Here is a 143,714-nt window from a genome sequence, read left to right as displayed (position 1 = left end):
AGACTGTGTCCCCTTGCCCCAGCAGCAGGGACCTCCAAGCCCCCTGCTCTGAGATTGCGACTGGGGAGTGGGGGGCTGGGAGACCCTTTTCTCCCAGTGCCAGACCCACAGATAAGGGTCTCCCCACACCAGCCCCCCCGATCACAGATCTGGTGCTGGGAGATAAGGATTTCCCAGCCCACCCAGCTCCATGAGTGTGGAGCTGGGAGGGAGGGAACAAGCTGGGGAGCTTGTTTCCCACTCAGCTCCACACTCATGCCTGTCACCTCCAGCCTGTTCCCCCACCCAGCTCTGGGCTCGCGGGGTGGGATCTGGGGACTATCCTGATCAGGGACAGATCCCAGCCCTGTGCCCTGATTGGGCGATCGAGGCACAGGGCTTGGAAAGAGCTGCAAGGGTGGGGTAAATCCCAGCCCCCTGCCCTGATCTGCTGGTGGGGCACCTAGCAGCCAGCTAGGGTCTCCCAGTCCCATGCCCCTGATCAGGGAGCCAAGGCCAGGATCTCCCTGCTGCTGGGGCAGGGGGACATTGTCCCTGTCCCAAGAGCAGGCATCCCACCTCCCCTCCCTTTGCCCCCTTCCCAGGGCCAATTGCTCCTTGTCAGCCCCTGGCCTAGCACCCAGGGGAGCCCTGAGCTCCCTCCGGTGGCTGCAGGAGCCCATTGCAGGGATGCAGGAAACTTGGCGCAAAGAGCAGCAACTTAATCGCCACATGTGTAGACGCCTGCCCGGAAGCACTTACTCCAGAGTAGCTTACACCAGAGTAAATTTAGGCTGGATCAAACACATGTGTAGATGCAACCACAATACTGTAAAGCAGACAAAGACCGAAGAAACTTAAAAGATGCAGAGCGGTTCCCCAAGATGTCATTTGCTACCGTTGTAACTTCTCCCTGTTTCATAAGCCAGGCTCCTTCTTGCCTATGCTCCTAGCAAATCTCCCCCGTCTGCTAACGGTAGATGGCCAATGACACACTGTTGAGCCATTCTGGGGCTGCCCACTAGAGGGCAGTGAAACACCAGCTTGCATTTCTATAGCACCATCTCTCCCAGGTGGCTCCAGTCGCTGCAGTGAGATGCTCTCATGAGCATAGGAGAGCAGGGCCGGGAGGGACCTTGTAAGGTCGAGTCCAGCCCTCTGCTCGAGGCAGGATCATCCATCCTAGCCCCGCGTCCGTCCAACCCGCTCTTGAAAACGTCCAGGGATGGAGATACGTGCCCCCTAATTGTACAGATGGGGGAAAATGAAGCACAGGGGGTGACTGCTCTGGGGTCACCGGGCAAATCAATAGCAGAACCAGGAGGGCAGGAAAAGTGAAGAGAACCGCCATCTCCCAAGGCCCTGAAGTATTACTCTCCTCTAATGTTGCTTCCTTGACATTTCCCACTGCACGGTGCCTAAAGGAATGGCCAAAGCAAGGACAAAGCCATGGTCTGTCTAGCTCAGTATCCTGTTACTAATAGTGGCCAATCCCAGACGTTTCAGAGGAAGGAATTAAACCCTCATAATGCAGCTAACTGGGGAATTTCTCCTTGGTTGTAGCCAGTGAGCAATTTGTGTACTGAAGCATTAGGAGCGATAGGCCTGGTAATTTTATCTGAGAGAGCGTATCTGCAGATGTTGTTATGTTAAGGCCCAATTATCATGACCTTGTACTTAAGCTTACATGGGACCTTCTAGTTCAATGGTTATTTTTCACTCACACAGAGCAATGTAAGAAGAAATCGGTCTTGAAAATCAGCCATAAGACATACCAGCATTTAAAATAGATCTGTAGAGCACCAATCACCCACAGGCAGGAATACCGAAAACAGAGGGAGAGAAAAATAGATGCGACTTGGAGAGAAAAGTGTGTTGGAAAATAAAGACGCAAGCAGGATACCAAGTGGCTAAAAATGGTAAAAGAGAAATAAAAAGAGAGAGAGAGAGAGAATGGACATGGAATAGATGAGGCATGGTGTGTTGTCAAAAGATTTGGAGTTTTTTCTTTCATCCCAGCTTCTGGAGTCATGTGATTTTGTGGTAATATTCACCTTCATGGCGGGGAGACACATTTCCAGCTGTTGTGATGGCTGAGCAGAGTTTGAAAGCGAGATCCACAGAAGCTTCCAAAGCTGAGAAGCAAATTTCAAGTTTAAACTTCCTTGACTAAAGGCAGTCTCACAAGTTTCAGCTTGTAATTTTGAATAGCTGGAGCTGCTAAATTGGCTGCAGCAGCTATAGGTGTAACATCAATGCTCCTGCTGGGGAAGGGACAGCCAAGAGAATTGGCTCTGGTGCTGTACGCTGCAACCAAAGCAGACGGGCGGCTCTGACTTAACGTTAGGCATCGGGCCCTCACTAAGCAGCCCCCTTCAAGACCCTGCACCAGAAACTCCTCCAGCCATGTAGGAAATTACCTCTTGCTTTCCAGCATCCCAGCTCTGCAGCCATTAGCCTTTCTTATCATTAAGCAATGTGACACACATGTTCCAGCAAAGCGCATCTTGGTTGGACATATTTTCATTAAGTCAAACCATGCTCTACACATAGGGCAGTCTTTTCACATATCAGGCCTTTAAAAATGAGGCCTGTTGCTGCATAGTCAGGATGAGATTTTCCAATGGGGCCAAAGTCTGAAAGATATTTGGGCAGATGGACATTTTAAAAAGACACCCACTGGACACCTTTGAGAATTATTCAGATTGTGGGTTTTTGAAAATCCCCCCCAGGTGCCTATCTGATCTTTAAAAATCTGGCCTCTTTGAAAACTGTAACCTCAGTCCTTTATATAGGCACATCCTCATTCCCAAAAAGGTGCTGAGTTGCTACGACTCCTAGTAAAGACAGTGGAAGAGCATTTAGGTGCTTAATGGATTTAAAAGGGGTTAACTTGAGGTGCCCAAAATGGAAGGGTTTGGGGTTTTTTGTATTTTTGTTTTAAGAACACACACATGCTTTATACACTTCAGTCTGTTTTAGGAGCCAAACATCTTTTACTCATATGGCTCTGCCCTCCCGGGAGACTCCCCCTTTGAGTGCACATTGCACTGCTGGGCTCTCCATACGTTGCATGTCTTGAATGCATAGGGGTCTAGTTAGATTAAACACAGTTTACACAAGTGTTAATTATACCTTCATCCTGTGAAATGCAACATCTGTTTTACCAATGCGGCCTTCTGTCACCAGCTGATAAAAGGCAGCCCCGGAGTTTACTTATGCTCCACTGTTACAAGGAAGAGTGCATTAGGTATGATTAAATTGACATTATATTTTCATTAGGTTTGTCTTCAGCTAGTAAGGGTGATCTCTCTCACACTCAAGACAGATTTACACCTTGCTGGAACCAGCAATTAACCCAACTGGGTCATGTACATGAAACCATTGCAGTTTTGATGGTTCTGCATAGCACCACCATACGTAATCCTGAGCTGAACTGAGATGTAGGCAGTATTTTGGGGGCTCTGATACAGTTCTCTTATTCCCTGCAGCAACTTCATCAATTGTGCTGTTCCCTGGTTTGCCACAAAGGGTCGCTGTTGAATCGATCTGCCTCATTGGCCACACAAGGTGGAGGATAACCTTTGATCTTTTCCATTTGTTAACATTGTCATTCTTCATATACTCCAGCATTTTGTGGATGGAAGATCAGAGGGATAGTTTATTTGTGCTTCATAATGCTCTGAACCAGTGCTGTCCCTGATAATTGGTTTCAATGTCAAGGGATAAGTTCAGAATCATTAAAAGACAAGGCATACACCACCATCCACGATGCAAAATAGGTGCAAGATATGAATGAAATAACAACTGCATAATAGCTACCTCCGTAGAGGATTTGGATTCCTATCTGAGCAGTGAGAACTGTGGATTTGAAGTGCAACCGAGCAGTTTGGGCTTAGGGAAAACACACTTCCTAAATGAAGACTGGAACGAGCAAACAAGGGAACTGATGGAATTCAGGCAATTTTCAGGCAAAGGATGCATCTGGGATGGTTTAGGAATAGCAAATCCTGCATCTATGAGGGGGTTGGACTAGATGACCCATGAGGGTCCTTCCAAACCTACATTTCTAATATGCACCTTATCATTATTTTGTATTACATTCATGCCTATAATTATGTTGTATTACTTTCATGCCTAGAGACCCAGATCAGATCAAGGCAACATTGCGCCAGGCACTGTACACCCATGTGGTAGAGACGAACAGCCTTTGTCCTAGAGATATTTCAAGACCAGCACAAAAAGGGGATGCGGTATTGTTCACCATCCCAGGAGCAGCAGACCACAGAAGATATCGTGAATCCCTGCTCGCTGCCTCGTAATCAGCTACCATCTTTAGCCATCAACCGTGGGATGGATTACTTATAAAGCCAACTTTCCCTTGCTCCTTGGACAACCTCATTATTATATCATTGTAATTAGCCAGTCTGGAATATTTATTAGCTTCCCCCCTCCCTAAAAACCTGATGACCAAGAAAAAAACTTAGGAATCCTCAGGTTTACTGAACAAAGTTAAAGCCAGTCTTTGCCTATGTGCAAAATTTGCAAGGACTTGACTCGAGTCACACATTTCATCTCTGCAGGCAGCATATCATTTGAAAATAAGCAAGATTTTTCAGAGTGTTCAATAGCAGTTTTTCACCCAATCCACTTTTACTTGTATTTCAGGCACCAGTTTGGAGTTTTTTCCTTTCTTTTTTAATATCTTCAGTTATTTCAGGTGCCAAAGGCTTTATAAGCTTAAGCCTACATCTTTGAGCTGTGTGTGTGTGTGTGGGTGTGGGGGGAGTCTATTTTTCAGGTCCAGGATATAGACTGGGCATAAAGTTTCCTATCTGTTTTTACCTACCGATAAGCAACAACGCATTCAATAGAGACATACAGCATGACGATACATATGTTCAAATGGAAAGCTTTGACAAATGTCTCGGCAGCACTGATTTCCCAAGGGTGAAAGCCTAGATGTTCAGAAGTGATGTGCAATTTGGTTAGGTCAGTTCTCGGATACACAAGTTGAAACACCCAAACTGGACCCGATTTCCAGGGGGTGGGTATAGTACAGTCTCAAATAAAATGCAGATCCTCATCCCATCCTCCCCCTCACCCCCCACCCCAACTCATTAGAAGTGTCTCAGACTGGACCGTCTTTAAAATATATACCTGCACATTTCTCAATGGCCACTTCCCAAACATAGGTCAAAGCTAACAAAACATTTGAGCGCCGCTTCTGCTCCTAGGTGCAGAGTGGTAGAAGAAGTCCCATCGACTCCCTATCGAAGCAAGTTCAGCCTCAGAAGACTTCATGACGATGGGTCTTAGCTCCTAGCAATTTCAATTCATGTATCTGATGTATGGGCTCTCTGGGGTCCCCCCTCCCTCAATTTTAATTGGGATCCACTCCAATCCTAGTCTGAAGGCTTTGTCACTGGAAGCAAGATCAGACCCTTTAAAAGGGTTATTACTTAAAGTAATCCAAGAATTTTTTTGCTACCTACCGAAGGAAGGATTGCATCGGAGATGTGGTTTCACAGGTATGCTTGCGATGATAAACAACTCCCCCTTGCCTTGAAGTCCTCTTATTCCCAGGACAGGGGCATTAAAAAGACACTATCCCAAATGAGGGCTCCCTGAGCACATGTAAACTTTGCAAAGCTTAAATCCACCCTGGCCTTGCAAGGCTTACGCTTTGCATGACACTTTAATCCGACCCATTTGCTGGATTCACCCGAACTGTAAACAAGCCTTTGAAATGAAAGCTTAAAAGCCTTAGTTGTGATACATTAAGTTAATCATGAAGACACTCTGAACACATTAGCTTAACGACAATCAGAATACAAGTGCTGCCCTCTTGCATACCCAGGGGTTTATTGGAAGAGAGTTTCTCCCTTTAGGATTTTCATTTAATTTGCAGTTTTAAAGCCTGGCCTAAAGCTGATTCAAGGACAGTGGGAAACTTTCCATTGACTTCCGTGGGATCCAAATCAGGCCAGCTTGCATTTGTTATGAACTGAATCCCTTCATAGATAGTCCTACCAGGAGAACAAATTGAATGCCATGCAGCAGATGCATCATCTGCCCAATTTTACTGCATCTACCCATCCCCTCCCTCAAATTTAGATTTTTATTCTGCAACCCACATTCTTTGGGAATTCAATCACTGGTCTGATCCAAAGCCCACCGGCCGATTCCTCTCCTTGGGAAGACTTCTGTCAACATCCCTCACTGAGGGAATCAAATATCACGGCATCTCCGTGAGCGCCGACTGGGCCCATTGCAAACTCCAACCCTCAGCTAGGTTTGATGATGAAAAAGTTAAGTGTCCGCAAAAGCAACTTCAGCAGCGTGAGGAAGGAGACAGCCGAGAGATAGGAGCGAGTGATAACTCCAGTCCTCAGACACCCTGAGTCCAGCTGGCTCCAGAAGCACTTGAGCTGAAACTCAAAGCTGCAGAGAGCTTGAAAAGCCCTTTCAGAAGCTTCCCCACCGATCCCAGCAAACGGCTCTTGCAAGCTTCCGGGTGACTGGAAATGAATAGAGGCAGATTTATTTTCTCCCCCCGTCCCTCCCAGCAAGGGAGGCATTTGCCTTGCAGGTTAACCCTTGATTCTGACCGTGCCCTTCCAGCTTAGGATGTCCGCACGGCACAGGGTTGAGCCAGGCTCATCCAGTTGTGCCCCAAGAGCTGGGCATGCATGCCAGATCCCACCCATTCACCAGTGCTTTCATTCAGCACAGGTACATTTAACCAGCTCCTGGGGAAATGCTCCCATTTCCCGTGCAAAAGTCCTGCTCATACTGAATCCTCAGTGGAAGATCTCCTAAACAGCTAGGAAGTTTTATGGCTATTCAGGCAAAACGTCCATGGACTTTAAAGCAAGTTGGCCTGGATGAGGATTGGACCCTCCAGACTTGTGTCCCGTCTACAAAAAATCTTGGTTAACTATGGAATGCTTTTGGGGGGGGGTTTTAGCACTCCTTAATCCATCCAAAACAGCCACAATATACCCCTGGTATGGCACACACATAATATCTTGATGCCCATCTTGCTGAGACCATCTGGCCCCAGGGGTCTTTAATGCCCACGTGCAGGGGGGCTGGCCCCAGTGATCTCTAAGTTCCCTTCCAGTCCCTAACAACTATGAAATCATACTGTCCACTTAAAATTGAACCTTTCAAACTTTGGTTAGGTACAAAATATTTTTCTACGGCTTTCTTCTATAAAGAGTCAAAACATCTTTGAAGGCGGGGTGATTTTTTTTTCCCCTTCTCCACCAACAAGGAAAAAAAGTAAAATATGAGTCAAGAATTAAAGAGAAAAATCGATTAGATGTTCCCTCTAGGTTTGGCTACTGCTATTTGATTTCACAAGGAAGATATCCAAGTACAGAGAAAACAGGTAGCATTTCTAGGAGTAAGAAAGAGATGCTGAAACAGTGAGGCTATAAGTGAGGTGAGGAGAGGAGAAACAACCGACTGGGAGCTGATGTTAATCAACCCAGCAAAAGCCACTTCAGTCATGGGGGTTATGAGTTGTAATGTTTTTGAAGGAGGGCTGGATTCGATGCCTAATCGTTTCCAAGGAGTATGTAGGACAAGCTGGCCCTGAAAGCCCCTCACATAAATGATTGGTAGAGAAACACTGGGGTAGGTATATACCTTTCCATTAATACAAAGGGCAGGGGCTGGGATTTTCAAAGGAGCTTCAAGAAGTGCAGAATCCAAATGCGCATGAAAGACTATCTGGAATTTGGGCAGCAAGTTCCCTGGTATTTCCAAAGGAACAAGGGCCCCACTTGGCAACACGGCCTCAGGAGACCTGCTTTAATGCTGCCCCTACCAGTCAGGGTAGAAAATACCCTTCGGCCTTCTACAACTACAGTCAGAGCTCTCCTTCGTTCACATTTACCTGTAGGAAATGTAGGTTTAAAACATCATCACTGAAGAATCCTGCTTAGAAATCCACTGCATATTGCAACCCTATAAAAAAGGGATACATGACTGACCAGACAGCTTGAAGACTAGATTTTAATGTCAGAAGGGTTTATCGCTATCATCTAGTGCAGACTCCCTGCATCGCACATGGCAGAGATGCCTGCGGGGAATTATTTCTTTCTGCTATGCACATAGAAAGGATCAGTCCCAATACAGAATAGCTGAATAGAGCATCATCTCATCAATCCCAGGGGATGGAGGATTTGCAACAAGTTTTGGGAAGTTAACAACCATCGGTGTTAAGTGGTATCTTAAAAGTGTCCATAAATACACACGCACAGACATGTACTGCGCTTGACATTATAAAACATTTAAATGAATCAGATTGGGAGCAACTGAGTTCTCTTCAATCTGTTTGAAAAGGAGAGAGGCATTGTAATTGTATAGTCCCATCAAAACCAATTCTAAAGAGAAATTCAGAAAACCATAGAAAAAGTAAGCTTGCAAGGGACCTCCAGAGTCCCATCTAGTCTAACCCCGTGTTTGAGACAGGATCATCCCTAGCCAAACCTTATCCCTATCCATCCCTATCCCTATCTAAATCGATCTGTATCCATCCCAGATGGGTCCTTGTTTCACCTGCTCCTAAAAACTACACGACCAACGCTTCCACGCCACAAGAAGATATTCCCCAAAGATTCCCAAAATACCACAGCCTGCCCCGGGGAAAGCAGAGGGCCGAGGGCTGTCAGTGCCCCATCACTGCAAGGGTTGTTAAAATAGACTCCAAAGATTCAAGCACGACATTAAAATGTTGAAAGGGAAATTTTATTTTTTATTTTTTAAATCCTTTCTAACAATAAATGTTATTTTTTTTAAAAAGAGTAAGAAGAGGATGTTTTCCCACAAGGAAAGACAAAGATAAGTCTTAAATAATAACAATTAAAAAAAAATCTTTTTTTGGTAACTATCTGTCCGGGTACAGGTTACAACCCAACAGGGAAAAAGAGAAATCCCTTGTGCAGGGCTATTTACAAAGCTAGTGTCACAGTGCGTTATACAACGCGTACCCACCCCTCCTACAGTGCCCTCCGGCCTGGGAGCCGACGCAGTAAAGGGGCACTCTCACGCCTTCTCAAATGCATGGTGCACTGCCACGCAGATGGTAGGACGCCGATGCAAGGTGGTGGGACAGTGTTTGCTACCAAACAGTGTACATGCCATATATCCGGGGTGAGGATTTCTTACAGCCATCTCTGTTATTGGACCAGCTACGGACATGCGGTGGAATAGAGGCAATACAAGAAATCACCCTAAGAAATCCTTGCCTCTCACATCATCTCTGCGTCAATCGTGGCTATATCCCTCATACATGACCACATCCATGGGTACTGCATTATTTGTTACAAGCCCTGTCGGGTGTGCTCCAGCCAGGTCTGCATGGCAGGTGCAGTGCACTCAGAGACTGGCAGGAAACCCCCTCACCGCAGCCAGGCAAAGAGGCAAGGATGTCTTAGGGTGTTATTAGGCCAACTCTGTAGCGGGGGTGAAGCTAGACAAGCTTTGGCATGCGAGTTTTAAATAGTTGGTCCAGTCAAGACAGACATCCTGCCTCCACACAAGACATCCTTGTCTCTCACATCATTTCTGGACCCTCCATGGCCACCCTACCACTCACATACTAGCACACCCAGGGGTGCTGCACTGATTATTGCAAGTCCAGCCAGATCTACAAGGCAGGTGCAGACACTGGGAGACTGGTAGGAAACCCCCTGCCTGCAGCCAGGCAGATAAGCAAGGACTTCTAAGGGTGATATATTCTTACTGGACCAGCCACGTATCACTGAATCGCAAGTGGGGCTGGAAGGGACCTCCGGATGTCACATCTAGTCCAACCCCAACATAGTCGTGATGGTGTTGGATAAGCTCCGACGTAGTTACCGACAGAGCTCCCAGCCAACGCTGGTCTAGCATCACCCCCACTCCACACCTGGTCTAGTAGAAGAGATTGCCACCCAGAGAAAGCCTTCCTCCTCTCACCCCCAGGGGAATCATAGAAAATAAGGGTGGGAAGAGCCCTCAGGAGGTCACATCAAGTCCAACCCCGTGCTCCAAGCAAAATCATCCCCAAGCACATCATCCCAACCAAGGTGGGTCTTCCAAGTCTCCCGGGATGGAGAGGCCACCACCTCTCTGGGCAGCCTGGTCCAGTGCTTCCCTAGCCTCCTTGTGAGAAAGTTTTCCTTAACATCCAACCTCACCCTCCCTGAGTCCCTCCTGGAGAACAGTCCAGCTCCATCCTTTTCACTACCCTCCTGTTGAGAAAGTTTCCTTAACATCCAACCTCCCCCTGGAAAACAGTCCCGCTCCATCCTTTTTCACTGCCCTCCTGGCAAAAGAAGTGTTCGTTAACATCCAACCTCCCCCGAGTGCCTCCTGGAGTACAGTCCAGCTCCATCCTTTTCCCTGCCCACCTAGTTAGAAAGTTTCCTTAACATCCAACCCTCCCTGGAAAACAGTCCCGCTCCATCCTTTTTCACTACCCCACCAGTGAGAAAGTTTTCTTTAACATCCAAGCTCCCCCGAGTCCCTCTTGGAGAACAGTCCAGCTCCATCCTTTCTCACTGCCCACCTAATTAGAAAGTTTTCCTTAACATCCAACCTCCCCCAGTCCCTCTTGGAGAACAGTCCCGCTCCATCCTTTTTTACTACCCTCCTGGCGAAAAAGTTTTCCGTAACATCCAGCCTTCCCCAAGTCCCTCTGAGAAAACAGTCCAGCTCCATCCTTTTCATTGCCCACAGGGTGAGAAAGTTTTCCTGAACATCCAACCTCCCCCTAGTAGAAAACAGTCCCGCTCCATCCTTTTTTCACTGCCCTCCTGGCGAAAAAGTTTTTGGTAACATGCAACCTCCCCCGAGTCCCTCCTGGAGAACAGTCCAGCTCCATCCCTGTGCCACCCAGCCCCTGGACCGCGGCCCGCTGGGCCCGCCCGGGTCACAGGTATCGCTCCAGGCCGGGGGCGAAGCTGGGCTGGCGCAGGTAGGGGCCGGTGGTGGCAAACTGGCCCAGCAGCGCGTCGGGGGGCGGCTCGGGCCGTCGGGGGGCTGCGGCGGTGCCGTAGAGGGGCGGCGGGGGTGCCGAGTAGGGGCAGGGTGCGAAGCAGGAGGGCTCGGCGCCCAGCTCCAGCTCCTGCTGGGCACTGATGAGGCTGTCGATGCTGAAGCCGCGGGGCGGCGGCGGGGGCGGTGGGGGCGGCGGGCCGGGGGGCAGCGGTGCAGGGTAGGCGGGAGGGTAGACAGTGGGAGGCGGTGCAGGGGCGAAGGCGCTGGCGCCCTGCAGGTAGCCCGGGTAGGTGCTGAGGTCGGCCCGCTTGAAGCGCTTGCGGCGGCGCAGGAAGGAGCCGTTGTCGAACATGTCCTCGGCCGCCGGGTCCAGCGTCCAGTAGTTGCCCTTGCCCGGCTGGCCCGGCTCGCGCGGCACCTTGACGAAGCAGTCGTTGAGGGTCAGGTTGTGGCGGATGCTGTTCTGCCACTTCTTGGGGTTGTCGCGGTAGAAGGGGAAGCGCTCCGTGATGAAGCGGTAGATGCCCCCCAGCGTCAGGCGCCGCTCGGCCGCCTGCGCGATGGCCATGGCGATGAGCGCGATGTAGGAGTAGGGCGGCTTGCCCCGCGGCACCGGCCGCTTCCTCCGCCGACCGCCGCCCGCCCCCGCCGCCGCCGCAGCCGCCGCCTCCGCCGCGCCCGCGCCCGCCCCGTCGGGGCCGCCCGAGCCCGGCGCCAGCGAGCAGCCCAGCGCGTTCATGGAGGCGCCTGGCGCCCGCCCCGCGCCGCCGGCACCATTTATATCGCCCGCGGCCAGACCGCCCCCGCCCGGCCCCGGCCCCGGCCCCGGCCCCGCCGCCCGCACCCACGGGCAGGGCCACCCCCACCCCCGGCCCCGGCCCCGGCCCCGGCCCCACGCACCGCCTCCCCTCGGGGCAAGCGGCAACACGGCTCCCGGCTCCACTACAAGCGGGGGCATCCCGGGTCCATTAGAAGCGGGGGTGGGATCCCAGGTCTATGAGAAGTGGGGTCCCGGGTTCATTAGAAAAGTGGGCATCCCGGGTCCATTAGAAAGGAGGGGGGGGGGGTGAATTCTGGGTCCATTAAAGGTGGGATCCCGGATCCATTAGAAAGCCAAGGTGGGGGTGGGATCCCGGGTCTATTAGAAGGGCAATCCCGGGACCATTAAAGGGGGATCCCGGGCCCATTAGAAAGCGGGGGGGGGGGGAGGAATCCCGGGTCCATTAAAGGGGGATCCCGGGCCCATTAGAAAGCGCGGGGGGGGGGGGGGGGAGGAATCCCGGGCCCATTAAAGGTGGGATCCCGGATCCATTAGAAAGCCAAGGTGGGGGTGGGATCCCGGGTCTATTAGAAGGGCAATCCCGGGACCATTAAAGGGGGATCCTGGGCCCATTAGAAAGCGGGGGGGGGGGGGGGGAGGAATCCCGGGCCCATTAAAGGTGGGATTCCGGATTCCGGATCCATTAGAAAGCGCGGGGGGGGGGGGGGGAATCCCGGGCCCATTAAAGGTGGGATCCCGGGTCCATTAGAAACGGGGTCCCGGGTCTATTAAAGAGGGGGTCCCGGGTCCATTAGAAGCGGGGCATCCCGGATCTATTACAAAGGGGGGGGGATCCCAGGTCTATGAGAAGGGGGGTCCCGGGTCCTTTAAAGGTGGGATCCCGGATCCATTAGAAAAAGGGGGGGGTGATCCCAGGTCCGTGGTAAGCCGGAGAGCGAGAGGCCCCCCCATTTTTGTCCCCTCCCCTGCAAGGATGCAGGCGGAGCAGAGTGCACAGACACCCCCCCCCCGCTTGTCCCCCCACTGCCGCTGGTTTATCTGCTCAGACAGCTCCCGTGTTTCGAGCTGGCTGCCTCCCAAAGGGGGGGCATTGGCAGCTCTAAACGTGGCATCGATGAGAACCGGGCGATCTCCAGATCCAAGTTGAACCCAGGGTTTGAAAACGAAGTTAAAACTGCCCGTGGCCGCGGGGGGGCCGACACGTGGGGCTGAGGATGAGAAGTTGGGGGGCGGGATCTGAAAGGACTTGTTGGAGGATCAGGAAAGCACCTGCTGTTTTCCAGGCAGCAGAAACACCGCGCCCAAGCGAGCGGGGCAAAGCCGGGCTCCTTCATGCGGGGCGCGGCGGAGGGGCGAACAGACCGCAAAGCCGTCCCGCCTCTCATCTGATGCGAATCAGATCTGAACCACCTGACCCTCAACCGACCACCTGATGCGATTCGCTTCAGATCTCAACCAACCCCTCTGGTCTCATGCGAGTCGCATTTCGGATTCAAATAAATACATTAAACAATAATAATCGATCAACCCCGGATTCAATCTGCTATCTGTGCCCAACTTGGCCACTACTCCTCAGTAGGATTGTGGGGGAGGGCTTCCCACACCTGCTCCTCTCTGCTGCTGGATGGTTTTTAACACCGCTTCAGTGCTCCGGGTTCCCGAGCCGAGACTTACGGGGCTGCCTTCTCAGCGGAGTCGTGATTTTGCGGTAAACGCGGTATTGCAAATGAACCAAGGGCTAAACCCTGATATTGGACCGATGACAAGTTATCCAGCTCCTGAATACTTTCCACCCAAGGAAGGGGGGATTGACCCCCACAACCCCATTCATGGATTCCATCGACATTAGGGGCTGGAAGGGAAGATCACTGCAAGAGAGACCTTGATCTCCCAGTACTCCGCTTCGTGTGTCCTCCTAGTTGTGTGTCTGCAGCAGGAGACTCCCCTGGGTGTGCTGGACTCCCTGCAATCAGAGACCCGCACTGCCGAGCTTTATCCCAACTCTGGAGTTGATCCAATAAAGAGATCACCCTAAGAAATCCATGTCTCTTTGACTGCCCTCAGCTAGGAGGTTCCCTGCCAGCTTTGCAGGGCTTTGCAGACCCCGAGTTTACAATGTGCACCTTGCACCACTACACCTGCAAGCACCTCTGCCTATTGCAAGAGCCATGCTGCAGCCAGAAATGATCCCAGAAGCAAGGCTTTCTTAGGGCGATCTCTATTCATCGGATCAACGATTTAGTCGGGAGAAAAGCCGGACGAATAGCAGCGTTTTACCAGCTACAGAAGATCTCACCGCCCAGGCATCCTTGCCTCTCCCATATCAATCTAGGGTGTTGGTTATAGCCGTGTATGTCTAAGGACATAGGCAGACAAGGCTCTTTGGGCAAATCTTGCATTAGACCAACTAACATTTTAGTTGAGCTATTAAATGAATCAAGTGATTTCATCTCAGGAAGGGGACCTGTGACTTGGCAGATAGAGCCAACATCTTCCCTGCAATACAGGAGTTTTTGGGGGTGCTGAGCAAAACCATAGCAGCCGCTGGGATGGAAATCTTGTTTTCAGTTCAATCGGATTTTTCTCTAAACTTCCTATTTTTTCTGGGGGGGAGCCCATGGTTTTAGTTAAACATCATTGATCCCCCCTCCCCTCCCAACATATGAACGGAAAAATTCAATGTGACAACTCTAACCACGCTCTTTTTCCTCATTTCGTTTTAGATACAAGTACTTACAAAGCATCCTCTATCACCTCTACCATAAGCCCTGATGGTTTTTTCCTCTATTAAGGAGCACTTATCAAGGGGGGAAAGCCTTTAAAAAAAAAATCAGGAAGAAATAAAATAGCAATTCCTTCCAAAATGTGACCAATCTGTCTTTTTTTTTTTTTTATTATTATTATTTTTAAAGCTTGGGATTAGTACTTACATGGATGCTGGGGAGACACAAGGTGTCCACCACTTGTTCCCAAGCTACTGAACATCTCTTATCTGCTCAAAAATAGTTCCCGGTGGGGAAGGTGCTCATGATCCTGTGTTTGGAGGTAAGCAAGGGATTGCAGCTGCCTCTCCATGAAGGCAGGGATCCAAAGCAGGGGTGAGGACTTGGCAAGTCTACAAGTGGGATCAAGGAGATCTCCAGATCCAAAGCCCTCCTGGCTGGGGAAGTTAAAAAAAATAAAATGAGCCCAGGGTTTAAAGGCGATATATGACAAAATTCCCAATGCCTGAAGCAGCACGGCAGGATTGGGTCCTGACGGGGGAGAACCCACGGGGCTGATGGTGAGAATGGGGTGGGCCTGAGTGGACCCATGCTGGAGGAACAGGAAAGTATCCACAGTCCCAGGGGCTGCAGTGATTTATCCTAATGGGCTACACATCAGCAGGAGGCTAAATAAGAGGTGCACATTTACATCAATATCTTCTGCATAGAAGAGTTGCAAGCAGGATTTCCTGCTGTAGCTCTTGGGCATTTTGGAGTCCGGAGTAGGAGCACTCGTGGATGCAGTAGGACAAAATATGCATATAAAATATAATATGCAGAAGTGGCTTTACTTTAGGCAAGGTTGGGGGAATATAAAGCAACAATGCCTGATATTATAGGGCAGGTAGCAACGAAATTCAAATAATTTGGCTGTACTACACTTTTAGGAATGTATTAGACTCCATCCTACCTGTCAGTTGGAGTCTACGGTGACAGAAGGGGCTAAGGTGGGAAAGACTGTGTAGTTGACAGGGATAAGAGACTTGAGCTGAGTGTCACAGGCTTCCTGTAAGCCCTTGGACAAATGACTTGGTTTCCCTTGTGCCTCGGTTTCCCATCTCTAGGCATGATAGGAAACTGAGGAGAGTGAGCATTAAAATCCACGGATGATTGCACAAGTACAGATACAACAGTGCCAGAAACCATATCCAATGATTTTCATAAAAAATGAACACATCTAGTTTTTGCATCAGAGCAAAATTAAGCAAGGCGGTTTCTTAGGTTAAAGAACATGGTTACATGGGTTACTTTTCAGTCAGATAAAACCAACATAAAAGCTGATCTAAAAGATTAGAAACACAGTGTTTCAAGACAACTCATTTGAACATTCACTAGAGAAGGCGGGGAGGGGACTGTATTTCTTAAATGCATTTATTTGGCTATAGCTGATATTGGTCATCTTGTTTGATCTGGAGAGTGTGCTATTGTTGTCTTTAGTCACCCTGGGAAAAATCATGCTGATCAGAAACCTGAAAAGCTCCACAGATCAGCAGACGAAGTAGACCGTAGGGGATATAAAAGTTACTTGCAAGGGAGCAGAAATAGAGTGAAATCTTTGTGCCACTTTGGTGTGTGTATATATATAAATGCCAGTTCTTAGTCCTCATTTATTTTTTACTACAGAAAAATACTAGAGCACTTTTGTTGCAAAGAACTCAGGAAAACCCCAACAAGGCAGGGGATTCTTAAACACTACAGATTCCTATCTGAAACCTCTGAGTCTATCTTGTGAATTGTGTTTGCACACCTAATACATGCTACTTTCAATGGGTGAGGCACCCATTGCAAGTATCAAGGCACCCCAGGATGCCACGGCATAATGATTGAAAAAAAAAAAATCATTAGCCTATAAGCCCCGAGGAAGGAGCCATCTCTCCTTAGAGCAGTCTTCGCTTTGGGATGTTAATGAGATGTCCAACCACCCCACCTCTTGCATAAGACCTCCATTTCCCAGGAGGAGAGAGTTAGAGACTTTGGGTCTTTTCTCAGAGCACGTGTTGTCTAGACAGGCACACATACGGGAGCAGGGCACTGAAGATGCCCTCAGGCAGCAGCCACATCTGAGATCAGAGCCTAGGCTGCTGGCATCACAAGGCAGCAACAACAGTGCAAGGAGGGGGAATGGGTAAAGCTGGGGGGGGCATTAAATAACCTATATATGGGGGACACTATACACACCTTCAGGTCAGATGGTAGAGAGAGAGGTCCAAGAGGGTCCCAGGCTGGTTTCCTATGAATCACTTACTTATTTAGAAACAACTGTGTCATGAGCAAAGCCTGTTCCCTGCATTTTTAGAAGCAGCCAAGACAGATGCTAGCAAATTAGATGCTCGGCGAAGGGGAGAGATTCACCAAGGAAGCACATTTGCAAACCCAGCCGCAATCCGTGGGACTTTTCACTAGGTTTGGAAAGTGGCTCAGATGAAACACGACCTCTGTAGCACTGCGAGGATGCACCGGACTCATCAGAAGGGCTCATCAGACCATATTCTCATTCAGGCCAAAAACTCCATTCAGGACAAGCTTAGCCAATATCTTGGCCTGGCCACTTTGCCAGCTCTGTGCAGATCAGTCCAGCTTTTACTACTTCATACCCTTGTCCCTCTGGAGTGCCACCCTCACTTACCTTTATACTGTAGGGCGCTGTCACATACACTATCAGTCTGCTGGAAATCCCCTTGGCTACACGGGAACCTAACTTAGTTCCCCTTTCCTGCACCCTCTCCCCCAAGTCCCTGGCCTTCAGGTGGGCTAAGCCAGTGCTATGCTGTATTCCCGCATGCTGCCTTGGGCCACGTGGGTGCAGCTGGCACGGCTCCTGCCTGATTCAGCCATGTACTGGGGACTTGGGGTTGGGCAGGAGCTGCACCAGATGCTCCAGCTGTGCCCATGTAACGCAGTCCAAAGGGGCATGTGAATGCATGGCACTGTGTTAGTGGTACCCACACCCCTACCAAGCCCCGGCCTGGCAGAGCCCAGGTCAACTGCAGCTCTTGGCCCTCTTCCCCCTGCAACCTCTTCCCTCTGGAGGGGAAGACCTTAGCTGAGTTTCGACTTACTGGGGCCAGGCTGCCTGGTCTGTGAAGGGCAGCAGGGTTGGAGCAGCATGCAGACAAGCTCACCAGGCAGAAGCCAGGCCAGGAGCTCAGCGTACGCTGGGGCAGGGTGGGCCGGCCGGAGAGGGCTGCTGCAGCCGGCTCACCTGGTATAGGGAAGGGAGAAGGGCGAGAGATGCCGATGCAATTCTTCAGAGGAGCAGACACAAGCTGGATAGATTCATTGGTGGGCTGCATCCAGCCCGCAGGCCATATTTTGCCCACCCCTGCCTGAGCTGTGACTTGGTTTAGGGCAGCAAGTTGTCTTATGGCTGTTTGGTGCCTTGGGTTAAAAAGAGCCGTGGACCTCTTGAAGAGGGGCGACCACATCACATCCAGAGGATCCTTTATGGGCAGATCCCATGCAGAAATCAAGGTGGGAACAAGCCAGGGAGACTGAATCACTCTCATGTTCGGGCTGAGTTGAACACATTGCCTTAAAATGAGGTGGGGATAGAAAATTGGGTTTCAACAAGACAAAGCTTTTGTGAAACTGCCCGTTTCCCATGAGACATTTCTTTTTCTTTTTTCTTTTGGAGTACCAATAAAACCCTCAAAGCTCCCAAGTCCCAAACCAAATTCCCCAGAGGTTTTTGATGGGAGTCACCTTTCTAATGCTTCATTTGTTCCTGTAAACCCTCTCTTTACCCAGCCTGCACCTCCCATGATGCACTGCTTCTCCCCACAGCGGGAAAAGTGATGCCAAAAAGAAGATGGCATCCAATGAACCAGACAGGCCAGTGAAAGAAAAAGCATCTGAGCATTAGCTCTCCTAATCCTTCCAGGACAGGGGAAGTTGCAGACCAACCGGGGTGTCCTGATCTGTACTTCCTCGCAAGCCACGTCTCCTGCAAGTCCACACTCCCAGCTCCTGTGCCACCACTCAAGCCTCTTAAGGCTGAACCATCTCTCCTGAGGCTAATTTCCCATTGCATGCAAACAAATCTGGATCAACGTGCATCATTTTGGCACAGTTGACATGGGAAATGCATACTGGACAGCCTTCTTGCTTCACATGCCTAAGCATGTATCATTCAAGGGAGTCAGGACCTAGTCTAGTTCTCGCAGGTCTAAGGTGCTTATTAGCATTGTATCCAAGCACTGTGTGGCACTAATGAATATGGATTAGGGCCATTCATGTGAACAGCTCTGAAATCCCTCCGACATGGGCAATTAAGAGGTAATTTGCTTCCTCTTGAGGCCTCTAACAAGCAGCCACATTTTCAGAAATGGTCAGCAGCCTGGGTGTAGGTGGGCCCGACTGCTTCGGAAAAATCTGTGTGATGTATTAGGATGGAAACTGAACACATTGGGAAAATTTAGCTTTGATTTAGATGCCTGAAAGAGGATGCAGGTCCTTTGGCTTCAGCTGTGGGTGCTAAGCATGTGGGCCCAGATCCAAAGGGAGTTAGGCACTTCTCATGAATGTGTCTCTAGGAGTTAGGCACCTCTATACCTAGGTGGATCTGGGCCCTGGAAATCGTGTCCTCACAGTACATCCCTCCCTTTCCTCTTGTCCAGTTGGTGTCCTCATAAAACAGCCTAGGCTGTAGGTTCACTAATGCCTTCTTGCCCATTTTAATCCTGCTTCCGGCTGCCGCATTGCCCTATTTCATGCTCCTGCCAGTAGCAATAGAGCTCACTGGTGACAGAGGGGCGGTGTTTCCTGGCCCCAGGGCTTGGAGCACACCTCTGTCAAGGAGAATTTCCCTCCCTGCCTTGTATCTAAAATCTAAATCTGCCCACAGCCATACTTCCAGACTCAGTGATCCTGAAACCAAAGTCCTTTAATCCATCCACCTACAGAGGTGTCTCTCCGCACGGTCCAAGCCCTTCAGGCCTCTCGTGTGGGAATTATGGCAGATACCGGGGTTTGCCTCCTTTTAAACATTGCAGATCAGGACATTTTCAATGACAACTGCCGTGGTCCCACCAGGTAAGCGTCTCCCCTGTGCAAGGCTGAAACCCTATTTTGAAGGCTTAAGCCTCAAAGTGTATATTAAGCTGCATCTACACGAGACACTTACTGCACATTAGCCTAATAACACAACACAGCAGCATGCTGATTAAAAACTGTGCTAATAGCCTACTGTGCAGTGTTGTTAGGCTAATACACAGTCAGCATCACAAAATAACCATGTGCCGGCGCTACTGTGCAGTAACTCTAGTTATGGCGCATTTATTTAGTACTCTATTAAGCAAGTACTAAACTAAATGTGCAACATCTAAGGCTCATTAATGAACACGTAGATGCACCCAGTATGTAGCAAGGTGCATGAGTCCACCCCAGTTGCTGGTGCCCCTTGGGGTCCAACCTGCCTGCTACACCCTCCAGTCTCTTGCTTGCCACTTCTTTGATATTATGATCATTAATTATACTTAGGAGGTGGCCACTGGAGTAGCTCCTGCAGTGCTCCTCCCTTTTGGCTCCATCTTTGAGCTTCTCTGCCCAATGCTTAGTCCCAGAGGTCTCTATGCTTCCCTCTGGGGTGCTTCCCCTTTAAAGCAGCCCCCCTCAGACCTGAAAGTACTTTTTGGGGCTTCAGCTGTTAGTCCTCTTGTTCTGGCCAGTCCCTCAGCCCAGATCCACTGCCTCAGGCTTTGGTTCCTGAGCCTCATCCAGGGCAGGTTTTGTCCTGCAGAGCACACTTTGCATCCTGCCTTGTGTCCTCCCAACAGTCACTACCCAAACCTCCAATCAAACTCAGACATGAAACACCAACCCAAATGGTTTTAACTCAAATGCAACTCCTCCTTGGCTCTCTGTCTCCTCAAGCCCCCCCCCCAAACAGATTTGTTTCTCCCAACCCACCAGGTACCTCACCGGGACCAGCCTGCCTCCCAACTGCAGTCGGTTCAGTTCAGAGGTCCTTGCCTTGCAGTAACCAGGGCAGACTGTCCCCTCCACATCCAGAGGCTGGATGTATATGCCCCAAAACCAGCTCCCCTCACCAACCTCCAGTCATCTGAGCCAATATTTTGCTCCCAGGACCCAGGTGCTGCTGGTTTCCCCATTAACCACCTGCCCTTCCTGTGGCCAGCAGCTCGGATCACACCTGCTGCTTCTTGCCGCCAGGCTTTCTGCCGTCTGGCCTGGCTATGCTCCCCTTGCCTAGTAACAAAGGTAGGGGTTCCCTTTTATATCATGCCCTGCATAAGCTTGAATCACACCTATGCTGAGTAGGGAGCTTCTTCTGTCTTTGGCCTCTGCATCTGGAGTCTAAGGCAACTGTATTGGCTAAGGACCGTATTGGGCAGCATCACACCATCATTGGGAGAGCTGCTCCATTGAAGACATTGACTTCTAGCTGCATCTTCAGTCAATTTTCCTCTGGACCAAGGGACTGGGAAGCATCCAGGGAACAATCCTGACTGGAGGAAGAGCATGTGCCGTGTATGAGGATCAGCTGACTGGGCTGGCATGATACCTGCTATGAGTGAACTGCTTTCTTCTAAAGCTTGAGAGACTAAGGGCTGGGAAAGCGCTAGGTTTTTTGGAAGGGCAGCTTGCAAGGAGAGAGATTGGAATAGGATCAGTGAAGATTAGAGAGAAACCTGGCTAAGAAGGAGATACCTGATGCCCAGATGACTGGGAAGACTGAGGAAAAGGGCCAGGAAGGATTTGGTGCACCTGGATACAAGGGCAAGAAGGGAATACTTGACTGTTTAATCATCCAGACTTTAGGAGGGGAGATGTTAGCTGGAACACCATCCGTATGGCAAGGGAAGACTGCAAGGGAGTAGAGGAAAGGAAACTGAGGCACTGTTTCAAGGCAGACGAAGGAGAGACCTTTCTACCCAAGCTTACTTGCTTGTTTAATAGTTCAGAGTCAAACGCAGTGTCTCAGTCAAGAAACCATCATCCGTCTCTAGGGGAACAAGAAATCTACTCCCACTCCCTGGAAGCTCATTGCCCAGGGCAGTGAGATGTCCTGGGGCTACAGTCTGCTCCTTGCCTTCCTGAGAGGGGTGTGGGGGCTGCACCCTCTCCACTACATAGGTGCAGTGTCCTAGAAAGATGGTTTATTTGTGAGGGAGATGGGAACAAAGGAGCAGCCGGGACAAAGAAGTTGGCATGGCTTTCCTTCATGCTATTCAAGCTATTGACCATCTAATCCACATTATAGTGTACTTTGATGGGGCCCTATGTAATATCTTAGGGAGATAAAAAAAAAATTCTCACTGAACTTGCTTGCTTTGTGGACCCAGAACATAGCCATGATGGGCCTATATTAATCATGTCCCTTCATCCTCAGGAAGCAAAAGGGGTGACTCAGGGCTGAGCTTGGCCAATATAGACCAGATAACCACGCCTTGTAGTATTGATCCACAATGGTCAACATGCTAGGAGGTTACACTGTTAGTTATGGATGGGAGAACTAACCTGGCCCCATACTGAGGTTCCCAAAGTTTGACTAACCCCTTCCTAGGTATGTACTATCTATTTCTCACCTTTGTGCACCTTTGCTCTGTGTCTTCTGGATGAAACAGGACTTGCTCAAACCTCTGTGATGTCCAGCTTAGCTAGGAAAGCTGGAGAGGTTTAGAAGAGCATCCAAGTCTGGGGAGATTTTCTCCTTGCTGAAGCAACCCTCGGAGACCATCTGTAGTTCAACCACGACCTGTCAGGACTGTCTGTGCTTTCATGCATTACAAGATGCCCCCTCGTTGCCCCCCAGGACCTCAGCACCTCCGATTCAGTGACACCAGTATCTAAAGAACTGGGATATTACACCAGCTGCCTCTTTGATTAAGTAATGTTTGGGTCCCTGCCTGTTCATTTCCACGAAGAGGAGAAATGGAGGATATGAACCATGTCTGTCTTGGGCTCGGTCCTGATCACCGATCAGGAATGTACACAGTTCCTGAATATAATAGGAACAAAGAGGCAGGCATCCCCTTGCTCATAATCCCCCAGCCAGTCTTTCCAGCCAGTCCTGTTTCACAAGAAAAGGCTCTCTTTCTCTCCTGCTTCTCTCACCTGCCTCTCTATCTGGGTTCTCTCTCTCTCATGGCTTGCCCGGCTTCCCTAGCCCTTGCATTTCTAGCTTGTTCCCTGGGACTTATCATCCCATATGGCTTCACACTGTCTGAGTCCAGTGCCTTGGGCAGTAGCCTCTTCTGAGTCCCAGCGATCGCTGCATAACAGGCTGTGTCACATGTTGCACTTAGGACATGTTAACTGCATTTCAAACGCCAGCCTCTCTCCGTTAAGGAGGTAAAACGTACTAAGTGCTACATAGGGTATGTCTACACATGTGCATTTACTGCACAGTAACTAAAAATACTTCACAGCACAAGTGTACATCTACACGTGCACGCCTGTACTGTGCAGTAAATATGGCGATTTACACCGACTTGAGCATCCTGCAGGTATCAAATTTATACCCAATTAGTTACTTCACTTTATTGCACATGTAGATGCCTTATTGAGCAGTAACACTGTGTGTGTGGACTGACCTGGGATTAACTTTAGTCCCAAATCAGTCCACACACAGCATTAATGCGCTTTAATGCCTGCATGTCTAGATGCTAGCCTATTTCTGCTTACTGCAGAGTAATTTACTGCGCAGTAAATTTAAACCGGCATAAATGCACATGTAGAAATGCCCATAGAGTAGCAAAGTTAGGACCTTTGGCAGGAGGAGTATCTCCGGAGGGGATTAAGTAATGCATATGCAGCTATTATGGAAATGGTCCACACAGATAATACAAGCGGTCTCCAGCGTAATGCAGGGGCTGCTACTGACAAAGAGCCGTCCAATATTGGAGCTGGTTTGTCCGTCCCAGCTGCTGGACCCTACTGGATCCAGTTTAAGACTCCAGTGGGGACTGGGAGGCACAAACAGTTGCTTGTCAGCCACGCAGCTGGCTCCAGCCCTGTCCAGATTGTAGTAAGCACTAACCATGAAACTGCTCAGAATAAGTCCCAACTTGTAGTACCGCCTACTACAATCAAAATAAATCACGTGCTAAGTGTTCTGTATGACAGGGCCCAAAGAGACAGTAATTGCTCCTATTATTGAGTTTAGATGCCGTCAGCTTCAATGAGGCCTATGTTTGTCTGCAAGTCCAAGGTCTGCTTGATGTCAACCAACAATTTCCTCCAGCATAACACTACAGCACATTACGGCAAATCCTTTTCTCCCATTGACGGCAGGTTTGGCAGGGATCTTTAGCTTTGCATAGCCATAATGGTCCATCACTTCAACCCTGACCTGAGCTTTCATTGCTTGTTGGACAGTAGCACTTGGATGGGCCTGCTCAATCTTGGGGCTCCACTGTTTCAAGCTCTATAGGAATAAAAGCCCTTACAATGTATATAAGGCCATAGATTCAGAGCCGGCACATCCAGAAGGGACCACTATAACCACCTAGGATCTGGCCTCCTCCAACTCATTAATGAATGAAACCTCACAACACCCTCTGAGAAAGGCTGGTAATTATTATTTAATCCTGTTTCCAAAGAAGAGTAACAACGAAGCATAGAGAAGTGACTTGTCCAAGACAGAACAGCCTGTTCATAGCATAGCACGGCATACAGCTTAGCTATCATGTGCCTAAACCAATAGACATAATAACAGTCCTTACAGATGCAGCTATTTAGCACCTCTGAAAGCTCTCCCCCACTTTTATATTAAGTTGTGAGAGTTAGGGTGTGCGTGCATGTATGTGCATGGGGGGGGGCGTGTAAAACAATTGCTTCCCTTTGTATAAAAATCACGCTGCATGTTACAGCTGGTGATTTAATTAGAAGGGCTGTTATCTGCTTTGACAGTGGATTACTTCATTCCTGTAATGGGTAGCAATGAAGGAATCTAACATCAGGTAAGGAACAGGAGATGAAGGGGATGCTGCAGGAGTTTGACATGTGTTTGGAGAAGGATGGGAGGCAATAAGAAGGGGACACATGAGTATGACTAAGGATACTCTGCTGATGGACACAGCATGGACGGCTCAGATAATACAGAGAGAGATTTTGTCAACAGCAAACATAAACTTGAAATAATGTGGAAGGAAAAGAAGCAGTTGGACATGGTGGGCTGAGCATGCATGAGGTGTAATAACAATCTTTGCCTCTATACTATGACTATGAAATATTACCCAAAGTATTTATGTGCATTTCTGAGTTACTAAAACCCAGGATGACCAGATAAAGAGAAAAAACAACAAATATACTCAAGCGATGTGGGAGGAGGGAGAAGGAAGGACCTGCATTTGGGGGAAAGATTGGATGAGCAGCATGAAGGTGATAAAATCTAAGTGCTGTCCTTGGAGTCTGCACACACTGAAGGGAAGGCTGAATGCAACGGGGTATACGTGGAAGGAACGGGACACAGTTAAGGAAGACAGACTGGACTGCTGTCTCCTGAGGGAAATGGAGAAAACTAACCCCTGGCACTTTTACAAGGAGGCAAGATCACCAGGTACATACACAGGAGGGCTTGCCCTGGATAGGGAATGGGTTATGTGATCTAGTAGGCCTTTCTTATGTGTATATGGCAAATGAGGATCTAAATTAATGTGGATCCTTCGAGCAGACTAATGATCCATGTCAGACAGTATCCTGACCGTGAAAGCAGCAGTATGACATTCTTCAAAGGAAGTTGCACCAAACCTTTAAGCAGACAATTATGGAATAACACATCCATGGGGCAGTTTCTTCCCAACCTCGTTAGCTAGTGATTCACTAGACCTGTGGCACCCAACCTTTGGACACTATGGACCAGATGAGGCGTGCAGGGCTAGTCCACAGGCCGGATCAGACCCTGCACTATAGGATTGGGCCCTAGGGGCCCACATTACCCTTGCCCAGTCCTCTTGTCCAGGATTGGGCCCCTTACCCTTACCCTTGCCCAGTGCTCTTGTCCAGGATTGGGCCCCCTGCTGCCTGCATGCCTGATCTCACGCCCAAGGCCCTGTGGGCTGGATCTAGGCTGCAGGCTTGGGGGTTGAGCACAGATAGAAAATTAGGGTTCAAAAGGACCTCACAAGATCACATCTAGTCCAACTCCCTACTCCAAGCGGGACCATCCCCAACTAGCTCATCCTAGCCAAGGCTTTGTTTTGGTTCATTGGCAATTTTGAACACTTTTTAAAAAGTGTTTCAGACGAGGTCAAAAAAGACATTACCCGCAAATTGGGAAGTCAATAATAAAGAGATTTCTTTTTTTTATGGTCTTCTCTGAAACCTTTTTTTTTTTTTTTTTTTTTTAGTTTCCAAAATAACTATTGTTTTCACTTATCCTGATCTTATGTGGAGTAAAATGAAAAGTTTTGTGCTGGCAAAACCACACATTTGATTTCAATTTGGACTACTTGAAAAAGTTTGTTGATTTTTTAAAGGGAAGTTTGGACACGCTAAGTCATTCTGTGTGTTTCCTGTTTGCGTATGGTGAGGTTAAGGATCATGTAAAAGCTTTCTATGGCTTTTATTGTTCTGTTGTGTTTCCTTCTATCCTTTTTTGCATACACATGGCGTATCTTCAGCAAATGCCTAATTAAGGAACTCACGTGATCATAAATCAGCAGTATGGCCCCCATTTATAGAAGGGAAACTGAGGCACGAGGGGGGAGCATCTATATGAGATGCCGAGGGTGCAGCAGCTCGTTACTACTATGGAGCAGCGTGGCATAGCACGAAGCATGGCGTGATGCTATTGCACAGTAGTAACAAGCTGCTGTGTAGTCAGCATCACCAAAAAGCTATTCAGAGACAGCTACTGCGCAGTAACACTTGTGTATGCAACTGTGTAGTAACAACTGCGCAGTCAGCGTCCCGTGTAGACGCGATCTGAGAGGTGAAGCAACTCGCCAAAGAAAGCCTGGGACAAAGCCAAGAACAGTACCTACCTTTCTCAAATCTCAGCATAAGAGCCTAAATCACTTGGCTATTCTTTCTTCCTGATCCTGTACTATTTCAATATAGAGAATAAGGGCCAGGTTTTTTAAAAGGCATCTAGGATGCTGCCAGGGATCTGATTCCAGTGGGAGCTGGCTGCTTAAATTCCTCTTAACAAAACCTGGCTTGAAGCGGCCTGAAATGCAGTCAGTACAGTGTCAAGACAAAACTCCCGGAGCCTCAGACCTACAGCAAAGCTGTGGGAAGATGTTGACATTGCAGCAGGGCTGAGGGGCTAAGAGAAAAGATGACAACCAGGCAGCAGAGCCATGTCTGCTATTGAGGAGTTAAGCAGCTCCAACAACAGAATTAGCTCACTGCAAACAGGTTATTTTAATGACTCTGCCTTGTACAACAACATCGCTAGGACTAGCGGCTGGGTAGGAAGTGGCCAGAAACATGCAGGTAAAGAGGAAGCAATAAACAGCAGCTCAGAGCGGAAGAGGATTTCAGGAAATCTATGTTGGTGAACAGGTCCCCCCTTCTTGTATCTCCTCCCTGCCCAGCTTCCCCAGGGGCTCCACCCACACCTCTCCCCCATCCCTCCACGGTCCCCCGCTTGCCTAAATCTTGGATCCACCAAAGGATGAGGGCAAGACTATCTTCCATGGCCATGTACAAGCCTGAAGAAGTCATTTAATTTCCCTGTGCCTCTATTTCCCTATTTGTAAAGTGACGGTAAAACCCACCCACCTTGGCACGGTACTGGGAAGCTAGGACTTGCAAAGCATTTTGCTGCCCCCAGTTGAAAGAGTCTACAAGAATGCAAAACACCAATTTCAGGCCTGACAACGTGTGTTTGTACCACTAAAAGAGCATTCATGTGGTCAAACAATGGTCTGCATGTCTGAACTGCAGGGCTTAGAAGCCTGTATGGGGATCTAGGCTAGCAATTCTCAAACTTTTCAGACTCAAGGCACCCCTGGATAGACTCAAGGTAGCCCTCAGAAAATGCCAGCTCTTAGTTTTCACTTTTCTGAGCACAGAAAAATAATACAGAGGGGTTTTTATTGTTGCAAAGATCTCAGAAAGCCCCCAGCTATAGGTTTCTATTTGAAGTCTCTGGGCTTATTTTGTGAATCAGGGTGCTATAGCACCCTGGGTGAGAATCACTGATCTAAACTATACTTTATATGGCAGAACAGACCCTACCTGAGCCAGTCACAGGCCTGACTGAGACCTGCAGTGTAGAAACAAGATTGTCCGGGAACAGGGGCAGCTTTTAGGCAGGATGTCTGGACAGATACCTTCTGCAGAGCCAATCCATCCCACGGTGGAAAGATCAAAGGTCCACTGGCGGGAACCGCTCCTGACCACCTCCACCCCACAGGGTCTGAGGCCTGGTGTGCCGCCCAGTCTGAAAACATGCTGCAGTATGCAGTCAAGATATCCTGCAGGGTAAATTTGGACCAGGCTAAACTCCATGCTAGAGTCACCAGACTGCCTCCAGTTAGCTTGGGTATCTGAAAATGTGGTCATTTTTGGAATATCCTGACAGCATGTAAGCCCTTAGGGGCTGTTGCTTCTTCTCTTTGGACATGAGACATTATAAAATCATAGAAAAAGAGGGTTGGAAGGGACCTTGGGAGGTCATCTAGTCCAACCCCGTGTTCAAAGCAGGACCATCCCTAACTCTATCATTTCAGCCAAGGCTTTGTTGAGCCAGGCCTTAAAAACCGCCAAGGTCGGAGAGTCCACAACTGCTTTAGGTAATTTCTTCCAATGCTTCACCACCCTCCTAGTGAGAAAGTTTTTCCTAATATCCAATCTCAACTTCCCTTGCTGCAGCTTGAGCCCATTGCTCCTTCTTTTGTCATCTGCCCCCACTGAGAGCAGTTCAGCTCCATCCTCTTAGCATCCCCTCTGCAGGGAGTCGAAGGCTGCTATTCAATCCCACCTCTGTCTTCTCTTTTGCAGACTAAATAAGCCCAGTTCCCTCAGCCTGTCCTCATAAGTCATGTCTTCCAGCCCCTGAACCATTTCCGTTGCCCTCCACTGGACTCTCTCCAACGTGTCCACATCCTTTCTGTAGTGGGGGACCCAAAACTGGACCCAGGACTCCAGATGTGGCCTCCCCCGTGCTGAATAGAGGGGGCGAATCACTGCCCTTGACCTGCTGGCACGATGATATACAGCACTGCACAGGGATGGCACTGAACAGACAAATAGAAGAAGGAAGGGGTGAAAGTGGTAGGAGAGGAGCCCAGCTTTTTAGAAGCCAAATTTTGCCTAGAGGGGGAAGATCACATTCAGTGGGGGTGTAGGAAACTTCTGGTTTGTCACAGATTTGGGAAATTTAGGGAGGACAGGCTTAAAGCTTCCACTGACATCAATAGGAGCAGAACTAGATGAATACAGAGCACTTACAAAAACTTTTACATAGGTCTGACCTGCATAGGAAAATGTAGTCACACTTCCTACCTAAATATATATGTCAGGTGTAAGATGTGTTCAGTCAGCCAATGGTGTCAGCCGGGCAGGGAGCAGGATCAATGCCACGTGCTTTCAGACAGGCATCAAAGGTATGAGAGGTTGAATCACGCTCGACAGGCCGCTAGAAGGAAAGATACGGTACCTTCACAGGATACCGAATCCTGGTTATAACAACCCCCAGCTTTTAACAAACCCAACAGCAGGAACTGATATTCTCATTATAACAATGTGGCAAATTGACTAATCCTATTAAAGCAAACGCCCTCTTTAAGTGAGCTTTTCTCCCAGCCCCACCGGGAGTTCATTGTAATGCACTTGCCCCATAATGGCATAATATTTGTCTAGAAATCCCTTGGTCACTCAATGCAGCCTACAAGTCACATCACCTCTTGGCCTCAGGCTCCCCCATATACAACATGGAGATAATGACAGCTGCCTACGTTTTAGGATTCTCAACTGGGGTGTCATGATATCCTTGTATGGATGTCGAGCCACATTACTCCTGTTAATTGTTCAGACAAGAAACACCCAGAGATTTCAAATAGGAATCCACAGGGTCAAAACCATTCTGGCCTGTAGTAGTCCTTCTGAGTTGTTTGTAAGGGAAAAATTGCACTAGTATTTATTCATAGTAAAAAATAAGCACCCACTAAGAGCTGGTATTTTCTGTGAGGTGCCTTGAGTCTAAAAAGACTGAGAACCACTGGCTGAGATAGTCCCTTTGCACTGAACGAAGCCAGTGCCAAGTACTGAGTGGGCATGTCTACATGTGCATATATGCCGGCTTAAATATACTGTGCAGTAAGTAAATTTACTGTGCAGTGAGTGGGTATAGGCTGGTGTCTACACATGCAAGCGTTAAAGCCCATTAACATGGTATGTGGACTGATTGAGGACTAAAGTTAGTCCCCAATCAGTCCACACACACAGTGTTACTGTGTAGTAAGGCATCTACATGTGTATTACTGCACAATAATTAATCGGGCGTAAATTTGATACCTGCACCCTGCAAGTATACAATTTACGCTCAAGTCATCATAAACCACCATCTGTACTGCACATACTGCACAGTATGGGTATGCACATATAGACGTGTGCCTGCACTGTGCACTAATTTTATTTACTGCGCAGTAAATGCACATGTGTAGATGCACCCAGTTGGTTGTTATCCTCTGCCAGCCATCTTCTTAGCTGGAGCAAAGCATCAGAGCTTCATTTCAGTCAATGGAGCTATGCCAGTATTACAGTAGCATTGAACAACCCTGATCAAAGGGGAAAGGCAGTAGGGAAACTGAGGCATGGACAACAGCTGAGTTCACCTGCAGGTCAGAACCGGGATGAGTATCCTGATCTCCCAAACCGTGTCCCAGATATCTGTCCGCGGGACCACACATCACCTGTCCTCAGAGCTAGTCTTCGGACTATTGGGTCTTATTTTGTTTCATAATGACATGAATCCCCACCAGCCCTTTGCCACGTGCTTCACAACGTGACTTCATTTCAATTCATCTCAAACAATACGCTTTGAATCTTAATGTCGCCAGGCCTGGGGTAAGCAAGAAGATTCACCAGGAAATAGTCCTGTGACCATCCGCAGCAACACAATCATAATCGTAGGAGGCAAGAGAAAAAATCGCAATCTGTTCAGACTAAGCCAGTTATCCTCCCATTGGCCTGGGCTCCATGTGTCATCGATTGACTCAAGCGTTAATTACGCCCTGAAATTTTCATGTCTCCTAAAAACAAAGCCTTCGATTAGGCCATTACTGCCAGTCGAAACATTATAAAGAGAGGGCAGTGAGTAAGACCGGCCAACCTTCAAGTCAGATGCTAACAGCTTTGGACAAGTGTGGGATTTTTACACCCCTATCTGCAGGAAAATCTGATGTTTAGTGCCCCGACTGCGAACAGGTCACCCTTAAAGCTCTGAACGTCCCAGGCGAAAAAAAAAAATGCCTGAGGGGAATTGTACTGGGTCTAATCCCTCCTGCCATTCTGCATATTCATGGAACATTGTCATAACACATCAGGCCGTTCAGCCGGACAAAAGAGCTGTCGGCACCCCCTCCCCATTTCTCTGATGAACCACGAGACAAATGCTGAGTAAACACTTGGAAACCATTCACTGGCCTATTCTCATACGGATGAGAAAGGCCTGGGTCTTTCTTACAGACCCAGAGCTGCTCGACCTAATAAAGTACGGCCCACGGCCTGTGAAAAGAGCGGCCTATGAATGATGAAAACATGGATTATCTCATTTCACTCTCCTTGTATCCAACCCGGCTTACATTTGGAGTGCACTTGGTCTGACACGCAATTACAAAACAAGGGGACGGTTAGAGAACATGGCAATTGTTCCTGAAATTTCACAGATGACCTTTCCCTAGTGGGAAAATACTTTTTTTTTCCTGGCATGTGGCCATCTTTAGCCACCGTCGGGAACTCTCTGCCAAGCCTAAGCCATGCAGCAGGAAGGTGGGTCAGCACCGGCATGTCAAACTCACCCCATTGCCCAGGCTGGATCGGGACCAGCGGGCTCTTCATGGGCAGGATCTGCGGGGGCAAAGGGCCATCTTCCTTGGCCATGTACAAGCCTGCAGAAGCCATTTAATTTCCCTGTGCTTCTATTTCCCTATTTGTTAAGTGAAGGTAAAACCCACCCACCTTGGCATGGTACTGGGAAGCTAGGACTTGCAAAGCATTTTGCTGTCCCCAGTTGAAAGAGTCTACAAGAATGCAAAACACCAATTTCAGGCCCAACAATGTGTTTATACCACTAGAAGAGCATTCACGTGGTCAAACAGCTCAGACCTGGAGCTTGCAGTGGTGTGGCAAGTGGGCACTTGTCATGACAGAGGTGGCATAAGCAGTGGTGGCAGCAGGCCACCAGGTCATAGGGCAAGCAGGGTGGTTGGCGTAGCCCTCTTTCACCCATCAGCTGCTGACACCCATGTCCAAAAGCGTTCCAGGGCCTGGTTCCTGCTAGCTGCACCCCAAATTTCCTGGCCTGTCAGTAACCCAGCAGGTCAGATGAATCGGCTCTGCAGGCCATACGTTTGATACTGCTGGGCGAGCTCATAGGCCGTGTCCAGGTGAGCTAGCACATGTCTGCTGCAGCATCTCAAAACAATTTGAGATGCTGCAGAAGGCACACCGTGAACTAACAAATGTCCTCCGTGCTACATATTGGCAGCACAGACTCTAAGTTTGATGCCAGGGAAAAGAAAACATGCCGGAAAAGGTGGCTCCTGGAGCATGCCCAGAAGCAATGGGAGGCTGGGTACTCCAAGGAGATGCTCTGGCACCTGGCTAGAGGATCTGCATGCCTGCTGCATGCCCGCTGCAGCTCCAGCACGTTGGAGGAAATAGAAGCGGGGCATGACTGGCAGCAGTGGCTCAGAGCTGGCTAGGACCCAGGGCCCAGCCTCTAGCTCCCTCTGGCTGAAGATCTGGGGGGAGCTGAGCAGGGTCAATTTGCCCCAACTGGCACAATTTGCACATTCAAGCACAAATCTCGGGCACAAATTTGTGCCGCTGCTACTTGAGCTGCTGCAAACGCACATGCCTGCATGTGTGGACGTGCCCCTAGACACTACAACCCCAAGCCCTTCAGGTCAGTGAAAGGTCCTGATGTACAGAGGTGTCAAATACTGCAAGCTCCAGTTAAAGCCAGCAGGATGTGACCAAATGCCCCTGATAAGCAGGACCTCAGCCACTGTCTTATACATCTACCGTCCATTTTGCTATTACTATAGCCAAGGCCTGACTCTCCTCTCATTTATGCCAGTTTAGAGCAGGAGGAACTCCACCAATTCCAACCGCTGCAATCAGGAGGAGAAGCTACCTATGGAGAGGGGAAGATGGCACCTAGACAAAAAGGGGCTGGCACAACACAAACCATACACGTTTGCTTTACAATCCCTTGTACCCCTGCAACATTGGGATTTCCCAGCGAATATTAACCAAATCCCCCCCAGGACACCTGCAGAATAGCAGTGATTGTGATGAGGGGTGACAGGGTCAAAAGTGCCCAAGGGATTTAGGGGCTCCATGCCCTACCATGCCTAGGAGCACTGCTGTGGTACATGCCACATTCACTCCTGATCCGTGTCTACCACAGCCATGCAGATGCCTTAGGGCAGCCCTCAGGCTTTCTTGGGCAGGCTTACAGGCATGTGCTCAGGGCCACTCAAAGGTGGCTGCATTACATCCTTTGTGGGGGGAAGTGGTGTGAGCGAAGAGGGAGTGAGTGGATGTAGGGCATCATTCGTGGCAGCAATCCCGAGCACAGCAGGGAAATGGTGGAAACATGCCCATGACCTCACAGACCTTTGGTGGGACTCAGGCATCTCCCAAAATGTAACCCAATGACTTTAGGTTTACTAGGGAGATTATATTAAAAAAATCCCAGAGCTCCTTATGACCAACCTCAAGTGCTGATGGTCCTTTTTCCTACTGGACCCCCCTTCCTTGCTATTACAATGCAATGCAGTATTCAACACTCGGGGTGCACTTAAAGAATGGCATCAATACAAGCCATTAATTACCTTGCAGTTGTAACACATCAGCAGCTCTCCAAGGACACACAGACCTTCCAACTGAGGATGGGCGTAGAGCTCTGGCCTTCCTTATCCGAAGACACAGACCACTTCTACCATTAGGGACAAAGGAGGTTCTCCCTTAGCCGCCAGCAGCATGGTACCCAGCTGAGCAATCCTAATTTTGAATGTGTAGAAGTCAATTTAGGAGCATGTATATCACTTCATCCATCCCTTGAGGGCACCCATGCCTGGGATGGGACTCAGATGTTCTTTAATAACAACACAACCAAATCATGCCACAGTTTAGGGCCCAGAGTCTTGAATACTGGGGTCCATTGTAATAGCAAGGTAGGAAAGCCATCCATCCATCCATCCATCCATCCATCCATCCATCCATCCATCAGCCTACTATCTAAGTACCCCCATGAGGTACAAGAGGAAAACCAAGACACAAAGAAACTAAAGGCCATATTTTAAAACTCCTTTATGAATCCTTTGGGATAGTTGGTCACTTTAGCTAAGTCCCCATCCCAAAAACACATATGGGCTGATCTTCACTTACAATTGAGGTCATGCATGTGTTTTAGGATGCAACCACATGCAAGTATGGTCCTAGGTATGACCGGAAACTGCATCTGAGTGGAGGACCTGGCAGCACCGTGGTGGGGCTACTTATGGTGGGGTAGGTCCTATAAAATGCCATAATATTGCAACCTCCATAGTAAGGCAAGTATAGGGTGCCTCAAAACCCTAGCCCCCACTGACCTTTGGGCACTCCTTGGTTGGAGAAAGGCTAAGAGACATCACCCTGACAGAAATGCACCTTCTCTGAGGTGTTAGGCAGTCAGCTATAGTTTTTATCTGTTGTTCTCTAACAAAAGCTACAACCATTTTGGGGCACTGAACATCTGGACTTGGTCTGGCCTTTGGACTCTGTCTCAGTGGTCTAAATGGGGGATGGTTGGTCTTGGGCAGCCTCCATTCCTCCATACTCCTGCCTAGGTGTACTCATCAAAGGTCTTGGCAGCACCGTACTTAGACTCCTGGCAGCTCCAGGTGAACTTTTAGCACCAGGCCCGCCCTTCACCAGAGATAATAATAATAATAATCAGACAACAGGAAAAAAAATTACCATTTTTGGGCCCCCTTTCTGTCCAGGCCCCAGGCAGCCACCCAGTTTGCCCGTGCCTGTGTGCAGCCCTGAGTCTTGGTGTGATGGTTGCATGACTCCATAAGGGACATAAGGAACCAGGCAGCTATCAAGCCAACCAAAAACCACTATTCAGGGGTGGCCTGATTGCCTCTTGAGGAAGACCCTAGAAAAGGTGGGCCAAAAGAGCCTTGCCCTAACCCAATCTATCCTGGCCAAAATGCGTGTGCAACTAGTAAAGCGATGCTTCTTCAACAGAAGGTTCGTTACAGCTTACTGAACAAAGGTGTGTGTGTGTGTGTGTGTGTGTGTGTGTGTGTGTGTGTCCACTCCTGCAAAACTGCTCAGATGAACACCTCCATGCCTCGCAGACTTCCTGTGCGTCGGATGAAGGCTGAGCTGACTTTCGTCCTTATCATTGCTGTGATACTCCACATGGCCATGGCCAAGGGACAAAGATCCCCATGGCTCGCAAGCAATGTCTGCTATTTCACCATGCCTCTTGTTTCACAACAAAAGGATTGAAATGGAGGTTGGGACCTTCACTGGGGCCTTCTCCTGCTGATAGTAGCGCCCATCCTGCAAGTTGCTCAGCCCCCTCATTAGGAGTGAGAGCACTTGGCCTCTCCCTGTCACTTGTCAGTGTGCTGTGGTCACGGGACCCCTTTGATTCCCATTGCTAAGGGATTTAGGATGGAGACCCAACATAGTGACCTCCTTGGTGGTGTCAGAGGGAGGGGTCACAGTTCTTGGGACTGACCTCTGCACGAGCAAAGTCCATCTTCATAAGAAGACCACAGACAACTGAAGATAATGGGAGTCATCCCATTGACTTTAATATGCTTTGTAACAGGCCCAGTAGTGTTTCCCAAGTGCAGGCATACACAGCCATACAGCGCCTAAATCACCATTGACTGGCGTTGCTCCAAAATAGGAGCAACCTTCATCCTCAGCCCTGGGAGATGCTCCATTCTTACTAGCTCCTCCTTGAAGTCAGCATGGGAAGGATGAGCCCTCATAAAAAATCAGCATTGCAGTGCCTCAGTTTAAGTCCTTTGCCCTTCAGGCCCAATTACAGCTAACACGGAGGGAGCTCCCCTAGGTTTCAGTGGAGGTCTTGGGTATAAGCAAAGTCCAAATATAGGCCCTATGTTTTTCTAGATTCAGGACCTTGTTGCTTATGTCAGTGATGCTGAGGTTGGCAACTTGACCCTTAAATTGGCAGCATCTTGCTAAATCTATAATTATTGGGGGTGGGATCTACTAATAGATCCTGTCAGAATCAATAGGTGTCAGAGGCCTTTAGCTCCTCTACAATAACTTCCTTCCCACTCCAGCCTCCTCCCTCTGCTTTGTGACAGGCCACGCGGGGCTGAGGAATGCATTCAGGCCATCCCGGCCTTGTGCTGCATTGAAGTGACAGCTTCTGCCGGGCTGGCTTCTCTGGCAGGAAGCCAGCACCGAGGGTTACAGCTCGTCCGTGTGAAGACGGGACCCGAGGGAACCAGACGGCTGAAATTCCTGTGCCCCAAGATGAAGACAGATAACACTGGAGTGGAGGGGAGTGCATTGAACACACATTTGGGACACAATGGAGCGTCCTCTTGATGCTGCCGGTGCCCAAAATGATAATGTTTCAGCTGCTTTGTCACGGCGATACAGGGATTTCCAGCCCCAAAGCGCAGAGCTCTTTCCACCGGAGGCGTCCTGTGCTTCACTGCTGCCGTAGTACATATGAGAGACTCTGCAGGGTCCTCAGGACCTAGCAGGACCCTTTAGGGCAAGGTGCTAGCACAGAACAAGAGATCAGCTCTGCTCAGAGAAGTTAGCATCTAGGCAGATAAGTCAGACAAGGAAATGTGAAGGTGAAGAGACTTTTCCACAAAGCCGTGAACCAAAAAGAGGAACTGACCCCAGACAAGTTCCCTAACCACTAGCTAACACTACCTCCCAGTGCTATTTCTCTACATTTTTGTGGTCATCACCGCCAGCTCCCCTTCCCCTCTCTGAACACCACACCAGGAGTCAGAGCCGAGTTCCTGCCCTGTCTGTGGCTTGCCCACCATCATCATCATTTCTCATTTTCCCATTGCATTTCCCCATTGCATTTCCCATTACATTTACCCGTATTTCCCTTAGGACACGGGTAGTTCACAGACGTTCAAGGTGAAAAGCATTGGTTGCTCCATCCTTTCCACCTCTCAGCTAAAGGAGGATTGATCTCCACAGTCTTCTCTCATGTGCAACTGGAATGACCCTCACGAAGGGCTTTCTACTAATTCCCCGTTTCCCTTTCTGGCCTTTTCACCATTCCCCAATAGTCATCTCGCTAGTGGAGTGAGGGCTTTTTAACCTCTTGTGCTGGTGGGAACCCAGATGTGCAAAATCAGGGTGAACATAAGGGAAGAAACAAGGGGGAGGAGGGTGAATCAGAAAGCATTCATGGTGATACAAGGGAATTCACCAATATTTTCCTTTTTTTCAAGATCAGAGAACTTTTGCTTTCTGAACGGACTATCCCAGGATGGACGTCTATGCTGGTACCAGCCCAGCTCTCTAGTCCTGTGTCTTAACCTCTAAGCTATTCTTCCTCTTGACTCCTCTTCATTCAGGTTTGCTTACACCCAACACAAAAAAGTACAACAAGGACAGACTCCATCCCATGCCCCGTCAGGTCTCTCTCCCAGGACCCATCACGGCACTTCCTTAGCATGCAGGATCCTTCATGACAGATGATTAGGAACAGCAACTTTAACAAAGGAAACGGAGGGTAGGGGAGACTGTAGCAAAGTGTTTTCCAAGGGTTAAAAACAAAGCAATGATATTGTCCAGAGACAGAGGGTCAAGCAATGAGGACCCATACAGAAATCTGGGGGTGCGGTTTAGGGCATTTGGATGGTAATAGCTGGGGTGGTGGTGTCCCCTGGAGCTGTTTGATTGTGCCGTTTGATTGTTCATTCCTCTAAAGGGTCATAATCACTTCCGTGTGGATTGCCTGGAAATAAATGTCTTCAGATGTGACCCCTGGTGAGTAAGTTTATGGGGGGGGAGCGGAAAAAACCATTGGTGAGAAAAGAATGGGATGCCAAAGCTGTTTTACAACCGCGGCGGGAGAGTCGGCTGTGTGCAAGAGCGATCAATGGCTGACGGACCACTGGTGGCAATCAGTGGTAAATGCCCGTGGCAGGGTCAGTCCCTGGAAGAACGATCAGGACCTTCAGCCTCGGGATAGTGGGCACTCATCCCAAAAGGACAAAGCAGCTGTTCAGTCCGTTTCACGAGCACAAAATCCAGGCCGCAGCTTGAGGGAGACCTCATCGAGGGCTATGGGGAGGATGGGGTGCGTGAAATCAGTCTGTCAGGATGGAGCTGGAGCACAAGCCACAGGACACGTGTCCAGACGTCTCAGCCAAGGCTCCTTCTGTCTCTGCTGCTTCAAATCTGCTTCCCTGCCATTAAGCAGCCAGTGATTGTAGCAGGCACTTGGACAGCGGTTGCTGGCATAGGCAGCACGAGCGGTCCATAAGGAAGGAGGAAAGTGTTGCTAACAAAGCAGGGGGGGATCAATTCTGCTGACAGCAAACTGGAAGGAAAGGCCCACGTTGTCTCCCCAAGGCTGGACCCAAGCGACGACCCTGGCTGTTCACTTCCAGGAGGAAATACCCCGATGCCCCCCTCCCCATCCATAGCAGAGCTGGATGCAGAGTCCCTCTTCAACCAGGATGCCCCCGGGCTGGGCATCAGAGACCGGGATCAAGTGGGTTTGAAGCAGTGTGCTGCGCGCAGGGGGCAGATAGATGACGTTGCCACTGGCAGCATCTCTACCGTGCAGGGTATTTTGCATCGAGGGTAAGTTGGACTTGCAGCAGCCCATGCTTGCACCCTGACTACCCCACTCAACCCAGGCCTTTTGCACTCACCCCACAGCACCTTGTTCCAGGACAGGACACGAGGAAGGAGTTTAATGCCTCGGGGAGCACTTTGAAACCCCATGCAACACGGGGTGCCTGCTATGGGGGAAGGAGGTGGGAGATGACTAAATTAGAAAATGAGTATAAAAAAAAGTCCCCCTCCCTTTGCTATACCCCCTGCCCTGCCCAAAAGCCAGCCCCTCGCTTAGAAAAAAACACCCAGTGAGACGAGAAACACCGAACTACAACACAGGTCTGAACTGAAGCCAAACTCCAGTCCAGCTCAGCTTTGCAATGACCCTGCCCTCTGGAGAAACCACTGCCGTCCGCCCAGCCGGAGCCGCACGGGAGATATTACATCTAAGTGAACTCTGTCGGTAATACCTGAGCAAACATTTTTGGCTGAAGCCTTCATGTACCTGGACATGTCTGCTGCTATTCAGGTGGATCCCAGGATAAACAAGGTCAGCTAAGCGCTAATTCGGCCGTAAAAAGGGCTGTCAGTCAGCCTTGGAGGTCTGGTTACAAGGTCATACAAGTTCTGACGGCTTTCGGGGCTGAGCCCGGCCCGTCACTCACGTTAAGTGCTGCCAGGTTTGTTTTCTCATTTCAGATGTCACGTATCCACAATGCAGGATTAGCCATCCGCTCCCATAATATTATTCTTAACATAATCATAACAAACATATGCACAAAACACCCGCGTCCCAGCGCGGAGGAGAATATGAGGCCCCGGATCAAACTGCATGCTCAGGACAGCTGCCCCGCTGCAGCGGAGGGTTGCAAAGAAACCTGCTCTTGCAGAGAAAGAAATGCTTTCCCACATGCGCTGCACCGCACAAAACGAGCCAAAGCCACCGAGCAAGATCTTTGCTTCAAAGCGTTTACAGCTTGATTGGGAGCTGGTCCTGAGACACGCTGCTTAGGGATGGGCTGTGGGCCGAGGAGGTGTTCATCGCTGCAGTGGTGGTTTGAAGATACGTTAGGTCAAGGAAGCAAAAAGTGTTGGTGTGGGGACTGCTGGGCAGCCTGTGGGGGGACGTTGGGTGGTTTCTCTCTAGTTGTCAGGACCTCAGAGACTCAAACCTGCGAGAGCTTATGGGCTCATGGGTGGAGACCCAAGCTGAAGCACCCCCAAGCAGTTGGATGGCTGCTGGACCCAACCCAGCCCGGACTTCCACGAGACTCAGAGGAACCAGTGCAAGCCATAAGTCCCTGATGGAAGAGCTATAAAAACTGCCCCACTTCCCCTGGGGCTTTGTCCCAGCAACAGTGTTTGCAGTGCTGCTATTTGGGACCCTCCTGCCTTGTTCCTGCCTTGCTCCAGCCCCCTGATTTGGACCCCAGTACCTTGCTCCTACTTCCCCGATGGTGCATCCTAAACTCCCCAAATCCTACTGCTGACCAGGCCTGGAGCACAGACCTATCTCAACCTCCAGCTTGATACGTTGGGTTCAGACTCACACCTGGTATGGTGACCCTCAACTTCGGTGTCTGGACTTTACCATTGAACGTTGGTTTCTGAACCCTGACCCCCCATGTCTGGGTTGTACCCATGATACTAGTTCCCACTGCCCACATCACCAAATGCCACCAGCACAGAGCAGTGGCCATGCTGGCAGTCTCAGAAGAGAGCAAAGTCAAGTGGCTGGTGGGGACGGTCACCTACAAGAGTAATTCCTTCAAGTCAGGTCAGATCCATTGAGTGACCTGAGTGAAGGCCAGAGACTGGGACCTCAGGAGACCTGGGCGCTACTCCTAGTTTTGCACCAAACTGCTGTTTGACTTCAACTTTGCTTCTCTGTGTTCCCATTTACTCTCCCACCTGCTGTTTTGTGTACCAAGGCTGTCACCTCTTTGGACTCAAGGGCTGTCCAAAGCAAATAGCACAACACAGCATGTGCTTATGGCAAAAACTGACCAATTCTCTCGCTGGGGAGCAGATGAAAGGGAATGAGCAGGTATTAGTCGAATCGCTTAGCTCATATATTGGAAGGCAGCGGTGAGCGGAAAGGGTGGGAGATCCCAAATCATCCTAGAGGTGATGACAATTTTATCCAATCTGTGAATAAAGGGAAAAGCACAAATATGCACATGATAGGACGAACCCAGCAGTAAGGGCCCTCTGTGTTCAGCTACCACAAACATGGGGGCTACCTGACAAGCTCCTGAGGTTGCAATCTGCCACCACTGGCAGGGTCTTTGCAGCTCCCTAGTGCCATGTCTACATTTAATAACCATACATCTTTGCTGGGTTTGGCTGGCAGCATCCATCTCAAATCCTGTGCTCTGTTAGCAAGTGTCCGTCCTGTAAGGAAGGGATAGAGGAGTGTTGCAGATTCACTGACCATGACACAGCTAATTCTGCCACCAATATCCTAGATCATTTTGGAACAGTACTTCTTCTTGGATACTGCCCTTTTTGGAATAAGGACTCTGGTAAGTCAAAAATAGGGGCAAAGGGGACTTCCTCCTTCATCAGACCCAGTGCCCTGTTCTCATAAAAAATCACATCATCCTGCTGCTAAACTGATCAAACTCCATCTCGGCGCTATCTCGTTTTTGGCCCCACTTCTCCCATTGAGAACCTGTTTCAGGACCTCCCTCTTCCAATGGCCTGAAACCTTCTAATGTCCTGCCTAAGCTCATTCATAGCCAGTTCTTGTGCCAACATAGTCCTTGGATAAGGTGGCTTATAAACCTAAAAAAATAAATAAAAGATTATAATGACCATGCCACGAATGATTTAGGAAATAAAAAGAGAATGAGGGATGAAAATAAATGGTCAGGAAGAACTGAGGAAGCAAAGCTCATGAGTTTGGTGGCCTCGGAGCTGGGAGATGCCGAACTCTATCAAGCCGTGTTAATTCACAGGATGTCACCTCGTGGGAGACGATCACCGCGGACCGCCCCTAAGGAAGGAAGAGGCGGTTGCAGGGATCCCAGCACTTTGAAACCTCGTGACAACAACAGGAGATGGAAAAGCAGGAGTGGCAGAAGCAGAGTATTGCAGACCAAATCAAGAGTCCAGCACCACCCAGTGCAGTACAGGCTGTCGATCCCGAATAAGTCTCACCGGCCATCTTCAGACACACGGATCAGACAGTCATGGACGACGGTCATCCTCGACTGCAAGGGATTGTCAAAGAAGAAGAATTCACAGGAGAGGGCTTTGGGCATAGCATTTTGGTTTGGATGCAGTACCTAAATTAGGATCTGTGCTTTTGACGGGGTTGGAGGGCTCAGATGAAATGAGGAAACCCTGGATTTTAAGTTTGGTGACATCAGAGATGACAGCAGGGGCAGGGCTACCTTCAAAGAGTTTTGTTTTCCCGTAGCTTAATGTCAAAGAGAAACTCTTTGCCTGGACAGGAGACTAGACCCACCCGCCATGGGAGATCTGCAGAAACACAAGAAGCCTCTCCAGATCGGCGATACATGGACTGCAGTGACCCCTTGAGGCAGCTCAGTTTGCTGGGAGCTGCTTGCCCCAGCTCTCCTCTCCTCCAGTTTCGAGTTTCCAAGTTTTATACGGAGGCCCTTTGTGATGCATTAGGATGAAGCATCGCTGACGAACCATCACATGCCAACATGCAACTCATCTCGCAAAACTCAGCCCTTCCAGCTCTCAAGATAATCAGATGCCCAAGGAGGAAACATCTCCTGGCAAAAAGATGCAACCTGGTTGGTAACAGACCATCAAGCTGCGGGCCGTCTGATTTGTGCATGAGTGTTGTTTTGGTTGGCTTGCTCCAATCTGGATAACACATGCGGGCATCTTTATTCCAGCTAAATCTCTTGCTGCACAACTAATCAGGCTCCTCGGAGGCCCGGCGGCTGATAGGATGATTGCATGAGGGTGCGTTGTGCAGGCGACCATGAATATGGAGCAAACAACGATTCACCAGCAGCAATGAATGCAGTTGGTATGCGCCTGAGGCTGACGATGGGGACCTGAGGAGCCAGTTTCTATTCTATCCATGGGGAACCTAAGTGGATTAGGTGCCTAATGCAGTTGAGTCCATCTTGTTCACATCTCTGCAAATTCATGATCTACTTTCATAACTTACCACCATCTTGCCCCTTAGTCATCAAATGCAGTGAGGAGGAGGAGGAACTACCTGCTTTTTGCATTTACAGGTCTTCAGGGACTCGAGTAAGGTGGGACGGGATTGTATTTCATCCACTTAGTCCTGCCTGAGTCTCTGGGAGGGTGCACAGCTTTGTATCAGTCTCCAGATGCTGCACTTACAGACTGACCATCTTACTACACTGATCATCCAAGCGTAGTCGTGCATTAGACAACTCATTCAGACGGAGCTCCGTCTTTGCTGGTAAATTCCCATTGTTGGTAAATTGCCATTGGAAGGCAACCAAGATATATCGGTTTCCTCTGGTGTCCCCAAGAGCACGTTGGTCCATGATCCGACCGCATTTCTCCATCACGCCGCATCGACCCAGCCTGCGTGCTGCTGGAGCAACCAGCCTACTCCCAGCGCGCGGCGTGATGGATATGTTTACTACCAACAACAAATGATTTATTGTAGATTTTGCCAAAAAAGAAAAAAAAATCATGCTGCACAAATGTGTTTGCTGTTAAGAGCACATCTTCCCCTTCTGCATTCAGTGATGGCCAAAAACTGTTAACTGTAGGAGTGTAAATGTTAGTGGAGTGATTTTAATAGGAAACAAAAATGTTTCAAGCAGAGTTAATTGCCGGGAAATAAAATTGTTTCAATATTTCAGTGGGAGGTTGTAAATCTCCTGCTTCCCCCTCCCTCCTTCTCCCCCCACCATCTTTAAGGTTTTACAGATGTTGTTTCCAGGAGGATGCGAATGCTTTCAGATGCTTGTTCCACTTGAAAACAAAAAACGAATAGCGATGTGTGCATTGTATTTTTTAAATTACTTCGACTTTGCAGTGAAAAGGGCAGCTACAGAAAACCCTTCAGGAGACCCGACAAGCTCCAAAAAGTACAATACAAACACTCCAAAAGGGGTAAATGAACCCCGCTCAGCCAGCTGACTCTGCTACTAAAACGATCCTTTCGATCTGTTATCTCCAGGAGCAGCCCTCAGCCCCTCCCCAAACCCTATCGAATCCTAGTACTGCTTGGGTGGATTTGTCAAGCCTGTATAATGGCAAGGAGAGGTCAAAGTGAAGGACCAGCATCTAAAAACAGAGATGCAACTCAACCGGAACGCAAAGGCATGCCTCTACAGGGAGGCTTTCAAAACCCAGACCCTAACCTAGACCCAAATTGCAGGCTAGGGGATTCAGCAAGGGGCAGGAAAGGGTGGCAATGGAAGGGTGGAGAATAGATGGCACGAAGGCCATTCTCCTTCCTCGTTCAGGGCACTGGTTAGCAGGCTCCAACGGAAAACGCTACATCCCAGATTGGCTGCTCTTGGGAGAATGCGGCTTTGGGAGTAGAGCTGGGCAATAGGTGGCATTTTTGGTTTGGGGGATGAACTGAAATAGGAATCTGGGAGAAGCAGAAATGGGTTAATCTGGAGCATGGGCGACTAGTGCCTCCGAAGTTTGGGGAGGCACCAGATCTCCGACGGGGAGGGGGTCCCCCAGCAGCCGATCACTGAGCCAGTGGCGAAACTGGAAAGGCACTTCCAGTTCTGTGGCTGGCGCTTCCAGGGGATGCACGGCCAATCCCAGGGGGTGCACGTGCATCAATGATGCGGAGCATTTTTGTTTGCTTCCAACCCAAATGGCAGTGGGGGGTCATTGACTGTCTTTAAATGAGATCCCCCAACGGAGCGGCACCTCCGTTACATTAGGCCCAGGTTCTCAAATAAACAAGGCCTTTTCCATAGGACATGCACACCCACAACTTTTGCCTTGTGCTTCCAACATGACACATTTCAGCATGCAAGCAGCATCGCAGCCTGGCTCGCCCTTCGGGACGCTCCTCTCCGCACGCGTAGGTCGGGCTGAGAAAAAACGTCTTTGTCGTATTTAACTTGCATGCACCATTAGGGCCCTGCCTCCAAAACTCCCCGGGCCAGGGAATTTACCACTCGGAATTTCCCCGGCTCTGCTCGGGCGGCGCGGGCTGCACTCGGCCCTCCTGTTTCGGGCTGTGTTTACAGACAGGCCAACGCTGGAGCGGAGAGTCAGGACATCCTTTTGGGGATCTTACACACCCCTCACACCACGCTCAGAGCTGGCAGGGGAAAAGCTGCCGACAGAGAAACCCTTCGAGTCATCCATCAAGCTATGTCGGGAGGCTGGATTCAGTGCTGCCTGACACCCGAGGCTCGGAGAGCAAGCCTCCCGGTCCCAGCCGGAGCTAAGTATAGCCCTGACACTCTAGCCCTGCCGTAGTGGGTGGCCTCCTCCTTCACATCAGTCAGGCAGGAGAGGCGAGCAGCATTTTTTCTCCCTTTGCAGAGACAGACGGAAACATTCTTGGGAGCTCCCTCGCCAAGGCTTCCCTAATACCTGGGCATACACCGCGCCCCTGGTCCTTCCTGCTGCTGCTTGCACGTAGCAAGCGCATTGTTCATTAAACTGCACGCATCACGAGCCACAGCCACAAGGCGGGTAAGAAAGTCCTTGTTGTATCGAAGGGATGGGAATGGCTGATGTGAGCTTGCAAGGAATACAGAACAACATTTCAAGGGGTTGCAGCAGTGGGGAGACAAACGTGTATTTAAAATAGACCCTCAGCTGCTATAAATTAGGATCCGCCCCATTTCTTGCATGACAAATAAACCCAACTAAAAGCTCTCCGTTGGGCACAGAGTTTTCCCCGCAACCCCAGGAGAGGAGGGGAGACAACGCCCAGATGGGATTGCAGACCGCGGAGTTAGGCACGCTGTCCTTGAACCTTGAAGGCAAGACTTCACTGACCCTAGGCCGCCTGGTAGTGGGGCCGCCCAAAGTATGGAAACTCCACTGACTGAGAGGGGCCTGGACCCCCATCTCCCACTGTCTGGGTGGGCTGTAACCACTAGGCTGCTAGACAGAAGTAGGGAGAGGGCCCGTAGCCACCTCCTCCTTTGGCAAGGTTTAAAGCAGCGAGCCTTGCTCAGATCTGTCCCCCAGGAGAGGGTCCTGGGCTGTGCAGCTGGACTGGACAGAGGCATCTGACTTCAACCCTAACCCCAGGACCTAAGCTCTGGAGAAGGCTGGCTTTTCTATCACCTTCCTGAGCCCCCCGACTACCTCCATGGACAGGAGAGGAAGCACTAATGCTGGGTTTTGCATTGCACTCCAGAGGCCCAGCCCCTGAAAGCTGGATGTTGTATAGCCTAGGATCTACTTCTAAGTGATGTGCCCACGGACACGTGGGACAGCTGTGGCACAAGAAGGCATTGGACCATGTCTCCTCTGGCTTGGGCTCATGTCCTAACTGCTGGGCCAGTTTTTCTTTTCACCTCGTTATACACCTTCTGTCCCACGTCAGTCTCAGACTCAGAAGAGTCTGCAGGAATAATGGCCATATAAGATAGCTGGACCGCTTGGGATAGAGATGCACTCTGGCCAATTCATGCCACGTTTGCCTAATGAAAAATACACAGCCCCACGGGTCAGACGGATGGCCCGCTCACAGGGGATGGAGGCTCTCCGTCCTTTATAACAGAGCAGGGAGCATATGGCCAGGACCTGGAGGTCAGCGCTGGAAGGGGCTGGAGGTTTCAGAATCTGGTGTCACGCAAACCCCGCTCCACCTACCCCCGTGGAGTTACTACGGACTGAAATCAGGCCCTTTAAAACAATCACTCTCTGATCTTGACAGCACCTGGATAAAGCAGGAGATTCAACACTTACCCCTTCTTAATGCAAGAAACGTTATGTCTCTCCAAAGCAGATGGCCGGATTTTTCTGTAATCCCAAATGCGAAGAAAGTGGTTTTCATGGGCGTCCTTCACTCTTCCGGTCACCCTTGCCTGCGCTGAGGCTCGGAGCAACATTTGTCTGCCCATCTGTCTCCCTGAGAGCCCCAAGAAGGAATAAGAACAAACTAGATATTTAACTCTCTTTCTGGTACCAACCTGAGTAATTGCACAGAGAAACCCACTCGGCATTGCCACGGGCTCCGCGGCCCTGTCTCTTCGGAGGGGAGGGTTTGTGGGTAAGGCAACGGACTGAGGTTTGGAAATCGAGATTCAAGTCCAATTTCTGCCACGGGCTTCTTATGTGACAAGTTTAGCTGCCGCAGCTCAGACCTCTTCTTTACGACAGAGGTGAGGCTCTCGCCCTTCTCCTGCCTTTGGTCTGTTTGGGTTGCAGGGGCTTTGGGCAGAGACTGCCCCACATCCGGGGCATACAACAGGGCCCCAGTGTCAGTGGGGCTGCTGGAGAGTAGTGCAATGCCACTATTCATCTGCTATTCCAGGGCAACGGGCTGTGATCTTCTATCCAGCACGAGGAGCCAGCCCCTTGCAAGACTCCAGCTAATTTTTTCTTTCTCCCTGGAGACTGGTGAAAACCAGGCTTTAGAAGGGCAACGTACAGCCGCAAGCATCCTGGATGTGCCAGGACTGGAGGCAACGGCAGAGTATAATGATTTAAGAGGCCTTCTCTGGTTTCTTTCTTTCTTTTTTTTTTGAAAGCTGTCAATTATTTACCAAGTGATGACTCAAACAAACAGCATTATTGGCTCCAGAGTCTGTGGAAACATGTGGGACTAATGGAGCTGCATAAGAGAGCTCAAATTAATATAAGATAATTAAGTTGAACACCAAATACCAAATCATATTTTTATTCCAAAATTGCACTACACAAGGCAGCATATTTAAACATGCTGCTTTGTATTAGTCTTTTTAATTTTTTTTTTTTTATCCTTTCTTTCCACAACAGCACACTGGAGAATGCCAGTTCTGCAACCATAGCAAATCAGCTTCTCTTACCAATGAGTGTCTATTCGCTATGTTCAGATTATTCATGAAATTGCTCTTTTTGTTAGAAAAATAATAAATATCATTGAAATTAATAAACCAACAAGGACAGTTACTGTTCTGGAATAATGCCACTTGAGCTGCTAAAAGCTCTGAAGACGTCTAGCAAGCAGCAGTGGTTCCTATACCTGTAGGTACAGTGGATCCTATCTTCCCAACTCTGGATATGATGGAAGTTAGAGAAAGAAAGATTTAGTCATTAAGATTTTAGCCTAGCAATTAAGAGCCTTGCTTTTACGTCATCCTCTGCCACAGAACGTGTGTACGAACTCTGGCAAGTTTCTTAAACCACATCACTAAAGGACATCAGGACTTCACTACACTCCCATTTCAGTTATTTCAACCCAAACCTGCTGCCTCTAGACTTGCAGTGATTTGGATCTTTGTTGAGACTGAAGTGCTTGGTAAAATCAGGTTGATTTTACCAAAAATTGATTTTGGAGATTTAAAAAAAAAACAAAAAAAACCCTGATGTATCATGGTAACAATATGAAACATTGCAAATTTGCTGTTTAAAACCAAGTTTCGTTTCAAAATTGCTTGGCTTGAACAAGATGTGCATTGAAACACAATATTTAGAGCTACCCCAGTCCAGGGTTGGGGAGGGGGGGTTCCCCCCAGAACTTTCTTTGCCAAAAAATTTCCATCATTGCTGGAGTTTGTTCTGAAGAGGAACAAAAACAAAAATCTCAGCATTTTCTGCAAAATATAATTCCTGTTCTCCTGTGAGCTCTGCTAAATACCTTGAGGCCTGAAAGATGCTCCGGTACCATAGTAAGCCACAGTATATCTATTTATGTATATCTACGTGCACATCTGAGCTAGAAGTCACATCACTAAATACTTCGATCCATATACCAGGCTACGCAGTGTAAGTTGGAAAGAAAAACAAGCGCAGGGGATGTTTTAAGGATAATTATCTGCAATAGCTTGATACAATAAGAGTGATGTTGTAACCATGAGGGGCCAGAAATTATATGAGAGGCAAGGATATCTTAAGTTGATATCTTCTATTGGGCCACATGTATAGTTGGGATGGAGTTAGAGAAGCTTTCCATTGTAAGACATCAGTCATGAGGTCTGTGTCGTGCAAGCACCAAAGCACAGCATTGTGAAAAACAGTTGTAAAAGGGGGTAAGAGAGACTGCCAGCTTTTCTGACTGGCCTGACAAGCTCCCCTCCCACCAGCCTGACATACCAAATGCAACTTGCTCAGTTCCTCTGTCCGATCTGCCAGGTGCTTCTTGCAGTGGAGACAACCTTTTCATTTCATTTTCAATTAAGTCAGCCCTCTCTTCCTGTTTGATCCATTTATTTAAGGCTTCACTTTACAATCTCACTTGATGAAAAGACACTTACCCTCCATTTCCTTTCAGATCTTATTGTTATTATTGTTATTATTATTATTCCACTATTGGAATGTGATTGATTTGTCCAAGGATTTGCGGGGGGAAACTAACCCCAAATGTGTCTAATGTGGGATTAAAGTAGAGATCACACTAAACTACAAAACTCACCTCTGATCCCTATCTGGGTCCCCTTTTGTGAGCTATATGAATATGTTGCCTCTGCATTTGCAAGTTTGAAGTTATTTTTTCCCTGTCGAATCTGCTAATGCCCATGCACGTCTAGTTTTACTTTATGTTCACAATAGACTCTGTGTCTGGCAGTCAGGTAGCACTTTCCCACGCTTGTGGCCGGAGTCTTTGGTTGAAGGCATTGCAACGGGCTAGTGAGAGAGATGCTGTGGAGTCTCTGTCCCTGAAAATTTGCAAGGGCAGTTTGGACACATGCATGTCCAAGGTGGATTAGTTGCAGATGATCCTGTCTTGAGTCTAGGATGACCACCTTTTTCAAATGTAAAAGCAGGATACATGGCCACAACTCCATGCCACCATCCCCACTGCTTCTGGGTACATCGCCATGGTGGCACAGGGCTCCCAGAGGGAGGGCAACAGGGTGGGGAGCCCTGAGCCCACAGAGAGCAGCCTGCATGCGCCCTGTACACAAATCTGGGGGCATGTGCTCCCCCATGTCCCCCTTCCTGGATGGGTGCATGCAGTGGCAGGGAGCCACCCTCCCCCGAGCCCTCTGGACAAGCCGCCCGTGGCTCCATCCCACTCCCAGGAAACGCAGATCCCTGCATGATGCCGCAAATCCAGGACAAAAGCTGTCTCAGAGTCATGCAGACTGGGACCAAGACATGATAACCCCAATTAGGGATGGGTGGTCACCCTACCTGAGCAAGGGGTTGGACCAGATGTGACCTCGTGAAGTCCCTTCCAGCCCTGCTTTCCTATGATCCTAAGAAAAATCAAATTTATACACCAAAAGGGAGCTGACTGATGGCACAGTATCACTGCTGAGAAGGATCTGGGAGTTATAATACATCACAACCTACCACAAGACAGAGGTGTGATGCTGTCACAAAAAAAAGCAAATGCAATTTGGGGCTGCCTCAAACAGAAGCATTACATGCAAAATGCAGCAGGGGATAGTACCTTTCCAGGCAATGCTGGGCGGGCCTCACCTGGGGAAATATGTGCAGTTCTGGGCACCACATTTTAATGGGGATGGAGAGAAACTTGAAGAGGATCCTGAGGTGGGTCACAAAGATGGCATGAGGTTGCAATGCAGCTAGTAGCTAATACACGGCTGAGACGACCAGGTAAACCTAGCCTGGAGAAACAGGAAATTAGGCAGGGGAGATACAATACAATAGCAGTTTGCAAGTATTGACAGGCTACCATAGAAAAGAGGAAGAAGGAGGGAGGACACAAGGTGATGGGTTTGATCTGCAGCACAGCAAATTTCCATTCAATCTCAAGGAAAAAACGTGCAACTGTCAGAGCAACAGGACACATGGAAGAAGCTGCTCAGGGAAGCTGGGGCATCTCCTTCGTTGGCCATTTCCAGGCAGGACAGGCTTTTATGGGATGCTTTAGAAACAGTACATCCTGGGACAGGACTAAATGATCCTAGAGGCCCCTTTCCCCACCTGGATTCAGCCCCAAAAGGCAGTGGGATCTCCATCCTCGGACAGACGCTTGGCTGGGATGGTTTAGTCAGGGATGATCCTACCTTGAAAAGGGGGCTTGGACTAGATGACATTGTGAGGTCTCTTCCAGCCCTACTTTCCTATGAGTCTCCCACGCTGGCCACCCCGCCGTAGGTGCTAGTAAAGGTGGCAGGTGAGCTAGCTGGCACTGAGCGAAAGGCCAAAATGAGCAGGGAGCCGACACACACTGCAGCCTGGGGGGTAACTCACACCTAGGCAAATTACTTTGCCCCACCTATTTCAATTGCTTTGCTCCACCTCTGTCCAGGTATCTTTACCCTAGATTCAGCTCATTTACTGCATAGTGGGCACATCTACACGAGGCACTTACTGCTTGCACATTAGCCTACTAACTCTGTGCAGTAGCATGGCAGTTAAAAACTGTGCTAATAGTCTACTGCGCAGTGTAATTAGGCCAATGCACAGTAAGTGTCACAAAATAACCGTGCGCTGGCACTACCGCGCAGTAACACTAGTTGCTGTACATTTAGTTACAGATTCACACAGATTCACAGAAGTTTAGGGCTGGAAGGGACCCCATGAGATCATTGGATCCAGCTCCCCTGTTTGGGGGGAAAAAAAAATCCAAATGTGTCTAATCTGGGATTAAAGTAGTGATCACACTAAACTACAAAACTCATATCTGGGGCAGGAAAGACTGCTGGGGTCAATTAACCCCAGCAAGGTGTGCATCCAGTCTCCTTTTGAAGATCTCCACATTAGGCACCTGCACTATCCCTGCTGGAAGTCTATTCCAGGTCCAGTCCCATGAACTGTGAAGAAGTTTTTCCTTATATCCAGTCTGAAACCTTCTTCTAGGAGGTTATGACCATTGCTCCTGGTTTTCCCCTGGGGCGCTTGGGTGAATAGTTGTTCACCTAGCCCTTGATGCTCACTCCTGATACATTTGCAAGCTGCCACCAAATCTCCCTGAAGTCTTCTCTTTTCCAGGCTGAACAGTTAGTACTTCATTAAGCAAATACTGAACTAAATGCACAGTAACTAAGGTGCATTCATGAACTTGTAGATGCACCCAGGGGGCTGTGTCATGGATTTGCTCCACTGTGGATTTGTAACAAGGTCAGTTCACCATGCAGTCAACATGTTGTGTGTCCACACCTTCCTGTAGCTTGAGCACCATACCGGCACACTCAAGTGGACCCAGGAGCTCATAACTCAAAATGACAAAGCTGACAATGGCTGGAAAGGAAATGGGCACTGTGAGGGGCAGGCCTGGCTCTCTAGATGTCCCTCCTTTCAGCCCAGGGATGGTGACCAGTGCAGCCTTGCAGAGCCCGTGAAACCAACCTATATCTCCCAGTTCCTCTTCACACTTGCCCTCTCTCTGGCTCACCCCATGTTTCTCTGCATCCCTATCTGTCTTTGAAGCCCCTCACCTGTCAGCGTCCTGCCTCCCACCCTCCTTCTGCAGGAGCTGGCAGTGCTCACAGCTGGCAAGCTGTGAGCCCTATAAGCAGCCCACGGGAATCCTGTTTCAGGCATCCATGGCTCTGAGCAGTCATGAGCAGTGGGACAGCATCAGCTTGTCAGCATCCTTGGATATGCTAAGCAGCAGGTACTGTGATCACACAGGCACCTATGGGACCCCTCATCTCTAGACCCAGACTAGCAAAGTCAGCTCAGGCTGGTGAAACCAGGTGCTGACACTGATCTGAACCTCTCTGTGGAGCGAGCTAGAGCAGGAGTGTCAAATATATGGCTCATGAGCTGGATATAACCCTGGCAGGTGGGTTATCCTGACCACTGTCATCTTCCGGCCTGGGGTAGAGATGCAGAGGCAGAAGTCACCTGCTCAGACAGCTCCCATCCTCACCCATGTGCTGCTGCAAGGGGTAGTATCAGCACCTGTTCCCCATTGTTGGCAGCCACAGGAATCAGTGGCACTAAGCAACATGGCTGAGTGGCTAGGGCAGCTGTAGTAGGCCATGCCAGCACCTGTACGTATAAGTCAAAGGCTAGAAAATGTTATTTAGAGGTTTGCTTTTGGAAATTAGCTTGTAGGTAAAGTAGATATGCATTAGAACAAAGGCCCAGGGCAACAGCAAGGGTTAATTGATTTCTAAAAGCCTGTTTGTAACCATTTCTTCAAGGCTCAGGGTGTCTGACACAGGCAAGCAGCAAGCAGACACAGGCTGGGAAACTGAAGACATGTACCAAATGGTTCCGTAACAGGAGATAAGGTGGCATTAGGTCACGGTGCCCAACTTCAGGGCCTTGGGATTTTCAGTTTTGGGGGAACAGACCAAATTAAGAGAAGACCGCTAAGGCCCAAATTAGGATGTGTGCATGTGATGGGTTTGTGAAACACAAGAATATGCTAACAGGACAGAACATGGGCAGGATGATGACCACAGAGAAACCAATCAGCAATGCCCAGAGATGAAGAGTCATCAGAAGGAAGGTAGGATACAAAAGGAGGGATTTCCAAGCAGCCAAGGGTCCCTGAGAAGGGAACCCAAGGTCACCATGGGCAGAGGGCATACCACCAGCCCATCTCACCCATCCCCAGGGGAACGGAGGGTCTTGGCCTCTGACCTCCAGGCTGTTGACCTCTGACATTCAAGAAAAAACCTCAGAGTGAAGCTCGTGTACTGGCTAGATGCACCTTGACTCTGTGTACCCTGGGACGGGTATAGAATTGTTTGCATTATTCTTATCTGCTATCACTGCGTGTCAATAAAATTTGCCTGTTATCAAACGGAGAGGTCATGGTCAGTCTGAGACCTACCCAGAACAAAGTATCTGGGTCATAAATCCGGTGCCAACATAGGTGGTCTCTCACAGAAGATGTGAATTGGGAATTGGGAGCACCTGGTTAGGAGCCAGTTAGAGCCAGACAGAGCTTGCAGAGGTTGAACGCTGCTCCACAGTTAAAGATAGTTGTTCTTCTCATTTTTATATGCCTGCATTTATTGAATCTGATGATCACTACGTTACCTCTCTGCAGATTGTGGCTATAGGAAATACAGGGCCTTGAGAGGAGGAACTGCCACAGAGGCAGAGATTGCTTGGGACAGACCAGTTTGTTCTCCTGGCCGCATCATTTAGCCCAAGCTTGAGCTGTCCCATCACTGGGAATTCCCTACCCACCTCGCGGTTGCATTTCCAGCACTTCTGTGGCCACGTGTCCATCCCCAAGTGTGGCTGGAAGGTTTTCTGTGCCCACAGGATATGGGACTGGGTCTCGCTGCCAAGAAAGCAGTGGCACAATCCAGCATGCAGGCATCATCCCTGACTCCTTTTGAGACCAAAGGGGCTCATAAGCAACTCTGCTCTGGTCCCTGTGACAAAAAAGTCACTTCAGGAGGCCTCACTTACAGCCCCTCCCCAGCCTGGACAACGGTGCTATTGAGAGAAACCCCAGCCCAGCCTTTTCCTTTCAGTGAGACAAGCCTTTCATCAGGAACTTTTGTTCGACTGCCTCCCCGGGAAGAGAGCAGGTAAATATTACAAGCCACCTTAAAATAGAAGGCTGACCTCATACGCGGGACCTGCCGGGGCTTGGCTTTATCGAGTCCGAGAGACAACCGGCATTCAGGCCGACTTAAAAGATTCGGCAGCTTGATGACAGCTCCCATCGCAGTGGATAAAGGCGGGAGGTAACAGAATTTGGATTCCAGCTAAATCCGCCTGGCAGCTCGTCTACAAAGCACGCGCAAAGGTCAGAGGCGCCGCAAGGCTCCTTTAAAATAATAAAAAGCTTTTGGGTTTATTAGCTTTCAAGCGGGGGGTGGGAAAATTGTTCTTTCCAGGGTTTGCTGGTGGGATCTCCATTCCCAGGGACCTCACTAAATCACTCTGGGCTCTCATGTAAAGGAAGGTGCCTTGTTGTTGCAGACCGATGTCTCCCCTCTCTGCCAAGCAGAGGCAATAGTGCTTGCTGTATCTTCTGCAGTGAGGCTGCAACCCTGCAAATGTTCACGTGCTTTGTTTTAAGCGGGCCTGTCCCACCAACTCCAGTACAGCTATTCACGGGCAAACGTTTGCAAGAGGACAGGGCTGGTAAGCCATTTGGCGTGCCATCCACATCATAAATGTACAGCACCGAGCGCACTGGAGAGTCTTCGCTTCAGGTGGGACATCAAGGCACTATCATCATCATAATACATTTTCCCTTCTAAAATGAATCTATGGGATATATAGATACTTTACACGGGAAGAAAGCACGTGCACTGCAAAGACAGGCATTATGTCATGTGCCGTATAAATATGAAGAATGGCGAGGAGGGACTGGTTCCTATACGGTATCCACTCAAAACACACTCCTCACGTAGACCCCCATCCGTTACCGACCACGTGTTTAGAAAAACCAAACCATGTTTGTTTTATTTTTTTTTAATTGTTTGCTTATGTCGCAGTTAGCTGAAAAAACCGTTCCCACGCGTCAGAAAAGTTAGAGAAGTGCAGAGGTTATGTCAAACTGATGGAGGGGGAAAAACCTTCCAGAAAATAGGCCTGGACGTGTGATGCTGGTGAAGCCACTTCCCCTTTCTGACTCCTCTTCTCCATTCAGCCCAGAAGACCTACAGTGCCCAAGTGATTGACAAGACTAAGAGTCTTTTCAAAGGTGCCTAAATCACTTAGGCAGCCTCTTCTCATCATAGCGCTTGGTTAATTCCCCTCTAAAACCTCATCTCCTAAAGCCAAATAATGACACGGCAAACTCAGCACATTTATTTTGAAAATCAAAACGTCCTTTATTCAGCTTCGTGTTTGTGGAGGGAAAGCTTGAAACTGTGACCTCAGAAGGAAAAAAGAAAGAAAGGACCAATATGTGACACATTTACAGATCTCCTGGGGTCATTTGCATTTTTAGGGTTGGAAATGACTCTGGATTAACTGAGGCAGGTCGGGGCCTACATCCCATTGACAAATAATGAAATGCAAAACTCTAGGGCTGGATGATAGGATTGTAAGGGGGAGAGAAAACGGGCTGATCATTGGGCTCAGAGAATAGCAGTCAGAGATGATTTTATTAAACCAACCTGGGATGAGACCAACTAAGAATTCACAAAAAAAATTATGGGATTTAAGCACTTGGAAAATTGTATCCCACGCCTCTCCGAGTTTGTACAGCTCCTGGCACAATGCAGCTCGCAGTGCTACAGGGCAGATCGCTCCATCAACATGGATGAGAGTCATGCTGTTAACTTCCCAGACTGCCATGACCCCGCTCCCTCTGCCTCGACACCCTCTAGATAGCAGGTGGACTAAACTGGATGTAGTTGAATCCGCATGGAGATCAATCACTTGTGTGTGCATCAAGGAGTGAGAAAGGAGCAGCAAGTTAACTTTCTGCTTGCTGGACTCGATAAGGGCCTGCGAACCTCAATCCTACTGCATTGGGGCGATTGCCTATTTGTTACTGAGTCCGTTGTGCCGATCTGAAGGAGACCTTGTATTTTCTCTTCGATGCCTCTTAATGCTTTTCTTCCTGGCTCTGTTTTCACTTGATCTCTGTAACTCCGTGTTAAACTAGACCCAGGGAAGTTGTACTAATCATTACAGTTATGCTGGCCGTTGTCTGGTCCCTTCATCTGCAGCCAACCTTTGCCCCTGTTTATCCGAACTCACCAGAGCTTTCCTTGTAGGAAAACAACTGAACATCAGCTCAAGTTAAAAATACACCGTGCGCGGGGTAACGGCTTCTTTTGCACTTGCCAGCTCAGTGCCAAAGTAGGTAGCTAATTATCACAGACCGGTTGGTGCACCACATGCACCTAATTGAGCTGAGCTTTTTCTCCACGTGAACGAGCTGCTGTTGCTTCTTGCTTGGCAAAGGGGAAGCCTTGGATATTAAAGATGGGAGAAAGAGATGTTTGCAGATTGCTCACCTGGGCATCACAAAGGGCGGGGGGCTTTACAGTTACCTTGCTGGCCTGAATTCTACACCCACTACTAATGCCAGTCTTCAATGCAGCATTTTGGTCACTCTGCCTCAGTTTCCACATCTATAAAATGGGCATAAATGCTGCCTGAGTCTGAGTTCCACAGGTCAATGACTAGGATGCATGACTCCTGAGAAAGGGCTGTGCCAAGCTTTTATATCCTTTCCAGAGTCAGCACAGAGGGTGACACACCATACCAGTAACTACCAGGCTCCCTGATTCATTCTTGTCCTCACCTCAGCGAGATCATATTGCTTTCTTCTCCTGCATTTTTTTTTTATGATCTGTCCAGTCCAGACAAGAACGGGAGGAAAGATAAGGCACAAGGTAATTAATTGTTCTTGATGGAAGTGTGACAACCAAGTTAATTGTGCATCTTAATTTCCCTGCCCTCTGCTACTGCTAACAGCAATAGGCATGTGCTTCCACACCCGCCCACGGGGCAGACATTAACCTGCTACCCCGAAGCAGCGTGCATTCACCATCACCCGTAATAATCTCCGTCAGAAGGTCACTTGTATTCCTCGTGAGAGTCGCTTCTTTACCTCATTTTGAAGACTGAGGTTATCTCCCCTGGTTTTATTAAGGTCACTTGGGCCTTATCAGTTTAATTAAATGACGTCCTTATTAACTTTTAAAATACATGTCATTCGACGTGTAATTAGCTAGTCTTTCATTCTGCAGCAGGGGATGGACTCAGGCAGGGCAGATAAGACTAGGAGATGCGTTTGGGGTGGGGGGGTCTTTTTCTGCTCTCAGACCGTGCCGGCAGTCCCGTTAAGTCCCCTATTCCCCAGGCGTTGTCATCCAGCACGAGCAGTCTTATCAGGGTGCTTGCTTTTGTCAGTTTATCCCCTAGCTCCTTCCCACCAGGCATTTTGGGAAAGCATCAGATCCCATTCAACATACACCTCTGAGATTCCCCTTTTACGACTCCAAACTAATCTAATCCGATCCGATCTCTTGTCTCTTCACCCATCTTGCTTCAGTTTTCCCAGGTTGGTTTCTATATTGCTGTCCTGCAATCAGCTTAATCACCTCTTGAGTCATTTTAAATGCACCAAGCCTGCATTAGCTGATGCAGCCGTGTCCGTCCTAAAGGGCTCTCACCTGTTTCGTTCCCTCCCTTTCAGAGACAGACTGTTAAGTCAGTGCAGTTCCTCCTCATTTACTGGATAAAGTCTGACCTGGGTCATGTTTCTAATCATATTGCCCAGGCTTTTCAGTGTCAGGCAGCAATACCCCGAGTCACACCATAACCCCTCTTGAACCCTTCATGGTGGCTCTGCCTTAGCACCAAGAGGCGCAGCTCACTGGGTGCTAAGATAGATACGGCCTACTCTACTTCTGGTTGCAAAGGCAGCATGGCCAGCATGTGCGGCACTTCTCTACAGCATGCCTGTAACTGGGTGCATCTACACGAGATCATGTAGGACTAATTCAACTGCGCATTAGCGTGGTTGGCAAAAAACCATGCTAATGCGCTAATGCACAGTGGATTAGTCCATTGGGCACTAAGTGTCACACAAAAGCATTCAGCTGTGTTAATGAGCGCCAATGACAGGTATCACAGATACTAAACTTAACATGCATTAATTACAGTGCATTAATGAACATGTAGATGGACCTACTGTGACTGAGCAGTATTGCGTCCTTTTTGCTGTGATCCTAGATGCTTTCCTTCCAGCCTTACCTACTTCTTTATGACTTCTTTAGGACTAACAATAAAGCACACTGCTCCTTGAATTCAGGCAAAGGCCTGTGCCATTACCTCCTCCCCGCTACAGCTTATTTACCCATTGTCTGAGCAGCATGGTGGGGCCTTGTCTGAGCAGTGGGCATAGCTGCTATGCCAGGGGTACCTCACTACTGCCTTGTTTCAGAGGGCTACTTCAGGCTGCCTACCTGCATTAAAACAGAGAAGTGACATTCAGTTAATTTAGGCAGATAAGTGAGCTCAGCATGAAGCAAAGCATTGTGGGATGCTACCTGGAGGACTGCCAGCAGCCCTGCAGTTCACACGAAGCCTTGAGCAAACAAAGTCGTTGCAAAGTGGGTTCACTCCTGTTCCAAGATGGGATCCTTAGCAACACCGAGGGTGCTAAATAGACCTAGTTGGAGACAGGCCTGGTATGGAGAGTTAGGCATCTCTGTGAGGATGAAGCTGAAATCTTGGGTTTTGTGTTTTCTGGGGCAACAGGTGTTCTGGAGTTATGTATGTGTACAGCTCCTGATGCAGTGGGGCTCTGCCATGATCTTCAGGTCTTCCCACAGCAGAGAAAAATGGAGCAGAAGAGTCTAGGGAAGGGCCAAGGATTTTGCTTACCTGTCTAGCCATCGAAATGGGATGAGCTGCATGTAGCTCCTCCAGCAAGAGGTCAGTGACATTCATAAGGCTCATGGTGACTCCTAGCATCTGCATAATGGTATTCTCTGGGTGGGATGAATAGCAATACTCAGGGTGCCTTGAGAATTGCATGTTATATACGCTCTGTGCAGCTGAGAGCAGGCAGCGTTGGGTGGGGATTCGGGGAAGGGGGACTACAAGGCAGCCCGCTATGAATGAAGACCCAAGCTTGCTTTTTTTCAGGGGCACTGGGAGTTTTAAAATCAAGCTCCTGGTTTCAGTTGCAGGGGTCACCCAGATGGGACACTTTCCTTTGGACCAAGCCCGGCATTTGCAGCCGTTGGGTTGGGACATCTTCATCAGCGCAGCAGCAAAACGGGCAAGGATGTCAATTCTACCGAGCCGTGGAGGGTGGGTTGGGGGGTAGGATGTGGGATACCCAGGATATTTGGCTGTGGATCACAGAGGCCCAGCTGCAAGGGGGGTTGCGGGGTGTTTGGTGTATCAGTGGTTCCCAGCACAGTTAAGTACAAATCTTTGACTGTATAGAGAAATCGAAGGAGGAAACGACAATAAATATGACCTGTCCTTCCCACTCCGTAGCTGCACAGCGGGCATACTACTCACCTAACAAAACCATGCTGGGAAAAGTAGAGAAATAAGCACTCTGTGGCCTATTATTTAAACCGTGTTTGCTCCTTCCTAGCTTGCAATGCTCCTGTGGCTATGGGAGGCACTGAGAGAAATGACCCAGAGTCTAGAAAGTGAGCAGTCAGGTTCGCAGTGAGGCTGCACGTCTCCACCATCAGCCCACCTTCTTCCCCTGCTCTTGGTGGGAAACCCTAGGCAATGGCTCTAGTAGGAGAACTAGATGACAATGGTCCTTCTGAATGGCTTGTTTGAATAGAAATTTCTGTGGTGAGTGTCCTTTGTGGGGCTGGGGGAGGAGAACTGTGGGGTTTAATTAACAGCAACAAACAAATTTAAAGGGGAAAAAAATTGGCAACCGCAAAAATAAAACTTTAAATCAGGTTTTGATTGCTCCACGGCATTCCTTTCTGCTTATATTTCCCACCCAGATGTGCCCTAGTGGTCTCACCCTTCAAGCTTCTCTGGCCTGGTCAACCCCAGCACTGAGCTTGCTGCCCAGACACCTTGGGATAGAGAGACTCCCTCTGATCTGCAAGGGCCTACAAATATGCAGATGATACCAAGTTGGGTGGAGTTGCAGATACTTTGGAGAGTAGGGCTAGGACCCAGAATGCCCTGAATAGACTGGAGATACCATAGGATCCCAGAAAATGAGGGTTGGAAGGGACCTCAGGTGGTCACATTTCATCCAACCCCCTGCTCCAAGCAGGACCAGCCCCAACTGCATCATCCCAGCCAAGGTTTTGTCTACCCCGGTCTTAAAACCCTCCAAGGATGGAGACTCCACCACCTCTTTGGGTAACCTGCTCCAGTGCTTCACTACCCGCTCAGTGAGACAGTTTTTCCTAATATTCAACCTCAACTTCCCTTGCTGCAGCTTGAGCCCATTGCTCCTTGTCATCTGCCCCCACTGAGACCAGTCTAGTTCCGTCCTCTTTGCAGCCCCCCTGCAGGGAGGTGAAGACTGCTATTCAATCCCCCTCGGTCTTCTCTTCTGCAGACTAAAGAAACGCAGTTCCCTCAGTCTTTCCTCATCAGCCATGTCCTGCAGCCCCCAAACTATTTTCATTGCCCTCCACTGGACTCTCTCCAATTTGTTCACATCCTGTCTGCACTGGGGGCCCAAAACTGGACCTAGGATTCCTCAGCGATGAATAGAGGGGAATAATCACTGCCCTCGATCTGCTAGCAACGCTCCTACCAATGCAACCCAGGATGCCAGTTGCCTTCTTGGCAACAAGGGCACACTGCTGGCTCCTATTCAGCGTATTGTCCCGTCACCCCCAGGTCCTTTTCTGCAGAGCTGCTTCCCCACCAGTCAGCCCCCAGCCTGCACCGGTGCATGGGATTTTTCCCTTCTAAGTGCAGGACTTTGCACTTGTCCTTGTTGGACCTCATGAGATTTCTTTTGGCCCAATCCTCCAATTTGTCTAGGTCTCTCTGAATCCGAGCCCTCCCCTCCAGTGTTATCTACCGCTCCCCTCAGCTTGGTGTCATCTGCAAACTTGCAGATGGTGAACTGCATCCCATCTTCCAGGTTGTTGATGAAGACATTGAATAAAACCGGCCCCAGGACCGACACCACTTGATACCAGCAGCCAATTGGACATCGAGCCCTTGATAACTACTCTCTGAGCTCAGTGCTTCAGCCAGTTTTCTATCCACTTTACAGTCCATTCATCCAGCCTGTACTTCCTTAGCTCGCCTGCTAGAATGCTGTAGAAGACCGTATCAAAAGCCTTGCTAAAACCAAGGTATGCCACATCCACTGGTCTCCCCGCATCCACAGAGCCAGTCATCTCATCATAGAAGGCAATCAGGCTGGTCAGGCATGACGTGTCCCTGGTGAACCCATGCTGACTGCTCCTAATCACCTTCTTCTCCTCCAAGTGCTTAGAAATGGATTCCTTGAGGATCTGCACTGCGATTTTTCAAGGGACTGAGGTGAGGCTGTAGCTCCCTGGATTCTCCTTTGTCCCTTTCTTAAAGAGGGGTACTAGATTCACCCTTTCCCAATCATCCAGGACCTTTCCTGATCACCATAGGTTTTCAGAGATGATGACCAATGACTCTACAATCGCATCAACCAATGCCTTCAGCACCCTTGGGTGCACCCCATCCAGTCCCATTGACTTGTACACGTCCAACATTTCTGAATAGTCCCTAACCTGTTCTTTCAACACTGTTGGCTGCTCCCCTCCTCCCCAAACTGCTGCCCAGTGAAGTAGTCTGGGAGCTGACCTTGCCTGTGAAGACTGAAGTAGAGAAGTCATTGGGTAAGTCAGCCTTTTCTGCATCCTTCGCCCTTAGGTTGCCTCTCTCATTCATTAAGGGACCCAACACTTTCCCTGACGTGGGATCTGCAATCAATCAGATGACATTCAACAAGGACAAGTGCAAAGTCTTGCACTTGGGACCAAATAATTGCATGCACACCTACAGACTGGGGGCTGCAGTACCGCAGAGGACTGGGGGTTACAGCAGACCATAAGCTGAATATGGACCAGCAGTGTGCGCCTGCTGCAGAAAAAAACCCAACAGCATCCTGGGTTACACTAACAGGAATATCTCTTAGAAATCAAGGGATGTGATTCTTCTGCTCTCTGCAGCACTGGAGAGGCCTCACCTGGAGCCCTGTGTCCAGTCTTGGGCCCCGCGCTTCAAGAAGGATGTGGACAGGTGGAAAGAGTCCAGCACAGCAGTAAAAATAATGAGGGGCCTGAGAGGCAAAACAGGCTACCTAGAGAAGCTGTGGGATCTCCATCCTTGGATGCTTTCAAGTGCAGCTTGGACAGACACGTGGCTGGGATGGGTTTGTCAAGGGTGACCCTGCCTTGAACAGAGGGCTGGACTAGAGGTGACCTCCAGAGCTCCCATCCAATGCTACTTGCCTAGGATCCTGAGTATCTGTGAAATGCTTATAGCTGCACGTGATTTTTATTTTTTAACAGGGGGTTTATTCATGGAGGGAAGACGGCAACTCGATTTCAAGTGGAAGCTACAAGTCCATCGTAGCATAAAACCTTTCACCAATGATTTTGGAAAATCATTTCTATTAAGTATAGTGGAAAGAAAAATAAAAAGACATGAAATATTATTGCCGTTGTATCAATGCAGGTATCTGAATTCAAACCACATTGAATAAGTGTGTCCCTTTATCAAAAGCAATATTTGTCATGTCTTCCTGAACACACAAAGTAGACTTTTAATGGCATCATCACATAACCCTCAGTGTATTAAAAGTGCATTGTATATGAGGAATGTATTTGGTAACCGTATTGGTCTGAGACAAAAAGAAACGCAAAAATCTATAACTCGTTTCAGAGATGATGCTTTGTATTAGACCAACTGAGAAACTGCAAAAAAAAAGGGATCTTTTTCTGCAAAAATGAAATTAATTTCCTACGTATGGGTACTTTTTGCCCTCTTTAACTTTCCCTGAGCCTGATGAAGGGCATGTGAGCCCAAAAGCTTGCAAAAAAAGATATATGTTTTTTGCTATTTCTGTTCATCTAATAAAAGGTATTTCTGAACCAAGAGTTATAGATTTTTGCATTTCTTCCTGTATACAAGGACACCTTTAGTGCCAGTACCTATACTTTATAAACCCAGCACGCCTTCTAGTGGCAAATTCAAGCATGTGCAATCAAAGAAAACAAAATCATACTTTCAAGGACTTTCTGAGCTTGCTTTCAAGAAACCAGGCAAAAAAAATCTGGCATTGTGCATCAAGACCAACCCAGGTTGTGGACATCCACAAGCTAGACATATAAACAGCTCTCTCCCCCACTGGACGTCAAACATGTGCCTATTTTTTTTTTTAATGTAATTAAACATCATTTAAGTTGTGTGTGTGCTTGTGTGTGTGTGTGTGATGCACACACATTGGAACAGTTATACTACATAATCTTAATGTTTGTTTAAAGTTTACTTTTTGGATGAAAGCTCGTGAGAGAATAAATAACAGATGCTGAAGGCATCCATTACGTATTTTTGCAATTAGCAGAAAATCCTGGTACTTTTCCTAAAGAACGTACATCATTTTGTGGGATGTTTATTGCTGGAAGCCACCTCTTAACCCTGGCACAGAGCGGGGTCCCAGAGTTTGTGAAATCTTTACAAGGAGTCACAAACTGCAAGGAAAATGTGCAGTGTCCTTTCTGAATAGGAAATGACTTGGCTTCCTAGCATCTGAATCATGTGGAGCTGGTCAAAAATAATAAAATATTTTTTCCATTGAAAATGTTAATGGAAATGGGTGGAAAGCATCATTTTTATTTTATATCGCCCCCCGAAAAATTTTGATTATTTAGGCTGAAACTGGACATCCTCAGGAAATGGTCTGAAATGAAGAAAAGCTTTGATTGTCTGTGCCTCATGCTCTCCTCTCTGGAGTGGGGTCTCTGGTCAGACTATGGTCTCCTGCGTTGGAGAATGAAGATGGATCATCATAAAAAAACAGAATGGGGTCATACAACTGAACTACATCTCCCATAAGGCATGGGGGCAGCACTTCTGAAGGTGGAGGTTTGGACATGGAGTTTTGCAATGAAAACCTGAAATGTCTGGTGGGAAGCGGACACATTTTGCAACGATATTTTGTTTAGCTGAAAACAGCTTTCCACCCTTTTTCTCCCCCTTGCCCACGTATCTACAAGGAAAGCAAACTAGAAAGATGGTCGGAGAATGGGTATCTGGGAGTTTAAGGGAGTCTGGAGGCCTTATTTGAGGATTAGCCTGACGAGGAAGTAGGTTGTTGGGGAGGACATAAGGAGCTGATTGTTTCAATCAAAAGACAGCTTGCAATATTAATGAAAGGGTGAATTCTAACTGTAACTACATGGTGCATTAGGGTTAACGTAACATGGTATTTAAGCAAGATGGTAGTAAAAAAAGTCATGCATTTCTTGCATGCCAAACTGCTTTATCGGTGTTACTGGATTCACCTGATGTGAGAAATCATTAGTGCCCCAGTTCAGAAGGGGGGGGGTGTCTGTGTGTGTGTGTGTGTGTGTGTGTGTGTGTGTGTGTCTGTGTGTGAAGTAGACAGTGCCTGTTTAACCTTGTAGTGTTGATGGCCTACCCCAGAAATGGCACTGCAGAAGAGTCGTACCCCAATGACAGAGGAAATCTAGGTCGGAAAATGGAGTAGCCTGGGTTAGACTGTAACATGGGCCTCAAGGCTAACACGTTCAACAGTTAACACAGGATATTTAGTAAATCCAAATGCTCAGGACCTTAGCTACATCTCCTAGAGGGGGTAAGCAAGGGCCCTGAAACCAATCCAAAGTAATGGCTATGTTGAATCAGAAGGGCCCGTTAATTGCCAGTACTGCTTTCTCCATTCCCCAACACAGAGACTGCTTCACTTCCAGGATCTGCCATGGTCCCAGCAGAAGAAAAGACATCTTAAAACCTTCTGCACTTTTTACGTCATCTAAGAAAGGCTGAAACAACTCAGCTCTGTATTTTCACGCCACTTTTTGGTCCTTGCAGGGTCAGCTGATATAACTGATCCATTCCGGGAAAGGTAAATTTGATGCCCCCTTTAAGCATCTGCACATTTCTCACACTAACTGTTGGGATCACAACCCATCTTGGCCATTTGTTGAAAAAATAAAGCAATCCTTTCAATCTTTAAAATTGGCGCTCGGGGGGAAAAAGGGCACATCCTGCGTCTTGAGGGCTCCACCCAGCTAGCTAAAATGCACCTTCCTTCATGTGTTGTTACAAAGCAAAGCTGAAGATTGCTGCTGGTAAGGCCCGAGCAACCCAAATTGCTATTTACTTGCAGGCAGAACTGTTATTGCAATGTTAAGGAGCACAAAGGCAAAAGCAAACTTGTGAGTCTGTTCCTCTCTCCGCTGTGCGTTGAAGAGAAGACTTCTATTGTAAGTGAATACGGTGAAAAAAACACCTGGATTACAAAAATACGGCAGTCTGGGATTGTTACCTCATGCTTCCTAAGTCCACTATGACTATTCCACCAGTAGCTCTCAACTCTGGATCCACGTTTCTGCCATGGCAGCTTTTTTGGGAATACAAAGCAACCGGGATGATGAATGAAGACACTTGGTTGACTCATGGGCTTCATACTGATGCTTCATCCTTATTGAGGAAGGTTTCTATGGTACAACAGTGACTTCTAGTTACGGATCGAGTGAAGAATTCCATGCTTTCTACCCGTATTACTTTTGTAATTTTGCTTTCTTCACCCCTATCTACCAATTGGCCCAATCCACTTGTTTCATCTTGCATTTTAGATCGTTGTCTGTTTGCAGCCAAGACTGTTATTTAATGACATATTTGTATGATGACAACCACTATGTGTCCCCACCCTGGTTGGCAGCCAAGTGCTGAAGACCACATTTGAGGAGATGACCCTCCCCTACATAAGGGACCAAGTGTTGGTTTCCCACAAGGAGGCTGCCAATCATGTGGAAGTACAGGCCATGCATTTTGGATGAATCTATATGCGATGGGGATGGAATAGGGATCAAATTCAGTTCAGCAAGAGACTTCATGGTAAGTCTGGCAGAAATCTAATCTCCTGCAATGTAACTTTTCTAACATAACAAAATAATCATGGTTGACAGATGCAGCTTGAGCTGAGGTTTTCCATGCCACTCACTCATCCCGGTTCTTTCTGGGGAAGTAGCGAGCAGGTCGAGTCAGCGCTATGAAAGTCGAGCAGCAACTTGGAATTCACTTCTGGGTTGTCCTCTCTTGGGGAGATGACCAGTACCACTTACTGGGCATAAGTGATGCCAAGGTAACCATTAACTATCCAATTACCAGGTCCACAATAAAATACTAGTTATTTTTAAACTGGCACCTTCAACATTGAACCTCTTCTCAGACTATGGTTTCAGCAGCTTTTTGGGGGGTTACATCACCATCTTCCTGCTGGTAAAACTGCTTCATGTCACTTTTTTTTTTTTCTCCTAAGGACTAATTTTGCAAGTTCTGCCAGGATAAGGGCAGGGAAAATAGCTGTAATATGGATAAAAACCCAGGTCTACAACTCAAGTCCTGTCTGCTGGAAATACCTGGCAGTGATCAAACTTTTTCTTTTTTTTTTTTACAACAGACCTTTTAGTAATGTCACAACCCAAGGGTGTGATTTTGTGTGCGTGTGCTTCGGCACTGCTAAATTATTTCCCGCCACGAGGAGCTTTCTTTGCAGGGTGCATTTCTCAGTTGCAAAGAGAAAACCCCGGTGCAAAAAAGTTCCCGCCACCCGCATGCAAATTTGTGTCCTACTATTGGCCAGTTCTAAATTATTCCCACGTGGAGGCTAGCGATTGGCTTGCTAGCCGTATAAGAGGCTTGAGCGGTTTCCGCCCAAGTTGGAGAACTCCAAGGAGAACCCCACAACCATCTGGAGGAGGAGAACTTCACGTCTTGAGAAGACCTCTAAGCGCTGCGGAGCCTATCGGACCCAGCGTGTACCTTGAGAAGGCTATAGGAGTCTGATCAACCTCTGGCCTCTCCCCGTCGCCGAACGATCCCTTGACGAACCCCTTCCCTGCGCGCAAGTTCCACGGAGCCTAGCAAACTTTGTGTGAGTGTATCCAGAGCTCTTCTCTGAGTTGTTTTCTTCGGTTGACACGACGGGCTCGCGTTTTTAAAGCCTTCAACCGGATTGGGCTAGAGTTCGCGAGGAAGGAACTCTTGTCCACTTTTCTTCTTTCCTGTCTGTAACTGCAACGCAAGCAAGTTTTCCTGCCTGCACCGCGACCATCTGCGGCGTAAGTAAAATAATCTTTAATCAACCGCTACGCGTCCATGCCTAATTCTAGTCTGCCGGCCTGCATTCCCTGACCTGTGTGCCAGGGCTGCTGGCCGCAGCCCACCGCGCGCCCCCGAGGGCCTCAGACCGCTCCCGGCCCGCACAAGTAAAACTCACAGGCTTTCCAACTTTAGACTAAACCTGGAACAAAAAAAACCCCAGGATGGGGTCATACAACTGAACTACATCTCCCATAAGGCACGGCGGCAGCACTTCTGAAGGTAGAGGGGGTTTTGTTTTGTTTTTTGAAGACCAGCTCTACCGTGCAAGTCCAGTTTAAAACCATTCTTACTTCTCAAGCCTGGCATTTTATGACACCTAACTTTCATGCTGGTTTTGAGAACACAAAGTCGTGCTATGCTTGCTTCTAAGGGATCTGAGTGCCTCAGTAAAGATGAATCTGAAAGCAAGAATTGAAGCCTTGCAGGAGAAGAGGGAGGGATAGGAAGTATTTGGAGGGAGGACAATAAGTTAAGGGCCTAAAAATTCAAGCCAGCTCCCACCGAAATAGTCGTTCATGCCCAGCGGAGCAGGAGCCAAGCCTAAATGGAAAATCAAATTGTGCTTTGACATGGTGGTGAAATAATGCCTCATGAGACAAAGCAGGAAAGGAAAAAGTGCCCCGAAGAGAATGCTCCATGACCACAGGTGCTTCCAAAGTAGCAGCCAAGAAAGCTGCGGATTGTTGAATAAGGCTCAGGGCAGAAAAATATGGTCCCTTTGACAGTAGCTGCAGCACCAAACAGTTTTCCTGATCTGCTTCCCAGAACTGAGGCATCCCTTTTCTTCTGCAGATGGAGTAGATGAATTACCATGGTACAGGCAGAGAATTAATTTGATGACTATGTATCCAAGTGATAGAAACAAGCTCATAATTTCAATGACGTTCCCCTTGTTTCAACCTGTATACAATAGGGTCTTTGGGACCTCAATTTTGCATTGGAACCCCCATTTAAAATACAGAAATATCCTAAGCTTTTATTTTTCAGTCTAGATAATAAATTTGAAGCAGGAATTCATCTGAAGCCACAGAACAAGATTTATTGGAACTTCTCAAATTCTTTATAGTTTGCTGCTATATGGAAACATCACATTGGTATATTACATTTTTTGATTTAACCCTAATTTCAGCTATAAGTCAACTGAACCACCCCCACCCCCCACCAGTACTACAGTAATGGCATCTTCAATAAATAAAATTACAAAAAAATCTAATAAAGTTGCACAGACACAGTACAATCCACTTCAAATTCAATATTGCCAACGTGTTAAGTTTTTTTTTTTTTATAAATAAGTTTTAACTCCCTCTAAAGTAACTGCTATTTTTTGGTTTCAATGTTTATATAGTCAGATATATACAGTCAGGTATATGATTATTTATGCTCAGCAGAACTCAAGACAACCTTACTTTTGTAACAACAAATGTTTTAGATCAACCATTAGCAGATTAAAGCAATCTGTCTGAAGCTTTTTTGGAAACATCTCTATTTTCGCTTTTATACCAAAACTGCAGCTCAGTTTGATCCCATCCCATGTCATTATATTTAGACAATAAAAGCGGATTTCAATTCTTTTAAAAAGGGGACTTAATAAAGTGAATGCATTTAAGAGAGTCTGTGAAAATCGTCCAAATTCACAAGAACAAAGCCTGGTCCATATTATCTGTCTTAGTAAACTTTATGATATTTGTGCTTAGTACTGTATTTAAACATCCATCGTGTTGGAAAAAAAATCTTTTATAAGAGTGGCTTTGTTCCATTACCTATTAAAAAAAAACAAAAAAACAACTCTGATCCTGCAATCTTATGATCCTCGGTGAAATCAATGAAGTTCCATGCAAATACAAAGAGTTTGCCCGCACAGGTTTGACTGCTGATGTCTGACCAAACTATGTATAAGTAACTCACCCCCGACTTTCCTGGGTGAATTTTAAAGCACAGTTGAAAGCCCAACAATATATAACCGTGTGCCCCTGTGCACTGTAACTTCTCTAAGTTTGTCACAAACCAATCATAGTGTCAGTTAATATACCAAAGAAATATCCTTAATAAATGCTAAAAGTAGTTAAAATACACATCCTCAGACTTTCTGGGCTTACTTCAATGAACATCTGAGTGCATGAGGAATGCATGATTATGTCTATGCCCATTAAAGGGTTGAGAGGAAAAAAAAAAAAGTGGCGTTTACAGGCGTAATTAAACAACAATTCTCTAAACACTTAAGCACATGTTGGCTTGTTCCAGTTAGCCACCTGTTTATTCCAGCCATTACTGCTGAAGCTGCCATCATCAGTAATGCACTCATTTAAGATAATGCAAGATCAAGCAGGATTCAATGTGCTCAAGGAGATGGAACTTTTACAAAGATCATGTTTATCTGGTCAGATTGTAACAAAGTGCAAAAATTCCATTGTTTTAAAGCAAACAGCTATTAAAGTTATACAATTTCTGGAGTGGAAGGCTGCAAGTTTAATCATAAAAATAGCTATCCCTATATAACAAACCTTGAAGTAATCAATGATATGGCATTCAAACAATACAGAAATTCCCTTTTTTTTTTGGTAAGACATGAAAAAAAAAATTAGAAGTACTGTTTTAACACACATCTGTATGGAAGTTTGTCAGCGTCTATAGCTGAACCATAATTAAAAACATAGTTATCACAAGTAAACGAGCGCATAGATACTAAGCTGACTTGGAAGTGATGCTTTTAACCCTTTTCATGTCGAGAAGGCAAAACTCAGGGCCACGTTTTCCGAGTATTCAAGAACCTACCATACTGCTTACACCCAGAGCTGTATGAGAGCGTCTTATCGCAAGCGCTTCACATGTCTACTGCTTAACGCTGTCCAAAGCAGCTTTGTGAGAAATACTACAATGAATTCACATGTTCATATCAGCTCTGTTTGCAAAATCCAGCTATGGGATACGAGGGATATCTATTACAAACTTTTATTTGAAAAGACATCTACATTTGGTCCAAAAAAACCCAAAACAAACAAACAAACAATCCAAAAACAAGCAAAGAGACATGGGGGCTCTGCTGCTTAACATGGCTGACTGGTTTTAAAAACAGGTTTATGGCAATAAGGAATAGGAAGGGCTGCCCATGAAAGGCACAAAACTGTGAAGAATTAGGTAGCCTCTTTCAGAAACAGATTTGGATACTGTCCTTATTTTGTGAGTAACCAAACTTAAGTTAGTGAAGAACCCTGAAATTTGTCTACAATAGCCACAAGAAATTAATTCCTATTTAAAAACAAATTCATTTTCAATTAGTTCCTCTTCCAATCACCTTTCAATACATGAAGCATTTAAAAAACTTTTTAAAACAATTACAAAAAGAGTGGACTGTAGTGGCAGCTATTAAAGAAAAATTCAAGCAGTTTCAAGTGAACTTTCAAGTAAGAAACTAGCCTTCTTTGTCAAAAATCTTCACAACTTTTCCAAAAACCTGAAAGAGGAAAAAAACCTAATTAACATGATAGAATCCTTAGTCATCAGCAATTTTAAGTCGAACATACTGTAACTTATGATAAATGTTTTCAGAAAATGTACACCAAGTCCCTTGACCCTTTGAGCTCAGTACAATTTATATGCCTGTTCATATCCCCCACATGGTAGTGCAAGAACAAAATCTGAAGCAAAAAGCTTCAAAAGGAATGGTAATTTAAAACTAAACAGAAAATGAAATAAAATAAACGAAGTCCCTAGTCTCACAAGCAGATCAATACAAGTGGGCCCCTGCAGTGCGACTTCACTTGGGACTCTAAGTAGAGGCAAGGCCTTGTTTGTGCAGATCTGACCGCAAGATGAAGACTCAGTTTCCTAACCTCCCTTATTAGTAACACATCAGGTAGCAAAACCTAAACATGTTCTCCTGAAAATATGTTAAGTTTTAGCATCTCATTCAGCTCCAAAAGTAAACAGAAGCTAGTGAGTTTTCTTTTGTTTCGAGCTTCCTTTAGGTTCCCATGCATTAGCAGAAAAGAGGCAATGTTTGAATTGTGCAGGAGTATTTGTTTTAAAAAGAAACCAGCTACCCCCTTCGAGGGTAACAATTAAGGTTCAATAGAAACACTTTGTTCAATGAATGCACAGTGTGTGCATACATGTATGCATGCATGCTTATATAAAAATAACAGATAGTCAAGGTAGCAGCAGATTCCAGTCAAGACTGAGGAGGCAGCCTCTGGGCTCTGCAACACATTTCACTTACTTTTGGGTTTTGTAGAATGTAACTGTTACCAATTCTAAGTTCTAGGCCAAAAAGTTGACGTCACCAAGTCCACTTCAACTATTCATGAACACAAACCAACATCCAACTTTCAAACCTCCTTGACCTTCAGGAGGGTTTGGCTCCAGAACTAGACTTTGTGCCTGAGCCCTCTCTACACAGAGTATTTAGATTAGTAAGTCTGTACTATGATCCATCCTGGAGGTCACAGTAACTCTGGTTCTCATCTTGTTTCCCTGGGGCCTTGGTCCTGAACATACAAAGGCTAAGATCACTGTGATGTAATGAAGAGGTAGGCAATCTTTTCTAGCTGCAGGCCAGAATGACTTACCCTGGGATGGAGGTGAGCGGGCACTGGGACCCATAACACCAGTGTTCATCCCCATAGTGGCATGGGGAGAGCACCCACAGAAGGCACAACCCCTGCCGCCCAGTGCTGCCCAAGCCCCACGTCCATGGGCCAGATGCAAAGGTTTCATGAGCCAGCTGTAGGTTGCAAACACCCAATGCAATATATTCAGCAGGAAGGACTTTATCATTCTAGTTTTATAACGCCACCAGAAGCCCCCTCTAAACCCTCATGGAAGGCAGTGCTAGCTTTTAAGAAGAAAAAAACAGGCAGGACAGAACAGACTTTTGCAAGAATCCTGCAAAATCGTATTTTATATTTCACAGAAGACCACATTGTAAATAATTACAAAGAGGGACACCTACTTGGAAGAACTAGAGACAAAGATGACTATCAATTAGTATACTCTGCCTTGTCATATGTAGCCCAACATTTGTGTTCTGAAAACTTACTTCATCAACGGATTTGGAGGCATCCACTTTTCTGACTTTCCCCATTTTCTCATATTGGTCTATTATGGGCTTGGTTGACTGCAGATATGTTTGAATTCTAGAAGAAAGGAGAGACGCGTTACAAAATGAAAAGAGAAAAAAAGAAAGCATAACTGAAGTTCTGGGTGTCATACCTCTTTTGTAGACTCTCTCGGTTGTCATCACTCCTACCGCTGCTCTTTCCTCTTTCAAGGCAGCGGTCAATACATGTCTACAACAGAAATGAAAAGGATTAGTAAAGGGTGTGGCCATGAGCTTTCCACATCTCTAAAGACAGAATTAACAACAAGCCTTCACATTTTGCTTAAGTTACTTACAAAACACTGAAATATATATTGCATAATTCAGTTTGTTACAGTAGGGAAGGTCTGATGAATAAAGAACGAAACAGGAATTAGTTTATGATTTTCCAGTTGTTTTTTTTAACGGTGGTTTGAAAAAAGGAGGGGGTGGAGGGTGAGAGGGGAGGCAAAATGGCTTTAATTTTCAAGAGTGAAAAAGTGCCTAATTTGAGACAGTTTAAGGGGACAGTTATTTTTAAAAACCTGCTCAGTGTCTGTCCACTGGGTGGGTGGTTTTTCTTAAGTGATATTTTCATGAAAACTATTTATTTAGGTTTTTCTTAAAATTAACTTGTTCTTTCCATTGAAGAAACACTTATCCACACACTTCTTCTCGGAGACCGAAAACAAATTGTGTAGATTTCTTTTTACTTCTGAAAACAAACTTTAGGAAAAGTCAGTTTAATGATTTGAAAAACTTTTTTAGAGCAGCTCAAATTCTCACACTTCAAGGGCAATGCATGCCATCAAGATGAGCTGTCTTACGTTTGTTAAATTAATTTAATACATCACTGTCACGTTGCCCTTGTAATCTGGTTACTCATTTAGAGAAGTTGCTGATTATTTGGCATCTTACTGAAGCTTACAACTATGAAAAGCTTATACTTGCTTTATCAGCACCTTGGACAATATCAATGAGTATGGACACACATACATTTGGAACCATTTCAGAAGGGCAGCAGCTGTTATGTTTCAGTTTGATAGGTGTGGTCAAGTTGGACACGATACAAATGTAGTAAAACCACTCCAACTTTACCACCGACTCATCCAGTGGTAAAATTAGAGCCGTTTTGCTACATCTGTATTGTGCCTAGCTTTTCTGCACCTAGCAAACTGGAATGTAACAGCTACTTCCCTTTTGAAACTGCTTGGTACACATGTGCATACCCACAGGATGCTGCTGACACACTGATTCTATAACAGACAAAGGCATCAGACTACAGGAAGTAGACGGAAAATATTTTGTCTTTCAGAAACCACGATGTGTACCTTTATAGAACAATGCTTTTGATTATATGTTCATTAAATGGACTGTTCAGATTTGTTGGTCAATAGGATGCTAATTACAACTAGTAATTTGCTTTCTCAAAAACAATTGGTTTATATATTTGCATAGTGGCCTTGGTCTCTGTAGTCCAAGAGTCTCGTCTGATGTTGCTAATGCATAAGTATATTGAAGATGTCAGTACCTACAATTAATGTTCTTGCCGTCTGCCTCCAATCATACAGTACATGGGAAAGGCACAAAGTAATGATATTTTATTACCTCATTGTCGCAGTCAAAAAACAGAACAAAAGACACGTCTGCCTTTCCATCCATAGTCTTAGTCCAGCCTTGAAGATTGTCTTCATTTCTGGGAAATCCATCAATCAAGAATTTGTACTTTTGGGCATTGGCAGCCATTGTTTGATCCATAGCCTGATAAACAGAGTGCAGTTCAAGAATCTCTTTTACACAAAACACTATATCTGCTTATTACATTATCACCAGATGTTGGCACAAGTTACAAAGCAGTTTTAATGCGGGCTATTGTGGGTGTATAGAATTTATTCCTCTGCTGTCTTAATGGCACTCTCAATATTTCACTGCTGCTCTTAAGAGACCAATAAAACTTTAGAAAGAATATTCTTGATAGGCTTCATCCATTATTCTACAATGCTCGCAGACTTTAGTCTGTGTTCCGACTTGTTATGTGCTCCCAAATCTCCCACTGTGCACAAATTTAGTTTGGAAAATATATGTACTACAAGATCCTGGAACATATTCTTATACAATAAACAGTGCATAGAGTTTCTCAGTTTTCAGCTTAGGTCAGATTAGAAAAAAAAGTGGGAGGGAAAAAAAAAAAAAAAATCACAAAGCATGCCAAGTGCTCTCCTTGCACTTCACATAATAAAGGACTGGATCTCTTGCTTTCTATAACAGCCAGAACGTAACTATGCAATTTTTACGAGAGGCAAACTATACAATAGGCATCCATTTGCCTATCATTTTCCTCTTGCTTACTTCAAAAAGGATGGCAATTCTTTCTCCAACTACCTCCTTTTTGCTCTTAGCATGAAGAGGCGAGCAATCAGGAAAACCACGTTCACGTTCCTTACCCTCTTCAACAAGCTGATCGTTATCTCAACAGGTACAATTTCTCCCTCCTTAATGTAATTTTCGATGAGTTCTCCATACTGAGATCCTGGTCTTTTTCGTTCATCTCGAAGAAGGTCGCCTGCCGAGAGGTGGGTGTAGCCATATTTCTAAAATATGCAAAACAACAGAACGTTAAACAGGCACAAAAAGGCTCTCTGGAGGAAGCTTTTTGGCAGATTAGGGCACTCGCTGTTGGTAACATCCAACATGTATGTCCTATTTTGAAAAATAATTTAAGCACCCCTATGACTTTTGAAAACAGGATCCAAGCTCTTTAGCTCTTATAAAAGTTTATCTTTTATTACAAATTACACGTTTCATAAGGAGATGCACTTCCACTCAAAGGCAGAGTTACTTAGAGATTCATTGGAAATACTTAGTCACAAGGTCAGATGATAGTTTGCCAAGGGACATATCACACACCCTCTTTGCCTGGCAAGTTAACGACCTTATATTTTTAAAATAATGTCCTAGCTTCAGTACAAGTGGGGAAAACTGTTTACTTATATCTCACAGTTCTCTCGTAGTCTGCTCCAAACGCAGTGCTGAAAAAGAGAAATCTCTGCTTTTTAATCCTGGCTCTGCCACTGACTCCTTTTGTGGCCCTGGACAAATCGGTTATACTTCCTGCATGTGTCAGTTTTCCTGTTTAGCAAATGGGGATGATAATAACTAATAAGACTCAGAACAGTGTTGGGAGTACTCATGAATGCTTGCAAATGCTCTGCAGAGATGAAGCACCAAGTGAATGATGGGGACTACATTTGTTACAGATAATTTGGATGAAACTGTATTCTTATTTTTAAAAATATCCCTATTTTGTCTGGGCTGCTATTACCGGGTGAGCAGGGGTATAGGTTGTAGCCTATGTCATTACAGGGTGAGCAGCACTTCAGTCCCCTTCGCCACAATGCTAGGTAATAGAAGCAAGGTGGCTAATTTGGCTGAAGAGTGGGACACCAGGATCTAACTACTCTTAGACTGGACCCCACTTCCAAAGCAAGTTAAAAACATGCCTATATGTGTTCACCAAAAGGTTTGCACTCCAGATTCTTCCTTGCAAGTTTGGTATAAGTTCTGCTCAGCTCTGGCCCCTTTCTTCTTTCTCTGCAGCCTTCTGTCATAGAGGCATCTCTAGCTACTGCTGCCCACTTGGCTGTCATATTCCCCCTCCCTAGGCTGGGGGCTTTAATGAGTTAGCATATGCTCTGACCACAATTTCAGGCTTGGAAGAATAAACTTCTTTAAACTTAGCTGGAGCCATACAGGCGGATAGTCCCCCACTGACAGCTTCCCCATTGTTTCCTCAGGATTTTGGCATTTGCTCTGAAGCCACCTTTACCATTATTTCATTTCCAATTCTCCTTCCCCCTCCTGTTATTTAACTCCTTGCAGTTAGCATCAAGAAGGATGAGAGCAAGCAGATAATCTTATTTAAAGATACCTCTGTTTAATTAATAAAAAATAATCCAAAGAAAACTCCTTCATTCACCAAAATACACATTCAGCTATATACAGACATTGAAACTAGGAAACTTGGAACTAGATGGGAGTCTCTGTGAAGAAGGAGAGAGTCAGGATGTACACAGAGTATGAGGGGCTAGTGTCTGTCCTTAGTGCTGATGTGGCAGTGCACACTGAAACAGCTACACTGGTACTACTAGAAATCTCACTATACTGCATAAAATACAGCAGTGCAAACATAATACCCTATCACTATCAGTGTGTGGCCAACATGGCAATCATTTATGTACACTGGTCACAAAAATACCTCTAAAAGAGTTACATTTCTTTCATATAAAAATTCCAGTGGAAAGCAAACATGCACTCACACAGGAGGCTGGATCAGATGACCCTGGAGGTCTCTTCCAACTTTAGGATTTTAATCTCTGCTTTTTTTTAGGTGCCCACTGCCACAGCATCGAGACACCAGAGGTCAAGTAGACAAACAATGTAAAATATAATTGTGATCATGCCATACAGATATTGTTACCGCTTAGATTTCAGAGCTCAGAAATAATAATTCCCAGGAGGCGAGGGGCAGCGGAAAAAGTAAATGACAGTTATTTCTAACTACACTATCTGTTATTTCTAACTACAAATAATGAATACCGCATCTGATTTTTTATAATTAGGCTTTAGCATTAAGAAAAGAACTTATAAAAGTGTTAAAAGCAATCAGGACTCGTGGTAGAGGCGATATCTTTTTTTAGACCAACTAGATTTTTGCAAAAAAATTTCTTTGATTGCAAGCTTTCGGGCACAAACACCCTTCATCAGGCCCAAAAGCTTGCAATTAAAGACATTTTTTTGCAAAAATCTTGTTGGTCTAATACAAGATATCACCTCTACCACGAGTCCTGACTGCTTTTTCCTCTAGACCAATACAGCTACAACCTGGATACCTATAAAAGTGTTACACACACACTTCCATAAAACAAAAAAGACACTTCCTAGGAGCTTACACAAAAAAAAATACAAGTCTAAGAATACAGCAGCAAGTAAAGCTATATATACACACTTAGTTTAGTACAGAACAACAACAACAAAAAAAGCTTTGGATTATCAGCCTGGCTGCAGTGAAATCCACAGCAAATTAAAAAGAAAAAAAGAAAAAAAAGAAGCACAGGCCGTAGAATAATGTGCTTAATTACCTTTTATGGCTACAAGCTTGGGATTTAAAAACTTGGCTACTAAATAAGAACAGAAGATTTGTTACACAACTCGCCAAGCAAGCTTAAAAACATTTTAGTTGCTTTCCAACTCCACCCACAGAAGCCTGGAAAGACGGCTCTGCTATAGTCATAATTTAAGAAAGGATACAATTACCCAAATCCCCTAAAACTGTACACAGCTGGATAAAAAAAGCATGCAAGATTTCGCCATAAATAACTGTGAAGAGAAACTCTAGCTATATTCTCTATAACTTTACTTCATTTTTGATTAAATGTGCATTGGATTTGGATATGCCTAGTTAATTGTAAATCTAATTCTAACTGCAGAAGCCATAAACCACAGTAATTTTTTTTGATAAGCAAAAAACTGTACTCTGTAGAACCCCAAATTAACATGTAGTTCTTCTTGCTACAGTTAAAGAAAGATGACATTTTTTAACATGAAGTTTCTACAAAAGAGAAAAAAGGAAGAAAACATAATCCCTTTGGTTTTAGGGGATTAGAGAACCGGTTCATTTTCCTCGGTATTTTTCTTTTCAAGCAAAAAGAAATATTGGACTCAGGCAATCTTCTCTTTATTTTGCAACTACGAACTGAAAGAGTTTTGAGCTGCTGAACAGGAAAGAGGTAGATAGAAGTATTTTAAAGTGCTCTTCTATAAATAGGGATGCTTTAAATAATATTAAATGTGATTCTAGAATCCCTTCCAGAATGGATTAGCTGCTACATAAAACAGTCTGCTCCTCTAGGACTCGGGAGCAAAACACGTTTGTTACCTTTGATGCAAGACCGAAAGAAAACATTTAGTTTTAAATCATGGAACGAGTGTCTGAAAGTCTTGATTTCCAAGCTTTAAATTGTAAGCTTCAGAGATGCGATACTCCACCTATTGCCACCTGCTTTCAGGAAGCCATGTCTTCAGGCCCAGATGATTTGCTCCCTTTCCTCATTGCAGGGCACCTTAGTATCGAGCAAGTGGACTGGAGCTGATGAGATACCGTCTCCCCCAGGTGTTAGGAAGGGAGGTGAAACAGAAAAAAGATGGTGATGGAATCGCAGGGTTCCAACAATAGCAATAGCAAGGCATGTACTGATGCGGGCAGCAACGCTGGTGGGACGCTCCATGAAGATGCAGAGCGCATCTAAATGCAACCACTGTGAAGTAATGTGTTAAAAATCAAGGCCCAATCCTGTTCTTTTGAAATCAGGAACAGAAAAGGAGTGAAACTGGGGCCTAAAACTCTTGAAGGCTGGAATACAACTGCTTCAGGTTTCTGGTGCTATCTGGCTGCAGAAAGATGACTGTCAAGAGAGCAGAAGTCAGATTTGTATAGGACTTGAGTGCCTATTTTACATCTTCAGGTAGCTAAAGTGCCTAGCAGGATTTTCAAAAACAACCACCTGCTTTTAAATGCCTAAATACCTTTAAAGGTCTGTGCTGAGGTGCTGCACTTAGACACTGAAAGAAAACAGATTATTTACTCTAAATAATATTAACTTTAAAACAGTCTCTGAGTGTTTGTGGTACTTAAATTCAGTGCGTCACAAAAATGACTTCATCTCCACCCCCTCCATCTCTCCTTAGCCTAATCACAAATTTCTCTCTGAATCCTGGAAGTAAGGGAGAGGGAAGTGAAAGGGAAAATGTAAGCTTTTTTGACAGCCCAACACCATCGTTAAAAAGTCTCTGGACTGGAACTTGAATGGAAACTGAGAAAATGGAGCATAAGTGAAAACTATTTGAGTTTCAGAGATTAGTCGCCTTTGCTTTTTAGCAACTTTGCCTTAAGAAATCATAGTCTGGTATTAATTTTCCTGAAAGTATTTAATGAAAATTACTACCAGACTGATTTCTTAAAGAGATGTTTATGGAGTAATTCTTGACTCCTAACTTCTCCTGAAGGGATTTCGTGAAACGTTAGGAGGGACTGACTCTCATGATTTAGTGATCTGTTCTGACTAGGAAAAATAGGTGATTATATACTCAACAGAATCTAGAGAGAGAACAAAAAGCCTGGACACCATGCATGCTCCACAACTGGAAAATACAAAGTATTACACGAGTACCTCAAAGCATTTTACAACTACACTTCTAATGTTCCTCCAAGGCAATTATAATTTAATACAGTTCTTAATAATGCTTTATAAAATGGAGCAGCTTGTAGTACACATTCTTTAATATAGGAGAGATGACCAATTAAAGTAACAGGTCAAAGTCTCTGCTTGTAATGCAATAGAGAATGGCATACGGAGACTCGTAGTTGGCATGCCCCAAGTATACACATTTTTAAACCATCTCTGTATGAAGTTTGCAAATCCACTGTCACAGAATGGACTGATCAGACACATTTCCAAAGGAGGCTGCATTATAAGGTCCCCTCTTGTGCAACACTACAGCCACCCTATTTTAAATTACTTCCACAGTAAGAATATAATAGATATTGCTTTTGGTAGATAAAATCTTAACTAAAAACTAAACTGTGAAATAACTGAACAATAATAAGCAAGACAGTAAAAGGAGAGCGAGTCAAAAATTGCATAGACCTTGACTCCTGCCCTGGCTTCTTAGAATTGATCATAAAAAATAAAATTAAAATGGTTTGGGGCTGGAATTAAAGAGAGGTGCAAAGAGATATATTTTTTTATTGAAATTCTCATTTATCTCACCTTCAGTAACCTTAATATTAAGTTTCAGTCATTACGCATCTCTACGTCCTTTTCTCGAAAGCTGAGAATTTGTGCAAAGTGCATCCACAATAATATAGATGGTCAAAGAGAGCATTTTTTTTTACAAATGTCTTGTTTCTCTAAACAACCTTTTGATTTTAGTTGTATTAGGTATCAGCCTTTAGGATCATGACCCTGTTGGTAAAGTGTATACAGTCAACAGAGATCCTTTCTATCTGCTTCTAATCAGTGTTTGGGAAGACATTCAACACATCTTCAGTTTTTTTCTCACTTAAACTAGGTATTTGCTTCCATACAAAACATGAAAAAAAATAAGCATATATAAGACAACGGGGTGAGGTCTGGTTGCAATTCAGCATTAAAATTCAATTCCAGGTGTGGCCTACATAATGATATTCATTTCCATTACCTACCCCAAAAAACATTCAAATTTTTAGTCTTACCATGCAACATGAATTGTGAACTTTGAAACACTGCATTTGTTAGACACCTGTAACACCTGGGTGCTATACAAATTAAAACAAGCCACAATATTTTGCCTTGTACACCTTCTACACAGTCATCTAGGATAAATTTTCGCAGACCACCTGCATGCCTCAGGAATCTACTCCTCCTTGCAAGATGTTAGGTCTCAGACTACTTTTGAAAATGGAAGTTAGCATTTTTTTAAAGTTTTATCCTTAGTCACTATAAAAATGGTTACAAATTTCTGAACATGTATTATACTCCTATAAAAAATGTTAGGCAATCTGAACTCCTAATACCTAATGCTCCCAGGAAATGCTTCCAACTAGTTTAAAAAATAATTAGTTAAAAAAATGTTAAGAAAAATGTAAACTAGTCTTCAGTTCACTTCCAGAAGACAAAAAACAAGTAATTCCTTTGCTGCTTTAAGTTCAGTAGTTTGGAGTCAATTAAAATACTTTTTTGCATAGTTCTTTATTCTTGGAAGTTTCCATATCATATTCCCAAAATGAGGTAACAACCCTTTCATTAGGGTACTGACTCATACGTTCTTATCTAGAGAAAAAAAAAATCATGGTATCCCACTCTATGATTAACTTTACATTTGAACACAAATTTATAAGAAGATGCTGTGGTGAAGGTCAGTTCTATTCTGGGATGTATTGACAGAAGGATGAAGGATGCCTGGTGGCCAAAAACTTTACAATATCATTGGCAAAACAGCAACTGGAGTCCTACGTAGCATAACAATAACTATGCATTGAAAAAGTCTGTGCATTAAAGAGAAGCATGTTTAATCTAAATGACCTAATGAAACTACATTTTCTGAAGGAAAGGGATAAGCATAATTTCTTTATTAAGATGTTTAAGGTAATGTCAAGAAAGAAAGTTATGTTGGACGATGACTGTAACAGGATCAATGTTGTTCCTTTGCATTGCCGACTGTAACAGGATCAATGTTGTTCCTTTTGTTTTTGTTGTTCCTATATTTAGGAACCTCATATACATACACTTTGGTAACTGGAAGGCTGCTAAAGGAGTGCATATACCAAGTTATTCAACTGAACCAGCTGATTCTGGTATCCTCCCTCTGTAAGTGGACTATGAAAAGTTCAGATGAGGTAAAGCTCCACCTAATCAACCTCACCCAAACAGCTGTTTAAGGCAAGCGAGGGTGTGCTTGCGAAAGGTAGACTGCAAATACAGGAACTGTACAGAACAAAGTTCCTTCCTCTTCCTACAACAGCAAGGGGGACTTGGGACAGGAAAGCAGATATAAAAAAATTCAGATTTCAATCTAGTCCCTGATCCTTTGATGAACATATGGAATTTACCCAGTCTTTCCTACTTAAGAGAATCAGGCTGGATCAATCATCTTTTTCAACCTTATCTGTGAAGATAAGCAGCCCTAATCTATAGCCACCTTTACACACCGTGTCTTTATAAAATTTCCGGTTGGTATTAAGTGCTTTTCTCTCAAGTCACTTTTCCACTTTGGTTCATAATCACATCCTTCTGCATAATGAATAGCTTATATGTTAGAGGTATCTGTTTGTGATGGCTTAGGCTCATATTTACCAACTAAATAACTTCCCTAACAGTGTTGTGTTTGTGACCAGCTCAAGTTAGTTGAAGATTAAAATGTATTTAGTGAAAAGAATACAAGCTACTGCTCTAAGAATATATACAGTGCAGCATTATTTTACAAATTGCTTACAGTTATACCTCCTAAATCACAGGAGCCCTTGTTGGATGAGTGAAGGGAGGCTTCCTTTCCCCTCCCATTTGACATGATCCACCCCCAAATGCCAATCTCTGCAGCAACAGGGAATTACTGTGCTGATTCTCTCTCTTGTATGGAGAATAGCAACAACTATAGTGATTTCAAAAATCACTCAGGAGCTGCAGGACTGGTTAAGTGCTGTTCACCAGGAGATGAATATTTTGGGAAGTCACTGCACTGATGAATTCCAATAAACATCTCATACCTAAGTATGATGAGAGATACTGGACTTAATTCATCCCCAGCGTAAGTTTTGTCCCAGACAAAAGTCTATCCAAATAAAGCAAGCTCTGAAACCCGAGGCAGCGCTTGACTGCATACAGCCTGCTTCATTTGCCTACATGCTCCCTGTACTGTCAGCACTTAACATGATTCAGTGCAGCTCTTAAAATGCAACAAATGGGAAAGGAAGAAATCAAACTAACTTCTATTTGCTGCCTATCTCATTCCTAAAGACTCCCCCTTCCTCGATGTAAGCAGAAAAAAAAAGATACGGCGCTAGCAACCTTTTTTTTTTTTTTTTTTATAGCTAGCAGCTATAACTTAAGCAGCAGTGACTCATTTGACTCCTACCAAAACAGTCTTTTTATCCAGAGACTTTAAGTTAGCAAACAAAAATGATTTATATTTCTAACTATGGGGCACCAACCACAGAAAAGACTTCAGCCCTGAGGCAGCACTAATGGCTTGGTGGAAGATACGTGTCCCCGTTCCCCCACACCCCGCCAAAAAAAATATTTCTATTTGCTTATTCTGTACTAGGAACAGGATCCGATCCCCAAAACAAAAAAGGCTTTATGAAAGTTAAGAAGAGCAAAAATCTAGAACTCTTGGTTCAGAGATGATACCTTTTACTAGACCAACTAAGAAATCGCAAAAAAAAAAAAAAAGTCTTTAGAAAAGTTATTTAAGTTAAGAATCTTGTGTTCCATAAGTTAAATAATAAGTTTGTTTCAATTAGAGTTCCTAATTTGAGGGAGGGAAAAAATCCTACAGTCCATTTTCAGCCAAGACCAAATTTTTATAACCTAGAGAGACAGCACGGAAAACTGGGATTTGATGGCAATGCGGAGAAGCTAAAACACCACCGCCAGGCATCACCAGAATAGAAACACACAGCGTAAAATGCTAGTGCCAGCCCTTGCGGTTTGTTTTACTTTAGTAGTGTAGGCAACATGGGCGTCGTTACAGTTCTTACTCATTTCTCTCAATGTGGGAATGGATAAATCCTCATAGTTTATGGCTCTCATGTAAAATAGCCAAGTGTTCTCCATTTGAAGAGGCTGTTTCAACTCCAACACACTGAAGTATTTGGAAGCCTTGCATACCCCATAACTGGCACAATGAATGTCATTAACCTCATTTAAAATGAAAAAAAAAAAAAGCCTGATTCTGCATGTAGAGAACTCTTAGCTGCTACTCTATGTTGTTCCCTCCTCTCTAGTGGATATTTTTTTCCATTTAGAAGTACTGCTAAACAGAAAAAAAAAATCTAAACATTTGTGAGAAATTATAAGTGTGTAAAATTCTAAAATTAAGTCATGTCACCATCTACTGTCAGTTTAAAAACATTTGGTTATATATAATACAGGTCTATTACTGGACCAACTGTAACATTGTTACGGCCACCAACCAAATATATAATCGACTCATAGAAAGTGAGGGTTGAGAGGGACCCCAGGAGGTCACATCTAGTCCAAACCCAGGTCCAGCCTCAAGTACATCATTCCAGCCAGGGCTTTGTCTAGCTGGGTCTTAAACACTTCCAATGATGGAGATGCCACCACCTCTCTAGATAACCCATTCCGGCGCTTCACCACCCTCCTAGTAAGAAAGTTTTTTTCCAAATATCCAACCTCAACTTCCCTTGCTGCAACTGGAGCCCATTGCTCCTTCTGTCATCTGCCCCCACTGAGAACAGCCCAGCTCCATCCTCTTTGCAGCCCCCCTGCAGGGAGGTGAAGGCTGCTATTAAATCTCCCCTCAGTCTCCACTTCTGAAGACTAAATAAGCCCAGTTCCCTCAGCCTCTCCTCAAGTCACATGCCCCACAAGAATTTTTGTCCTTCAGTATTAACTTAACACAGTGATGCAATGCAAAGGCTCACTCCGCGCATCTTTTGATCTTCGTCGTAAACCCCTGCCAAAGGCCCAGATCCTACAATCTAATCCCTGTGGGGAGAACTCAGCAGCACCCCGGTGACCGCCACCAAGTTACACAAAGGATCAGACTGCACACAAGTCTGAAACATCATCTTTCAAACCAAGGGAGCCTCTCCATTCCTAGTCTAAATCATTTGTTTCATGAACACTAAACGTCATACAACTAAAATACTGTAGCTGCGATGGTCCAGGGAACGGGCAAGAAGCAAGCTGACAAGAGACCCAAGGAATGGGGGCTCTGTGATACGCAAGGGCTGGTCTAAGTCTCTCCCAACCGTGCAGTTCGTCCAATAAAAGACATTGATCACATAAATCCTTTCCCCTCAGACGAACGCATTCCTTTTCCCTTGTTGTATAGTTTCTTTGGCTTGTATTATCAGTCCCTAATGCTGCTGCAGTTATCAGTTCATCAAGTGTACTTGCCTAGCAGGGTGATCTTATTACATCGACTGGATTGCAACAGACCACATCAGATTTATACACCGACGAGGACACCACGTAGCGTGTGGTGTTAGCCATGGGAAAACAGGAACACACTCCCAAGCAAGCTCAAGCCCAGGCTGTGATGCCGACCGTCTCTAAGGAAGCCATCATCAGCCTTTTCAGACTTGAAGCACCCCTCTAGATAGCGCGGGAACCCACGGCAGTGCGGGAGGCCTCGACAGACTCAACGTCCCCCTGGGAAAGTGTGAGGTCTCGGTTTTTACTTCTACAAAAACATACTAGAGCAACCCGGGTTGCTCTGGCCTGTGGCAGGTTCACGTGGCACAGGCGGGCGCTCCCCGGAGACAAGCCGCTGCGGCACCGGGCGGACGGGAGGCACAACACGTCCCCGAGGAAACAACCGTCCGTGCCCGCAGGTCCCTATTTGAAATCAGCACGTTTATCGCGTGAGCCACATCGTGCGAGCGGTAACACCACCTGGAAGGGTCTCAAGCCACCCGTGGGTCTGTTTAAATCCTCATCAACCCCGCGGTAAGGCCTGGACCCGGGGACCACCACGAAGGAGCGTCTCGCTGGAGATCTCCGTCTCTCTCTCGCCGTATATATCTGTATCTAGAGACTAAATATAGATAGATAGATCTGGCTCTAAATATGGATATAATAGATAGATTAATATATAGATCTATCTATCTTATCTACATGTATATCTAATAGATATACAGAAATAAATATAATAAATATAGATAATAGAGCTATACATAAAAATATAAATAATGTAGCTATAAATAAAAATATAGACATAGATAATAGAGCTATAAAAATATAGATAATATAGCTATGAATAAAAATATAGATACAGCTATATAGTTATATTTATATCTATATATAAACAAACGTATGTGTGAGGGGCTCCCCAGGCGCGAGGGCCCCGCGCGGACTCCAGCTCCCGTGATGCCCCGCGCCACCCCCGAGGCAGCCGGCGGGGCCGCGCGCGCGGGGCAGGCTGGGAGCTGTAGTCCTCCCCGCTGAGGGGCGCAGGCAGCAGGTCTGTCCGTGCCCCCCCCCCGTCCCCGCCTCGCCGCGACCCGCTCGCCCGCCCCTCACCTCCACGATGCGCGCGCACTGCGTGCCCTTGCCGGCGCCGGGCCCGCCGAGCACGAAGACCACCAGCGGCTGCATGAGGAGGCGGAGGCGGAGCGCGCTGCGAGCCACGGAGGCCGGGAGGCAGCGACTGAACATGCACTGAGGGCGGGCAGGCGAGCGGGAGGAGGGGGGGGTAGGGGGAAGGGCAGGGCCGGGCAGGGCCGCACGCCGGCTGCGGCGTCACCAGGAAGCGGAAGCGCTTCCGGGCGGGCAGTCACGTGGCCCGCCCCGGCACAGTGCCACGTGCCACCCCCGCCCAGCGCCAGGACCTGCACGCGGATCGAGCGGGGCGGGGCGGGGCACGGCAGGGGCAGGGCACCGCTCTTATTGCAGCGGGGAAGCTTTCCCTTAGCTGGAGCCAGCTCTCTGCTTGCTCCCAGGAGAGAGCCCTTCCACAAATCCGTGCAAAGAAACGAGTGCAAAGACTCCCAACCCAGCAGCGGACTCGGGACGTGTCCTTGCAGACTTTCGGGGACATAAATGGCAGACTAGTTTCTCTGGGTAGATCTCTTTTATTAGACCAGCTGATACCACATCTACCCAAAGAGCCTAGCCGGCCCCTTGTGCCTAGCCACGCTGACGTGAACTACGTGGCTGCTGGGGTGTGCCATTTGAGGTAGTTTGCAATATGCGTGTATTTCGTGCGCAAGGTGACTCCAGTTAAAACACCAAGCATTGCCTTTTGGCTGTAAGAATTATTTTAAATCTACCTTTGGCATGCTTTTTAATTTCCCACGGAGAGCAGTTTTGGTTGCTGGCGACAAACCTGCTTTACCTGCGACGTCCTAAGATTAAGGCCATTCAATCACTGAGGTCTTAATCTTGTTGATATTGCTTATCTTTGTAATGTATCTTGTTGATATTGCTTGCTTTTGTACGCTTACCTTTGTAAGCAATACCTCAGTATCTTGATATTGCTTACCTTTGTGCCCAGGAGTGCCAATGACGTCGTTAGGGCTGCTTCGGTGTATAAGCATTTGGGGGGGATCTCAAATTTTGCATCAGTTTTTCTATAGGTAAAGCAAAAAAAATACTCGTTTCACAGGTTATCCATAGGTTGTAATCCGTTTTATAAGACCTTGATTTTTTTTTAAAGACGTTCCCGGCCCATGGGGCAGACCCAGCTCTTGGAGCCGTGTCATCAGGCCTCTGGGGCTCCCCTTGGGTCTTGAAATTAATGTTTCCACTGTTCCTTTGCCACCAAATATCCAAATCCCACAAGGCTAGATGAGCCCCAGAACAACTGGATCAGGTCCAGCAGGCTAGCGCTGCCCACCATAGGCCCATGGGCCAAATGTAGCTCGGACTGATCTGGCCTGTGGGGTGGAAAGGTTGGGCACTACTGCTTCAGCCTGTTTCCTGCAATCAATGTAAAATAAAACACACTTGCAAGGGTTGGTATATATCAGTGATTCTCAGACAGGGTGCCCTTTTAAGGATGCTACAGGGTGGCCGTGCAATATTAGCGCTTTTAAGTGTGCAAGCACCTACACGATTCACAAGATAAACACACAGATTTCATATAGACATCCCTAGTGTCGAAAACATTTTGAGCCATTTTGGTAGTTCTGAGTTCTATGTAACAGAAGGATTGCTCTATTATTTTTCCATAGTCAAAAAGCAAGTGAAAGCTAAGCTGACATTTTCCCAGGGGAGATTTGAGAATGGACATTATTTCGACCTGTTTAATTAGTGGGTTTCTAAATAATTTTAGTTCATAGATTTCACAGACATTAAGGCTGGAAAGGACCTTGTAAGATCATTGGGTCCAGCTGCCTGCCCAAGGAGCAGGAAGTCAGCCGGGTTCAAAGGATCCCAGCAAGATAAACATCCAAATGTTTCTTGAAAGTGTCCAGAGTAGGTGCTTGCACCAGCTCCGGCGGCAGTCTGTTCCAGGCCTTGGGGGCTCGGACAGTAAAGAAGTTTTTCCTTATGTCCAGCCTGAAATGGTCTTGTAAGGGTTTATGACCATTGGACCTTGTCATCCCTTGGGGTGCTGTGGTGAACAGGCGTTCCCCCAGATCCTGATGTACACCCCTTATGTACACGGGTTAAATCACTGCAGGCACCTGTCGTGGTGATTATTAATTGGTTTAAGAGTGAATAATATTAGTGCAGCTGTAAATAATAGGAGTGTGTGTCTCATATCAACTAGAGCCGAGAGGATTTGTTGGATTGAGGCCCATAGTACCATTTGGACTAAATAGTAAAGAAAGCAATTATATCCTGATCGGTAAGATTTGGTTAGAGCTGTTGGTATTTAAAAACTTAATGCCATCCTTTTCCCATTTTTATGTCCCTTGCAATGCTTGTTACAGGATCACTGAATAATTGTGCAAGTACTGAAGAAAAAGAAACTAAATAGGATCTGACTGCAAAGAAAAGCGAAGACTGACTAGTTTTTGTAATAACAATTGGTCATCCTGAGAGGGAAAAAAAGCAGAAACAAAGAGCGTACATTAAATCCTTTTCTTTGCTTTTATATATTGAAACTTTCTTTTAGAACAGGTAACGATCACAGCTTTTTTTAGTTCACAAAATGTGAAGGGGAGAGAATAATTTTGTATTTTTTAATTTTATCATCACACTTTTTGTCTGCTTTGCCCATAATACCTAACTTACTCTGAATATGACAAATTTACGTATAATACCTAACTTACTCTGAATATGACAAATTTACATATAACACCTAACTTACTCTGAATTTGACAAATGTACATATTTTTCTTAGGGAGAAAAAAGGATATTTATTTCAAGTGTAGATAGATTCACTTAACAAAATTGTAAGGGCTGGAAATATAGCTCCAACTTGTTAGGTTTGGGTATTGTGGGGAGTTACTGGTGATCACCTTGCAAGAGTATTTCTGTCCATCCTAGTAAAATCCTGCCAATGGGGTATTTTGTACTTTCCCCTTGTCAGGCAGAAATTTGCAGGGTGGAGCCTCGATCTTGCAAAATCATTTTAGGTATTTTTGATATCCCTTGTCGTTCGAATCACACATACAGTAAAATTGCCACTTGCATCAATTGGGCAGTAGTGTCATCCCACTTCTTCCTTCGCCCCCAAATTGTTGGGTAGCAGCACGTGCATACTTGTACCGACCTCGGGAGAGTATCACATGGAACAAAATGCAGCAAGGCGGCCTCGTTGCAGATTATCTAGTCCCTTCATCACAAATCAGCGATGTCATAGTGGTTATTCTCCTCCTACCCGCCTGCTCCTGTGTCGTCTGCTCACGCTAAGGGCACGTGCATTGGAAGAAAGAGCCAGCTTCACTTGGGAAGGCCAAAGAAGCAGAAGGATAAAAAAGAGCAATAGCACGGTCGAGCTTTGAGATGTACTAGGAGAGGAGATTACAAATCTAGAAAAAAAGAAACCCCAAAAAATGCAAAAATTTGCAAATGGAAAATTCTATTCCATTAGAAAATTCAGAACAGAAAGTGGAAGGGGGCTTAAATGCACGAAGTTTTAGAGCAGTGTTACCCTACACGTTTCCCCTCCAGTGTGGTTTCAATGGGGCCCTCCCCAGCAAAAAAGTGCTGGGATCGGTGACGTCATTAGCAGGTGCGTGTCTCTTTAAAGGCGCCGCCATTGCTGCCTCCTGTTGCTATGGGGATGCCAACAGCCGCCTCCTTACTGCGCCTGCGCGCTCCGCTGACCGTTTAAAGCGGCAGTGTTTTTAAACGCCCACCCCCGCTCCCCCTCAGCGCGCGCTTGGCGGTTGGTTGCCCGGGGCGGCCGCTGATTGGCTGAGCGCGCGGGACCTCCGCGGCGCGCGGATTGGGCCGGCGCCGCCCGGAGTGGGTGGGACGCCAGGAGGAGCGCTTCCTGATTGGTGGAGAGGGCAGGGCGGGCTCCTGATTGGTGGAGAGAGCGGGGCGGGCGGCAGGGCGGGACGCGGCGAGTCGGGGGCCTGTGGAGGCTGCGGTCTTCCCTTCGGGGCACGGTGAGGGCCCTGGCTCCCCTTCCCAGCCCCCGGGGCTCTCATGTGGGGGTGCGTCCCTAAATTGAGGGGGGGCAACTTGGGGACCTGGGGGGGGCAAATTTAGGGCCCATATGCATGATGGGGGGCGGGGCAGGACCCATGTCTGGCCTGGACTTTCTAATTAATTTTAATTTAATTTTTAATTAATTAATTTAAATGAACGTGTTAAATTCTCGTCATCAACGCAACAGCCGACACGTCGCGGTTAATTTCTGCCGTTGGATTCGTGTTTCCGTCCTTTTCTTTTTAATACCGACTCCTTTCCGTCTCAATTCCCCTTCTAGGAAGAAGCGCCGCGCCTCCGGCGGCCCGTGGTCATGGAGGCGGCTCGCGCAGGCCCGGGAAACCCGGTGGATCCGAGGTAGCCACGTTTCTAACCCCGCCATTGTCGGGAAACGGGTGTTTTTTTTCCCCCCCTTCCCGTTGCCGAGAGCGCGGACGCGGATCCGGATGCGGCGCAGGCCTCGGGCCGGTCGAGAGGCGCTCTGCCGGCAGATGAGTCGTGCGGGAGTCGCTCCCGGAGGTCCTCGTCGAAGTCCTTGCGTGCTAAATCGCATCTGGATAGGCTTGAAAGGCTGCTTTTGGTCTCGAAGATCGTCCTCGTTACAGGATCATTTATTTTGGGGGTTTGAATCGAGGGGCAAAGATTGGGTAACGTCAGCGGACGAAGGGTTTGAATCAAGGGGCAAAGATTGGGTGATGCGAGTGTACAAAGGGTTAATTCTAAGTGTTTACTCCAAGCAGGGTTTTTTGTTGTTTTTTCTTATTCTGATTTAAGTGGTTTGTTTGTTTTTTTTCATCCCTCCACGTTAAACATCCATCCAAGCAGCGGGGTCTGTTCTCGTCCAGTATTTGTGACGCGGAGAGAAGTCTCCTTTCTCTCATCCGCCTTCTGTAACGGCCTGTTGTGTCTGATCCTCTGCGATTTATCAGACCTTCGCCTTTTCATTAACCCGATGCCAAATTGGAGAATTAGGTTCTCCCCTTTTTGAATAGCCGAGATGCGGGCTGAGCGTTGGGAAACGCAGAGAGGCGTGTATGCGGTGGAAAGGGTCACGGTGGGATCCAGGTGTCAGTCGAAGTGAGGGTAAAGGTCCCATAAGGATTGAGGCTAACTTTTTAAATGTATAGTATGGCTTATGGGTAGACGTGATATCTTTTATTGGTGGTCTAATAAAAGATCTCGCATCCTTCAAAGAACTTTGCGTGCCTACGTCCTTAGATCAACACTGTTCTATACTATGCCCTTAGCATCATGTCCTTCAACCCACCACTTTACTGGTGTCGATTTCTAAAGGCAAAACCATTTAATAACTTTTATATACTATATTGGCTACAACCAAAAACCCAGTGCTATGGCTTATGAGTGCTGTGGAAGTAGTGAGGTGGGCAATACGGAGGCAATCGTGGCTTGACAAACAGGTGGAGAGAGCTTTTGGTGCCTGCTAAGAGGCATGGAGGGTTGAGGGGATGTGAACGAATGGAGGCAGGAATGACGCTGTAAATTAGGGGGAGCCGACCTGTAGCTCTAGTGCCGCCACGCAGGCAGCCTCTGTGTGGCGCTTGGCGGATCAGGGAGGAGGCCGGCAGCACAAGAGAGAGGGCAAGAAGCATACGGCAGAGCAGGAGGTCAGGTAGGGAGTAGAAAAGAGCAGTACATTGGGCAGGGCATGAGGATCAGGTGGCGTACAGGGAGGGCTGATTTGGGGAACGCTTGTCAAAAAGTTTGGCCATCACTAATGTAGATAATTTTCAAATCTAGAGGGCTGCTACAAAGAAAAAACAGCATCTTTTCTAGTTGCTCATTTGAGAGTGGCCACCCTTGGGAGTAGCTGTCCCTCCTGTGTGGTGACCGTTGGACTTCTGCCTCTCAGATGTGCAAAACCAGTACCTTTCATGGGCATGGCTGATTTTTTCCATTCCTATCATTTAATTTCTTACTCAGTTGATTATTATTTTCATTTGGGAAGAAACAAACCTTTCCTGTGCCTATAAGTTAACAAAATATAGACAATGATTAATAGTTTTTGTTTCCCTCGATATATAATGCTGGGGCAGGCATTAACAGTGTGTCTTGAACAATATTGATACTGGCTTCTGTCCCATCCAGGAGAGCACATAACTGCAGACTCTCCCAGTGCCTGAAGAAGGGTGTTTGTATCCAAAAGCTTGCAAAGAACAATTTTTCAAACTATTTAGTTGGGCTAATAAAATATACCACATTTATGCAGAGAACCTTGCCTGCCTGTTGAACAGTGCTGACACACTTAAACTTACCAAATAATGTGTTGTTGATGGTGTGTTCAAACTGTTTCTCAGTTTCTTAGTTGCCAGAAAAGCCTGATTCAAGATACTGTCCAGATTCTGGACAGCAGAAAATTGCAGGTTTCTGCAAAGGTGTATCGATGGGCTTAACTTTAAGCAGGTGAATAGTCTTGTTCAACTAAGTTGGACTACTTGTAAGTTTAACGTTAAGTGTAACTGTTGTGTTTTTGTTTTTTGGTTGTGTGTTTTGTTTTGTTTTTTTGTAATGGGACATAGATGGCTTTTTTAATAGCAGGCATATTGTCTTATTTAACTTACTAATACTCTGTTACAGCTGAAAATCTAACTTGCTCTTTACTTGAACTCTGACTTTTTTAATATATATTTCACTTAAACTAGAATGGTAGATTAATCTAGTATGCTTTTAGCTATCTAGATGTTGAGGCAGCTTCTGAGAGTTGGGTGTTCTGTGCTAGTTGCTTCTGATTCTGAGTAGTTGAGTGATAGTACTTAGTGGTAAACAGCATAGAGAAAACAGTACTTAAACCAAAGCTTCAGTTTAAAGCAACAGTTTTGTGGGAAGATGTGCATACCGTTTTGTGGCTTTGAAAAACTGTACCTTTGTGCTTCTTTCTTTTAAGATCTTAAACTAGGAATCTGATTTACCTGGCTGTATTTTTTTTTTTTTTTTCTGAGAGCCTTTACCAACATAGCCAGCTCCAAAAGGATAAAGGAGACAAATGGGGCAGGGCCTCAGGACAGAGAAATCTCTTTTACAAGAGAACTAGGGGTTCAGAAAAAGCTGTAGAGAAAATAATTTGACCCATTTTATGTTTGGGAGATTCACATGTATATTTTTTTATTAAGGGGAAATACGCAAACAAACAAAACAATTTTCCTTGAAATGTTTGTGATAGGATGCTGACCTTATGGTTCTGATCACTAAGTATACCTAGTATTTTGCTTATACATAAAAATAAAATATGCTAAATTAACAAGCATTGGCTTGTATGTAGCTTGGTGAGCTCTTAAAGTAGAATTGATAGATACTGAGCATGTCTGTACATTCATTAATGTGCCTTAGTTACTGTGCATTTAGTTTAGTACTTGCTTAATGAAGTACTAACTAAATGCGCAGTAAGTAGAGTTACTTCACAGTAGCGCCAGCGCATGGTTATTTAGTGATGCTTACTGCACATTAGCCTAATAACACTACGCAGTAGGCTATTAGCACAGTTTTTAACCTCCATGCTACTGCGCAGTATTATTACGGTCATGTTCAGTAAGCGTCCCGTGTAGACATGCGCACAGTGTACAGAAATTTAAATGATTACAGGTTAATGTCACAAATCCAGTTTAAGGCTATGGTTACAATGACAGGCTGTAGTTGTAGCAATATGCTATTCCTGTGTTTTGTATGCTATTTGACTTAATTGTTTCTTTACATAGTATTCAAAGTATACTCTTTTTTAATGGAGCAAATCCTGGCTTTAATACTGCTGAAGAAATTGGAAGCTGACCTTGCAAGTTTCTCTTTATTTAAAAAATAAATAAATAAATGCTCCCAATTGAGTGAGAAGACTTCTAACTGCTCATTTTCCAATCCTCATACTTCTCTCCACTCCCCCTTGCCCTTGTTTTACATAATGCTATATTTTTTAGCTTTATCTAAGTATTATCTTGGTACTCATACTAAACGTGTACAAAGGAGCTGTAGCAATAAGCCTTCTAAAATGGGCAAAATGTATGTCTTGCTGTCCTTATCTGTTTCCAAGGAAAAAACTTCTGCTGAAGTTATCTTGACTTCCTGAAAAATCCCAAACCTGTTTTTTTTCCTTAGTTTGTCTTCTGGTCCCCCAATCAAAACAGAGTAACAAGGTAGCTACACAGATTATGTTTAATATGTTTCTGACTTCTTTTTCTTTTGCAGGATTGTTTCAAGCAGAATGGTACCACTTGCCTTTCCTCCATCCAAGTGTGCGCTTTGGGATCCAACACCCATAGGGGATGTTATTGGATCGCATCTCAGTTTTTACAGGTATAAGTAAGACCCACCTTTGTTTGAGATGGAGAATTTTAAACACGAAGGTTATTGCAAGTGTGTACAGAGCGCACCTCTGTCACATTCTTCCCAGAGATTAATGTATTACTCTCACCCTGGTAATAGACCCTTCTGGAACTAGCTCACCAAAACTTACCTTGTGTAAAATTTTATTGCGAAGTTGTGTGAAGATTAACCTTCTAGGCGACCTTGTCATCTTTTATGCCTCCACATACACAAAAGAACCTGACTTTCCTATACCCCAAACCTGCAGAAGCTACTGTCTTCTATGACTCTGCTGCAGTTCAGGGTGGGACTATACTGAAAGTCTGTTTACAGCAACCATTACCTCACAAATATCTTGCCATGACTACAGTATAAATATCTAGCCTCTTTCCTCTGAAGTATTGTCACGTCTCTTGTCCGTTTAGAAAACCACAGTTAACGGGGTTGAGGTGCTCCCATCAATTATAACCTGCCCATTCAGGGAAGAGGTAGAAAGAAACTGTAAGGTACAAATGTGCCTTTTGTTTTTTCTGGCTTAGCAGTCTTCTGTCTTAACATACCTGCTGATAAGAACCATGCTGAAAAAGGGTCGCATGAATTGTTTGGCAACCTCAGTTAAACAGATTAGCATTGGATAACTGTTCTCACAGGATCTAAACATTTACTAAATAACAATTTTAGCATTGCTATTCATTAATATTCAGCTCTGAGATTCTTACCTAACCTTGAGCAGGCACACTTTGGGCTTGCTTTAAAAAATTCACACAGACAACAACTTCTATCTACAATCCTTCCACTTCTACATTCTTTGTTTTGCATATTTGGTAGACTACTTCCAGAGTCATCTGAAGTTTAAAATGTCTTAGGTTCCACATGTATTTTGTATGACCATGGTATCTGCATCTTTTCCTGTTCAGAGGAGTAACACTTTGGGATCCTAGATGGATGATGCATCTTAGGTCAGAGTCCTGTTTCCTGCTATTGTAGGCAACTCCAGTGTTATACAAGGGGTTACAAATGACAAACTGATTAAGTTCCATCTTTCTTTTCTCCACTGTCCATCTAGAAGGCTCTTCCAAAACCCTAATTTTGTCATAAATCTCCTTTCTAATTTTCAGCTAGACTTACTCATGCCCAATTTGTACCCTTTTGGGGTTTTTTGCCAACATTGTCTTTTCAATTAAATAGTTCCTCACTCATCTTGGTGTTACTCTTTTGTGTTTGTAGAGAACAAACCTGTGCCTACTCAGCCCCTCTTAACTCTTGGCTAAACAAGGCTCTCTTCTAGCTATTTCCTGTAGAAGATAAGGAGAACTGAAAGCCTCGTAGTAGCTTTGCCCCCCTTCACTAGACATGTTTCAATTGCACATAATTCATTTATTTTGACCACTGGTGACCAGAGTTCTTGTACAATGGCACTGAAGTTTTCCTGTCTATTGTTTATGGCTTTGCATTGTTGCTGTACTTGTTTGGTTTTCTCTGTAGTCTAATACTTGTTTCTTGAATAGCTCATTTAGAATAGAAGATCTTTTAAATTTCTAGTAGGATCTAAAATGTTGTTTACATGACCTGACCTACATAAATCATTCTCTTCTTCAGAAACCCTAGATTATTAATGATGGAGAAGACACTGCGTCTTGCCTACCGCCATGCTAAACAAAGTGACAAAAAGTTATTTTCCTGTTTTTTGCTTGGAACTCTTGCAGTGGATGAAGGTAACTATTTAACAACAGAAATATCTCATTAAATAGAGGAGCGGTTCCCCATCTGTGGTACACATACCACCAGTGGTACACAGACAACCTGTCAGTGGTACACATGAACAGATTTATTATAGTTACTTTATATGACAAAAATTTGCTGGTGGTACTTAAGGTTGTGTCATTTTAAATCGGTGATGCGCAATCTGCCAGTTTGGGAACCGCTGAAGTAAGAGTGTAACTGGCTAACTTCTTGTTGCTTTAGGTGACTGAGCAAGCTTCTGTAAATGAACTTTATTAGAGGGTTTTTTTCTGTATGAAATAGGCAGTGCACTACTTCTCAACTTTTTGTCATAATTTTTCTTCATTTTCAGATGGTGAAGGTGTGTCATTGACAATAGACCGATTTGATCCTGGTCGAGAAGTAACTGGTGGCTTAGAGAAAGTCCCAACTGCACCTCTTCCTGGAGACTTCTTGATTCCTTGTACAGTTAATGCTTGGGGATCTTCTTCAGGAGATATTATAGTGCACAGTTCTGAGGACCTGAGCTCGGCTTTTAAGGTGAACGAGCCCTGGCATCTTTCCATCGTTTAAATAGTAAATTGACATGGAGACATGACTATAAAGTACATAGTATTTTTGCTTCCTAACCATGAGTTTAAATCCAACACACAAAACAGTGACTGAAAAATTACTGTTTGTCCTGTGTGAAATGAGCATTTTGGTCTGCATGATCTTCCCAATAAGCTCCTTCTATTGGCAGAGTATCAGGGACCAGTTCAGCATGAAGTCCACTGCTGTTTACGTCTGTCATTTTCTGAACGTTGGGCTAATATGAAGAAAGCTTGCTGTGCTCCAAAATCTCTTGTGAATTACTGTTTCAGTTTATAGGGCACTTTTCCCTAAAACCTCATAACATCATTAATTATCACCACTAACACCTGAATATCAACTTTCCTTAAAATCATCAGCAAAGCAAAAAAACCCTTGCAGCCTCTTCTTATTGCTGTTCTGTAACATATAAAGGTCACAAATTATTTAGGCGCATTTTATTATATATTTGGCACATCTTTACTTCCCTGTGGCTATTTTTGGGATGGAAATGTTTGGGTTAGTTCTTAGATCTCCTGTCTGCCTATATATGGATTTGTATTTATTAGTTAGTGTGTCAGAGGGAAACTGGACACTTTCCTATACTCCCAGTATAACCTACAATAGTTTTTATAAACTAATGCTTAAGGGATATCTAGCTTTATCCATTCTGGAAACACTTTTTATATTATTTTTCATTCTGTTTAATATAGTTATTAGTTTTTGAGGTTGAATTTGATTCTTTTTCTTTTTTTATGGTGCCTGATCAATGACTTAAGCCCCTACACACAACTGTAATATTTTATATACATCGCATCATATATTTATCTCACCTTTTTAAACACTTTTTTCTTCTCTCTCACAGGGTCTGGGGCAGAATCTGTGCAGTAGAGACTCTTTGGATCTTTCCAAACTGCTTACTGTTAGAACTCATATTGCTTCTGTTGAGAACATGGACAACCTACATTTTGACTTTCACTGGGCAGCCATTAGTATAGCTAATACCTTAGAATATACTCCTGTGAAACCTGTCCCAATCATCCCTACAGCCCTGGCAAGAAACTTGAGCAGCCACCTGAATATTGCACAAGTTCAGGGGACTTACAAGTGTGGGTAAGTGAAGTTTAATGTTAACTTGTGAGCTTGAACTGCCTGTTAGTTGCATATTCCACCACGATAGCACAATGAGGGAAGATCCTCTCCCTGCAGCGGAGTGTTGGTAAAATATACGGTGCTTTTTTTTCTTCCTCCTAGTAAGACGGCACAACTATTTCACAGTAGCTTAACATGGTAAACATAAGACACTACTGCTCAAAGAGCTGAGAGCAGGAGAATTAATCCTGCATAATTTGTCTTTTTACTTGGAGTTTTTTGCTTTGGACTTCAGTTAACAAAGCTTGTAGCTCTATGTAGGAATAGAGAAAATAACAGAATTAATACTAGTCAGTGTATTGTCTTCTAGAAAATTATACACATGAAATTAGTGGAAGCTTCCGCAGTAAAAATCTTACGAATTTGCTTTGAAATATCCTTCTTATAAACATTGCCTACAAATGCTTTTGAAAGATGCCTTTAAAAAAGCTTAATTCTGACTAATGCACTTCATAAGTGGAAGTAGTGATGAGCATTGTGTCATGGCAGAGTTTCAAATAGTTAAATATCCCAGAACAAAATGCAATTTTTTTAACATGGGATGCTGATCAAGTACAATCAACCATATGTCTAATCTAATGGCTTTGGACCTGAGTCTGTGTACCCCCCAGGGTTCCGCAGACCAATGTCTAAGGGGTCCATGAAAGATGACTATGATAAATCAAAAGTATGTGAATACCCACACTTACAATTCAAAGGGGTCCACACCTCCATACAAAATTCTAGGTGTCTGATCAGCTACACGTACAGTTTCTCTCCTCTTAAATTTGTATAATGAGTTCTTGTTCCTTTTTTTGATTGGGAAATAACTTGCTATTTGTAAGAGCTTGAAAAAATACCTCTCCATTCCTGTATGTTAACAAAGTACTTTACTTCAATATATCTTTATTCTATACTACCTTGTATTTTCACCTGTTTTGGGAGATAACCAGTCAGCCACCTGTCACAGCCACACAGGGTCAGCCGTAATTAGTTTAATATTCTGTGCATATATACCACATTGCTCTTAAGATGCTATTTTCCTTGTTTGTTGAAGCCACAAACTTATTTAGCTGATGCTTGCTTCAGTAATAGCTTGGAGCAGGGGTTGGCAACCTCTGGTCCATGGGCTGAATCGAATTTGCGGAACCATTTGATCTGGCTTGTCGGCCTGGGGCTTTGCCTGCAGGGGCTTCCCCTGCGTTCAGCAGCCACGTGGTGGGGAAGCTTTTCTGTCCCATAACACAGTTCAAGAGTATCTGTTTTGCCCAAGAAGCAAGTCTGGAGAAAGAATTGCCACCCAAAACTTTCCTACGTTATCTTCTGAAAGCGTAATTTTAAAATGGAATTTACTTGCAAGCATTGTACTTGACTTCTTTGGAAAAAAGAAACAGTTGGCCTTATTTTATTTCAGATACCTTACAATGGACCAAACCCGAAAACTCCTTCTGGTGTTGGAATCTGATCCCAAAGCTTATTCTTTGCCATTAGTCGGAGTGTAGGTATTTGTTTTGTTTTATATAACTTCTTTGCCTGGTATTGGTTACACTTAATGGAATATTCTGATAAGCATGTCGTGAAGAACACAGTTTTTAACAGCAAAATCTTTCTTCTCTTCCCTTTAGTTGGCTGAGTGGCATCACCCATGTCTACAGTCCACAGGTCTGGGCCTGTTGCCTGCGATATTTGTTTAGTTCTTCAATTCAAGAAAGGCAAGTACTTCTACAAAAAAAGGATAGCTTGACCTACAACATATGAGCGACGGCATAGAAAACTTACACTTGTTTTCTCACTTTGACACCAATAAATGCTTGTCCACCTTGGATAATTCAGTACAGAGAACAGTATGAATCCTATGGTTCTAAGTGCCATACAGGAGGTGAGACCAGACTAATGGTCTCCTCTGGCCGTAAAATCTTAAAATTTTTTAATTTAAAGTATTAATGTTTGTATTAATGTTAAAGTATTCATTTGTATTTAAAGTATTAATGTTTCTGAAGACTAATGTTAAGCAATCGGATAAGCGCCCCAGTAGTGATCAGAAGAGGATAGGGACGAAATATTAATCTTTCGGGCTGGATTTACTTTGAATACTGATTTAAAGTAGCAAGCAAGAAACCCCAGTTTAAACAACTAGACTTTAATCTTTTTTTTATTTGTGTTTCTTTTCCATGGGAAGTTTGTTCTTATTAACTAGTGTAACCATTCAAGAACGTTGATTTTAAATATAGCCTTTATATTAAATTTGGTGTCACTTCTTGCTAATAGCTGGATATGCTATATTTGTATACATATAAGCGATTTACCTAGCTTTACATTTAGCCGTTTTAAGTTTTAGCGTGCATTTGTTAGGAAATAGCGAATAACATTTTAATTTGTGCAAACCTATATTTGAATGAAAACTGGAACTCAATTAAATGCCCCCAAAACAGCATTCTGAAGGTAGGCAATAACTAAACTAATCTTAAATGTGCCAGATACTTAAGAGAAAAAGTCTATTCAAGCATGTTTTGCCTTTTAAATTGTTTTCTTGAATGTAGGTATTAACTGTAGTGATATTGACCGTTTCTCATCACCATGGGCCAGACTGTAGATATCTACAGACCTTTGAATGATGCATATTGGTGCCTAATAAGATTTTGAACATTCCTAGGTAAATAGAACGCCAGGTTCTCATTAACTTCAGCCCCTATTGATTCTACTCTTGGAAACAGATTAAGGTTATTTGGCATGAGAGCACTCCCATGGGGAGTCAAGTGACGTAGCTAGTCCTGTCTGCTTCGATCTGAATTACCTTCCTATGTAGGCAAGCCCCATAAACTTAGGTTGGAAGGGATACATTTTGCTGTGTTAGTCACTGCAAAATTTTTACTACCCCTTTTGCTTGTCTTCTCATTTCCTTCATCCTTTTAAGGATGTAACCAGTCTGTTTCAGAGATTCTTTAGCTAGTATTTTAAAAACAGCTACCACAAATGATACTTTCTTCACCATGCCTTATTCCTTTTTCTTGATCTTTTTTTGTTCAATTTAGGATTTTTAATTGGCCTCTTCTCTACTCTTCTCCAAATGCAGAAAACATTTTTAGCATAATAATTTTTAAACGATGATCCTCTCAAAACATTCAGTATCTTAATCCTGAAGGAACACTATTGAAAATGTAGAAGCAACTGAAATACTGTACATTTTAAAACAGACGTAATCTGTTATAGGACTGCTTTAGCGATTTGTCAATGTATAATATTAGACTTTAGTATGAAACAGGTTCATCATGTCTGGAACATGAATGAGGTGCTCTAGGAATCTTTTAAGCTGCCAAGTATTCAAGGGTTTGTTATGTTTTTGAGGGGGGGTTGTATGTTTTGTTTTGGGGGTGTTTTTTTTTGTTTGGTTGGTGTTTTTGTTTTTTTTTCAAGCCCATATTTTCTTGTGACACTCTTCTTTCCATCCACAACAACAATGGAGGGGCCACCTGACTTGTACATAGTTCCGTGCAGAAGGCCAATTTGTCTCAAAGTACGAGTGATGTCCTCTGTTTTTGTGTGTGTGTGTTTTTTTTGTTTTGAGGGGGAGGGTGATTTGGTAAGCTGGGAGGTCTTTAACAACAGGCAGGTTAGGTGATGAAATGGATTTTTCTTGAGTCTGAAACTTGGTTTTAATTTTTTTCCTCTTCTCTTATCTAGAGTGTTTTCAGAGTCTGGGAGTTTCCTTATCACACTCTATTCTCTGACACATAAGGAACCAGAGTTCTACGAGTGTCTTCCTTACGGTGGACAGACTGAACTAGGGTTCCAGCTGCTAACAAGCAAAGAAACTATACACCTCTTCAGAGTAAGTGGCTTGATTGCTTAAGGCAGACACAGTTCTCTGAGTGAATCTGATATCTTTTATTAGACCAACTTAAATAGTTGGGGGGAAAAAAATTCTTAGCAAGCTCTTGGGTTTAAAAAACCCTTCGTCAGGCTGAGGAAGCCTCTGCTAATGCATCTTCAAAACTTCAGTTGCAGTAGTAGGTTGGTAAATAAAAACTGAACTGTAGCATAACTGAATCATAGAAATAATTACTGTCTTGCACAGAAACAGCTGTCTAGAAAATGGTGTTGCTCTGCAAATTAGAGTAATCACTGCAATAAATCTAATTTACTAATTTAAGAGGCATAAACCCAGTGAAGTCTTCTAAATCAAACTGTTACTTTCTCAGGGTATAACAAATATTTTTTTACCACATGGCATGGCAAATCTAGCTTTTTGATGTACATTGCGCAGTCACATTTTTGGTATAAGTATTGTTCTTATTTCTAAATTTGTTTGGTTTGACTGTTCCATGTTGGGTGAACTAGGCAGGTGGAAGAATAATTTTGAGTCGTGCGTGCTTCTGTGAAGAGGTGCAGATAAAGAAGTGTTAATTACTACAAACACGGAGGAGAAAGGACAGGAACAGTGACTGGTCCGTGGATCTCTTGCTGTGTTTTAAATTTACAGTTTTTATGTAATTATCTCATATTTGTATCTGTTGAAGCCAGTCTTTCCAGCCCATGGGCCAAACAAGTCATTTCAGGAAGACCAAGGAGTTCTAGTGAAAGCTCTAATTATTTCTTTTGGCAAGCTATTCTGCTCTGCTTAAGGCCCCTATGTTCCTGTAAATCTATCTACAGGGAAGGCTTCCAGGAAGGGAACTGCTGAGCAGCTTCACCAACAAAGCCAGCAGCCGCTCTTTGTTTATAGATTGCACTAGATTTGTTAGTTTGAGAGAAGCAATGGGACATCAGTGGTTAGGGCAGCAATGCTCCTTATAGCAGTGAATGGATTCCAGCACTTCAGTTGAAAATCGGAGGAAGGAAGCATCTCTTCAGTTGGCACTCTAATACAAACTTTCTTAAAAACCATTGTCCTTTGGTACTGCAGTGTAGCTTTCTAGACCTGCAGGTTAGGCACCACTGACTTTTTTTTTTTTCCTCAATTTCACAAATGCAACTCATTTCATTTCAGAACATTGAACCTTCAGACAAGCATCCTATCCTGTTTGAACTGAATGCGGAAAAACAGAATGCAGAAACTGAGTTCTTCAGTAAAGTTTCCAAGACTCTTTCTGTTAGAAGGTGAATCTTTCAAATGTCATTTTCATACATATGCAAAGTCTTACCCTCCCACCCCAACACTTGTTGCTGGATTAGGTTCTTCAGCTGGTTTGTGTGGCATTTCAGGTTGTGGAATGATAGTGATGGTCCCATTCTAGTATTTCTAAGCTAGGAATAAGAGTCCATGCACCTTTCTTGTTCTTCAAGTGATGTAAGTCCACAAGCTGAACATATTTCTCGAGGAACTTCTGGGGATTTCTGTACTAGATACGATGATCATTAAAGGTTTTCGTCCACCTAAATGAATCTTTCTGAATATCTGTTTCTGACTCTAGTACTCCATATGACACTGTCCAGGAGTCCTTTCCTTTAAAACGAAAAGAAAACGTCCTTGCCTTCCAGTATATCAGCTGTGATGTGAGCACAGTGGGAAGCTTAGGCTTCATAAATCCACCTTGTCCCAAGGCTTGCATGTTGAAATAAGATGGCATTTGTTTTAAAGCTATGATAGGTATGTTACTTCTACTCTTCTCTCACTTGAAGATGTTAAAAGGAAACCTTGTAAATCAGCTTAGAATGTCTTCTAAAATACCTTAGTTTATTTATTTATTTTTTTTATTATACACTTTTGGAATGGGTGGACACTATTAATCAGTCCATTTATCTTTATGCTTTTTGTGGTCCTTTAACGTTTTGTTTGCCACTTGACACTGCCAGAGTAGTAAGGACAGGCTTACCAGTTGGTTCTTCCAGAACTAGTACTCGTGTCCCACAGGTCTCTCTTCATTGTTAATATGTGAGAAATAGCCATCATCGTAAGCATTCATTCACTCTTGCTTTCACATTGATTGCTGTTGCAAACAATTTCACAACAGCTTTTTATTTTTTTCAGTCCTCTGCAAGGCTCCTCCCCTAACAAATTGTCAGTGAGTGATCATGACTCTGGTGTGGAAGATGAAGACTTATCTCCAAGACCAATTCCAAGCCCCCACCCAGTGAGTCAGCAGGTAACTAATAACTCTTCTGTAAAGCCTGCCAGGGATCCTGAGAGCTTTGAGAGACATTGACCTTCACCACTAATTGGGAGGCAGGGGAGTTGTAGAGACTCATTTGTCTGACATGGACCTGGTAGTGTTGTTTCCTAGTCTAGTCAGTCCATCTGTTCCTGGGAAAATAGACTTTTCTGTTAGAAAATTCTAAAATCCCAAATGAAACTACAGATTCTGTTGTGAAACTTTACACTATATTGTAACATGAAGAATAGAGCCACGCAGATCTTACTGCTGTGGAGTAGCAGTGGCTTTTTGTTTATGTGAAGGAGAGGTAACAAACTGACTGAACTGGACCTTTTGAGTTGAAAGAAATGCAGGTTCCACTGGTCCTTCCCTAATTACAGGACCACCCATTTTATCCCTAGGCCTATGAATATTTAATTATTGTAATTAGTTGTTTCTTTAAACTGTATTCTATTTTAGTCTAAATGGTTTGAATAGCTGTAATTTATTTATCTAAAGACTATTCAAAAGTTATCCATAAATATCAAGTCATTGCAGACATAAAGAACGAAGCCCAGTCTAGGGACAAGTAGCTCGTTGGATTGGGGATGGTGTAAAGCAAGGGTGTGCTTCACAGCAAGTAGACAGGAATATGCTACTTCCTGCCCCAGAATAGTGCCTTGAGTTGGGAGACTTGAATGTCATGCCCTGTAAGGCAGGGTGAAATTTAATTTCTCCTCTTAACAAAGCAGTACGCATTCTTTTCCCGTCTTTGAATTCTACAGTGCTGAATTGTGTTCGTGTGTGCTCACTACCAGCAACTCCAGGTGTTAGGTTTTATCAACTTTTGGACCCAGCAGCTTTGGATTCTGTTGCACATTTCTTCCAAGAAGAAATCCTACATTTTCAATGAAATAAGATTAAATGAAAAGTCTTAAGCACGCTTCAATTAATTCTTGTAACTCTCCTTTCTAGGTTACTAGTATTCGTCCTTCAGTTCCTGAACTATCCCTTGTCTTTGATGGCAGCTTCATAGAATCAGCACCTATGTCTAAACCTGTGGAAAATATGAATGCCAAAAATCTACCACCACTAGTGTGTCCATCTGTGAAAAAGAACTGTTCAGCAGGACCTTTGTCCAACCAAAACCATTGCTCTGGTAAAGATAAGCCAAACTTCAGCACCCCGTCTGGCAATCCGTCTTTAAAACTATTACCCAACCAGCTAAACCCGAAAATTTCAACTTCGAAATCTTGCAGAGGAAAGCAGACTTCTCTACAACAGCTGAACTGTTGGAAAGGTGGACCTCAAACAAGAAAAAAATCTGGATCTTCTTCCTCTTCTTCAACACCAGGCAGTGGGCCTTCTCCTGATACATCTGTACATCAGCCCAGGGTGCCATCTGAGAGACTTGCATCAAATCTTGATGGAGCCACACAAAGAAAAGGGGAACCTTCAGTAAGGAGACCCTCAACATCCAGTTCTAAGCAGCCACTTGCTGCCTTACAGCCTTTCCAATACAACTTTGGTTTTTCACCCCAGAACTCAAGAAGACCGACAGATCTACAAGTGCCAGTTCCTCAGGTGCCATCTTGTTATCCAGCCAACATATGCAGCTGTTGTCAGCTTCATGGACACATCCAGTACTGTCCAACAAATGCTTGGCAAGGAATCAGTAAAATAGGCCCCAGTCATGCACTAGAAACCCAGGCTGATGTCCCTCAAGAGACAAGTACCCAAGCAATTTTCCATCAAAATGTCACTTGTCCAAACATTTGCTGTAGTCCTGTATGTACCATAAATAGCCCAATATCCCTAGGGTATGGGAAAATGGGGGCTTGTTCTCCACATGATAACAGCTTATCGCCTGGAGTGAGACTTCCTTCATGTTCAAGCCCTTGCAGTCCACAGTCTTGTGCTGCACATTCACCATGCACCCATATTCCTGCCCCTATAGTGGGATCAGATCATGGAATGATGGGACTGTCTCCTGATGCCTATAGGATTCTTGCAGAACAAGATAGACAACTAAAATTACTCCAAGCTCAGGTTTGTTTAGGATATTCTTCTTTTTCCCTCATCTAGTAAATACTTCCTGGCAGTAACACTGATGAACAGAAATTAGTTGCAACTGTCTCTCTCTTCTTCAGTGCATGTATGCATGGTAGGGAAGGGTCATATTGAATTGGGACCGAGTTACGTTACACGCAACGCCACTGGTCTCTACTAAAATTAAAGATAAGGTTTTTTTTCCCTGCCCCCCCCCCCCGCCCCGATCATTACATTTGCAATCAGGTAACAGGCAGTTATTCATTCTTTTCAGTAGATTTTTTTGTTTGTTTGTTTTGCAGATGGATGGATTTTCTAGATGGATAAGACAGCTCACTGCATAGTCTAATAATCCATTAACTTTGGAATTATAGTAAATGTCTACAAAGCTAAAGCAGATTGCGTTCTAATAAATTATTCTTTCCTTTATTGCCTGCCCCCTCCAATAATTAATCTCTTTTATGGATTATAACATATTGGTGACCTTTCTAAACAAGCAGAAATATCCATTATTTGCCAAAGGCTGTTGAAAAGCAACAAGTGCTGCAGCTAAAATGCGCCTTCTGTTTGTCCACTGAATTTTGTTCAAATTTGGCTATCTTGTTTTTGAACATGTTGCCATGGTCTTTGCATTGATTGCATGTTTCTGGAGAACTTTGACATCTGCCAAAATTGTAACGGAAAATAAATCTTACAAAGAGTCAGGATGCTCATGGCGCATCAAAGGAAAAGGGGTAGATAAAGCTGGGCTTTCTCCTTTTTTTTTTTTTTTTTCCTCCCCTCACCCTCCACTTTAGCTATGTAAGATCTGGTGCTTTGTACCAGTGACCTTTCTCCTTCTTCCCTCAGATAACAGACTTCCCCCACATCAGCTAACATGGTTCTAGAGTTCAAGAGATGTAAGTCATTTCTAGAGCTTTAGGGCTTAAACCAGGGACAAAATGCAGCCTGCCAAGCCATTCTGTCTGGCCCACAGGGCCCCGCAAAAATGTAGAAAATTAGTATTTACCTGCCTCTGGCTGCCTGTCATGTGTCCCTCGATGGCTTGCCAAAACTCAGTAAGCAGCCCTCTGCCAAAAATAATTACCTGCCCCTGGTTTAAACCCTAATGATGATGATGATGAGAGTGGAGGGCATGGTATAGTTCCATGTAACAGAATTCCCCTTTTTATACAGAAATTGGAAGCTAAATTTTCTTCTATTTTATTTATTTATTTATTTATTTATTTTTTGACAATCAAAATTATAACAAAAAAATAAAAAAAGCTAGAGTTTTTAGTTGTTTGTGAAACCTGAATTCTTCTCCTTTTGCAAATGCCTTGATCATGTAATTAAGGACCATATGAAATACTCTTTTGCTCCGGGACCCTTTATAATCAAACAAGGTTCTTTAAAATTTGGAGTAGGGATTTTTGGTATATGTATATAAGGTAGACCTTTGTGTAACAAAAATCCTTACTCCAAGTTTTAAAGAGCTTTGTTTTGATTGCAAAGCTAAGCTCCCAAAGATTGCAAATGAGCCTTATATGAAAGGCACTCACTGTAATGGCTTCAAATAAGCTTTATACAAATTCTCTGTCTAATTTTACTATTGTACATCACCCTGACCTTTTATTCATCTGCTTTTCCAAGCTTAAAATAGACACAAAGTCATACTAAGCACTGGAAACTAGAATCCTCCAATGAAATTTTTCCATTACAGCATAATCAGGATTTGAATCCAGATCTTTAGGGATGAAAGACAAATGTAGCAACTTAGTGTCACTTAATATCCTCACTTTTGTTAACAGATCCAGCGTTTGTTGGAAGCACAGACTCTTCAGCCCTGCTCCACTAAAACTGTTACAGCTAATAATACCCTGCAGTCTGAGAAGCAAGTGGAATTTGTCACCATGGAAACACAGTCATCCCCAAATTTACAAATGAGAAAAAGTGTGAGCATTGCTGTGAGCACAGGTAGCACTTCCTTATTCTTTTGCAGTAACATGTTACGAACCTTGTTATGTTGCTAGGATTTTTCTTGGGCTTGATTTCAAAAGTGTTCAATGCATTCTCTTCAAGACACAATCGGAGTTAAGTACCTCAAAATCGGGCCTGTTTTTTGGTTTGCAAGGGAAGACTAGAGCTTTTCTTGGCTTCTAGGAGGTGAAAGCCATGCCTGATTATACTGGAATTTACCCTTTCAATGTTTTCATTGAAGTCCTGTATATAATCCCAGATTCAGTTACAGTAATGTTGGATCCTTTCTCTAAATGTGCATACTCTTGATTTTTAGAAGGAATAGTACACCATGCAGCATTGAGAATATCTAAAATGTATCATTGACAACTTCTCTATTTTCCCAATAATATTTTTTCCAAAAGTAATAGTATTTTATAATGATTAATATTTGTCCAATTATATTGTTCCCTGTCCCTCAGTTGGGACAAATCTGACTTGGCCTGACATTGTTCCATTTATGTACCTGTTTCTCATGACCACTTGAAAGCTTGTGGCTGATAGGGAGGGGAGAGTCTGACTCTGGCTATTTCCCTGTTTTTAACCTCAGATGACTTAGTTGGATAATATAATTACTGATGTATATACATCTATTTCTTTTGGTAAATAAAATACAGTTTAAATATCTGATATAGTAGGTTAGTTTTGACAGCTTTCTTGGATTTATTCCAAACTGCAATTTAGACTTAAAATTGTTAAAAAAACAAACCCCCAATCTGTTTATAGATTCATAGATGTTAGGGTTGGAAGGGACCTCAACAGATCATCAAGCCCAACCCCCTGCCCTGGGCAGGAAAGAGACCCCAGCCAGATGCCTATCCAGCTTTCTCTTAAAGACCCCCAAGGGAGGGGAGAGCACCACCTCCCTTGGAAGCCCATTCCAAATTTTGGCCATCCTTACCGTGAAGAAGTTTTTCCTGATACCTGGCCTAAATCTGCTCTCTGTCAGTTTATGACCATTGTTCCTTGGTACCCCAAGAGGTGCCCTGGTGAACAGAGCATGTCCGATCCCTTGCTGCGTTCCCCTAATTAATTTGTAGATGGCCACAAGATCATCTCTCAGCTTCCTCTTGCAGAGGCTGAAGACAAACAGGTCCCTCAGTCTCTCTTCGTAGGGCTTGTCCTGTAAACCCCTAACCATACGAGTGGCCTCCTCTGGACCCTCTCGAGGCTATCAACATCCTTCTTGAAGTATGGCGCCCAAAACTGAACGCAGTACTCCAACTGCGGTCTGACCAATGCCGCATAGAGGGGAAGTATCACCTCCTTGGATCTGTTCGTCATGTATCTGCTGATGCATGATAAAGCGCGGTTAGCTTTGCTGATGGTTTCGTCACACTGACTAAATTGGTTTTATTTCTTGTATAGTTTTATTTCTTTTAATTCCTCTGTGTTAAAAAGAGCAAAATGTTGGAAAATGAATGACTTTCTGGCTGTTCAGATCGCTAACTACGTACGTTTTCCCCTGCTAGGTGCTAGTTTATTTTGGAATACACCATGTGAAAGACAAGAAGACTCCGTGTCTCAAGTAAAAAAAGATGCTACTGAAATTTCTAAGGAAGATATGAGCATTTCAGTTAACACTGAGCAAGATACAAGTAATACAAGCATTGCCTCCTCATTAAAGGCTGTTGACATACCCAGTTTTGTAGAGAGTATCCATGTGGTAGAAGGGACTAATCCAGCAGTACTCCGGTAAATATTTAAAAATGTCTTGTTTGTGGACTTTTTCACTACTTGTCATGTAGAAGCAACAACCTTTCTTTCAGAATTATGCAGCTCATCTTTAAGCTGATAAAGTTAAAGAAATCTACAGATAAAAACTATTTTGGGACCCCCAAATTAGGGAAGCAATATCCACTTGCCAATTTAGTGCATGTGGATAATGACCTTAAATCAGCCTCTTTCTTGTGTATAGCTTTAGAGGGAACTCTTAACTTGCCTTTATACGCCTGTGGAATGTCTCTGGGACTTTTATTCTTATAGAATGAATACTGGATAGCAGTGGGATTTGCTTGTTTGTGTTGCTTGCTGGGAATGAAGAATAATTGCTACCGGAACAGTAATTGATAACCTGCATTGACTATCTGGCACAGTGCATGATTTAAATCTTATCTCTTTCAGCACATGCAATTGATTGGTTGGGTTCCGATATTTCCATTATCACTCATGTTTGTTTTAGGATGATGGTGGGGGTCATCCCAGATTCTGCCCTCAGCTGTTACAGGCACAGATAACAATCCGATACAGGGGTTCCCACGTGCCTTGGGATGGCTCGCTAGCCTAGCCGCGTTTCTGGTGCAGAGGCTTGAAATCTAATTCTTAGAACTTCTTGTTCATGTCAGTAACTGTAAAATACTTCAATTTGGACTTTTTTTTCTTTTATTGTAGAAACTGGTTAAATGCATGGCATTGTGTTGTACATGAAACAAAATGGGTTCTTCTTAAAACAAAAATAGCAGAGCCAATTATTTGTGTTAGATTCCAGTAAGAAGTTATTAAATGTTTTGGTTACTTTGAAGTGTGTATCTCTGAGAGAGATAATATACTCCTCTCTAAGGCAAAGCTGTCTGATCAGTTTGGCCCCATGGGTCAGACAACCTACCCTACCCCCCGGCGGAGAGGAGGTGGCTCGGCATCATGGCTGCCAGAGACACTGTTGCAATGACTCCAGAACCCATGGGGTTAATGCAGCTGTTAACCCCTCCCATCCCCCCCCTTCTTTTTTTCCCCTGCTGCTGATCTGAGTTGCCAGTGGCAACTGAAGACATCAAATTTGGCAGTAGGTAAGGATATTCCAACAAGCCCCACAGGCTGCAGTTTAACTTCTCCTGGGTTGTATGCTGCTGTGGACTACTAACTGGACAGCCCTCCTCGAAGGCTTTGATGGAGCAATACAGTGTTGAATTTTGAGGACTTTTGCAGGACATGAAATACATTTTAGGGCCAGACAGCACTGTGAGATCAGCTAGTCTGATCTCTTTTGTAACCCTAATCCCTAGATTCTAATGACTAAACATGTTTTCTAGAAAGGCAACCTGAGGGGTTGGGGAACCCACCATTTTTTCTTAGTTTGCTTTTCCAGTGGCTAATTAATTATTTATGGTTTAAAAATTGTACTTCCTTAATATGAATTTGTTTGGCATAATGCCTGCCTCTTGCTAGATTAAAGTCCCCTTCCTACACAGATCTTCCCCCCCCCCTCCGCCCCGTGAATTATTTTCCTACCGTTATCAAGTTACCACTTGATATTTTAGATAAACCTCATGCAGCATCTTTGATCTTTCACTGTAAGTCATGTTTCCACTCTCCAACTGTATTTGTGACCCTGAACGTTTTCTGCAGTCGCTCCTGATTTTTCAAAATCTTAATATCCAGAGTACTTGAGAGGTAAGATTCCTCCCCCCAAAATAAGAGTTCAACAAAAAAATAGCATGTTCATACTGCTTTCGTTAAATGGCAAAGCGCTAATAACTGCATCACTTTTAAATAGAAAGCAAGAATGTCAGTATTAACTCATGTTAAGTAACTGCATGCTCTTTCTCTCTCAGGAATGAGCCAGTTTCCCCAGCATTAGCTCCACATTCCTCGTTGGGAGAAAGTGTTAGCGTGTGTTTACAGACGGGACCAACAGAGGGAGCTAATAACCACGTGGTGGTAACAAATAAACAGGAGCTGCCAGCTGTCCCATCACTGCCTAGTCACCCTTCAGAGGATCAGAAGTTTTACCAGGATATATTGGTAAAAAAACAAAAACAAGCCTTTTCATACTTTATATTAAAACTTCCAGAATAAGAATAATCATTGTCAGAACTGCTGTGGGCTCTACGCAGTCAAAACTTCAGGCTTTTGCATGGTCAGACAATATGCAGTGTCACATCCATTTCTTTTTTTTCCTCTGTTTTCTATACTGTCCATTGATTGAGTCAAGCTTGTCATTTGTTTTTTTGGGGGGGGGGTTTAAAGGCCTATATAGTCTTTTTGCCTTTCAGTCTCTTCTGGACATAAATGGTTTGGTTTTGTATTCAGTTTTAATAAATGATGTTCTTAATAGCAATAGTTATGCTATTAAGCTATTCACAGATTAGTATTTCCCTGCAAACTGCTTCTGTTCTTTACCATCAAACCATTTCTTCTTTGACTGAAACAGATTAACATTTTTTTAAGAATAGCAGTTGTTTATAAATCTACCATTTTTTTTGTATAAGCCTTTTTAATTTCCAGTCTTAAATAATTTTAATGTTTTCCATTGTCACACAATGGAGTGCTGCATGTTTACATTAATATACATGAATGAAACCTATCTAAAAGCAGTCTAATTTGGCTTCTTTTGTCAGAACAATTTATTTGGAGATCTAGTTGTGATGCATTTTGTGGGATATGGATGCAATTACCCAGGAACCCTATTAATTTATGCACGTTTCATTTAAATGTCTTTTTCCATTTTCCCTATATAGGGTCAAGTCAATCGTTTCTTACAGTCTTCCTCTGAAGAAAGCAAACACCCCTCTGTGAAAGAGGAGATGGTCAGCAGCAATAGTACCATATCACAAAATAATAATGGCTCAAAGAAAAGGAATTCAGAACCTGACCCAGGTCTGGCAGATAAAGACAGTGTGGTTAGTGCAACCCTTAAGCAATTAAGGACTCTTGGAGTGAACATTGAATCACCTGACAAAATGAAGAAAAGGATGCACAAAGTGGAGAATGCCAGGTGACACTTTGGCCTTTGTTAGTCCTTGTTTTCAGATAGGACCCAAAGGGCAAAGACTGAGGTAGAAGGGACAAAATCCAGGGAGCTCAAATTTAGTCTAACCTTTTAGTTTGGTTTCTACTAGAGGCTTCTAAAATATTTTCTTAGAGAATTCCACTGCAAAGTCTTTACTCCATCCAAATATTTATGGGTACAGGTTGACTCCATAACTACTAGAACCAATTCACATAGCACTTCCAAGCATCCTTCAGCCTTGATGCTGTCACAAGGAAGAGCCTTCATCACTCTTCTAAAGAGTGATATTTACTGCTCTTTATATTTCAGTCTAGAATATAAAAATTGCCACAAATTTGTTTTCATTAAGGTAAAGCCAAGTACCACTTAATTGTGTGTGGCTATTTTTTGAAGTCCTGCTGTTGTTCAGGATTTGTGGGGGATAAATTCAGCTGTTATCAGACTTTAGCTTGACATGAACTGGTTTTGCCCTCATGGCATGTCTGTTTGCTGTCCCAGCTAATCTACAAAGTGACATGGAAAGCACAGACGTATGGAGGGAGTAGAGACAGCGAGGAAAGATGCAGCCCCTGAGTCTAGGCTGAGGGCAAACAGGTCCAAAAGTGGGGGGCAAGATGAAGAGAGAACTAAACAGCTAACCCAGGTGCATCAAAGCCAGCTTTACGTACATTTGTCATGCCAGTGAAGTGCCCTTGCTGCATTAGAGAAGGACTATGCTGGAGGACCTCCATGCTGGAGGACTATGTTGTCTTCTGAGAAAAGCCACAACATGTACAGACATTTAGTCTTCCAAGAGAAAATCTCCTGGGAATGATTTCACTCTGGTTGTTCCCAGGTAATTTTTTTCCTGGAGTGGCCGTTTTTACTCTGGGAGAAAGCCTGGACATCTTTACACCCATGGTTTCTCATAGGAAAAACTGAATGTCTGTATGAGGCTTCATAGCTCTTGTGTTCATTACTTGGGTACATAGAGACTTTAAATCTCTTGTTACTGGAACTATAGATTTACTCATTGGGAGTACATGGTGTGTAGCAGATTCACTAGTTTGCAAGCGCCAGTCTCCTTCAAGCAATTCTCCAGATAGATATTCTCAGTATGTGTGGGGGAAGTGCCCTGAGGCATTGATTGGAAAAATTAAGTAAATCAAGAAAAGTAAATGTTGAAATGAATCTCTTTAAAAAACTGTCCATCTGAGTAACTAAAAAAAAATCTTTAGCAAGGTTTTTCCCTTTTTTTTGGCTTTTGGAAATGGATACGTTGGCAAGATCCTTATTGCGTTCCTGGAATTTGCATGCAACAGCAAAGTACAGTATTTGTCCAGCAGGGCTATCTTTCATCTGGATAACCACATGAAAGGGTAGGAGGAAAAGGTAGCCAATGCTGCTCTGGTTTCTGGGCAAATGTTTGAGCTATTGGTTTAAAACTGCAAAGCCCAAAGGCTGCCTGGGCCTGCCCCTTCACAGATGTGGTGGTCAACTTTAGATTATTGAGGGAGTACTTTAATTCCTTTTCTACCTAGCAATACCTACTTGCCTATTATGCAAAGTATGTATATTGAGGAATAGTCTGATGTAGAAACTGTAAATTTGGAGGAGTGGGGAAATCCACATTGCCTTCACTATTTGCTGATCTGAAATCATAATGAAATATGTACTCGCGTCACAATATAAAAGGACAGTAATGCTAACATTGTGCTTTGTATTTCTAGCATATTAGCCTGCATAAATCCTGAAGCAGTGATCCCTGGACTTAATTACATGTCATTCGCTAATGTGGGTATGAGCGGCTTAACTCCAAATGTAGTTGATCTAAGCATGGAAGCAAATGCGATAGCGCTCAAGTATCTGAGTGAAAATCAGCTCTCTCAACTTTCCCTTAATCACTCGAGCCAAACAAGCCCTGTAGATTCATCCTTGCAAAACCTCTTGCATACAAATATGGACAAGAGCATGGTGGGCCTTAGCTTAATTTCACCAAACAATATGTCCTTTGCAACAAAGAAGTATATGAAGAGATATGGACTCATTCAAAGCAACGAGAGCAGTGACGACGAGGAGGATCTGCAGGTTCAAAACAGCAGGATCAATGTTGGTAAGAGTGAAAATGTGTCGGAGCCAAAGGCTGAGCCTGCATTAGAAGGTTTTAAAGGCTGGAAAGAGCATTCTGAAAGAGCTGGTGAACGATCGCCTGCTAATATAAAATCATATGACAGTGAGTCAGCCAGCACTCCTCTGACAAACGTGTGCAGTCCTGTATTAAGAAATATTACAAATGAAATCTTTCCTCCAAAAGTACTTCATCGATCAAATGAGGATTCACGTCCCATTCACAAGGATTTAGAGCCCAAAACCAAACTTTTACCTGGGAAAATAGAATTCACTCAACAACCAAGCAGGCAGAATTTAGGAGACGTTCACATCTCTGAAAATCTGCAAACTCCCACGCTTGAGACCTTAAATCAAAGGGACAGTGTGAATTCAGTTGGTACCATTCTTGATGTAAAACACCTCAGACAGTTACCGAAGTTGTTCTGAATTGCTTTGATTTCTTTTTTTAAATAAACCATCAACCAGCAGTTAATGGACTTGGAGCCTTGTCAAGGTTAAACAAGATTACAAGAAACCAGTGAGGGCCTTGGGCTTTTTTAGGTCATTAATCCACCTTGGCACCAAATGATTGACAAAACTGAGTGTAAAATCTACCTGTGCTCCGGTGACTCACCACATGCTCAGCTAATGGGGGTTTGACTGTCAGATTTGCAAGTCTGTATGCACTTTGGTTTACAGTCTGGATGTATGTTACACATCCAAAAGGTCAAGTAGTTGAGAGTGGTACCCAGTTTGTGTCCATTCTGTAACATGCCTCTAATGTCTAATGATGTCTGTTCAGAGATTACATTTTCTAGTGAGCATCAGCTCCATTTTTTATATATATTTGAACCAGCCTGGAGCCATAAGGTATGCTGTATATTTTTTGTGAATTTTTTAAAAATACAAACAGACTGAAAGCACTAAATTCTGAAATTCACCCAAGACGACCCTGATCTTTGTATCAAATTACTTAAATCCGTCCGGATTGTACACAGAGACATTTAATTTATGTATCATGAAAGCTTAACCAGGAAAGTTGGTAAGTTGTAGCACTTTTTGTACCTTTTGCGGAATGAATGCCTATTTATTTGAAAAGTAAATATTAATCATTCGGGGCAGGTGTTCCATAAGCAACAAAGATCAATAGGTTAGTTTTATATCTGCTTCATTTGCTGTGGCGTTTAATCTATGAGACATTTACCACTTAACAATCACTGTTAATTTAAAGTCGATGACCAAGTACAACAGCTATAGTGATGTCTCACATGGTTTCAAACTTTTTAACAACACAAAGAAGTTTGAGATGGGCAAGCTAATTGGTTTATTTGTTCTTCTGTGTTGATATGTAAAGTAATCTGTCATCAAAGCTCTGGAGTACATTACTGAACTGGCCTTTTTGTAGTCCTGTAATAGTTGATACATTCTTTGAGTTTGAATTTAATAAATTATTCATTCTTTAAATGTTCTGTTTCTCTCTTGAGATCTTTTGGATTTTTGTTCAATTTTAGTGACAGCGGTTGCCACCTCAACAATCAACGTTTTTCCTAAATTATTTCTAATCCTAAATAAAATGGAGAGCCGGCATCTCAGAGTATACTGACCTTTTGTGGCTATTATTCCACTTACTTTGGACAAGTATTGCCCAGCTACATAAAAGCAATGCTTCCTGAGCAATGTTTGTGCACCTTTTTATTCTGATCTGCTGCTTATGGGATGTTGAGCCCAAGCTGACACTTCCTGTGTCGGGACCAAAGCCCTGGTCCACCTCCGATTGAAGTCAGTGCCAGCCCTTTTCACATTGAATGTAATTGAAGCTGGATTGAATCTTGCATGAGAAAACAAACTGCTCTTTAGTGCGGTGTGTCCTAATGAAGCCAGAACCATCCTCTTTTCTACTTCTTCCCCCGCTTCCCATGAATATACTTAAGATTATGTTAAATCAACATTTTTTTTTTTTTTTTTTTTTTTACTGGACAGAATGAGTGAATGATGGATACACATGATGGTTTCTAAGTGTCACCTTCCCTCAGAAACTTACGTATTCCCACCTCCATGTGCTAAGCTTTTGGACCATGGAGAGCAAGAGACTTCCATAAAACTGACCACTTTTTAGCCTGCCAGGCAGGTTGGAATAGCAGCTGCTTTAACTCTGTGCAAAACATACTCTGAAGTAGCATATTGAAAAGCTAGAAGTGACGAGTTTTTCTCCCCTACCAGCGTGCCTTTAAAACAGGACCTCCGAGCTTTTTGGACAAAGTAGGTTGAACATAAAAACATTCAAAGTTTAAGTGTCAGCAACCCAGCCCACTAGCAGGTTTTTGCAGTACATGGAAAACTTAGTGCCACTCATTTCTTTTTAAATGCAAGACCCAAGCCAAAATCCAAACTCCTGTTTGGTCCATTTAGAATCAGAACAAAGTTTGCATTGGTTCTAAGGTAAGGGGTAAGGATCCATGCTGATCCATACATTGAGGGGAAATTGTGAGCAGCAGTAATTCTGCCAAGCCTCATATCTTATATAGGGCTCATCTTATCTGTCTCACGCTGCATCACAACTTGACAATAGACTATCTGCATCTTCATCAAAACAGTGGTAATCCAGAGAAAGGAGCTCTTGGCAGAATCCAGTTTTCCTGAACTACAGTGCTGCTGAGATAGGAGAGTTAACTTTCTGGCCATAGGCTGATAATTTTGATTCAGTTTTGTCTACAGAACCCCACCCCCCCAGGCTATGACATGGCCATTTGGGGTGTTGCAAGAAGAGGAGGCAAAGTCTCTAAGCCAGTGGTCCTCACCCCCTTTAAATACAAGTCACCCCTCAGTAAAAACTTCAGCCACCTCTCAGTAGATTTGGGGTACCCCTCAATTGATTCGAGGTACTCCTTGGAAAATGCCAATTCATTTTTTTTTTCACTCAGAAAAATAATAAATCAATCGCTGCAACAGGTCACAATGGTTTTTAACACTATGGGTTTGTATGTGAAAACTCTGGGTTTATCTTGTGAACCGTGTTTACCTAACAATACTAACGCTGTGCAGCACCCTTGAAAGAATCTCAAGGCACCCCAGGGTGCGATGGCACCCCGGTTGAGAATTACTACTCTAAGCAGCAGTCTTTTTGGTTCACAAAAAGGTAGTCTCAAAATGTGCAAGTCACATATGCTACTAGAAAACATCCTGTGCTGAGCTGTAGGGCGTGGACTAGATTGCCTTCTGGGCTTATCTTGCACTCTGTTTTTGGCTACCCAAGAGTAGATGTGTCCTTCCCAGTAACAGGCATCACTAGTGCTCTTAACTGGTCTTGCAATCCTCTGCAGGCAACATCTGTCTCATGCCCATTTGTGCAGCTGCATGTCTTTTTGGTTCCACCTCCCTGCCTCCCCCCCCACCACCACTTTTCTTTCATGGGAGCTACCAGCATGTTCAGATCCTGGCTTATAATGAGGCTGAAGCCTTCTTGTATGTGCCAACAAGAGGATTAAGAATACATGAGTAAAATAAAGCATGAGCTATTAAAGATGAAATGGCAGTATAGAAAGGAATGTCATCAGCTACCCTCCGGTAATATGTTTCTTTTTCTCTGCACAATTAGCAGTCGTAGCCTCTCGAAGTGGACGGCTCTGATGAGGGAGAATATGTGTTTGCTCTTAGAAATGCGCTGTGTATTTTGAAGCTACTTCAGAACCTTTTTCAAGCCCTAAATCTCTACTGATTGGGATAAGCATTAAAGCCAGCCGGCTGCTTCTGCAAAAAGAAGCAATAAACTAGTTAATGTTGTTAAGAGGCGGTTAGCATTCCTTTTAGATGAATGAGGCAATTCATACCTCTGAGCTATTGTTTCATTATTTCAGGGAAGGGGGGGAGGTTGTTCAGTGTTTCCCTTATAAAATGGCTCAAAAACACAGGAAGATGACAGTTGTATTAATTTATATTTGAATAGCATGTAGGGGGAGGGGGGGAGGGTTTACACACGTGCCAAATATATATATAAATTGCCAAAAACATATTTTTATTTTTAAACAGCTTGAAACTTGGAGCATAGCCTTGCCACTCTAAGTCACTCCCAAAAGCACCAGCTTCTGGATAGACGGGATCATCAATAAATGCCACCTTACATTTTTAAGGGATAATATCCCACGGAAATCAATCCCCTTTGCATTGCATAGCGCTGCTGCACAATTTGCAAAGCTTTTGCCTGCTTCCAAAGCAGTTGTCATAGGTTGGAGATGAGGCATCAGACAAGATGGGCCTTCTGGCAATTCTTGGGTTCCTGCTGTGACACTTGAGCCCCAATTTTCAGTTCCAAGCATGCCGTGGTGGTCATTTTTGAAGGCCTGCATAGATTTAAGAAGAAGGGAGCGAGGATGTGTGGTTTACAACGGATCTAGCTATGAATTTGGCTAATACACCTGAAGTAATCTTGGAATTTAAAACTGCCTCCCAGAGACGGGGGTGCAAGATAAATGGCACGAGATTCCAGCCTGCAACATCTGTCAGACTTGGGTTTCAAACAGTTGGTATTGTATTTACATTGATAGTCATGGTTAAGATTGTATGCATTTTTCCATTGCTTGTACTGGTAATTTCCATTTGTTCGCGATTCAGAAAGGGCAGTACTTGTACAGCTACCTTTTTCCTAACTGTTCAGCTTGGTCCAATTAATTCACTGTTATTACAATAGGACCCCTCTGTGTGCGCTTATCCTCCAGAGAGGTTTAATTGGCACCTGCCGTAGTTCACAAGCATGGTGAAACTAAAAGATGCCCTCCATCCCCCTTGATGGACAGGCATGGCAAGATCCACCTGGGATTGGGCTACAGCCCGGATGGTGCGGGTGGGATGATACAGTGCAGTAGTGGTCCCCAAAATAGAGCACCTGGGGAGTGGGGCACCCGCAAAGGTATTCATTTATAGTGGTGGAGCCTGACCAGAAGTGGGGTTATAAGCCGGGAAGTGGAACCACCTTGTTAAAATACTGGAAATTGCTGAGATCAGGCCCCATTGTATTAAGCGCTGTGTAAACACAGCAAGGGACAGGCCCCCAATGCCTGACAGCCCGGATGAATGAGTCAGGAAAGGCAGGAGGGGAAAAGTCTGCAGACAGAAATGATGTGTCCCAAGGCCTGGTCAGTGCAAGACTCCCATTGAGTTCGGTGGCAGATAAATGCCAACCCAAGGTGCCTAGATGTTGTGACCTGGTGTCATCATCTGCAGCAAGGGGCCACCGCACTAAGGGGCAAACTTAAAAGTGGTCGGGGGGCCGTTGCTTGTAGGATACAGGGCAGATGGCTGAAAATGGAGGGGTACAAGGAGCACTGGGGGGGGGGGGGGTTTGAATTCACCCTAATTGTGACACATCCCAGATCCTCTCTGGTGACTAGTTGTGTCCATTGCTAGAAAGGAATATCTGGATTAGGGACACGGCAGGCTTGCCATAGATGTGCAGAATCCGAGAAAACGAAGGGACCTCAGGAGGTCACATCCAGTCCAACCCGCTGCTCCGAGCAGCACCAGCCCCAGCTCCATCATCCCCACTATGGAGGTCTCCTGCTGGGGAGGGCTGATGCCTGCGGGGCAGGATCCTTGCAGGGACTAGGGTGAAGCGGAGTGCATCAAGCTGCTTGCCTATCTAAACCCAGGAGATAAGTGGCTGCCTAATCTAACCCCCCCAGCCCCCTCTCTTCTATCTTTAACACTTCCTGCGGGGCAGAGGAACTGAGCTGAACACGGTCGTGTTTCCTGGCTGGAGGCGCAGCCCGGTCGTGACTTTCTGCCTGCCTCTCCCACCCCCGACACACGCAGCCGGGTCGTGAGCTGCTTCTGGCCGCGGGGCAGGAAATGAGTAAAGAGGGGCTGGGAAATCTCCCCCAGCCTGGAGGAAGAGGGGCCGCGGCTGCGGGGTGCAAGGGCTCTGCCATCCTGTCTCTAGACCGCGGATCTGATGGTCCATCGTGCCTAGTCTCCTGTGTCACACCGGGGCAGAGAGTGGAGGCTGGAAAGGGACAGTGACCTGGGACTGACCGAGTTTGTTTTGCACCACCCCTGTTTCTCTCTCACTTGCAGCCTTCAGCATTGAATGTCCCGGTTCCCAGGCTGTGCGCCCAAATCCCTAAGGCCAGGGCACAGATGCACGCGGCCCCCTGCTTCTCCCAGCCCTCTGCTCCGCATTCACCTCTTCCCCACTCACAGCCTCCCTCTCCCACACCTGCTGCAGCAGTGGCATCCCTTCAGCCCGTGGCTGCTCGTTACTTTTGGGGAGCCTTCCCTCTGCCCTGGCTCTGCCCGTCTTTCCTCTCTGCTGGCCAAGCAAGACCTGTGTCCGGCTGGGTGGGGCGGCGTGGTCCATCCCTTGCCAGGTTGCAAGCTCCCAGCCCTTCTGCAGCCGGGGGGCCGGGTCCTGAGGAATAAGGGGACGGGGGGTGTCTCGATGTGGGATCTAAAATCAACCCGGATTCCTTGCTTAAATGCCCGCTGGGCTGGATAAACCCTCCAGGGACTGGATCTAGCAGCACCGTCCTTGCATGAGCCCCAGCTCGTGTCTTTCCCCGGCAGGCGAAAACCCTGCGTGGCCCCGAGGTGTCCTGATGGGGAAAACAGGGGCGGGAGGAAGGGGAGGAGGGGAGAGGTTATGTCTCAACAGCACGATGCTTTTGGCACTCCGTGTTTGGGGGGTCGTTACAATGCCTTTATATATCTTGTGTGCGTGTGTGTGTGCGTGCGCGTGCTTAATGGGGGTGCATCACCATCGCACAACATGCACGCCTATATAGAAAGAAAGAAAGAGTATTTGGTGTGTATGGCCACACACAAACACACACACACACCATTCATGCATACACACCTTTCATGCATTTATATGTAGTAGATTTCGTGTGTATACACCCCCCCCCTCCCCAAATATATTCTATTATATACTAGATACACTGTTCTTTGCAAGCTTTCGGGTACAAATACCCTATATATATTTATGCGTGCGCATACCTCCCCCCCACTCATTCATGCTCATGTATATGTGTGTGGGTGGGTGTAGGGAAGGGAGAGAGGCATACACGCACACACACATATGTACACACACGCCATATATACTATGTATTTATCTTTGATGTATTACACACACCATTTATGCATACATGTGTGTGTGTGCACGTGTAGGGAAGTGAGAGAGGCACACACGCACGTACACATATGTACACACACGCCATATATACTATGTATTTATCTTTGATGTATTACACACACCATTTATGCATATATGTATGTGTGTGCATGTGTAGGGAAGTGAGAGAGACATACACGCATATACACATATGTACACACGCGCCATATATACTATGTATTTATCTTTGATGTATTACACACACCATTGATGCATATATGTGTGTGTGTGTGTGTGTGTATACGTATATGTATACGTACATGTACACACCAAAAGCTATTTAAAGGGATTTTAACGACATCCCAAACACCGAGTGCGAAAAGCATCGTGTTGTTGAAGCACGAGACACTTGGTGTGTGTATACTGGGGGAGGGGGGGTTATGAATGAATGGGGGGGTGCACCAAAAGCAATTAATGCAACTGTAAACAAACAAAACCACCTTGGACCAACACGGCTCGGCTCACAAGCATCGATGGCATTGCCGGCTTCACCTGGTGCAGCCTTTCAGGCTCCCCTTTGTTTTATCTGCTCGTTTGCTCACACGCCATAGGTTTTGGGGGTCTCGTGTCCCTAATGCGCCCTAGCTCGTGTTGGCATCTGCCTAGCGGCTTTCTCCCCTTGCCCTCAGACTGCGGGCTCATTGACTGCCCATGACTTCGAGACAGGGACACGTTTGTGCGCGTGAGTGCGGACGCCGCCTACCTACCTGCCCTCTTGGATCCTCATTTTGGGGCGGATCCGGGGAGAGCAAACAGGTGCAGCCTTTGCTAGGTCGAGCCTAGTGAAGACAGGCGTGCATCGAAAAGAAAGGCGGGGGTGGGAAAGAAACACGCCCTGGACGTGTGTGCACCCGGCTGCTCTTGGGGGTTTTTTACATCACCCTCCCTGGCTCTTGGGGCAGCCCTAGCTGCTTCAGGCAGAGCTCAGGATTTCAGAAGGGTCCTGCTCCCTTCCTCCCAAAAGAAATGCACCCCAGGGGATGGGAGACACCACCAGGGTTGCAGACACACGGAGCAATTATCCCGTTTTAATGCGATGTAACGCTGTTTCTTTCAAGGTGCCCATCTGAGCCCCGGGTGAAATTGACACGAGAGATCTACCCCGCTGCGGGGTGAAATTGACACGGGCGATCTCCCCCATCCAGGTGAAACTGACATGGACTGCCCCCTTTCACCGAGCAAAGGGAGGGGCGCCCCTTTTCTTTAATGTCCACTATTAATTTGCTTTATTTACCCAATTGTCCCAGGACCCCTCTCTTCCCCACCTCCTCTCCCATCTCTTCATCTCTCTCAGCAATTTATTTTGGCTCATTAAATTTAATTAAGAACTGAGTAGGTGTTCCATATTTAATAAAAAAAAAAAAGAAAGAAAGAAAGAAAGAAATGCAGGGGCATAATATCCCTCCAAGAGGACTAAAATAAAAGAATCGCTATTCAAATTGTGGACAGTCACGGTGCATTTTTTATTACTCTTTTCTGCAGTGGCTTTTTAAGAGCATCTAAGCACACACACATAAAAAGCTATAAGGCATGCATTCCAGAGTTATTCCTATGCATATCCCTGCAATAATTTTCCGCTTTCCTTCGATAAAATTGCCAAATAATAATGAATCATTTCATAAATAATGGGTTTAGAGGCTTATCAGGGCAGGCGGGCCATTGCTAGGGCCTTATCTCACTTGGCCACATTGCTCTAGTGTTCCGCTCTCCATACTAAATAGGAAACTGGACGTGATGTGGAATTAGATCCTTCTCCCGTGAAGCCACCCAACACTTATTACAAATATAGCAGCAATGAATAGGCCACAAAATGGCTCCACTCACTTTTACCAATGAAAAGCAAATGGTGAGTAAGGAGCACTCCGTGCCTCTCTGGGAAGGGGAAAGGGTGGGATGTTGCCTATTGTTTTAGGGGGCTTCCTTAGGGCAGAGAGAGAGAGGGGGGGTTTCCCCCCTCAGCCCCCCACTTTGGTCGAGCATGGTAGGGAAATGGATAAAAAAAAAACCTAAAGGATTGTTGTCGGGGTGGGGGTGGGGATAAGGGTGGGTGGATTATTTTTGTCCCCACTTCTCTGCTGGAGCCTGAGCCCCGAAAGGGTGGGTATTTCAGCCGTGGGCAGGGGAGGATGGATGTGCCCCGGGGTAGGGGAGGCACATCTCATCGAGGGGTGCCTTGCGTTTTGTTTCTGCCTCTGCCCCGGGGTCGGGTTTGACTGCGGAGCCGGCAGCTTAGACAGGCCCCGTGTGAACCCAGCTGCCAGGACCGGCTCCGAAATAACCAGTTCTTTAATCCGATTTTTTTTCCTTGGGTTTGGGGGGGGGGGCACACATTTATCAGTGGATTAATGTTGGGGGGGAGGGAGAGGGGGGAGTTTCCTGTCCAAGGCACGGTTATAAAACAAAAGCAGGCTGGGCAGGAGATGCAAGCAGCCCAGCCCGAGCTGGCCGGCGGGGGACGAGGCAGGACAGTTACAGGCTCCTCCAGCCCTCCCATGCCTTGTTCCCAGAATCACACTGATTTCACCCCAAAAAAAAGGGAATCAAAATAAGGCTCGAGGCTGGGCCACGCAGGGAATCATCTACCTGCGACCTGCAAACGGGCTGGGACCTGCTCTTATTTATTCCTGCGAAAAACGAAACGATCTCGCCTTCTTTTTTATTTTATTTCATTTTATTTTATTTTATTTTATTTTATTGACCTGGCATTGCAACATTTGCGGGAACTGGGGAACTGTAGAAGTGGGGAGGAATTGGGATTGTCCCCAAAGCTCCCAGAAAGCAAAGCCACATTTGCTTTGTTGTTTGCGGATCCAACAGCGGGTTCCCTGGGATATTGGTTAAAATCATAATCATCATTATTATTATGATCGTTATTATTATTATTATGGTTATTAGTAGCATTATTATTTCTATCGTTAGCATCTTCATTTTTATGGTCATTTTTTCTATGATTAGTATTATCAGCATCATTATTATGTCGGGCTTCTTCTTTATTTTTATTATGTTGGTATACTTTGTTATTTTATTCCTGATTGTGGTTATTCGGGTGGATTTGATTTCCTATTCATTCCTCTTTCCTATTAATTTCGTTCATCGCAAGGGAGATCCAAGCGCACGCCTGCGCCCTTAGGAAACCCTTGCACCCCTGTGCCTATCAGATGGACCTCTCCATTCAGGCACTTTTTATATCCTTCGGGGTTAGCAGCATTTAACGAGTCCCAGGGTCCGGGATTTTATTTTTCAAGCCACCGGGTTTTTCTACTAAGCTCATGGTAGTTGTTCCCCTCGTGCGGGCGGGCGGGACGGGGTGGGCGAGCCCTGGAGGAGACCATCACCCAGCCCAGCTCCCAGCACCCAGCACCCACTCATCTCCCCTGGCTGCAAGGAGAGTTTTAGGCCCTCCAGGATGAATAGGATTTCTTCAGGGACATTATGCATCAGTTTGAGAAATGGAGCCGAGAGAAACATAGCCATAGGCAGGCAGTACAAATAAATGATCTCCGAGCTTTGTTGTGAACGGGCAAAGGGGTGTGCTCTACACACAGACAAACAGGGTTTAAAAAAATAATTAAACATGATGTCTAGAAGACATAAATAGAGTCATAGACTATAGAGCACCCCAAATAAATAGAAGAAAGAATAGGATACGATAGGAAACAGAAAAGAAGAAATAAATAGAGTAATGTTATATCATAGAGCACCCCAAATAGAGTAAAGAATAGGATACGATAGGGAATAGACTAGAATAGAAGAAATAAATAAAGTCATATTATCTAGCACCCCAAATAAATAGAATAAAGAATAGGGTACGATAGGGAATAGAGTAAAACAGACTAGACTAGAATAGAAGAAATGAAGTCATATTATCTAGCAAATAAATAGAATAAAGAATAGGATATGATAGGGAACAGAAAAGAAGAAATAGAGTAATGTTATATTATAGAGCACCCCAACTAAATAGAATAAAGAATAGGATACGATAAGGAACGAAACAGAAGAAATAAATAATGTTATATTTTAGAGCACCCCAAATAAATATAATAAAAATAGTATACAATAGGGAATAGAATAGAATAGAAAAATAAGAACAGAAGAAATAAATAGAGTAATATGATAGTATAGAGCACCCCAAATAAAATACAATAAAGAATAGGATACGATAGGGAATAGAATAGAATAGAATAGAAGAAATAAATAGAGTAATATTATATTATAGAGCACCTCAAATATGTAGAATAAAGAAGAGGATACGATTGGAATAGAAGAAATAGAGAGTAATATTATATTATAGAGCAACCCGAATAAAATTGAATAAACAATACATTAGTATACGATAGAGAAAAGAAAAGAAAAGGATTTGCATTCACAATCAATGCAAACCGTGGCTATATTTCTATATTAAGCTAAATATTTCCACAAACATGCTGCCTGTGTTTGAATCCGTTAGGGACAGAGGCGAGGAGAGCCCGGTCGTGCCTGCAGACAGATGGGCAGGCGCTGATAAGGGGTGCTGATACTCCCGGGTCTATCTGGAGCGGATGTGTCCGCACGCACACACGTGCGCGTGTGTGATGTGTTGACACCCCGTCCCCCCTGCCCCGCACGCCGGGCTCTGGCCCCCCAGGAGGTGGGGGCCCAGGGGCAAGGGCAGCAGGGGCCGTGCTGCGGGCTCCTGATTGGCTGGGGGGGGGAGGTAGCTGCACATCTCTCCATCTGCTCCGTCTATCTCGGTGCAGATCTCCCCCGCTCCAAAGTGCCGTTGGTCTAAAGGAAGCCGGGCGAGAGATCCCCTGGGTTGTTGTGTTGGTGTTTTTCCCCTTCCAGGATTTGAGCCGCATGATACGGATGAGGGTCGCCTTCCTCCCCGCGAAGTCGTGAGTATGCTGGCGGTGGGAGGAGTGAAGGCAGCCTGACACCGAGAGGTCTTTTGTTGAGACAGGAGACTCGAGGTGTTCCTACTTAACTATGACAGATGTGAGTAATCTCTTCCTATGCAATATCAGAATGGGCAATTAGGGGGCTTTTTGGGGGGGCGGCTAAAGAGGGAGGGTGGGTGGGGGGTAGGGAGGAGGGGGAGAAAGAAATGCTGGGAGGGTTCAGGTCTTCTCCCAAGCACCCTAATGGAGGCAAAAGCAATCCAGGTTCCCCAGGTTTCGCTTGGGCTCGGACCTGACGCTTGCGCTTGAACCCGGCCCCGCTTTACTTCCATCAGGCACAGACACAAGAGAGATATAGCGCGCTAGGGCTGATTCCCCTTGCCCCAGGGGCAAGTGCCCGGGCTCCTAGACATCTCCATGCAACCGACCCCTGGCAAGGCGGGGGCTCCTTTCCCCCACTGACCGCCTCGAGAAGGGGCAGCCCGGGTTATATTTTGCAACAGGAGCTTTGCCAGGCCCTCTCCTATCAGGAGCACCGGTGTGCAAGCGCCACGCTTGGCTCTTGCAGGCGAAAGTGGGGGCCAAATTCACGGGTTCTGCTTTGGTTAAAAAAAAAAAAAAAAAAGGAAAAGAAAGGATCCTGTGTCTGCAAAACAGGAAACATCAACTGAGCCGGAGTCGCCTACAGACACCGGCGTTGGGACCGTGCTCCTGCCTGCCTCCGGAGCTTAAAAGTGCCTCTCTAGGAGGGGCAGAGCCCTGCTTTGCTAGGAGCAGGGCAGATGGGCACCGTTGTCACCGGGCGCCTGGCTCTGCTGGGCCAGCCAGGTCGGACTGCGCGTGTTTTCCAAGGGAAGCATTGCGGTCTGATGCTGAAATATTCCCTCTCCCGCACGCGCACGCACACGCACACACACACAGAGTGCATTTCAATATTGCACACACCCACCCAGACACACACTGTAACGCAATACTGAAATATTCCTTCTCTTGCACACACACACTGTATTTCAGTACTGAAATATCCCTTCTCTTGCACACACACACACTGTATTGCAATACTGAAATATTCCTTCTCTTGCACACACACACTGTATTGCAATACTGAAATATTCCTTCTCTTGCACACACACTGTATTTCAGTACTGAAATATCCCTTCTCTTGCACACACACACTGTATTGCAATACTGAAATATTCCTTCTCTTGCACACACACTGTATTTCAGTACTGAAATATCCCTTCTCTTGCACACACACACTGTATTGCAATAGTGAAATATCCCTTCTCTTGCACACACACACTGTATTGCAATACTGAAATATTCCTTCTCTTGCACACACACTGTATTTCAGTACTGAAATATCCCTTCTCTTGCACACACACACTGTATTTCAATACTGAAATATTCCTTCTCTTGCACACACACTGTATTGCAATACTGAAATATTCCTTCTTTTGCACACACACACAGATGCTATAGCCATGCTATATCTCCTATCCTACCCTATATTTCAGTACTGAAATATTCCTTCTCTTGCACACACACACTAAATTTCAAGACTGAAATATTCCCTCTGTCACGCGGGCACGCATGCACACACACACTGCGTATTTCTCCCGAAGCCATTGGGGTTGCTCACGTTACACGAGTCCAATTAAATATTTAACCCACGCCTCTGTACAACAACGTAATTACCGCAATGGTTTTGCTGAGAAATATGTCCCTCGCTCGTGCGCAGATTAGCCCCTAATGCTTCGCTATTAAAGTCGTAGACCGTGATGCTGTATTTGTGGCCGAGCAGTAGGTGCCCCGTGCATACGGAGGGATTATCAGTGCAGGCAGTGGGCTCACCCCCGGCCCTGTGTTGTGCAGTGGGAGGACAGTCAGCCTTTCCCGGCAGGTCCCAGCTGTGATGGATGCATGTATTCCGGCTTTTACAAGCCGCGCTGCCCCGAGCTGGCGGCTGCAGGACTCGGGCAGCCAAACGGGGCTGTGCTTGCTCTCCGTAGCCTGCTCCCAGCACCGGCTGGCAAACGGGCTAAGGGGCCACGAAACTCGCTTCAAAACCCAGCTCGGCTCTGCCCGGCACGCTCCGGATCCGCCTGGCAAGCACAGGTGCATGGTACGGGCGTGTAGAGGGACACTCCGCTCCTGGATCCCCTCACACCCGATCTTAGCCTGCAAGAGGCCGCGGATACGGGGCATATCCGTACAGACACCCGCTGAGTGCGCCAGGGCGAGCTGGCCCGTTTCCGAGGATGTAGGTCCGAACATGTCTCCTGGAGGATATGGCACGTCCTGTTAGGGGCACTATTCATCTCACACGGTGTGCACCCTAGTGCCACCCAGCATCCCAGGAGAGGATAGACTAGGATTCAGTGCAACATAAAAACTGCACAGCACAAGGTTACAGCGTGATATGGACTGTGATATAACATAACATATCGTATTGCTATGCCATGCCGTACCACTTATCCTATCCTATCCTATCCTATCCTATCTTGTTAAGTGATGATACAGCAGGACATAACCTAACACAACAATACAATATGTTATGTTATAGTCTATATTATCCTATGTTATGTCATGCCATGCTATATATCTTATCCTATCCTATCCTATCTTGTTAGGCGTTGATACAGCAGGGCATAGCATAACATGGTATTGTTATACCATACCACATCACACCACACCATACGTCCTATCCTATCCTATGTTGTCATGCGATGATACAACAGGACATAGCATAACATAATATGTGGTATGACAGAATATGACGACATGTATCATCTTGTTCTGCTAGGTCACGTCCTGTATGGTTATGATAGAACAGGACAGAGCATAATATAATGTGTGATATGAGAGACCATAACACGCCATCATATGGTATTGCTGTGCTATATCATATCGTATCATATAACATAGCATAGCATAGCATAGCATAGCATGTCTTGTTCTGCCGTGGCAGAACAGAGCCCAGCAAAACGATGCGTGATGTGAAACGACAGAGCATGACACGACCCGACCCGACCCGACCCGACCCGACACGATGTGACACGAGAAGCGGGGCCGTCCGGGCTCCCCGGGGTGCAGTGCGGGGGCTCGGGCGGACAGGGCTGGATCCGGGCCGGGGGGGCGCGTGTCCCCTCCCCGCAGCCCCCATCCACCCACCCACCCGCCTGCTCTCTCCCCAGGACGATGGAGAGGCCGCCCGCCGCGCTGCCCCGCAGTGACCCGCGCGATGCAGACAGCACGAGCGAGCCGGAGCCGGAGCCGGAGCCGGAGCCGTCGGGCGAGCGCGGGGCCATGGAGGCGCCGGGAGCCCCGCAGCTGCTGCTCAGCGGCGCGAGCGTGGAGGGCGGGCGGGCCTCCCCCGGGCCGCCCCCGGCCGCCGTGCCCGTGATCGAGCTGGTGCGCAGGGGAGGCGCCGCCGACATAAAAGGCAGGGAGGCGCCGGGCGACGCGATGCAGAGAGCGCCGGGCGCCGAGCTGTGCCGAGCCGCCGATGCCGCCTGCGACGCCCGCATGGTGCAGCTGAGCCCGCCCGCGCTGCCGCTGCCGCCCGCCGGCAGAGCCATGCTCTACAGCCTCGGCCAGCCGCTGGCCACCATCAACAGGTCCGTGCCCCGCCGCGCCCCCGGGCTGCCCGTCCCCGGCCGGGCTGCCCGTCCCCGGCCGGGCTGCCCGTCCCCGGCCGGGCTGCCCGTCCCCGGCCCACCGGCCGAGACGCGGGGCTGCAGGCAGCTGCCTCCAACCCGCGCCTGCTGCCGGGGGCATCCTCCAGAGCAGCCTCTCGGTTGCAGGACGGTCTGGACCAGGGCTCTCAGGGTCCCTTCAGGGGCCAGATGGGTCTGGAGGGGACTCCAGATGGGTCCAGATGTCTCTTGCAGTCATTTTAAGGTTCGGGTGGGTCTGGAGGGGACGTCAGGGTTCAGATGTCTCTGGAGGTGATTTCAGTGTGCAAAGGGGTCTGGAAGTGACTTCAGGGTTCAGATAGGTCCAGATGTCTTATGTGGTGATTTCAGGGTCCAGGTGGGTCTGGAGGAGACTTCAGGGTCCAGATGACTCTTGCGGTGATTTTAGGGTTCAGGTGGGTTTGGAGGGGACTTCAGGGTTCAGATGTCTTTTGAGGTGATTTCAGGGTGCAAATGGGTCTGGAGGTGACTTCAGGGTTTAGATAAGTCTGGAGGTGACTTAGCGGTCCAGATGTCTCTTGTGGTGATTGCAGGGTCCAGGTGGGTCTGGAGGTGACTTCAGGGTTTAGATAGGTCTGGAGGGGACTTAGGGGTCCAGACATCGCGTGTTGTGATGCCAGGGCCCAAATGAGTCTGGAGGCGACCGAAACGTCCAGATGCTCATCAGGTGACTTCAGGGTCCAGATGTCTCTTGAGGTGATTTCAGGGTCCAGATGGGTCTGGAGGTGACTGAAAAGTCTAGTGGGTCTTGAGGTGACTAGAGGGTTTCAAATCTGTGTGATTATTATGATCTGAATACATATAACAGGCAAAGGGATGTGTGTGTGTAAAAAGAGAGGGATGTGCGGTGATGTATATGGGTGCATTTTCAAATATATGCATCTGGATAGCCCTTTGGATTTCAAACCATTCCCTTTCCCCAGGAATGATCTATATTCAGACCATTCATGCTGGAATTTTAAATGCAGAGGTGTAAATGCAGCAAATACACAATGGATGTAGCACTCAGTATTTTTTCCCTTGAAGAAATCTCTTAGCTCTAGGTAGGGTGTGAGATTTTTAACCGGATCAAGAATCATAACCATGAGAAGAAAGTGCTTTAGAGTATATGCTGCAGGCAGTGGGTGTAAATAAAGATACATGCATTGGCTGATGCTGTTATATCTTGTAGTTCCTCTCAGAAGTAGGATTCAATATATATATATACACACATACTCTCCTACTTTTATATACTGCATATGTATACATATATATTTATTTATATACTGCTTATATATAATACACATAGGATGAATTACTGATTATAATAGATGGATGTCAGGCTAGTTAAGAAAGGTGCTTTCTTGCACATGCTATCTACATGCTATAACACATTGGCTGAATTACTGCTTATAATAGATATATATATTATATTACTGATGTATTATATTAATATAATGCATTAATCCTATATTAATATATGTATTGTAAGCAGTAATTCAGCCTATGTGTGTTATGGCATGTAGATAGCATGTGCAAGAAAGCACCTTTATTAATTAGTCTGCCATCTTTAACGACTTGCTTAAAAGCACACTGAACAGTATTGGCAATCTACCAGCTTTATTAGCAGGGACCGCTGCAAATAATCATCCAAGTCACTTAAGGCAGTTGTGTATTAGAGGGTGTCTCTGTGCATGTGTGGGGGGGTGTGTGAGCATGTATGTATATACAGACATGTGTGCAATGTGTAGATTTAGTTACATATGCACACTCCCTGCATATACCCTCAGTTGCTATACAGACACATAGCTTAAGTCCTGTTGAGTTCAATGGAGTTACATTGATTTATAGCCGCCCAGGTTCTTGCCCATTGTATTTGAATAGTTCTCCGAGTGGCCATTGTATTTGTGCCAATGGTGAATCTTGGGAATCTTGGAGCCCACTTCGAAGACCCCTAGTTCTTGGGCAGCCGTCTTCATTCAGGACGTGTGTTTTCTGACCTTCTGCTTGCCTCTTCTTTGCAGCGGGTTTTTTGGTGATCCAGACAGCTTCTCCATGTACACCAGCAACAGAGTGAAGAGAAGACCTTCTCCTTATGAAATGGATATCTCAGAGGGTAAGTACCTTTTCCTCTTCCTGCTGTGGGGTGTTTGAGGCACAGAGACCTATAGCTGACTCTCCACGGGTTGTGCTGTGGGTTGATGGAGACATATTGTTTAAAGAAACACGTGTTGGGCTACCCCACAGGGCAGCAAATGGGACGGTAAGATAATGTTATTGGTCCAGCCACCTGATCGCTTACCCCAGCCCTGGCCAGGACTCCTGCATAATGGAGCAAGTTAATGGCTGAGTAACATTGCCCTCATTCAGCAACTCACTGAGGCATGTGTTGAAATCAATCCCTGCTTTTGAGCACTTAAGTCTTATTATAGCCTTAGGGACTTAAAAGAATGTGCTTAAATTTGCATGATAAAATTGGGACCATGACACTGCGGTTCTTACTAGCCTCCAGCTAAATACAGACAGTCAAAAAGCCGAAGGCTGGACTGATTTAATCTCCATCGGTTCAACAGACTGAAGCGATAAGCAAGTGAACAAACGTTCACTTTAGAGTCCAAAAATGCAGCCACGTGCCTGCAGTGGCCCAGGCCAGAAGCCGGAGGGCGCTAGAGCATGCCTCCCTGCTCTGTTGGAGCAGACAGCTTGGGCCAAGCCTAGCCCACCCACCCTGTGAGGGGGGACTTGCGGGGGAGGTGCAAAGCATCCTGGGATGCTGGCAGACTGTGAGTTCACTTGAATCTGGAGGGAACCTGGGACAGAAGTTCAATAAACCGATCTAATTTAAATCAGTTCTGTCTGATACTACATCCACGTCCAGGTTTATCTGAAACCGGTTTGAGCCATTTGAAAGCAGTTTATGTGCACTGAACTTCTGTTGTGTTACAGATTTGAACCGGCTTCCCATCACTTATACCGGTTTATGTGTAACTTCTGTCCCTAGCCCAGCAGGCTACCGTTTACATCCACAAAAGCTAGAACATTGAGACCTGCCTTTCTGCTAATACCCAGCTCTCTTCCCCTTCATAATCTCACTATAAAGCCAAATAAAATCCCAATTTAAAAGTAACATTGAGGGGCTAACAGAATGCTTGAGAACATTTCTTGGAACATAGGTTCTCCACTTTTCTTCCATCCTTTGCCTGTCTTGTCTGCTTAGATTTGTAAACTGCATGGGGCAGGGACTGTCTGCTCCATGTGTATGTACAGCACCTAGCACAGCGGGTGTCCGCATGTCAGCTGGGGTCTCCAGGTACTACAATAATATACATAATAATTGCCCAGGCTGAAAAATTTAAAAAAAAGCAATGTGGGTTAAATGTCCTAGTGTCCAGCCAGGCTTTTCACCCAATGTTTATGTTTCCTTGTTTCTTAAACGAGTTAAGGTTTACATATATCTGCTAAACACTACCATGCCCTAGGTAGACAGTACACACGTAGGCCATGTTGGAAAGGAATTTGCATATGTATTTACCAGATCATACCCCAGGTCTGTGCGCTAGGCCCAGGTTTGGGCATATAATTAGGATAATTTAGAGGATGCATTTGCAGGAGGAGACTGAAACCTGGACCCTGTGAGCATTTGTGTCTGTGAATAACGTGATGTTCGTGACTTTGCTGGATTTGACCCACAAGGCCAGACCCAAAGCCCATGGATGTCAGTGGAAAGACTGCCTGGGGTTTTCGGTCATGCTTGCATTTAGCAGGTCAGGTAAACGAACGGGGAAAAATTGTGCCCTGAGATATGAGCATGCCGCTTCTATTCCCATCAGCAGCAACCATATACAATATAATAGGGACAACAAATAGGGATACGATTAATCACATCTGACCCGGGAAAGAGATGCTGGTCCATCAGTCCAGGACTATTCCCTACCTGCTAAGATTTGCAGGAGGGGGCGTGTGGGGGAAAACCAGAGCCATTGGGGACAAAGTGTGAACAGCTCCTTCCAATTAGACAGCTGTTCATTATGCAGTGCTTTGGCAAATGGATAATACCAAAGTGGTAGCTTGGCAGGTGGCTAACAGCTAGGATCCACATAGGTGGCACATAGTAGGCAGGATGAACTGTCACCCGGGGGGCTGAGAGTGTGACCCCAGCTCCAATGGAAAGATCTCCATTGTCTTCAATGTGCTCCGTCCCCACGTGTAGAGAGTGCAAGTGCTCAGAAATTGCAGAGAGGAGTGTGCTTGAGGCCAGGGTCTTGGTGCAATCCTTTTTTTGTAGGGTAAGAGAGGGGATCTCTGGACTATAAGGTCAAGGGATGTGTGTGTCATGAGTGTCTCAGGCCACCTTTGACTTTCCAGCACACACGACCAGGTACCCATTTATAGCTGGCTCAACGTGCCCCTCCAGAGCCATAGGAAGATGCCTTATACTCTGTCCCTGCACCCCAACCGCTTACCGAGCACAGTAGCTTATTCGAGCACATCTGACGCCTGCACTTAGAAGAAACTGATAACCAAAAGGCCAGAAATGCGTCACCGGTTTCTGAGAAAACAGTATCAGTCTCAGCCAGCTTCTCAACAGCGCCTGACACGCGCTGGCCACTGCTCATGCTGGCTCTTCACGCCTGTATGTCTCCGCTTTTTGGCTCAGTGGGTCCTACAACCTTCATTTCCACCTTGCAGGACCTTCATTACAGATCAGGGAGGAAGGATGTTTGAAACCCCGTTTCTAAAGCAAGAACAAATCTTTTTCAGTCTACCTCGAACTCAGCTGGTCCGAAAAATGACCCGTGGAAAATACTTTGAAACGGTTCTTGTTGTGGCGACCCATTTTTTTGGGTTGACGTTATGAACAATTTTTACTGGGCTGTAAGACAACGTCAACCAAAAAAAAAAAGGTGCGCAGAATCCTTCTGCAACGTGTTTGAAAAAATAACCGCTCGTGATATGGAAAGCACGGGGCAAGGAGTCAGTTCAGCAGTGGCTCTTGATTTATATTTGAGAAGCTAGCACACTAACACAAGGGGAGGTGGGGGAAGACGGAAAAAGTCCCCCAAACAAACCAGCTTGTTTGGCTGGTAAGAAATCCCCCAAATGGATAAATTTCATTAAAAAAAAAACAAAACAGAGCATTGTGTCCAATGTTACCAGCAGATATTCTGCATTTTCCGTCATGTGAAATCTTTATCTCCAACCTGGTTCTATTTCTTAAAAATACATTTGAGTGCAATAATTGTGACCAATGCAGGAATCAGCGGGTGACAGTCCAAGACCGGTGTTTCGCCGGAGGCCAGATGTGAGATGAGATGATCAGCGCGTTCCCTTCTGAGTTTATAAGCTGTAGCTAAATTCCTGGCAGGCATCAGACCCTGTGTGAAGTCCATGGGTATTCTGGGCACGCAGGGACTGCAAGACTGGTCCTCTGCTTTTCTGTTTTTAAGCCAGTGATTTCTAAGGTTTTCCCTATTCAAAAGTAGAAATGTTGGGAAATGAAACAAACTCCCCCTTGGGGAAAGAATCTGCTTTCCTGGTGCTATTCAGCTCAGAGGAGTATCTGGGACTTGGAATTAGGATTTGTACCAGAAACCTTTCCTATGATGCAAATAGCATGACTAGTACGTGAGTCACGGTAGAGCCCCACAAGGATCGAGGCCCCGTTCTCTGGGTGGTGCTAAAACCCAAAGCAAGTAACCCTGCCTGTCCTTAAGTAGCTTGTAAGCTCTGAAGAGAGACATTTCTGTGCTCAGTGGTCATGCTTTTTAGGAGCACAAGGAAGTCTTTCTGTAGAGCCACTAGACTGGGATTCTGGTCCAACTCCCTGCTCTGCCACAGGCTTCCCACGTGACCTTGGTCATGTCATGTAGCCCCCTGTGAAATAGGGCTGCTAATACTGCTTCCCTCCCAGGGATATCCAGCTAGGTTCACATTAAGGCTTGTGAAGTGTTCAGATAAGGGCTCAACCCACTAGCTCCCCTAAGGAGAAGGAAGGGAAAGTTGCAGCCTTCTGTTGTCACTTAACTTTGGTGATTCTTGCTCTCATGCACAGGGTTGAACTGATCTCCAGATTTGGGGTCGGGAAGGACATTGTCCCCCCACGGCGCCTTGGCAGACTCCTTGGCTTTCCTCTGGAGCATTGAGCAGGGATCATCTGTTAGGATCAGGTGGGCGTATCCCACACGATCAATGGCCTGGGATTGCAGGGTGGGGAGGGAGGCTAGGGTGGGCCTTGGTTCATCTCAGTTAGTCCCATTTTCTGCTGCTTTATGCTGTTGTTATTTTGAATGTTGTTTTTTTTTCCACGGAGGGGAGGGATGGGAAGCCTGGACCATGCATTTGAGCTATGCTGCTGCTGGAAAACATTACAGAACACCTGCTTCTTTCCATGCAGCCACTTTGGTCTGGGGAGGTCAGTAGCTTTAACTTGCTGCAGCACTTCTTTTACTTCCAAGCATGTCTAGCCACCGGGCCATTAGCATGAAATTTTCATGCTAAATATCAGGTCTCAGCATTTTCCTCAAAAGAAGGGGGAAAAAATGGAGCCAGCATTTCCTTTGCTAGAGTTTGGGGTTTCTTTTCTTGTCTACTCTACACTGAGGCTGGGCATTCATCCATAGGCAGCTCCCACTGCACAATGATCATCCTGTGGGTTAGGACCCAGTTGCTCCAGGTATAGCCTGACATCCCAAACAGGATGCTCACGGGGCTGCAGGCAGGCAACTGTCACTGGATGCAGGTGCAAGTGCTGAGAGCCGGACTACTTGGCAGTCAGAACAGCTGACGAATCACATGTGCACAGGTCCGTGACTTCTTTTCACCAGGATGGAATAATTAGACAAAATTTTCAGCATCTAAGAGCACTCAAGAGGGTCATGCAATTTGTCCTTCAATGCCGTGCCCCTAAGTTGTATACAGGCATGGTGTTACACTGTCTCATCTGTCCCTGTGGTTTCTGTGATCACTGCCCTTCCCACAGATTCACAAGGTTTCTTGAGGGTTGTTGGTTGTAGCCGTGTCGGTCTAAGGGCATAGGCAGATCAGGTTCTTTGGATAAATGTGATATTTTTTTATTACACCAACTAAATAGTTGGAAAAATGGTTCTTTGCAAGCTTTCAGGTACAAACACCCTTCTTCAGGCACAGGAAGCATCTGTGGTCTTTCACCCAGGAGAGCGCACAAAGCAACAGCAGATACTCCCAGTGCCTGAAGAAGGGTGTTTGTACCTGAAAGCTTGCAAAGAACAATTTTTCCAACTATTTAGTTGGTGTAATCAAAGGTATCCTATTTACTCGAAGAACCTTGTCTGCCAAGTTGCTCGAGTCTCTCTAGGAGCAATGTCTAAGTGCTCTAGTGTGGATGTTAGACGAAAAGTATCTGATAATAGTCATATAAAAGTACTACTCCTTACAGACATATTGCACTCTCCAGTAGTCCAAGTGAATGCCCAGCTCTACCGAATGACATGCTTCCCTTGGTCCGGGGGACCGGGCTGCTGAGATCACTCTCAGAAACATGGATATTGTGCACTTGGCTTGCATTTTCCCCTCCACACATACCATCCTCCACTCATATTCACAGGAGATACCATCACATACCAAAAGGAAAACGAATCATGCTCAGTTCTACCTACAACCATTTGGCCTTTCATTACCTTTCATTTGGCCAACCAATATCTCTCCTATGTTAGCGTGTTCTTTTCCAAAGCTTGCCACATTTACTATTCTGGTGACTTTAATTGGAGTTCATCGATTGCCAGGTTAAGTCAACACCTGTATTTTCTAGTGCAGCTTTACAAATGGGCATCGAAACAGAGCTGCATTAATGGCCATGGATATTGCGGCCTCCTATGTATATGCAGGACCTGGTAGCTTTGGTCAACTTGATGGTAAGGGCCTTTAGTGCTCCGCTACTACAATGTCCCCCTGAAGGGGCAGCTTTTAGACCCAGTAGGGAGATCATTGCATTCTTGGGCTCTGCTCAGACTTTCTCCAAGGCAGTAGTGTGTGTGCATGTGTGTGAGCGTGCAAGCATTTAATGCCACCCTTTTATCCCCAAGGAACTAGCGTGAGTCATACCAACTCATTTCACCACGGCCATTGAATAGAGAGTCAACAACTTTTATGATCCTTGCTCACTGTAAATTCTTATCAAGTAAATGACCTAGATGGGAAAGTCTCTCTATCTCTTCCTGACCCTTGAACTGGTGTCTTTTGTTCCTTCCTGCTTTCTCTTGCCATCCTTAAGAGTTAGTGTTAGTGATGTATAAAATACAAGAGACACAAGCTTTTCTATTAGCCCTTTATTTGTGGGTTATCCTAACAGCATACAGGCTGCTAATTATTACATGAGCTACGCTTGGATACATGGCTCAAGTTAGGTATCTAAATCCTTACGTAATAAAAAAACAGCCTGCTCGTTCGCTCCCATTGGCTTGAATGGAGGTTGTAGGTGTCTCCGTATCTTTTCAAATGAAACTACTTCTATATAAATGTATCATTAGGTGCCTAAAATAAGTCAGCCAAGCTGGAAAAGATGGCCCTTTGAGTGAAATAATTAGCTTGCTTAATGCTGCTCCTAACCCTGCTCCTTTGTAAAATTGTAGGTCCCCATACAAAAGTGGTTCGCCGCATTTTTACCAATAGCCGGGAGAGGTGGAGACAGCAGAACGTCAACGGTGCCTTTGCAGAACTTCGCAAGCTCATCCCAACGCACCCGCCGGACAAGAAGCTGAGCAAGAATGAAATCTTACGTCTGGCTATGAAATACATCAACTTCCTGGCCAAACTGCTCAACGACCAGGAGGAAGAAGGAAACCAAAGGGGCAAAGTGAACAAAGACACTGGGATAGTCCAAGAAGACCTCCTGCAGGACATGTTGTCTCCAAACTCTAGCTGCGGAAGCTCTTTGGATGGCGCAGGAAGCCCGGACAGCTTCACAGAAGAGCACGAAGCGTTAGAAACCAAGCATACGAGGAACCTCCATCACTCCATCCTCCCCGTAGAAGGCAACGCGCAGCGATGATGAACTTCCCAGTCGCTCGTCGAACTGAGAGGGGAAAGCGATTGGATCTGGACTCTTACAATTTCTTGCTCCGCATCTCCCAGAAGAAAGGAGGGACTTCGGTTCCTTCAGTTCTTGCAGTCCTGGAACTGGACGGAGAGCGAGTTGTTAGAGAACACGACCGAGTCAAGCGGACGTTCAATATTTAGGTACTTGATCAGACACTGAAGAAAAGCTCTGACATCGTCTTAGTGTACATATTGCTCATGATTTAACACAGGCAAGGAGAAAAACCAGGCTGTCACCTCTTTAGCATTCAGAAGGGTCCCCCCCCCCCCCCCCCAAAAAAAAAAAATTAATTGATGATAACCTCTCTTAAACCAGAGTGCACCTGCAACATGAAACACGGCCCCTTCATTCACTGCCAGGCTAAGCCACAAATCCTCTCCGACTACACATGGCAGCAACAACCACTGTAAATCCCTTCGCAGTATTTTTGGCATGTCTCTGGCCCTTCATGAAGTATATGCAACTTGTCTGGATGGAGACTATGGCAATACGTTTTTGTTGTCTGAGAGCTTTTGACTGTACCTTTCTAGAGAGGTGATAAAATTCCTCTGCAAAAAAACCCAGAAAACTATTGCAAGGACTGAGACTTTTTTAAAAAAAAAACAAAATCTAATTGAACTTTGGATTGTTTGCGGTGTTGTATTTATGATGTGGAATTACTTCTGTTTAATACCGTCATGCCGTATCTGCTGAACAAAAAGGTACATTGATGTTTTCTTCTCTTCTCCCTGACACAACTGTACCCATTATACAAAAGAGCTTAAATCCCAGCCCTGCTGAAGCCAATGAGATGATTCCGATTGGCTTCTATAGGGACAGGACTTGATTCAATGATTAAACGTTTCATTAAGGGCAAGCAAACATTTGCCAGTGATTTTTTTTTCCCCCCCCTTTGGAATTGTCAACCTGGTTGCTTTTTTTCCCCTTCGTTTAAAAAGAAAAAGAAAATGGTGGAATAACATTGTGCGTGTATGTCTATGAGAGAGATAAAAAGGTTTTAATTATGGACTTTCAATGGTTTGGTTTCATTGTAAGAACATGATGACTATTTTGCCTATACCAGTTTTGTTCAATAGCCTCATAGTTTGAGTCTGCCTCTTTGCTTCCAGTCACTGGGAATCTTGTTTGCTCAAAGACTGCAGGCTGGGGTGGTCTTGATGTTGGCTGTAGGATGGGGTGGTCTTGATGTTGGCTGTAGGTTGGGGTTGTCTTGACGTTGGCTGTCAGCTGGGGTGGTCTTGACATTCTCTCTAGCAAAGCATCAAGCCCCAAGGCTCATAGAAATGCATGTAGTAGTTCCCATGAATTTGGTCCCTTTTTAAGCTGATGGCAACGTACAACCAGATGCACTGAGAACAGGAATGAAACCTCCAGTTGCAGCTTTCTATTAAACACTTTGAACAAGCACAATTTAAAGCCATGGGCCAGTTTCTCAACTCCCATGAACTGGTATTGTTCCAGTGACTCCATGTGCTATGATGTTCGGCATAGGTGAAGTAGTTAGCCCATGAACTCAACCCATGGACTGCACAATTTAGACGGACCCCCCACTAATTGCTAATGCATGCTAGAGCAGTGACACCATCCCGTCCTCTGCCTCCAATCCCCAACTCTTTCATAACAAGGCTCATTGTTTGAAGGGGAAATAAATAGTGCGAGGACACAGTGCACAACCTGTCCTCTTACTCATGACAGAGTGTGAGGGACAGGGAAGTGACGATGCTTCAGTGGGTGAACACTGAGACCTGAAAGTTGACTTAGTTGAGAGTACGGTCAACCCTATTCTTATTCTGGGGTACAATTATCTCCTCTTCTCCTTTTCCTTTTTAATGCCAGCTTAATGAAGTGAGTTAATACTATTTGGGGAACCAATATGTGTGTGGTCAGCTTTCTTCCCAGTTGTGTGTGTCTATTTATGAGAATGTATTTCCCCTAAAGTGTGACCCGCTGGTATTTTTAGGGTTATTGCAATCCAGCCAATGCTCCTAAGGGAGACCTTGAAGTCACAGGGGGTTGGCGTCTTTATGAAGCTTAAATTGCTTATTTGCAATGGACTTAACCCACTTTGCACATGCATCACTTAAGTCTGCAGACAGCTCATAAAGTGGGACTGGCTGACGTGATCCATTAGGCCGGGGGGGATTTCACCTTCTTGTATTCTCTGGGAGTCAATAGGAGGGGTGTCATGGACTTCACCGGGACTGAGACATTTGGGGGCGGGGATGATGGTGGGCTTCCAGCGATGGGGGAGATGTGGAGGGGGTAGGAAGCCTGTGGCCAAGATGCAGTTTTATCAACCTTTTAAGGTTTTGAAATAATAAAGACTCTTTTACCTCTTTTCCCATTATCTCTTCCAAGAAAAATAATTTAACACATTGGAAAATCTCCTTCTCCCCGGACTTCTTTATATGTAGCTGAAGAGATGGTACAACCTTTCAACATGCACACACACACACACAATCTTTGTAGCCTCTTAGCAGAATACAGCTTAAATCTATCTGGGGTATGTATAGTGGTATTTTAATTGTGATTTGAATGGTACATCTACTTCTCCATCTCTTCTCCTGCCTGCTCCTTGTCTCGGTAGATATAACATCGCCCTGGTTATGTTTGGAAGCAGCACTTTCAGTCAATGTCGTACCGTGTGATTGAATTCTCTTTGGGTTTTTTTCTTTTCCGGCCCCTTCCTGTGGTTTCTGCACTTTTCTGCAGAAGTTAAGTAACCAGACCTGGTACCCTTATTATCTTTGTAAAGCCGATTAGGCAACCCACTGTGGATGTGCTATTTAGAAAACACATTTGTTGTAATGTGTGTGTACATACGAATATAAATATAAATATAAATATATATATATAATGACTATATCAAGAATATTTCTAAATAAAGTTTTACAAATCAGCTTCAGGTCTTCTTCTTAAAAAAATCTCTGATTCATAGACGCCTAGAAACAGAGGGCTGCAACCTCATCTAGTCCAACCGCCTGCTCAAGGTAGGATTGTCCCTGTCTGAACCATCCTGGAAGCAAGGTGTGTTGGACCAACTGTATAGCTGGGCAAGATGTTAGATGAGCTTTTGGGTGCAAAAGTGCCTTTGCTTGGGTCTGGGGAAGAAGCATGCAACAGCCAAAAGTTGGTATCACCAAACAGACCCTGCTTCTTCTTGCATATTCCCTGCCTCATCACAGCCATGACACTCCAGCCTCCTGAACCACCCTGGCCAAATATTCATCCTGTCATGCACAACCAACAACAGTTGCCACCACCTCTCTAGGGAATCTCTTCCAATGCTCAGTCACCCACAAATCTCAAATATTCTTTCTCATAACCAACCTAAATCTCCCCTGCTGCAGTTTAAGACCATTACTTCTTCTGTGTCTGGTGAGGATGGGCCTTGCCATTTATTTTTTTTCCCCCTGAGAAGTTATTGCAACTTGCTGGCCTCAGATGCGCAGGTAATAAGAAGTTATTACTTGCAAGTCCAAGCTGTCAGGATGCTTGGACTGCTAATCTCCACTCTTTACTGGTCAAACATTGAGTCAGGTGCAAAAATATCACAAGATTAATTTATAAATCATGAGATTTTTGTTTTTTAATAATTTGCTTTGATTATTTTTTTATTGGTTTCCTGGGGGTCACTCACTTCAAGCTTTCAAGACGAGGCTAGAAGAAGATCCCCAAGTTTGGTGAGACCTGCAATACGATTGCATGAGCTGACAGCATGGAGACTCCTGGGGTTAGCTCTGGACTTTGCTTTGTGTTACATGAGGAATCAGGACCTGTGGTGGAGGTGATATCTTTTATTAGACCAACGAGATTTTTGCAACATTTTTTTTTGCCAAAAATCGAGTTGGTCTAATAAAAGATATCACCTCCACCATGAGTCCTGATTCCTTTTGCCTCTATACGAAAACAGCTGCAACCTGGATACCCTTGTATTACACAGGGCATAACCCCTGCTGGCAGTGGTGGGATTTGAACTCTTTTGGGTTAGAAGAGCTCAACATGGACTGAGTGCCAGATGATGGCTAGCTAGACCATGGCCTCTTCTTGCAGCTGCTCTATGAACTAGACCCTGTGACCACTGAACGGAGCTGCCCCTGTGTCTCAAGAGAGAGCCCAGGATA

General features: G+C 45.5%; 4 protein-coding genes across 7 annotated transcripts; 2 read left to right on the top strand and 2 right to left on the bottom strand.

Moving 5' to 3' along the window:
• Positions 1-8,810: 8,810 nt before the first annotated feature.
• Positions 8,811-11,600, bottom strand: FOXE3 (forkhead box E3). Its single transcript, XM_059727620.1, has one exon. It carries the CDS (start codon positions 11,540-11,542, stop codon positions 10,907-10,909), a length of 636 nt encoding a protein of 211 aa, XP_059583603.1. The 5' UTR covers positions 11,543-11,600; the 3' UTR covers positions 8,811-10,906.
• Positions 11,601-68,249: 56,649 nt separating this feature from the next.
• Positions 68,250-86,319, bottom strand: CMPK1 (cytidine/uridine monophosphate kinase 1). The gene is made up of 6 exons (XM_006274034.4): positions 86,110-86,319; positions 74,749-74,895; positions 73,913-74,065; positions 72,439-72,515; positions 72,266-72,362; positions 68,250-70,681 (listed from the first exon to the last, which is right to left on the bottom strand). The coding sequence occupies exons 1-6, from the start codon at positions 86,242-86,244 to the stop codon at positions 70,640-70,642; spliced, it is 651 nt and encodes a 216-aa protein (XP_006274096.2). The 5' UTR covers positions 86,245-86,319; the 3' UTR covers positions 68,250-70,639.
• Positions 86,320-90,023: 3,704 nt separating this feature from the next.
• Positions 90,024-116,268, top strand: STIL (STIL centriolar assembly protein). 3 transcript variants are annotated; one of them, XM_019479298.2, is made up of 17 exons: positions 90,024-90,095; positions 90,419-90,495; positions 94,330-94,437; positions 96,046-96,161; positions 96,521-96,708; positions 97,604-97,851; positions 99,284-99,367; positions 99,495-99,581; positions 101,551-101,698; positions 102,857-102,966; positions 103,838-103,940; positions 104,916-105,989; positions 107,780-107,945; positions 109,460-109,682; positions 111,539-111,728; positions 112,445-112,701; positions 114,426-116,268. In XM_019479298.2, the coding sequence occupies exons 2-17, from the start codon at positions 90,452-90,454 to the stop codon at positions 115,249-115,251; spliced, it is 3,972 nt and encodes a 1,323-aa protein (XP_019334843.1). In that variant the 5' UTR covers positions 90,024-90,095; positions 90,419-90,451; the 3' UTR covers positions 115,252-116,268. The 3 variants fall into 3 exon arrangements, with proteins under 3 accessions (XP_019334843.1, XP_006274097.1, XP_019334842.1); XM_006274035.4 differs by having other exon boundaries at positions 103,838-103,952; XM_019479297.2 differs by having other exon boundaries at positions 90,024-90,143; positions 103,838-103,952.
• A 7,432-nt stretch (positions 116,269-123,700) lies between these two features.
• Positions 123,701-142,489, top strand: TAL1 (TAL bHLH transcription factor 1, erythroid differentiation factor). Of its 2 annotated transcripts, XM_014598739.3 has the most exons (5): positions 123,701-123,809; positions 126,788-126,937; positions 130,038-130,460; positions 132,542-132,633; positions 139,124-142,489. In XM_014598739.3, coding segments are annotated over exons 2-5 (936 nt in total). In that variant the 5' UTR covers positions 123,701-123,809; positions 126,788-126,935; the 3' UTR covers positions 139,543-142,489. The 2 variants fall into 2 exon arrangements, with proteins under 2 accessions (XP_014454225.1, XP_006274099.1); XM_006274037.4 differs by lacking the exon at positions 123,701-123,809 and having other exon boundaries at positions 124,358-126,937.
• Positions 142,490-143,714: the final 1,225 nt, after the last annotated feature.

The sequence above is a fragment of the Alligator mississippiensis genome, chromosome 5 (assembly GCF_030867095.1).
Source record: "Alligator mississippiensis isolate rAllMis1 chromosome 5, rAllMis1, whole genome shotgun sequence".
Taxonomy (NCBI): domain Eukaryota; kingdom Metazoa; phylum Chordata; order Crocodylia; family Alligatoridae; genus Alligator; species Alligator mississippiensis.
Note: the sequence above shows the minus strand (reverse complement) of the source record. Positions and strands in the feature narration are given on the sequence as shown.

What these genes read in the sequence shown, in the direction of transcription:
- FOXE3 (XM_059727620.1), bottom strand. Translation starts at nt 11,542, where the DNA reads ATGGCCATCGCGCAGGCGGCCGAGCGGCGCCTGACGCTGGGGGGCATC.
- CMPK1 (XM_006274034.4), bottom strand. Translation starts at nt 86,244, where the DNA reads ATGTTCAGTCGCTGCCTCCCGGCCTCCGTGGCTCGCAGCGCGCTCCGC. An exon ending in AGTGCGCGCGCATCGTGGAG is followed by an intron (nt 74,896 to 86,109) that starts GTGAGGGGCGGG and finishes TGCATATTTTAG; the next exon opens with AAATATGGCTACACCCACCT. An exon ending in CGATCAGCTTGTTGAAGAGG is followed by an intron (nt 74,066 to 74,748) that starts GTAAGGAACGTG and finishes TCTGTTTATCAG; the next exon opens with GCTATGGATCAAACAATGGC.
- STIL (XM_006274035.4), top strand. Translation starts at nt 90,452, where the DNA reads ATGGAGGCGGCTCGCGCAGGCCCGGGAAACCCGGTGGATCCGAG. An exon ending in GGAAACCCGGTGGATCCGAG is followed by an intron (nt 90,496 to 94,329) that starts GTAGCCACGTTT and finishes TTTCTTTTGCAG; the next exon opens with GATTGTTTCAAGCAGAATGG. An exon ending in CACAAAGTGGAGAATGCCAG is followed by an intron (nt 112,702 to 114,425) that starts GTGACACTTTGG and finishes TTGTATTTCTAG; the next exon opens with CATATTAGCCTGCATAAATC.
- TAL1 (XM_014598739.3), top strand. An exon ending in CCGCTGGCCACCATCAACAG is followed by an intron (nt 130,461 to 132,541) that starts GTCCGTGCCCCG and finishes TCTTCTTTGCAG; the next exon opens with CGGGTTTTTTGGTGATCCAG. An exon ending in TGAAATGGATATCTCAGAGG is followed by an intron (nt 132,634 to 139,123) that starts GTAAGTACCTTT and finishes GTAAAATTGTAG; the next exon opens with GTCCCCATACAAAAGTGGTT.